This window comes from Erigeron canadensis, chromosome 4, assembly GCF_010389155.1.
Source record: "Erigeron canadensis isolate Cc75 chromosome 4, C_canadensis_v1, whole genome shotgun sequence".
Classification (NCBI taxonomy): domain Eukaryota; kingdom Viridiplantae; phylum Streptophyta; class Magnoliopsida; order Asterales; family Asteraceae; genus Erigeron; species Erigeron canadensis.
In genome coordinates this window covers 39,655,454-39,799,308 of record NC_057764.1, presented here as the reverse complement: position 1 = coordinate 39,799,308, position 143,855 = coordinate 39,655,454, and the positions used below count along the sequence as shown (strand labels likewise).

At 33.1% G+C, this 143,855-nt stretch overlaps 15 protein-coding genes, 1 long non-coding RNA gene and 1 other non-coding gene across 19 annotated transcripts; 10 read left to right on the top strand and 7 right to left on the bottom strand.

Annotated features, from left to right (window-relative positions):
* The first annotated feature begins 8,236 nt into the window (after positions 1-8,236).
* On the top strand, positions 8,237-11,179 carry LOC122598008. Its single transcript, XM_043770613.1, has 4 exons — positions 8,237-8,864; positions 9,937-10,254; positions 10,346-10,649; positions 10,739-11,179. Exons 1-4 carry the CDS (start codon positions 8,838-8,840, stop codon positions 10,843-10,845), a joined length of 756 nt encoding a protein of 251 aa, XP_043626548.1. The 5' UTR covers positions 8,237-8,837; the 3' UTR covers positions 10,846-11,179.
* Positions 11,180-20,998: 9,819 nt separating this feature from the next.
* LOC122597592 (F-box/kelch-repeat protein At3g06240-like) lies at positions 20,999-22,288 on the top strand. Its single transcript, XM_043770170.1, has one exon. It carries the CDS (start codon positions 20,999-21,001, stop codon positions 22,286-22,288), a length of 1,290 nt encoding a protein of 429 aa, XP_043626105.1.
* Positions 22,289-23,970: 1,682 nt separating this feature from the next.
* On the bottom strand, positions 23,971-28,502 carry LOC122598627. Its single transcript, XM_043771212.1, has 11 exons — positions 28,358-28,502; positions 27,524-27,653; positions 27,302-27,446; positions 27,138-27,213; positions 26,966-27,062; positions 26,310-26,369; positions 26,084-26,231; positions 25,951-26,011; positions 25,746-25,860; positions 25,009-25,100; positions 23,971-24,407 (listed from the first exon to the last, which is right to left on the bottom strand). Exons 1-11 carry the CDS (start codon positions 28,388-28,390, stop codon positions 24,318-24,320), a joined length of 1,047 nt encoding a protein of 348 aa, XP_043627147.1. The 5' UTR covers positions 28,391-28,502; the 3' UTR covers positions 23,971-24,317.
* Positions 28,503-49,504: 21,002 nt separating this feature from the next.
* LOC122598059 (FIP1[V]-like protein) lies at positions 49,505-58,173 on the top strand. Its single transcript, XM_043770671.1, has 9 exons — positions 49,505-50,523; positions 51,244-51,503; positions 51,799-51,925; positions 52,040-52,108; positions 52,189-52,323; positions 52,453-52,554; positions 52,955-53,310; positions 53,802-55,200; positions 57,161-58,173. The coding sequence occupies exons 1-9, from the start codon at positions 49,684-49,686 to the stop codon at positions 57,689-57,691; spliced, it is 3,819 nt and encodes a 1,272-aa protein (XP_043626606.1). The 5' UTR covers positions 49,505-49,683; the 3' UTR covers positions 57,692-58,173.
* Positions 58,174-59,265: 1,092 nt separating this feature from the next.
* Positions 59,266-64,212, top strand: LOC122598033 (actin-interacting protein 1-2-like). Its single transcript, XM_043770639.1, has 6 exons — positions 59,266-59,767; positions 60,564-60,725; positions 60,894-61,080; positions 61,557-61,979; positions 62,869-63,276; positions 63,931-64,212. The coding sequence occupies exons 1-6, from the start codon at positions 59,376-59,378 to the stop codon at positions 64,186-64,188; spliced, it is 1,830 nt and encodes a 609-aa protein (XP_043626574.1). The 5' UTR covers positions 59,266-59,375; the 3' UTR covers positions 64,189-64,212.
* A 1,748-nt stretch (positions 64,213-65,960) lies between these two features.
* On the top strand, positions 65,961-69,005 carry LOC122596655 (ABC transporter I family member 1). 2 transcript variants are annotated; one of them, XM_043769269.1, is made up of 3 exons: positions 65,961-66,100; positions 67,938-68,676; positions 68,924-69,005. In XM_043769269.1, the coding sequence occupies exon 2, from the start codon at positions 67,998-68,000 to the stop codon at positions 68,673-68,675; it is 678 nt and encodes a 225-aa protein (XP_043625204.1). In that variant the 5' UTR covers positions 65,961-66,100; positions 67,938-67,997; the 3' UTR covers position 68,676; positions 68,924-69,005. The 2 variants fall into 2 exon arrangements, with proteins under 2 accessions (XP_043625204.1, XP_043625203.1); XM_043769268.1 differs by lacking the exon at positions 68,924-69,005 and having other exon boundaries at positions 67,938-68,854.
* A 14,188-nt stretch (positions 69,006-83,193) lies between these two features.
* LOC122596769 lies at positions 83,194-84,777 on the top strand. The gene is made up of 3 exons (XR_006323377.1): positions 83,194-84,136; positions 84,208-84,248; positions 84,425-84,777. It is a non-coding gene; the product is annotated as an uncharacterized LOC122596769 (long non-coding RNA).
* A 563-nt stretch (positions 84,778-85,340) lies between these two features.
* LOC122598104 (glycerophosphodiester phosphodiesterase GDPDL7-like) lies at positions 85,341-89,066 on the top strand. The gene is made up of 8 exons (XM_043770710.1): positions 85,341-85,683; positions 85,772-86,068; positions 86,184-86,296; positions 86,401-86,908; positions 87,361-87,681; positions 87,759-87,901; positions 87,981-88,461; positions 88,583-89,066. The coding sequence occupies exons 1-8, from the start codon at positions 85,518-85,520 to the stop codon at positions 88,858-88,860; spliced, it is 2,307 nt and encodes a 768-aa protein (XP_043626645.1). The 5' UTR covers positions 85,341-85,517; the 3' UTR covers positions 88,861-89,066.
* A 785-nt stretch (positions 89,067-89,851) lies between these two features.
* Positions 89,852-92,491, bottom strand: LOC122596766 (VAMP-like protein YKT61). Its single transcript, XM_043769395.1, has 7 exons — positions 92,358-92,491; positions 92,062-92,265; positions 91,213-91,310; positions 91,012-91,116; positions 90,849-90,914; positions 90,288-90,374; positions 89,852-90,148 (listed from the first exon to the last, which is right to left on the bottom strand). Exons 2-7 carry the CDS (start codon positions 92,258-92,260, stop codon positions 90,098-90,100), a joined length of 606 nt encoding a protein of 201 aa, XP_043625330.1. The 5' UTR covers positions 92,261-92,265; positions 92,358-92,491; the 3' UTR covers positions 89,852-90,097.
* A 4,832-nt stretch (positions 92,492-97,323) lies between these two features.
* LOC122597590 (lysosomal Pro-X carboxypeptidase) lies at positions 97,324-100,151 on the top strand. The gene is made up of 10 exons (XM_043770168.1): positions 97,324-97,671; positions 97,768-97,948; positions 98,140-98,267; positions 98,701-98,813; positions 98,982-99,105; positions 99,198-99,356; positions 99,454-99,606; positions 99,700-99,779; positions 99,891-99,940; positions 100,024-100,151. Exons 1-10 carry the CDS (start codon positions 97,324-97,326, stop codon positions 100,149-100,151), a joined length of 1,464 nt encoding a protein of 487 aa, XP_043626103.1.
* Positions 100,152-101,009: 858 nt separating this feature from the next.
* On the top strand, positions 101,010-103,895 carry LOC122595481. Its single transcript, XM_043767848.1, has 3 exons — positions 101,010-101,336; positions 102,070-102,093; positions 103,413-103,895. The coding sequence occupies exons 1-3, from the start codon at positions 101,144-101,146 to the stop codon at positions 103,712-103,714; spliced, it is 519 nt and encodes a 172-aa protein (XP_043623783.1). The 5' UTR covers positions 101,010-101,143; the 3' UTR covers positions 103,715-103,895.
* Positions 103,896-105,779: 1,884 nt separating this feature from the next.
* On the top strand, positions 105,780-109,926 carry LOC122596082 (calmodulin-binding protein 60 E-like). Its single transcript, XM_043768597.1, has 7 exons — positions 105,780-106,149; positions 107,186-107,261; positions 107,573-107,631; positions 107,723-108,213; positions 108,555-108,715; positions 108,839-109,042; positions 109,134-109,926. Exons 1-7 carry the CDS (start codon positions 106,058-106,060, stop codon positions 109,713-109,715), a joined length of 1,665 nt encoding a protein of 554 aa, XP_043624532.1. The 5' UTR covers positions 105,780-106,057; the 3' UTR covers positions 109,716-109,926.
* A 794-nt stretch (positions 109,927-110,720) lies between these two features.
* Positions 110,721-114,685, bottom strand: LOC122596183 (two-component response regulator ARR12-like). The gene is made up of 6 exons (XM_043768714.1): positions 114,333-114,685; positions 113,803-113,955; positions 112,999-113,373; positions 112,847-112,923; positions 111,324-112,331; positions 110,721-111,051 (listed from the first exon to the last, which is right to left on the bottom strand). The coding sequence occupies exons 1-6, from the start codon at positions 114,460-114,462 to the stop codon at positions 110,974-110,976; spliced, it is 1,821 nt and encodes a 606-aa protein (XP_043624649.1). The 5' UTR covers positions 114,463-114,685; the 3' UTR covers positions 110,721-110,973.
* An 8,948-nt stretch (positions 114,686-123,633) lies between these two features.
* On the bottom strand, positions 123,634-127,596 carry LOC122596781 (alpha/beta hydrolase domain-containing protein 17B-like). Its single transcript, XM_043769412.1, has 5 exons — positions 127,119-127,596; positions 125,681-125,717; positions 124,821-125,057; positions 124,677-124,724; positions 123,634-124,083 (listed from the first exon to the last, which is right to left on the bottom strand). The coding sequence occupies exons 1-5, from the start codon at positions 127,445-127,447 to the stop codon at positions 123,826-123,828; spliced, it is 909 nt and encodes a 302-aa protein (XP_043625347.1). The 5' UTR covers positions 127,448-127,596; the 3' UTR covers positions 123,634-123,825.
* Positions 127,597-130,416: 2,820 nt separating this feature from the next.
* On the bottom strand, positions 130,417-135,525 carry LOC122595804. Its single transcript, XM_043768252.1, has 9 exons — positions 135,334-135,525; positions 135,154-135,204; positions 134,591-134,612; positions 134,296-134,410; positions 133,881-133,919; positions 132,535-132,660; positions 132,268-132,374; positions 132,091-132,162; positions 130,417-130,958 (listed from the first exon to the last, which is right to left on the bottom strand). Exons 1-9 carry the CDS (start codon positions 135,490-135,492, stop codon positions 130,567-130,569), a joined length of 1,083 nt encoding a protein of 360 aa, XP_043624187.1. The 5' UTR covers positions 135,493-135,525; the 3' UTR covers positions 130,417-130,566.
* Positions 135,526-136,620: 1,095 nt separating this feature from the next.
* Positions 136,621-136,740, bottom strand: LOC122598710. The gene has a single exon (XR_006323700.1). It is a non-coding gene; the product is annotated as a U5 spliceosomal RNA (small nuclear RNA).
* Positions 136,741-137,972: 1,232 nt separating this feature from the next.
* LOC122596480 (DCN1-like protein 4) lies at positions 137,973-142,919 on the bottom strand. 2 transcript variants are annotated; one of them, XM_043769061.1, is made up of 10 exons: positions 142,807-142,919; positions 141,544-141,625; positions 141,243-141,317; positions 141,128-141,164; positions 139,947-140,030; positions 139,789-139,849; positions 139,255-139,361; positions 139,088-139,153; positions 138,508-138,655; positions 137,973-138,258 (listed from the first exon to the last, which is right to left on the bottom strand). In XM_043769061.1, exons 1-9 carry the CDS (start codon positions 142,856-142,858, stop codon positions 138,554-138,556), a joined length of 666 nt encoding a protein of 221 aa, XP_043624996.1. In that variant the 5' UTR covers positions 142,859-142,919; the 3' UTR covers positions 137,973-138,258; positions 138,508-138,553. The 2 variants fall into 2 exon arrangements, with proteins under 2 accessions (XP_043624996.1, XP_043624997.1); XM_043769062.1 differs by having other exon boundaries at positions 138,529-138,655.
* Positions 142,920-143,855: the final 936 nt, after the last annotated feature.

The window sequence follows — 143,855 nt, the reverse complement described above, 5'->3', positions numbered from 1 at the left end:
TGTAGTAGGTGAAGCATTTTGATAGGCGTTATTGTGCTAAGAAGAGACTTCAAAGACTTTTAGATGATAATGAATGAGATCTGAGTTCTCTTTTGCGGGGTTTTTAATTTCCTTAGTTGGTAGTATGTTTGCCTGTTTGGTTATGTTATGTTAATTGTTGCATTTTAGGTATAATAATTCGGTATCTAGGTTATGTTTGAAGTTTGCCTATGCTGAACTGTGATACCGGATTTGCATCTGAATAATGGTTAAATAGTTTCCATTAATAGGTGATTGGCTACTTGAAATTTGATACTGATGCAATCACCATTAATAGGTGAAAGTGTTTTAAGTGACTAGGCTGTTTGTCTTGGTTGTATATGCTGAGTATATGACAAAACAAATGTTTAGTTAGTAATTGATGGTGTTTTCATGTTAAGTTTTGTGAAGAGATTATTCTTCTAGATCAGTTACTTCGATTTAGTTAGTTTTGGCAAGTATATAGCTATAATGTATGAGTATGATTGCAACAATTATTCTTATGTATAGCAGTTCCATTGGTGGCCAAAAGTAGCCTTTATGACTTATGATTATTGTTGGCTACGTTTGAGGCTCATAAAACTCTCTAGTTAGGTGGTCATCATTGAAAATGTTAATAGAACTCTCTAGTTGGATGGTCATCATTGAAAATGTTAATAGAACTCTCTAGTTGGATGGTCATCAACTCATCATTGAAAGTTATAGTCAAATATTTATAATAAAAGCTTCACTGGTTGAGTGGTAGGTAACAAATAGTTGCAGCTTTTCGTCAATTGGGATGTTACAATTTTGTGGCTGCATGTTTGATCATACGACTCTTTTCGTTGTAACTTAGCAGAGTTAGCTCTAGGATTTAGGTTGGTCTGCTGTTTATATTAGCTTGGCGTTCACCTTCAACACTCTAAGCTTATGAGAGTATCAGTTATGGGTGGCAAAGTGGGTGGGTGGGTAATGTGCCTGAAAAGTTTATGGTTTAAAATGGTGATTTTTTAGTACTGGGTTGACACAACCCTTGTTGTATTCTGTTGGGTTGTCCATTTCTGTAATTTTCATAAATAGTTATTGTGTTATTATAAGCACAATGCAGGTGTGTTCTTTATAGCTTTTAAAATTTTATTTGACTTGTTTGGAATAAAATGCAATTTATTTTGACTTCCTCATGAGTTAATGAACCGAAGTTTCTACGTCTATTATCAGTTACAAGTAGTAATTGGAATTTTCCTGTCTTAGCCTTTTCCATTTGAATTTTGAATCAATTGTGGTTTACTTTATAGGTCTTCTTCTCGTCTTCTGTGTTACAGTTTTGAGACTTGGGTCTGGTAATGGGAAATAGAAAACCATAGATATGGATTGATACAACTTAGGGGTGTTTGAGACTGTGTTTGCAAAATCGATTTTATGTTTTTTTCAAATAACATGTCTCAACCGGCTTCTTCAAACAATATCACATGGATTGCCTTAAATTACAATTTTTTTTATCATAATTATTTTGTTTTCCCAAAAATACAACCGGATAACTCCTCAAAACACAATCTGAAACATCCTCTTGATGTTGCATATGGTTTACTCTTAGTTGATTTATGAATCGCATGATGTAATAAAGTGAAGACCATCCTTAGAAACACTGGGAGAAGTGATGAGTTTGAGTTTGTATAATATCAGTTCAGATGATGTGAGATAATGAGGTTGAAATATCTATTAATGGACATGCTGAAAAAGTGATAGAACTATCTGAATATATGCTATTCGGGATAAATCAAACAGTTGATGTAAAATTGACATTTGACTAGGTTATCCAGGGGCTGTTCAACTAAATGCATATATTGGTTTGCATAGTTGACTTCTCGAAAACATTGGTCGTATTATCACTAGAGTGACAGGCTTAGAGACCATGCTTATAAGCGAGGATATGTCTTCAGATCAATAAAAAAAACCATATAAACAGCATAACAAGTATCAAAGTGTTGGATCTTTCTCGACAAAAGACTTATTCTTTGTGAATCGATGCATGTGAAGAATAAGAACTGTGGCAGTCTTGTAACGCAATATCTGATCCTGGCTATATGAGGATGCACAACTTTGATAACAGACTCCCCATCAAACTTCTATGTAAGTTGAAAAGTGGAACCAACAAGCGTTATTTCAAGTTAAATTCAGCAATACATAATATCAAAATTTCAAAACAATCAATTCCAAATACTTGGAATTGCTGTAAAAAGTAAAAACCACATCAAGATACATAAATTTTACTAAATTGGTAACCTAGACCCTAGTTCATAAAGCGATCCTATAGGAACATATATATAGAGAGAGGGAGGAAGGGAACATGATTAATTACCCATAAAAATGGACTGGTGACCTGTTACTTAGACGAGCAGTTGAGAATCGAAAATAACATACAGTGAAGTATTTCCAACTTGACTGATTCATAGAATAAGCTGAAGCAAAACTTTCAAATACCCAAAGGTGGTCTAAAGAAAATGCACAAATAATTCTGTATCTTATTCTTGAAGCATCAATCGTTCAAATCGCACATGCCATGGATGTGAACTTGCCTTAGCAGAGCTCATTGCCTGCAATTAGAGGAAGCATCAACACATTATTGATAATTGAACCACATCTGTGGAATAAAGTCTGTCTCCATCGTGTGTCTGAAGTGAATAGTGGCGGTGGTGGCAAATTCAGTTTGAGCATCAACAATGACATTCTACTGTTCTTGGCCACCATCTTTGACATGAATCTCCTTCACAACCTCCAATTCTCCCTGTAAAGCTAGATCATCAGTCAGATTATAAAAGATTTAACAAACGAAGATAATATACATCTACCATAAAAGAAATGATATCTCAAAACACTGGTGGATAACTGGATATATAATGCTGCTCTTTATGCTTGAACATTAAAGGTCTGTATGCGGGGGTTTAGATGCAGATAAGGGTAGCAGCAATTGACTTTAGAGATTCAGATCAATATATCCAAAACCAAAATTCGATTTAGACTTCCATAGTCTTTTTAGGCTAGCTTTTTAAGATGTAAAAAAGGTTTACATTATAATACGAGCATCATTTTGTACATTTAATAAGATGAAGTTTCCATAAATTTCTGAATAATGAGCATAATCCTATCAATTTGACTATCAATAATAATTTACTTGACTCTTAAAAAGTTTGTATAGCAAAAATGAGCTCAAAACACCATACAACACATGCAATATACTATGTAGCTACATAATTTTGGAATAATCACAACTCTAATCAGTTTTCACATTATAAGCACATATCAAATATTCACTTTGTATTATTAAAGATTAATACATATCATATTTCTAAGTACTTAATTACTTCACCCTCAAAATTCTGCATAATGAGCACAATCATAATATCCTCATCAGTTTTAACATTTTAGTACTTGTTACACTTTAAAATTCAATGTATGATGTATCCCTATGTGTACTATGTAAACATACAAAAACGACACAGTCAAAGGCTAAGACATCTTACATATGAAATGTATAGCTATTCGTTTTATGTAAAAATACAAAATGGACACACTAAAAGGGTAAAAATGTCTTACACATTGAATCTATCGCTTATATGTAAAAATACAAAAACGACACTCTCAAAGTAGATCTCGTCTTACGTGTTATATGTATCGTTATGCATTTTATGTAAAAATACAAATGTGACACACTCAACGGGTAAGACTTGGTCTTACATATGGTGTTATTCTTGTAGCTAATGTGTATCTGCCATAGTGAAAATGGTAGTGAATACGAAAGGAGGAAAAGATGAGGCTATGCACAGCTGATTCAATTTATTATCATTTCAACTTATTAATTAGAGATAAGTATATGATTCATCTTTGTGGTTCAAACATACGATGTGTGATAATCGAAGTTTCTTTAATTTTAAAGACTTATGCTATTACCGATGATTTACTATATAACTTTAAATCTTATAATTGATAATGATAACAATGATATACTAATGGATATAACAAATTAGATTGCACATGTATAAAAAATACAACGAAGATTTGAAAAAAAGAACCAGAAATTTTCAATTATGTAGTTGTAAAACTAAAGATTTATCATGGATAGGCCAACAAATTTACATGGACAAGTTATCTTTGAGTGGGCCAAATTATCATTAAATAACTAATTCAATTAGATACACCTTGTGAGCTAATGAGCTTTATAAAAAAGGGAAATGATAAATCTTGCTAACCAAATAGCTTAATAATCCTTCTGATTATGAGATGATAACATGTGAAAAAACTAAGGGCAAAATTAGGAAAGACAATTAGTGGATACCACATGTTATCTTCTTAATATATTAAAAAGATTATTAGACTATTTAATTAGAAAAATTTATCATTTTCCATATAAAAAATGTTAAGTTGGGCCTTAGTTCTATGTGACTCTGCAATTATACACTCTTAACATTTTGAATACAATAAACATTTCAAAATTTAAACATTTAACCAACATGCATAATTTGAAAACAATTTCCAGTTCAAAATTCATACATAAACACATTTTAAGAAGAACAAGTTAGCAAATGTTAATGCCACGTAGAAGAAGAGCTGACGTGGACAACTTAGTTTAAATACACGTAAAATTCATCTTCTCACTTAGTATATATCTATACTTTTTTATAATAACACTCATTTTAAAGTAATTAAGCATATTTGCAAATATTCTTAAAATACCCTCAACTCACCTTTGTATTTACAGTACTCATTTATAAAACAAATTACTTTTTTCTCTTTTTATCTTTAAATGTTTCAAAATACCTTTAACTTTCAACCCTTTCTCAATCCATACATTATATATACTCAAAATACCTCTAAAATATTTTTCAACCCCTATATCTACACAAACTAGTATATGTCTTTATTTATTTATTAATTTAATTATTTTCACTTAATATATCTATAATACATTTAATGAAATTATTTACAACATGCATTCCTCAATATTTGATATAATTACACTACCCTCATTTATATCAATTATTTTTACGTTAATAACCACACCGCAACCGTTGCCGTATTGCGCGGGTACCCCTATATTATATATATATATATATAGAGAGAGAGAGAGAGAGAGAGAGTTAAGTTATTGTGAGAACTAAATTTTTGTCGAGAACCATGAGAACTCATATTAGACAAGGATAGTTTGGTAATTTTGATGTATACTATTAAACTATGGATAAACTAACTGAGTAACCGTTCACGACGTACAATTCAAATTTAACTTTTGATATAGTAAAGTCAAATCTAGAAGGTTCATTAAGTGTAAATATTTACAATTGAACTTTTTGTTGCCACAGAATTATACAAACGTCGAACACGTGTGAAACCAATGTTAATTTATACTAGCACATGAATTGAATTAATAAATACAATAGATCTTTGTTTTTAAAGAATATGTGATTCAATTATACAAGGGCTATAACTATAACCTCCTCATACGTACATGAACATATGTGGTGTAAATTAAATGTACACATATGTACATCTCAAAAATGTAATAAAGTCGTCGTACTTATATGTACACCTCAAAAAGATACACATGTGGATATATATGTACACATATAAATCAAAAATGTGTAATTAGACATACACATGTTTACACGTATAATTAGAGGTACATATGTCGCCAACTCGCCATGATGAAATCTGTATATATATAACTCATGTTCATATGTAACAACTTTATTATATTTATCAAATTTGTATTAGGTACTTACACATATCATTTTTTTTTATAAATTATAGTTATTATATATAAGGTATATAAATTAAATATAATAAAATAGATACGGAGTATTACAAAATGTTTGATTGAAACTATATAATATATATGGTATATAAGTCCCTTTTGTATACAATTGTCACATACTGCTTTTCAAGTATAGTAACAACTTTAAAATGAAAGTGTATCCAAAATTAACAAATAAACTAAAATAGACTATACACCGAAGCATGATAATAAGAGAAAAAAGAAATAACATGGATCTAAATTATGTTTCAAAAGTCAAAGAGGAAACCGAAAAGTAACGGCTTATGCACTTTTATTGATATCACCCAAAATGACATTCCTAGACTACCCTTTCTATATTATTAAACGTGTACTAATTTTTTTTTATTATTTAAATGTCATAATTAATTATAACCATTGATTTATTCATTTGATGGTCAAGATTTAGTTCTCATAATTCTCAATATTTTTTTAGTTCTCATTTTATCTTTTTAATATATATATATATACATACTAGGTCTTTTACCCCGCGCGATGCGCGAAATATTATAAGTTATTGTTAGATTAGTGTTAATTTAAACCCTTTGACGTAGACACACACAATAACTAATATTTTGTTTAATTAGTTCAATGCGATTATTATCTATTTTGCAAACACATTAATAAAAACAAAACAATGTTAAATATGAATATAATAAATATATCAAATTATCAAAATTTTTTGGAGATACATACAAAGATGAGAAATAATGTTTACACATAAATATAATTTAGATAAAAACGGAAAAAAGAAAATTAGATGATGCAAAATATACATAATTTAATAGAAGCAAATAAATAAAGCTACATATATTTAAGAATGATTTTCTACTGAAACAAAAATATCCATAAACATTTTTGTAGCAAAAACACAATTGCATATCAACGAAAAATCCATTTACACCAAATACTACATAACATTTACATTCTTCAATGTTTATGAAGCTAAATATGATATGAGGGGTCATCTTATAACTTATCAAACAAACAACCACCCCCATAAAAACCTTCAAACTAAAATACTAAATCCATAAGAATTTGAAATAGTAAACCTTCTTTTCTTGTAGTTGTGCAACCCGAATTTACTCAAAATTCACTTAGAGAAAAATAAATAAATTATGAATCACGTAACAAAAGAGTTTTATATATGATATTAAAATATTAATATTATTAAAAGAGCTCACATAAACATCAAAATATTAAATGGTCCTGTATGAAATTTTCGTTAGAAACTTTGGTAAACATTTTATTTAAAGGAAATGATGAAAAAATTTATTGTTTTATGCATTAGTATACAAAATAAACTTTGTGCTATTTGATCGATGAGAAACAATAATGTGTATGGCAAATCTTTTTTTAATATAATGAAAGAGTAAACTTGCCTTATAAAATTGAATCTAAATAATGAAATAAATATAGTTTCTTCTTTTTCACATATAAATATTGTGGAAAATTTATGGAGACGCCACGTAACATAAATCTTACGTGGCAATTTTTTAGAATAACTTTGAGTTTGAAGAATGCTTTAGAAGGCTCGGTTTCCTACTGTTTTAATAATTATATAGATATATATAGGTTTAGTTAAAATAAAACAAGTATTAACAGAAAACAAATAATACAATAGATTTTTCTTCATTAAAAATCACCATACATCATAAAAATCATCGTACATCAATATATATACGTGTATTTCGTGAATCTTCAAGCATCAATTTTTATTAATGATCCAAAGGGTCAAATGCTTACTTATTGCACTAAAAATGCTACTTCTGCATATGTTTAGACTAATCTTACAAATGGTATGATAATCCAGGGACCAAAATTGCATTTCACTCTAAATTGAAAATCTATGTAGTAATTAACCAAAAAAACCTAATAAAACTATAAAGGTGCGTGTTTTGGATCAATAGTAAACATACTGACCTTTGTAGGGGGAGATCACAGGTTTGATCCTCATCCCATGCAAAGGCTGGAAAATCTTTTATACCATTTAGGTAGTGCCTGAAAACAACTTCTCTACGTAGGTAGTGGTAAGGTTTGTCTACATATTAACCTCCCTCATACACCGTCGAGGTAAGTTCGAGTTAGTTTACAAAAAGCGTCCTTATTTGTATAAAAAGTTAATATTGTCTGTCACGTGTGGCGTCACTAACAAAGCAAAACTAACGAATGACTAACTTTGAATCAAGATTGCCATAAAGGCTCAGTTAAATCGTCACTTTGCATATGTTTAGACTGACCTTGCAAATGATGTGATAAGACAGGGGCCAAAATCGCGTTTCGTTCTAAATTAAAATTTTATAATAAAAACATATTTTACAAGTATGAGGTCTAAAATACAACTTGGTAATAATTAAAGGGCTAAAATGAGAATTGTTTTCATCTTCTTTCACTCCTGCATATGGGTGAACACAACAACAAAAGAAAACCCTTTTTCTTACAAAAGGCATAAATAATCACCTCCAAGTAGAAGGAAAACTTTTACTTGTACATGATTTCATTCGAATTGCAAGTAATTATGTTAAAAGGGTTGGTTGCAAGCTGGAGGTGGCTTGGCATCTGCCAGCCCCCCCAATTTTCGAGTGGATTGTTTATAACGGTCACAAGAATTAGCATTTGCTTGTTTCCCAATCCCAATTGCAATCCATTCTTTTCGAAAAAAACCCAATTCAAAAAAATCCCTCTTTTTCTTCCAGTAATTAATTAGTATATGAACTAACCCTAACCAGAATTCATATCTTCAAAAACCAAAAAAAACCCATTCTTTCTCCCAGTTAGTATATGAACTAATCCTATTGAAATTCATATCTTAAAAAAGAAACCCCCTCTCAACCAATCTTGATTGTAGTTCATATATTTGAAAACCCCCCATTCAAGATTTCTATCTTTTTTTCATCAATTAGTACATATAATTCACGAAACCCACCATTTAATGTTCACTATTTTTTCTCCTTGCCCCAATCAAAACACATATCTTTACAAAAGTCCCAAATTCTTGTCCCTGTGTTAGCTGGCAATGGCATTGGATCCAAGACGCTTAGTGGTATGTTTTTCAACCAATATTCACGATTAATGTGTGCTGTTCTCTAAATCTTTGTTGATGTTTATATTAATTTTGTTTATATGTTTGAGTTGACTTTCTGCTTTCTTGTTTAAGTAAATGCTAGTGTTAATCTTGTTTTCTAGGAATTTCTCAAAACCTTTGCTTGGCTCTGTTTTTAAGTTTCTTGTTTAAGTTGCTATTCTTGTGAAGATGTTATTGGCTTTTGTGATATATAATTGCTTACTAAACATGTTTGTTATAGATAATAATTTCTGTTTACTACCTTATGTGACCATTAGTCAAGTATAATGATCAATGGATAATGTTGTTATCAAGTTCTCTTCTTGACACGCTTTTAATCAAGAAGATATAGCAACACTAGATTGTAGTTGGAATATCCAAACTATGACCCAAACTATTTGATCAATCGACTTTGTTCAACCTATTGAGACTAAAACTTTATATCCATGGGATCATACGCTAGTTTGATTGTCATTAGATTGGTATCGCCCATCTGTTGATTCAATGTTATCATAGTCATTATACGTTGCCGATAAAACATGCCAAAAAGGGACTAAGTGTTCCAATGCAAATTGAATTTCAAAGAACCCAAAGATTTTTTATTTCAGATATGAAGCTCCTTTATACAGAAAATGTAGATTTAATGGTTGCCAACATTCTAACTACTTGGTTACATTACATGAGGTAGTAAGTCACGAGACTAATGCATTTAATTCAGAAACTACATTTACGGGATTTCGTAGAGATTTTTTTAGGATTTCCATTCAGATATTGTAAAGCATGGTCCTTGCTTCCATTCAGAAACATATCCTCTGTTTCAGATTTGTTTTGGTTATAGGTTGTAAAGCATGTCGTCAAAAAATCTCTTTTTTTCCCCTTTCTTTTTCTTTATCTGATTAGGCCGGTACAGTGGGTGGGTTTAGAAACGGTCAGAAAAGGTGTGGGCTGGTTATTTTTCAGTACAGTAGTGTCATGTGATATGTAGTCCATTTTTCTGTAATTTGGTAATTTTATATCTTTGCTGTTCTTAATTTTTTGTTACCTTTTATAGGGTTATGATGATGATGAAGTACGCCTAGTGGGGTTATACAAGATCAAAGATGATTACCCTGAGTCAGCAGAAGAAGAGTCTAAAGTCCATCTGGATTATGTCAACAGGGTCAAGATGGAGAAAATATCAAAGAGAGACCTCAATCTCTTTGTTTTGGATACACTTTACCGACACAATCTGCACGATACTGCAAATGCGTTTAGCAAGGAATCCAATGACACACGGTTAGGAGAGTATACCTTCATTCGAGAGTTCGTAGAGTTTAAGGAAGAAATCGAGAAAGGAAACTTCGACACTGCCATTAACCTTCTTGGTGAGGTAAAGGGCTTTTTTTTCTGTTTTGGTTTTGGTTAATTGAGTTTGGAACTGTCTGTTTGCAGCCTTTAATCTTGACTATTTGGTAAAACAGGCCTATCTTGCGATCTGGCAAGACATACATTTTGATTTGCAGAGATGCAAGTTTTTGCATCTCCTTTGTTCAGGAGAGTCCGGGCCTCTGTTGAGCTTTGCAGATGAGTTTTCTCGGTGGGCTTCCCATGAACATATCGGGGATCAACTTGTGAATGAGTGCTGCAAGAAGACGTTGTTGAAGCTGATTAATATCAACGTGATGATGACATCAGTTGGAGCTCAGATCGTAGAGAGATCCAAACTATCATGTTTGACCAACAACATCATCACAAGGCTGGCTCGTATTCAAAAGTGTGAACCAGGTTCGGACTGCATCTTTTTTGACATTTGAGTATTCAAACTTTGTATATATATGATAATAATAATCTGAAATTATTATAACTCTATGTAGATGGTATGATTGAACGTGGTCTGAAGATGCTGGAAGAAGACATTGCTTTCATGGTTAGCGGAACAAGACTGGACCCGAAAGACTTCTACTTGGCAAAATCTAATTGAATGGGTCTGCAAGAGATTACAGCCATGAATTGTGGAACCAGATATTTTTCTGACAGGCTGAAAAGCTCAACTGGATAAGAAGTCTGATTTCTCTTTCGCGGGGTTTCCTAATTCCTTGATTGTATTTTAGGTTTCATTAATTGTTGCATTCTGTGTATTACTAGATGTAATCTTTCGGTATATAGGTTATGTTTGGATTTTGGCTATACTGTGCATTTGTACAGTGGTTTTATAGTTACCACTGATAGGTGATAATGGGTACTTGAAATTTGGTATTGTTGTGAACAACTTTTAGTTTGCATAATAAAGGTGGTTGCTGCTTTGTTGTCGTAAATGTTACTTTTCTCATATATTACCAGTTTTACCACCAAACTAATAATGCTAAAGAATACCATGTTTCAAAAATGCAAAGGTGGAATAACCTTGTACCAATAGATGGGTTAACATAGTCTCAGATTCAGGTGCCTTCGATCTACACAAACTTTTGTTTCTCAAATGAAAAATCAGTACAAAACATGTTCTGATTCAACACTCTTTACACTGTTTGAACATCAAGTGTCAACTCTTTTGAGGTAATGCACTCTTTGGAGTTCTAACCTCTTAAACATTGCTTTCACTTCACTTTCACAAACAAAATTCTACAACTACCAAACTTTACAACTATGCTGCCTCTTAAGCTCACATTTCTTAATTAGGAAAATGGAAACCCCATCTTACCTTCACTGCAATTCCACTTTCCTGGTTCAAAATAGCGTAACAAATAAACCATCAAATAAAGGAGACCACGGTTTTTAATGCATGCGTTGTATGGGCTCATAACCACATCGCACGCCTAATAATAATGAATAGGTAATAGGTTCATAACCACTTGGTTTCTATAAGAAGTTCATAACCAAATCTAAAAGAGTAGCTTCAAAGAGAATCGGTCAAATGGCAAGTCAAAATGCATTTTTAACCTGTTAATCACAAAAATCACTTCAACAGATTTTCATTTGAATAAACTTTGTTAGTGTATCTGACATGTTGATTTCTTATATATAGATTCAAAAAAAAGGACAGAAAATGTCCCTGGTCAACCCAGTGTTGACCTTAAAAATTCCTGAATGCTTTTTTACTCGAACCCCTCTTGATCCATTACCCAACACGCCTAACCCACCCATTTCGGCATCTCCAATTTATGATGATGTGTACATGTTTGATTTAGTACATACTACCAATGAATTCGTATGATATATAAATTTACACTTGGTCTCCAGTTTCAAAAATCAATGAGTAGTTAGATGGAAGGAAACCTTTAAAAAAACAAAAAGAAGTTAAATGGAAGGAAAGGTACAAGAGACTAACCTTAAATGGGAATCCCTGAACGCTGCAATCCTTTATCTTGCACTGTACAAATTTACATTTTAGATACACATCCTGGAAACTGCCTTTCATCAAAATCATATAGGGCAGGAAAGCTCATGACGCTTCATTGTTTCCATTATTTGCCACTTGTTACCGGAGATTGTGGTGTGTGTTTCGACTTGATATGAGGTCGTTTTAACTTTTCATTTGTGACTTCCTTCTCGCCTTCTTCTTCACCGCCTCTAACTGTATGGCGTCTTCTTCATAAGCTTAATTGAACATTCTCACAAACATCAGCAAAGTTGAAACAACTGAAAATAAAACGATATTATGGAACAGAAGTCAAGAAACTATATATACATAAACAGGTACATATAAGATGTCAAACTCTTTTAGTAACTCTGGCAGTGTTAGAAACTTTCCAACATTCTTTGATTTGGGGTTTCGTAACAATCCACCAGACTGAAACGGGTATTGGATCAACGCTGCAACCAAGTGAAAATAAGTAATAGAAAACAATTTTGCATTTGATTCTTTGATAGTCGAAGAGAAAACTACTTACGCTTAACAGATTTAATCTGTCCCTGTGACATCAAATGTGAAAACGCCCTCTTTGGTTGGATTCTGGTATGGTAGTAGATGGGTCCAAGAAAACCATTGCTGCATTAGTTTTTCCCAGTAGATCAGCCGAGTCTAGGCAAAACGCAACACCATCTTTGGTCATTTGAACATCGCAATCGATTATGTCTGCCCCATCATATATAGCTTTCTTATATGCAAGATCAGTGCACCCCGATCATCAACACTCTCCCCATTGTGAGATATCACCAAAGCATTTTGAAACTTTGAGCAATGCATGCTGCGATCATAGAGAGTTATGGGCTTGTATAACCAGACCAACAAAACCATTGTTACTTACAAAACTCTAGACGTGACATTTTCAACTCATTTATTTATGAATGTGTCGATTCATCATCTATAAATGCTCAAAAGAGACAAAATAACATGATATATGTACAAGTTGAACGGATCAAAATGGGTATAAAGTCTTTCTGAAGCATTCTAGCTCTTCTTGTTTAAACAGTTAAAGACTATTAAAATTATATAACTTTGGTAATCATATTTGATATGCTAGTTATCAATATGAAATTTGAAAGAAAAAAAAAAGTGTTCCAGTTTTTCTGGCCTGACCCATATTAATTTGGGAGAATAGCACATACCCCCTTCAAACTTGTAAAATGGCGTGTATATAACCTAAAATATAACTTTTTAGCCAATAATGTGCAAAGTTAATCAAACTTTGACCTGTTGCTCAACCCATCCAATTTGCCAGCTTGTCAAATGAATATCTCGAGACACTTCATAGAAATTGGAGTGGCATGGAAAACATTTTGGTTCTTCACTTCTTGATACGCAAGGCATGAACATCGAACAATATTGGTACAAGATTTCTTGATGAATCAAAATCTACAGTCTTATCCGTTCAAACATTTGTGTATCACCAAATAGTTTGTTCTAAATTAATTACACTATTCTGGTTTCAATCCAAGTTTTAATTCATTTTATTGATCGGCTACGGGACTTACACGAACAACTTTGTATACAGTGTTTATGGGATCAAATTGGTACATAATTCTAACATATCCCCACATTTATCAGCGTAGACTTCCTTTACTCATCAACGGACTTGATGCATTTAAGATTGGAACCAAATCTTTCCCTAGCCTTGACACTATAATAATTCTCTTTTTTTTTTTTTATTAATCATTATCCTATATTTTATTTTACAATATTTTAAAGATCCATTTTTTTTTATCTTTTTTAATTATCATCATAATTACTAATTCATAATATAACCCATATCAATTCGTATATTATCTACAACATATACCGTTATGGTATATCATGTCTAAAACTAACAATGAATATGGGATTTATAGAGATAGCATGTCTGTTTGGAGTTATTATTTGTTTGAAATTAACAATGAATATTGGTGGGTCTGAGACTACATATGAAGAATTGAAGATGACAGAGATGGAAAAGATAACTGATAAAAAAAGGAAAAGATAGGTGGGAAGGACAACTTTGCACCTCATGTGAGGCACACATGGATACTTTAACGGATGTTGATGGACGGAATCGTCAAAATGGATTGCGGTTGCAATGAAGCTAAGGCTTCAGGGATCATGGATGCTAAAAATCTTGACGAGGACTGCCGATGCAAATATCCGTCCCTGGGTTTGGTTCCAACTTGCATGTTTCATCACTAACTTCACTAAATTAGAAATTTTATCCCTCCCTTTCGTGCTCCCTTAAAACTTTTGGTCCAAACCACTAACGACCATTAAAAATGAACTATAAGATTCGTCCCTATGGTTGGAGTTTTGAGGGGATGTCGAATCTGATGGTGGGGAACCGGGTATTGGTGGTGGTGACGGATCTTGGCCGAATTTGGGTTCCCCTTCCTCAGTTCGACCATTTTTCGAAGCACCAAAATGTCTGGAGGTTGTTGTTGTTCCCTATTCGATACATAAATGGAACGAATACGCTACGCCACCGAAACTTTTCCAAGCAGTTTTTGGTGGCCGGGAATCCAGGTATTGGTGGTGGTGGCAAATCTTGGTCGGATATATACATCACATCCTATCTACCAATAAACTAAAACATGATTAATGTATTCTTTTATCGACACGTGGCGCTTTATTTAAGCGACATGTGTCCTTTTAAAACTAGTTTATCTTATTCTTTTAGATATCATAAATAATTAAAACTCTTAATTAGTTAATATATAGATATAAATATAAATATCTTTATCAAATAGTTATACCATATATATATAGGGTAGAGATCCTGGAAGAAGGTGTCTTAAGGAGAGAAGGGAGAGAATGTCCTATGAACCAATCAGAACGCGATATGTGTCAAAATGAAAAAAACGCGCGGTGGCATTTTTGTAAATAAATCAAACTTTTCTGAAGTGATCAGCCTGGGTTTCGATCAACTTGGGTTTGCGTCAGCTTGGGTTCTGATCAGCTTGGTTGGTCAGCTTGGTCAGCCTGGGTTCTGATCAGCTTGGGTCTGGGTCAGCTTGGTTGGTCAGCATAATCAGTTTGGTCAGCTTGGGTTTGGGTCAGGTTGTGTCAGGTTGGGGTCTGTTCAGGTTGGGTCAGCTTGACACAATTTACACATAATCTACACAAATGTAGATTATGGGTTTTGGGTCAGCTTAGGTTCTGGGTTGGGTCAGCTTGGGTCAGGTTTGGGTCAGCTTGGGTTCTGATTAGCTTGGTTGGTCAGCATGATCAGTTTGGTAAGATTGGGGTCAGGGTCTGATTGGGTCAGGTTGGGTCAGGTTTGGTTAGCTTGGGGTTGGGTTGGGTCAGCTTGGGGTCTGGGTCTGGTTGGGTCAGCTTAGTTAGCTTGGGTTGGGTCAGGTTGACACAATCTACACAAATGTAGATTAATCCACACAAATGTAGATTATGGGTTTTGGATCAGCTTGGGGTCAAGTTGGGTCAGCTTGAGGTTGAGTTGGGTCAGCTTGGGGTCTGGTTCAAGTTGGGTCAGATTGGGTCAGCTTGGTTAGCTTGGGTTGGGTCAACTTGACACAATCTACACAAATGTAGATTAATCTACACAAATGTAGATAATGGGTTTTGGATCAGCTTAGGGTTAGGTTGGGTCAGATTGGGGTCTAGGTCAGGTTGGGTCACCTTGGTTAGCTTGGGTTGGGTCAGCTTGACAAAAAACTACACATAATCTACACAAATGTAGATCCCAAGCTGACCCAGATTCCAGGCTGACCAAGCTGACCCATAACTTAGGCTGACCAATCTGACCCAACCAAGCTGACCAAGCTGACTAACCAAGATGATTAGAACCCAAGCTGATTAGAACCCAAGTTGACCTAGAACCCAAACTGACCAACTGTAACACCCCAAGGTTTTAAAGATAAATAAATTAATCTTTTTTTGTAGTTTTGACATTAAAATAAATTCCTAGTATTTTATTTTGTAGCGGGGGTTAATTTAGTTGGAAGTTTAACGGATAGCGGGTAATATACCCACAAAATTAGAAGTGGGTCGTGGCACCCCCAAAATGTGCCAGCCATCCAATTTTGCTTGGAGTCATCTTCCACTCACTCTTTTCTTTTCTCCACCATTTCTCTTCATGCAAGTTCAACTTATTCCTTTCAAAAATCAAAGCAATTCTCCCTTTAAATCAAGAATAGAAATCATAATAATCATCACCATCAAGTAATCTCCATTCAAGAATTGAAAAGCTAGGGTTTGTGGGTTTTGGTGGTGGTGGCCGAAATTTCTAGAGAAAAGAAAGGAAGAAGAATTTCCAACTTAAGTCTAGCATTAACTTATTGTTGTGAGGTATCGATTTCCCCTAATTTAGCTTTTATCTTTCTTTTGATTTAGGGTTCATGGAGTAAGCCAATTTGGGGGTTTTTGATAGAAATTGGATTATGGTAATTTTTTTCCAATTCCTTAGATAACCTATTTTGTCATTGAGTTATGTGTTGAGTATGATTATGAATTTGATAAGCTCATGTGATGATTTTGATTTATGAGAAAGTTGAGTTTGCACTAGCTATTGAAATGTTGATGAAAATGGTAGGTTGAACTACCTAATGACTTTGTTGATGTAAAAGTGACTCAATGACAAATGAGTTGGGTTTTGGGTTTAGAAAAGACTAGTGAAAATTGAATGGGCTAAATTGAATTGTTAGTGAACCCTATGATTAAAATGAGAATTTGGTAATTTTGAGCAAAAAGATGAATTGGCCTCATGATGTTGATAAAATGAGACTTTTGGCATTATGATAGATAATTGTGAATGAGCATTTTGAAAATAGAGTTGTGTTAAAAGAGAGTGAGTTTGAGATAACTCAAAGAGAATGAGTTTGGATGGATAGGAATGCTAGTGAATGGTTAGTGGCTAGGTGAGCTAGCCAAGTTTTGTGAATAAAGTCTTATGCATATTGTATTGATTTGATAGGTTGAAAGCTTTGCACTTGTTGTTGCATTGTTGATTGTTGATAGTCGCGGAGGAGGTGAGTACTCTTGCATACTCTTATATGTGCGTTGGGTCGATTACCATACGATGGTGGATTCCATGTGTGGTAATCGATTCGGCGTTAGGGCCTAATTTGAGGCCGGAGCCTAAGAACCCCATAGTTGATATGAGATAAAGGCCTAAGAACCTTTGAGGCCTAAGAACCTCTTGAGATTATTGTTTAGCGTATATGGATCCATGTATGTTTTGTTAGCGCAAAAGTGAGTATGCAAGTGATGATATGACGGTATCATTGGCTACATGCGATAGTCTTTTGTGTTTTTGCCCTCCTTCGTATGTATAATTGTATGCAAGTATATTCACTAAGCCTTTGCTTATATTTTAGATGTTTACCCTCTTATAGGTAGTTCTGGAGGAAGGAACTAGTGATTGTTGATTGAAAATAGTTGAATTAGAGTTTGAAGCGATTTTTGGACCTCTTGAAGATAATTAGGTCATTCCTGGGCGAATGACGATCTTTTGGTATAGAAGCTTAGTTGTCCCTTATTTCTTGGCTCATGGTACATTTTAGTTTGGGGTCATGCTTTTGGATAAATTTCTGTAAATGTTCCAGTTGTAAAGTTTTTGGATAGTTGTGAATTCATAATTTTGGTCAAAAAGGTGTCAAAGTGGGTAAATGACCCGTTTGATGGAAATCTTGTTTTGTGTACTTGTTGATGTTGTAAATGTGTTTGAAATGTGTCTTTATAGTTGTTAGAATATTTGAAATTTAGTTTGTGGAAGTTGGGCAAATGAATATTATAGTTTGGAGTTGTTTGGTAAGTCAAATGGCTAGTTTTTGCATCAGGCGCAGGTCAGAAAGTTCCCACTGAGTCGTAGTGGGAGGTGTCCTAACCCTACTGAGTCGCAGTGGGAGGTTTTTCGCTCGCAGATCAGAGATTTCCCACTGAGTCGCAGTGGGAGGTGTCCGAACCCCACTGAGTCGCAGTGGGAGGTTTTTCGCTCGCAGATAAGAGATTTCCCACTGAGTCACAGTGGGAGGTGTCCCCACTGAGTCGCAGTGGGGGTAAAAAAAAAATCTTGTATTTTCGGTTTATCGAGTCGGGTTCTTTCACCAATCAAGCTGACCAAGCTTAACCAACCAAGCTGACAAACCAAGCTGATCATAACCCAAGCTGACCCAGACCCAGGCTGATCCAGAACCAGGCTGACAAAAGTTTGATTTATTTACAAAAATGTCTCCACGTTTTTTTTTTTAAATCCACATGTCACGTTCTGATTGGTTCATAAGACCTTCTCCCCTTTCTCTCCTTAAAACACTTTCTTATTTGATCTCTCTCCTATATATATATATATATATATATATACTAACAAATCGTGCTAATGTAAAATAATAAATTAGGATATGTAAAACATTAGAATATGATTTAGTATTAGTAAAGGATTGTTAGTTAATCAATTCAACTATATTATGCCTCTCCATATTGCGATTTTGTGACTGATATTTGAATTTTTTTTGTCGAAAAATTCACATAACTCAATTGTCACATTCAAAACGTTTTTCACGTATGCATTTTTCAAATTCATATTTGTTTTAGTTTTATTATGTATAAATTTATTTATTATAATTTATTGTATTTAAATATATAATGTCTAACAATTCTCCAACTATGTACATTACTAGATGTACGGTAGCTATATAAAGTGTATCATAAAGAAATTCGAATATGTCTCATACATGATTCATGAGTATGAAATAAATTAAGGGTAAAGTAAATCGATGAGCGAAGCTAAATTATAATAAACACAATGGATGATGGCTAATAGCCTTGTGATTTCAAATTGTAAACTCAAATTTATGAAACTTCATGTTAATAACTTATTATAACTAATATAAGTAATATGAATGAAATAATTGAGAAAGAAAAAGAGACAATTTATTAATGAGAAAACTATCAATCAAATAAGGTTATAATATCGTTTGTATTAATAAGCCAAGAGTTAAAGTTTAGTTCTAATTAGTCTAATAAGTAAATTGAATTTATATACAACTAAAAAAAGCTAATTTAACAAAATAAAGAAATTTAAAAAAATACGTGTCAATCAAGGATTATGTCACGTGTCGTTTTAAGAATATGTCAATCTTGTTTTAGTTTATTGGTAGATGAGTTATGATACTAATGTGAAATATACAATACGTTTTGACGGTTTTTGTTGATATGTGCATTTGTTATATACTTATTTAGTTTTTATTTATTTCTATGTTATACATTCAAATCATATTTTATTTAACCGAATTTTTTTATTTCAAGTATATTCGTCATCTAAATACATACAATGACAACTTTTAATTTTTTGATATGGAATATTAATATCGGCTAGATGTATTAATCATACTTTTTATGTGCACGACGTAAGAATATGGAAGACAACTTTGTTTTTTTTAATAATTATTTGAAATCACAACACTAGAGTTTAACTTAATTGATTAATGAAAAAATTATAAATCAAATTTAATCATATATCAGTTTTTAATCCAACTAAAATGTTTTTCAATGTTACATAATTACATTAACATTTGAACGGCCAAATCATAGGATTTATAGTCAATCCGTACATCGTACGGATATTAACACTAGTTATTTATATATACACTAGTTTGCACACACACGAATCCGGTGACATGGTACGTGGACGATACATGAACGAGATAGATAGGTCATGATTTATATATAGATAGATAGGTTGTGATGTATATGTATATGTGTATACATATATCCGGTCAAGATTTGTCACCACCACCAACACACGTCTTCCCACCACCAAAAACGAAACGTTTATGTGGCGTAGCCATTCTCTTAGCGTATCGAAAAGGGAATGACAACCTCCAAGACGTTTTAGTGCTTCCAAAGATGGCCAAACCAAGAAAGTGGAACCCAAATCCAGCCAAGATCCGTCACCACCACCAATACCCGGATTTGATTCGACATTCCCTCAAAACTCGGAGCACATGGACGAAATTTGTGATTCATTTTTAATGGTTGTTAGTGGTTTGGACCAAAAGAGTTGACGAACCACGAAAGTCAGGGATGAAATTTGTAATTTTGTGAAGTTAAGGATGAAACTTGCAATTTGAGACCAAACCCAGAGACGAAATTCGTAATTTTGCAGTTAAGTACCTAACCCTAATATTATCGGGTCATATATGATATATATCTATACTCTTTTATAAAGATTATGCACCCCCCTCAAAATAGAAATAGTTACTCATATGTCACATACGAAATTACTAAATTGCCCTTAATAAAAACCCACTATGGAAAGAGTTTTATAAATTACCAACTTTGCCCTTAATAAATTAATTTACACCATAAACCCTTATTTTAATACTTAACACTTTAACTCTTATCTTCTAAAAATTTCCACCTACACCACTTGACACTACCACTACCACCACCACCAATAGTATCATCACCGACACCACTAAACCGTCTTTTCCACCATCGCTGCCGCATTGCGCGGGTACCATGATCGTATATGTTATGAGAAAAGTGGGTATTTAATTTGAATGTAGAACACCTTACATGCTAATATTTTAATATTTAATATATAATAATATAAATAATTAACACCCATGTTTTTATAGATTAAAAAATCAAAAGACCTGTCACATTTTTACATTCCTAATATATATTTTTTTAACGTATTTGACCTTAGGATACATCTAATACGTTACTCGATCCGTATAAGGGTTACAAAGTGATTTAATTAGCTAGATTAGAAATCATGAAAAAAAGAAAAGAAACAAAGGGTAGGTCCGTGGAACCTATTATTTGCATCGATCTGTTTGATGATCAACAGAAGAAGAAGAAGAAGATGGCGGTAGCAGGTCTGTGCGACGATTTGATTGTTGAAATCTTCACAAGGCTACCACCAAAATCCCTCGTTCGATTTAAATCGCTCAATAAATGGTGGTGTCGTCGTATATGTAGCCCCGATTTCATCCGCAGGCACACACTAGTCTGTTCCCCACAAAAATCATTCCTTTTTATGCACGAGCTTTTTCAACCTGGAGAGTCTAAAACCTTGTATACAATACATTCGGAAGATGGATTGCCATTAATAGTGAAAAAGACTGATGGGATACCCATTAGAATATCATTCAAGTTTCCTTACCCAGAATCTGCTCAAATTATTGCTTCATGTAATGGTATTCTTTGTATTAGTGAACGAGGAAACAATACTCCTATTATCACTCAAAACAATACTACTCCTCTTATTAGTCTATGGAACCCTTCAATTAGACACAAACTAACCTTACCCCCCCTACCCTCTACTCAATCCTGGTTTGTTTGCAACGGTGTCGCTGCCGGCTTTGGTTTTGGTTTTGACCCGAAATCTGATGATTACAAGATTATATGGATTGATACCTTTGGCTCTGGAAAACGTCCCAAGTCTGCGTTTGTGTATGCCCTCAAGACAGGCGCCTGGTGTGAGATTGCTTACCCTGCCAGCCCCTTTACACGATTTTGGTCGCGTGGGTGTTTTCTCAACGGAGCATTGCATTGGTTGGTGGATTTTCATATACCCACAACAAAGGTCAAAAAACGTTATGTAATGACATTGGATTTAAGCACTCATGTTTTTGGCACAATTGCATTACCTGAGCCCAATTGTGCAGCCAGACTACTAACAACCATCAAAGGTTCTCTAGCTGTGATTTCCGGGGAGCCTAAAAAGCGCTGGATTTGTTGGGTGAGAGGAAAGAACCATACCGATAACACTAATGCTTTCTGGTATGTGGTTTATAAAACGAAAACAGATCCATTTAGCGATATTGCTAAAGTATTTGAGCTGACCACCAATGATGGTAATTTCTTGCTGGGCACTCACTATGCATGCCATCAAGTTTACAACTTTGAGACAGGAGTCTCATCAGGTCTCCAAAGATTAAGTGCTCGTTGCGCCACAGTTGACATTGAACAGTGTGTTGAAACTCTCGAGCTGTTAGACCGAGGGACAGCTTATGTCGAAAATCAACCATCGCAGTGGAGAAAAAGAGAAATACAAATATAAATTAGTCTACTCAAGGAAATTAATGGAGTGTGGCTTCACTTTCTATCATCAAATCCCCATTTTGATAGTGTCTTTCCTTTTTCTTAGATATATATTTAGGTCATGTTTGGTTTTTGATTGTGATAGATTATGATCAACTGGATTTTCATATGTAAGCAAGGTGATTCAATCATTGTGATTAATTGACATTCTGATTCAACGATTACTAGCTAATTAACCCGGGTTCAACCCGGGCATATTAATGAAATTTTTTTAAACACGTATGATCATCACTGCTGAAGTTGCGACGAAATGGATTAAGTCTATTCTGAAACATCTATGTGATTATTTACTACAAAAATTTTTTTATAGTTTTGATAAACAAAATGCATATAGCTACCTTTAAACTTTTGTGTATTAAATATATTTGATGTACTTAAACAACAAACATTAATATATTTGATGATAATTTTTTTAATTTAAACTTTTTATATCAAGCTAATTTTTCTTTCTCATTATATAAGATACCTAGCATGTAAAAAAATAATAATATGTAGTTATATATTTTACTTCAAAATATTCTTTTTACTTGAAAATAAATAGAAAAATGTCTATATTTATAAAAGTTTCATCAAGACTTAGATGTAAATTATAAAATTATATGAAAATTAATAAAGTAATTAAGATAGTGTTAAATGGATTAATTTTTTTAAAAACTAAAATGTTGCTAAAATTATAATTTTAAATATGATGTCATAATTTTTAAGAACATTTGTAGCAAAGATTGTGATTTTGCCACATAGGAAATTTTATTAAAAAAAATTTTCTAGAAACAATTGTCTTTTATTTATATAAAAGATTATTATTATTGGTTCTATAGGTTTCAAATGCTATGTGACACATTCTAAAGCTCGTATAAGCATATGAGCCTACTTGATCTTAAATTCAAACTCATTTAACTCAAGCTCAAGTCGTGTTTTAAACAAGCCGAGCTTGAATAGTTCGCGAGCAGCTAGGTGTCATGCTCATTTTTACCTAATCGACGTTATGAAACGATCAGCAAAATACAAATAACAAAACAATTGGTTAAACAATACACTTTAGCAAAACCAAAATACATCTCATTCTTTTGGTCAAAGATTGATAACAAAAATAAATGGAAAGTGAATACTCAGATTAACATATGCTCTACAAGCCTTTCATTCATTTCACAATTTAATGTAGTCGATCACCAATTATCACTATCATGTCAATTCCAACTTCTATGCACCAAAACACAATGTAGATGCAATTTCTGAACACATTTTATTGTCCGTTACAATAGAATTCAAAGGGCTAATTATGATGATTATGATGAAAAGAAGACATCATCAAGGTCTTGATGACGTCAGCACGAGCCAGCAGTTCGTGCGAAGGAGCTCGAAGCCCACAAATATGATAGAAGCCCAGCCATTCGGTAGCCTATATATACAAGACAGGTTACAATTTAGGGTTAATGGTTTTAGACTAGTCAGACGGCTATTCATAGGATCGGTATAGAGATCTATACACCGTGTCCGCCCATGTAATTTATTATTACTGTCGTCTCTTTGATTGTAATCCGTAATCATTGAGATGTTTTCTATAAGGATTTATCATTGTATTGTAATCGAGATGACTAAATAATAAAGGAATTCGTTTTTTTATCTCTTATTCTTTATCAATTTGTGTTTATATGTTCATGTTTATTCAAGAAACCTCAAAGTCAATTACAATCGGATTCCGCACGTTTGTAGTCGTATAGATCACAATTTAACCGATCCTCGTGTTTCAACACACAAGATTGATCCCCTGGACATGTGACAGAAACTAGGGCGGAGATACTTCAGGTAACATATACTACAGTCTCATCTTGTTACTAAAACTCGATAAATTCATCACTTCTGTCCGCAATGCAATCTCTATTCCGATAGCAGATATATCACGTATGTACAGTTTTATAAGAGAACTACAAAAACTTGCAGCAGATTCAAGATCTTGTTCATGGAACTGACATCTGCAACTGCTACCACTAGCCCATTTGCCGGTGCAGATCAGCAGCCTGCTCCATCACCATAGCCTCATTAAAGAGATTCCTGATGCTCACTTCCTTGCTCATTCCCTATTAGAAAGAGACAAAGGAACAACCAACATTTAATACAGCATCAAGTGAAACACCGCGTACTATCAATGTAAAAGCATTGCTTTATTGCATTCTTCTGTATAGTGTAGTAAAAATATTCCTCAACTCCCAATAGGTGAGTCATTACTTATTTATTTGCTAAATGAAAATGGCATAAAGTTTGTTTTTAATGTACGACTGTATGCAGGCAGGCAAGAATGATCACCAACAATAATCAATCCCACATTTATACCAGGCATGGGCAATCCAGAATGAGAATACCTCTTTTATTCAGAATCTTAGATTAGTACAAACAATAGAGTTTTTGCAATCATATCTAACAAAAAATAATAGAGTTTTTGCAATCATATCTAACAAACTATCTAATTTTATATTCAAAAAAAAAAACTAAAAACAACAATAGACCATAGTTTTTTATGTCAAACACGCCCATTTCAAACCTCACCAAAACTATCCATTTTTGTGATAAATGGTGACGTCAGAATAATTGAATATTTTAATATATGAGTATGGAAACACTTAACAATTCGATAAGCATTTGTAAAATGAAATAATACTAGTCTGTAACACTTCAATTTACCTTTCCAAGTTTTTCATTCACACATTTTCTGGACACAATTACATGTTGCATGAGCCTTTCCAAAGTTGAATAAGTAGAACAGTTGCCATATGCTGACAGTAACAGGAATCACTCACAATATTACATACAGATGTTGAGACATAATAAAAAAACATTTTCAGCAAGATAAACACCAAAAAAAGTTAACAGAAACATGCAGGGAATATGTAAAACATGAGCAAAGGTGGCATTTGGATTTTGGACCCATTTACTTTTAAATGTAGATTCAAGTTACCTTTTACCTCTACATGTCAGTAGGTTAAAGTAAAAACATTAGCAAAGTAGGAAACGCGTCTATCGATTTTAAATCGCCCAAACTGCATCTTTAATGCAAATTCTTTGGGGTAAAGGAGAAATTACAAAATGGATACAAGATAATTGATTTGAACATGAGATCTCCCACTCAAAGGAAAATACCATTTGGCAATCCAGTTGCATTAGCAGGTATTTGTAATGCATTAACCTTTTAAATCATATTATAACGAAATAAAAAACTGCAGCTCGAAATTAATGCCACACTAACTTATTTTTTGAATTAAAAAAGAAGAAGAATTGGACAATAAAGAAGTGCTTATGATCAGTCCATCCCGGCCCAACAAGTACCAAACCTTCATTTGAACCCTAATTTTGACCTGGAATCTAACTTTCATGTTCCAACCATCTTTCTACCTTCAAGACAGTTCATAAACTATACGCACCTAGGATTGCTCTATTCAACTTATCGGCAATATCCTCTCGATGTTCGGTGCTAATCAAATGATGCCGTCTTGTTCCTTTATCTGGATTAGGATATAGGAGGAGGAGCATGCACTCCTGCATAAGAGAACTTCTTCAAGTTCATCAGCCAAATACAAACTTATAAACTATAAGTCTATAATGCTATTCAATCATGTAACTACATACATGTATTCCCCTACGATCAAAATGGGAAAACTCTGTCCGGGCAAACTTGATAGCCTCCGACCTGCAAAATTACATGTACAATTCAGTAAAAGATTACAAACTATATGAAATAATTCAAACTGGTGGCGCTCACGGTTTTTCTGAGTAGATTAGTGTGAGCAGATGAAGCCTTAGGAGTTCAAACTCGATCTCACTATTTTTTTCAAGTAATCCCCGAAAAAATTTCTTTGTGCTTGCAATGGCTTTCATCTCATTTCTATCGAGAACAAACTTCATGATTCCTGGAAAAGTTTTAAACAAATATGAGATCTAATTTATAACTTTAATCTGCAAACAATAGGAAGAAAATTAACGCTTACCTTTTCTAATTCTCATGTTCTCCCACTCCTCAGTAGAAGGTCTGTCAAGGGGTTTCCTAGCTGTTTCAACAATGAAAGGGTAAAATGACTATAAAGCTAGTTGAACTAAATATGACTAATGAGCCAAACTTGAGGGAGTTTTATGGAGATCTGTTATCTTATTATTTTTGGGATTTGTTTTTGATATAGATACCATTACTTGTTAGAACTTTAGTATTGTTATTGGATACATGTATTGAGAAACGATACAAGAGGTATTTGGGGTTATACTTGTTGGGATTTCCTGCTCTTTCGCTCTAGCACGCAACTTCTGGTATCAGGTGTTTCTTTCGGTCTAGTCGAGTTATACTCATACGTATACTTACAAATACTTATTTAAATAAGAAGTATGTAATTTTTGTTAAAGATAATAATAATAAATTGGTCATGTAGTTTCACCACGTGTTGAAAGCTGCCCAAACGCCATCTTTAATGCATGAAACCCCCTACATCATTATACTTTGAAATTTTATAATTGATTTTGTAACACATATAATATGTAATCACTTATTAGTTTTAAGGAAAAGTTATCAGATCTTAGACAACAGAATTGTTTTTGTCAATATGCCCAACCCGCCAATTTGCCACCTCAAGTTCACAACAGAAATTATGCATACCTTGAATTGCTGATACTTTTTGGCGAAACTCAGTGTTCAATATAGAAGACATTGAGTGTATCAGTTCTGGTTTCTCATACAGGAGCTTCGTACAAGCCTGCATAATATAAACCAAATAACTGTCAACTACTTGATACACAAACTTGTGAAATAAATAATTATAAAAACATACTTGGATATTCTCAACATTATCTTTCAACTCCAGCAATGGAATAAAGTTCATCTCCGCAAATTTTAGAGCCATATATCTGGCACATAACATGTATATTAAAACAAAATAAATACAAAATATAAAAAACTTAAGTAAATATGTTCCAGTACTATTATTGTGCTCACCTGTTGCCCGAAGAAATGAGCTTAATGAAGTGAATGCACAACAGATCACAAAGGAGTGTCGGGTTGATATTCAAAAGGCCAGGCTCTTTTTCAAGTACATTAACTGCCCCAATTGCATCATCTAATCTCACTCGTTCCAATATTTCTGACAATGTTTTTTACAGATTAAACGAAATTCCATTTTTAATAATCAACAAAGCTTGCAAGATTAATAGTGCTTACCTTTCTTGGCAATTTCCATTGTCGTGGGCTTGGCATAAGGTGTACTACCATTAAGTGCTGTAATTGTCTCTTCAAAACAGCCGTGCAAGAGATACGACATAACAAAATCGAGGCTGGCCTTCCCAGTAATCTACATTCATCAATGAAGGTTAAAGTATAATCATAATCAGAATTTTCTGAAAAATAATTGGGGAAGAAAGAAAAAAAGAAATAGAGAATCATGAATTTTATTATCGTTGTCTAATATATATATATGTGTGTGTGTGTGTATACGGGTGGGTTATTTTAGGACACTCCTTATTTTAGGACCATGTGGAAATTGTAACTTACACATCATCATCATCACCGACCACCACCATGATCATCTCCGACGACCACCACCATGATCCTCCGGCGACGGCAACCACTGCCACTGCGACTTACACATGTAACGCGGTGGCGGTGGTCGCCGGAGGATCATGGTGGTGGTATATATATATATATAATATATATATATAGGAAAAAACCACTTAATTTTCATATCTCAGTAATCATTACCTAACTTCATCACATCATCAAATTCAATAAATCTTAAATAAATAAAAATTAAAAAAATAATACACATAATAAATCAAATCAGATAACACAACTTCAATCATTTATGACATAATTTGCTATTTATTTGTTTTATTTGAGTAATAATTCAATAATTTATCATTATCAGATTAAAAAATGTATATTCAACAAAAAAAAATAAGTATCTCCAAAAAAAGCAACTTGAAATTAGGTTATATAATTACCAAAAAAATATGTTGAAATATTTAATAACCGAAAAAAAAAAAAGTTTGAACGAACCTCATCGCCAGAAAAAGCGTTAACGTCCGCCATCAGGTGAATGGCGGTGTAGTGGTGTGAGGATGTTGGTGACTGGTGGATGGCACAAAATCTTCGATCAAAGGCGCGGTGACAACCCACCACCTTTGTAGGGTTTTTGTTTTCCCCAAACACGATTTAAATGAAAAACTTGGAAGGTTTTTGTTTGTGCGGCAGAATGGGTAATTTAAAGATAGCAGGGCGCTTAACTTTGATATTTCAATTAAAAAAAGTCAAAATGTTTTACATGGGATAATTATAATCTATATCTATATTTATATTATCTATACTAGTTCTTTTACCCACACGATGTACTAATGTTAAAAAATATTTACTCAAAGTTTTATACAAACATTTTTAATTACAAACGTTTTAGTTATTATCGATTTTTAATATCTTAGTTTTTTTTTTTAAGAACATGAAAAGAAATAAAACAAAAGACAAAATTTTTGATACATCAAGCAATCTAATAACGTTATATGAGTTTAAAGAATCTGTACTTACATACAAAGTAAGCAACAATTTGGTTGAAGAAGTAATGTCATAGTTTTATTTATGAATGATGATTGATAACAAAAACTTGTTAGAAAAAAAAAAGTATTATTTTAAATGATTAGTAAACACTATAAGTTTTAATGCATGAGCATAAAATCCTCAACATATAGATTTAAAATAAAATAAAACATTTAGAAATACACACACCTTGATAAATTGTATGAAACTGAATACATGTTAAATATGTCAAACAAATACGTCCTCTGACAAAAGTCATAGAAAAAATCTGTCACAAAAGATTTATCTCTTACAATCCTCAAAGAGATGTAATTTTCAACGTGAATAGGATCAATTATTTGACAGAAACAAAGCTAAAACTAACTTTTTTTAATTAATAAATGATATTGATAATTAATAAATGAAATACTGTTTAAGAAAATTTTGAGCTATATATAACTTTTTTTAATTGTCATCAATACATCCAAAATAAACAAAATTAATGGAAGCTCAAGAACTTAAAGGATATTAGAATTCTCAAAAAAATTTAGTTATTATTAATGATCTGTTTTTGTTTGTATCATTTTTCCCTGTCAAGTAGCCCGTGATCTGTCTATCTAAAAGATTCAGATTTATTAATTATATTTGATTTTTTTTAATCAAAATTTGGATGTATGAGAGATTTTTTATTTAATGCAATTCTATTAAGATTTCGGATGGCGTTAGTCTTTTAAATAAATAAGTTATATTTATAATATTCCATACAATATTTTCCTCATTAATTCAATTCCTCTATATAAATTTAATTTAAATATTATATTATATATATAAATAATAATAAATAAATATATACAAAGAAGTATGGAGATGCCACATAGGATAAATCCTACGTGACATATTTTTAAAATATGTTTGATTTTTTAAAAGCTTTAGAATTATTCGGTTTCCTACTGTTTTAATAATTATATAGATAATATATAATACATACTAAATTAGTTGTTTCTTTCATTTTTTAAAAAGGTAAATTACATTTTTTGTCCCTAAAGTTGGTAGCTTTTGCACTTTTCGTCCTTAATGTTTAAAAATTACAATTTTAACCTTAAAGTTGGCAACATTTTGCAATCAAAGTCCTTTTGCGAAACGGTGTTAAGTTTCAGCCGTTAACGTCCGCACGTGCAAAACACGTGAGGGCATTAATGTCTTTTCCCATTTAAACTCGAGGGACTGAAAGTGCAAAATGCGACATGTTCAGGGACGGAAATTGAAATTTACTTTGTTGCAAATGTATCTTTTTTCTTTCTTCTCGTAAAACAAACCTAAAAACAAAATTTTTTTCATCATTAAATCTTCATATCTCTCATACAAACACAGAAACACATAATCATCAATTTCCTTAAAAATTCATCTTAAATTCTCAATAAATCACAAAACCCATGAACCAATTTAATATAGTATACTGACCACCCCACCAGCCCCTCCCTCGCTACCTGCCATCACCATCCTGACCAACCCACCACGCCACCACCAGGCCGCAGCTGTTGTACAACAGATCCAGGGTTTTAGTTTTAGTATAATATAATGTTTGTATTACATTCTGAAGAAAGATGAAAACCACAATCGCAGCCAGAAAACCACAATCGGTGGAGGTAAATTCCGTTTTCCGTCTAAACTGGCCGTTTTCTAAACTTTGGCGGCCACATCAAAGACAGCTGCAACACCAGATGACGATGTTCAAAGATCTAACCTTGTTGTGGTATGGCCCGAAAATTACCGTATCATAACAAAATCCGGTGGAAGCAATCAGATAACCAATCCAGATCTCGTAATTCGGTGAGGGATCTCTTGTTTTGTTGAATATATATATATATATATATATCAAAAAGTGATCGAATTCTACAAATGGGGACTTTTGGTTTTTCTTAGTTAGCACTAAAATTTGACTAGGCAATAGGAAAGAGAATGTTTTGGTTTTTTTCATTGTTCAAAGTGCAGGAGGTTATCAAGTCTCATTGGTTTTTCTAGATATAGATACATTTGATTATGTTTTTGTGTGAAAAAAAAAGAAAGAAAAAAAATTAAGATACAGATACATTTGATTATGTTTTTTTAGATATAGATACATTTGAAATAAAGTAAATTTCAATTTTCGTCCTTGAACATGTCGCATTTTGCATTTTCAGTCCCTAAAGTTTAAATCGGAAAAGACATTAATGCCCTTAGGTGTTTTGCACGTGCGGACGTTAACGGTTGAAACTTAACACCGTTTGGAAAAAGGACTTCAATTGCAAAATGTTGCCAACTTTAAGGTTAAAATTGTAATTTTTAAACGTTAGGGACGAAAAGTGCGAAAGCTGCCAACTTCAGGGACGAAAAGTGTAATTTACCCTTTTTAAAAAGCAGTTAGATAACCTTGAAATGCTCATTCTTTTTGTTTATTATTTTAAATATTTCTACTTGAAATATCTATATTATTTGTTTGAAATACCTATAATATCGTTAATAAAATTAATTTACAACATCTATCTTTGACTTTTAAAATGACTATATTTACCCTTTGTACATCAATAATCCCACACTACTCGTTGTCGTCAGTGTACAGCCACATCACGCACATATGACTAATCATGTCGTGCTCCACTTGTTTTGCTTTTATTTTTTTTATATTCTTGTTTTATTGCAACCTTTTCTTACTTTTTGATTTTGGTGCTTTTTATTTTTTTTCTTTATGATTTTTTATAGTCTTGGTTCGTTGTCACCTTTTTTTTATTTGGGTTTTTGATATATGACTTAATTACATATACATTTTTTATGGCAAATTTTTCATAATAGAGTATTTTTAATCAAAAGGTTATTACTTCATTGGAAATAACCAATGTTAACATAACGATACCATATCAACATATTATATAAGGGCATGCAATGCGAAATCTGAACGCGCCTGATAAAATTAAAAAGATTTGCTATACATAATGTTTGGCCAATTGGTTTTGTTCAAATTTTCTTAATTTTTCTTAAAGAAAAATAGTGGTCGGCCAATTGACTCATTTTCACCCTTTTTAAAAAAAAAAAATTTTTGGCTTCTTCACATTTTTGGACTTGCTGAAATTTTTGGGCTTGTAAAGTTTGGGCCCTTTTTCGACTTATTGGGCTATTGTGAGTCTAGTTAAGATCACAGAACACACGTTTGGAAACAAATGTGTCATTATCCTTAAATAAATACGACATGCGTACTCACGCAATGCGGCGGCAATGGAGGCAACGGGTGGTGCTGGTGGCGGTGATAATAACGATGTGGTTATTAATCTAAAAGTATTTGATGTAAATGATAGTGTAGTTATTTTATGGTTATGAGATGTATCTTTTGTAAATAACTTTATTAAGAGTATTATAAAGATATTTGATGGAATTATTTAAATTAATGAATAAAGAAGATAGATAGTCTGGATAAATATGAGTGAAAAATATTTTAGGGATATATTAGGTAAATTTAGTGTGTGAGTTAGGAATGTATTGAAAATTAAGGGTATTTTGGCTATTTTAAAGGTAAAGAGTTAAGAAGAGGGGATGGTAGTTTGTTTATTAATATAATATAGATAAACAAACTATCCCCTAAAATTTAACATTCTACTTTTATAATCTATATCTATATCTATCTATATATATCTATATATCTATTAAAAGAGTAGTTATCCTAGAATTTTTAGGCCATCCACCTTAATTTAAACTCTTTTCCAACAATGCCACATATAATTTATTCTACGTGTCATTTTCATAAATTTTTTGACAATATTTAATTTATTTACTATGTATATAAAGATTTTTTATAAAAATTATGACTTACCTAATTTTCAAATGTTATATAGATCTTAAAATTTTTTATTTTAGATAAAAAATTGTTGTTTAAACAAAATTGAAAATCCTGTAATTAATGGCTATTAAATTGATTAAATTATTTTAATATTTTTATAAAAATTATGACTTACCTAATTTTCAAATGTTATATAGATCTTAAAATTTTTTATTTTAGGTAAAAATTTATTTTTTTAACCAAAATTGAAAATCCTGTAATTAATGGCTATTAAATTGATTAAATTATTTTAATATTTTTATAAAAATTATGACTTACCTAATTTTCAAATGTTATATAGATCTTAAAATTTTTTATTTTAGGTAAAAATTTATTTTTTTAGCCAAAATTGAAAATCCTGTAATTACTGTAAATTTTTACAATCCAACGAATGATAAGGTTGTATAAATTAACACAAAACACTTTTACTAATTATCAATATTTACATCTAGCTAGATAATTTTTCTTATGTATATTCCATTAACGATATTTTAATTACCCGCACATCGTGCGGGTAAAAGACCTAGTATAATTATTAAAACAGTAGAAATCCTAGCTTTCTAAAGCATTCTTTCAACCTAAAGCTAGCTACCTTTAAATATTGCCACATAGGATTTTATCCTACGTGGCATGACCATAGTTTTTTTTATAATATTTATTCATTAAATTTTAAATAAAAAAGATATTTATATACAAAATTAAGAAACCAAATCCCTTATATTTGAAGAAAAAATTCGTATAGGAATAATCTATTTGCACACTATTTTTTAGTTTATATGTATATCCATTTACTAAAATTTTGTTCACACTCAAAAGATATGAATTGTATAATTATGGGTTTCTACTTGATTAATTAATATAGAAGTAAAAATATATATACACACAAAATCTAACTATTATTTAACTAATTATACATGTGTTGGTCCCTCCAAAAGACCGACAAATCTCATCGAAGCAAAACATTCAATATATTGATAAATTAAAATAATGGGCATTCAATATATAATAAAGATTAATAATTAATACTATAACTTAACTATATGATATATGAATTAGATGTTATGTTTTATATTTAAACTAGATTTTAGACCCGTGTCTAACACTGGACACGAGACTTAGGACATTATATATATTAGATATTACTACATGTAACTTATAAAAGCTTATAAATTCAAAGTTGAAGATATAAATAGATACTAAGTATTCAATTCAAATGTCAAGAATGTTAAGGTAATAGAAAGAAAAACTAATGTAATAAAAGAACATTGGAAGCATATACTCGGGGACGGAGCTAGAACTTTTTTTGTGAGGGGGCAAATTTAAAAGTCTCTTGTTATATTTATTAGAGTCATCTTTGAAGGGAAAAAATTTTTTAATCAAAAATTAATTCTCACCGGAGAATCAAAAAAAATGAACCCTTAAAATAATTTCGTCTGGGTGCCAGTTATGAGAACATATATCTTTAACTTGAACATTGGTCTTTGCAATTTTAGAGCATGTGATAACAGAGGAGTTACGTTTATCGAAATCAATGATTTACAATTTAGCCTCTACATAAATTTTGATCCGACTATTATGATTACTATTATATAATAACTTGAAAATAGAATAAGAGTAACATTTTCACATACAACTATACTATTTATCAATGTATGATATAATTACCCAAACAAATAAAACACTTTCTTCAACTTCTCTTTTTCAACTTCGTATCAAAATATCTGGAGATTTTTACTTTACCAATAGAAGATTTTATCTTAAAACTAATGCTTTCACCATAAGTAACATACTTTCAAATAAGAGGCTTATGACAACGATGGTGACATTTGTATGTATAATGTATTTTCTATTTATTATTATTATTTAGGAACAAAACTACAAATATACCTCTAAAAAATTACATTGTACCAAAATTGGAATGGGGGCAGTTGCCCACACTGCCCCCATTGTAGAGTCGTCCCTGCAAATACTCTCCTTCATCATTTGAAAGACTCCTATCATGGACGAATTTTGTTGTAGTGTTTTTTGTCTTCTCATCTTTGTCACATATTAACACCTTAAAGCCCTTTCTCGACTTAACTCGAGATACTGCAACGTACAATTGTTCGTGTGTGAAACAGGACTTTGTAGATTGAAACCAATTTTAATAACATTGTAAAAATAGTTATTTTAGTTATTTGTTTTGTATTAATTGAATAAAATTATGTAAAAAACTAAACGATGACATCAGCGAGAGCTAACTTGATAAAATCGAGCGATACGATTGGTCAATAAGTCATTTATTCAATTGTATTTTAGTATATATAAAAATTAAAATAGTACAATTACTATTAAAATTTTAATATATTTACATTAAATTAAATTTATTTTTATTTAATTAATTATATATATATATATATGATAGAACATATAATTGGATATATATTAGTTATTATTTTATTAGATAAATATTAACTATTATTTTATTGGATATATATTAACTATTATTATTTATTTATTATATTAAAGTTATTGGGTAAAAGTGTAAATTTGTGATGGAAAACAAAAAAGTGTAAATTAAAGTCAAAATTGAAAACAATAGTCAACATTAAGAAATCGAGAGCTATGATTGGTCAATAAGTTATTAGAGCAACTGTGCTTTAATATAACTAGCCTTGTGCCCGCGCGTTGCGGCGACAAAAACTCACGGCTACGCAAGATGCTATAGATATTTTAGCATGGATGCAACTTCGTTGCAAGGTTGCATAATATAATTTTCACTAATAGAGATGAATTTCACAAAAACTAAATTGAAATTTAAAACTTCCGTTGTATTCTTGTCAGGCATGAATTTCACAAAAACTAAATTGAAAATTAAAACTTCACTTAATATAATTTTCAGTAATAGAGATGAACACTTATTGCGTGTGTTGTATAAATGAGAATCCTACGGCAATAGATATTTGCAAATATCATGAAGAATTAAATGCATTCTAAAATAGCATTAAAGAGCCGAGCTACGTGAGTAAGTCAACCATTTGAGCTCCTATGTCATCATATCTTCGGGCCATTGACATGACCAAACTGACATTTACTCAACACAACTCTCTCGTTCCAAAGTCCATTCAATTTGTTTGAGGCGGTTCAGGAAATCCTTATAAAAGTATCAAGTTGCTCCTCTGAAGATTTTTCCCCAATCCGAAAAATTGCATGTCCAGCAAGTAAACACATTGAATCTTGGTAGACAAAATAAAAAAATTCAAATACTTAAGAACGTACGTATATAGATGTTTATTATACATGAGAAGATTAGTTATCTTAATTTCTGCTCTTCCAAGCATAAACCAAGCTTGATTTGTTTGATACAGTGGCCACTTGTGAGTGAGTAAACAATACCTCACTTGTCACACCATCAACATAACCTGAAGATTGATTTTAAAGGATCTCTTGACCCAACTAAAAATGCCAACACATTTACAGTTACAATGTAACATAAAAGAAAAAAAAGACTTACCCAAATACCCCCACAACCTTCTCACCCACTCGGTATATATTCCAAGACACAATACATGGACTTAGTAAATTACCAGGAGTACAAGGGGAGAAGATATGATAGATGGTTTGTACCATGGGTAAAAAAATCGAGTAGCAACATTATTGTCACTCAAGATACACGAAAAACTACACATTAGCTTCTTTTATAACAATACCTTAACATAATAATGTGCCCAATAGGCTCCTTAACATAAGCAAGTGAGAATAACTACACATTAGCTTCTTTCAAATGAAACTTGATAAACAAAGAAATAGGTCAAAACTACATTTCAATACCACATGTTTCCAGAAGCCACGAAGCTTTGACCGAGATCATCTATCGAACTCACGTAAGCTTCCCCGTGTCTGAACAAAGAAAGGGTTAGTAAGAAAAATAATAGTTACAAACATAACTGATGAAATCAATGGGACATAACTGATTTTTTTATTAAAAAAAATTATATACTATGTTTATCTAAAATTACAGTTTCAAATAAGACCTTTACTCATTTTTATGAAAAAATTACAGCATGTGAAAAAGATAAAATAGGCGATTACTCATTTATTTCAGTAATAGGCTTTAAGCTCGGTAAATAAGACTATTATTAGTTCAAAACAGCAGATTCAAGAGCCCCAGATTGATCACAACAAACTTGTGATATCGCCTTGATCATATAGGGTTCTAGTTATTTACCATGTGCAAAGGGCAGCTTGAATTATTGCTTGCATTGAAGTAGCAGCAGCCATTGGACTAAATATTGTAGCCTCCCAAAAGCTCAACTGAGATCATCAGCTGATATAAAATCTCACCATCCTTACAACAAATATACAAAGAGGATAAAGTTACATCAGCAAAAAGTATAAACTTCAAACATGATCCAAGTATGCAACACAGTAGAAATAGATAAACAGGCACACCTTTTATTTGAAATGGAACTATACGATAGTCATGTGCATTCCCCGTGTTCTACGACATCTAGCTTTAAGGTTTATTTCTTAACTAGTTACCTAAACATGACAATTGAAAGTTGAAACAGAGAAAGTAAATAATCAACAATAAAGAGTAATGATGTAGTAACATTGAGATTGACAAAAAAAATATTGTAAATATGATGTAGTAGATTAGGCAAAAATTTACCTCCCAGCCAAGCACATACAAGTCACGGGTTGGAGGGCGTCCACTGTAAGGTGGCAAGGCAAAAGTTTCAGCATGCTGTAAGATAAAGTAACATATGTGTAAGTCAGATGTTATACGTACGTGAGTTTAATAGATCATCCAAACATATGTCTATGAAGTAAACCGAACGCAGAGGCAACGCATGTACAAACAAACCATACAAATATATGGAATAACCTACGAATAAGCAACAATATCCTATTATAAGTGTATGACAGTATTGACCTCGAGTGGCAGACCAGGTTGGAGACCCATTGAGTGCGAGGGTACATCAGGTTTAACAGGAGCAACAACAAACACTCGAGAGGGAGAAACTGTATTCCATCAAATGATTTAACTTGGTTATATAACGAAACTGAAAGCATGTGTCACTTTATTTGTATTATAGATGAAGTAAGAAACATATTACATAGTCGTTCAATACCATTGGGTGGAGAACCTCCATCGGCAATTGGCATAGTAGTAACGGGGGTTATAGTGCTGTTGTTATAAGCCAGGGAAAGAGAACCTGCATTTGACATTGTTGGTATCTCTGTTTTGTTCATGTACAGTACCTTTTCTTAAGGAGAATGTTTATTTGTAGTAGTTCTTTGATGGATGCTTGGCATTTTATAGTCATTGCAATGGTGATTAGGTAAGAACTATTTGCCTAAAAATGTAAAGTTTTACAGTACGAAGTCGTAAATTTGGTAAAAATGTTGGAGGTTACCAAAGATAAATGTCCTCCAAATCAAGCTCAATATTTACCAAATATGGATATGAAAAGATAAACATCTTAATTAAAGGCTGTAAATTAGAAAAATATTCGCACAAAAGTTGCATATCAAATTAAAATCATAATCTATTTGGTGGTCATGAAGAATATGGGGGCGGTAGATGGTGGAACAATCGGCGGCGGTAGTGATGTAAACGCTCCATAGCTACAATTTCAGTGGAAGAACACACAAATAAAGAATTCATCTTTTTATTATGAAACAAAAAATATATACATATATAAATGTTTTTCGACAACAACAGCATCAGAAGCAAAAATAAAAATAAAAAGAAACATCAATATTGAAAAAAAATCGATCGAGAATGATTGTACCTTTTATTTTGAGGGTGTACTTTTTTGTTATGTCCGGAAGTTCGAACTGGGTAAAGAAGAGATCATGGATGATCACCTAAGCAAAATTCGAAACGAGGTTATATCGAACATGGGTAGAAAATTGGTGAATTAATTACACAGCCAATAATGTATATCCCTTTCTGTATCTATACACTACAAATACCTAGAAACATAATAATAATTACAAATTACTAAAAAAAGGCTGCCTAAATTATAAATAATGAAATAAAATCTCAAAATCAAGATATTTAAACTCACAATTGAACAAAATTGGTGATGAACCTGGCGGCAATGGTTGGGGGCGATGAATTCGGCGACAGAAATAGAAAGAAAAACCATTGTTGATGGAGATGAATCCGGCGGCGGTGGTTGGTGCCGATGAATCCGGCGAGAGAGGGGTTGTGATTTAGTTGTTGATGATGAGTATAGACATCAACCCATTGAATAAAAAACCCAACTCTATCACAAATATGCAAAAAGAAAAAACAAAATCAACCCATTAAATAAAAAACCGTTGTGAATCCGGCGGAAAGAATCCGATGATGGTCGAGTAAGAAAGAAACAGAATCAACCTTTAACTGCGGCGGAAAGACGGCCGTGTGATTTAGTTGATGATGATGAATCCGGCGGCGGTTGTTGGGGAGATGTATCTGGGGAGAGGGAGGGGTGGCGATAGGGGTTGGGGGATAGATCGGCCGATAGTTGTGTGTTTTGTTGGTTTAATTTTTTGATAAGGGTATTTTCGGGAGATAGTGGAGGAGGTGTAAAATACAATAGAAGTAAGGAGGGTATTATGGGACTGAAAAAGTTGTTTAATTTCTTAAAGTCAATACCCTTTATAAGGGTTTATAGATTTATAAATAAAAGATTAGATATATATATGTTTTTTTTTTACTTTTTAATTTTCATTAACAAGAGACGTATGTAGAAGTTACAAATACTTGATGAATAAATAACTTTTTTAAGCATCGGTATGAAAAAGAATTAGATATACTCATTTTTGTGAGGAATGAATGTGGGTTTTATTTTTTATTTGGTTGATTATATTTTTATTTATATATATATAGATTGTAACAATTGGATTCTATTTTTTCTTTAATTCATGTAAATATAAAATATGAAAAAATTTCATTAGATCACTCTATGGTTTGCTGTATTATCATTTTTTTACCTTGTCATTTTTTATTATTATTACTTCACCTTGAGGTGATTTTTTGTATCATTAGAAACCCCTTTCTCAAACGGACGTTAGTGACAGTCCATTAAGCACCTCATGTACATAGTCTTTCTACCTCTAAAACACCATATGTTCTTCTCCCTTTACCTGCTATTAACTTCACCTATGCATCTTCATCAACATCAACAACAACCCAGATTTAAAAACACAAAACAAAATCAAATATATTTCTTGCAACTCTAATAACTAAAAAACCGATAAATACAAATAATCTTTCAATTATGTTCCTGATGTTATACTGAGTAGTTAGCAAAAATTTACATAATGTTTGAATAAAATGTGAAAGAAAAGTATATAAAAAATTACGACAACGAAATTATAAAGGCATCACCACCATCAATTAACTTTTTAGATTAAAAAGCATGACTACCATCTTCATTTATATTAACTTTTTTCTTCCCCATTTGCTAGCTTTTTTACCATAACCACCGTTGAGACCAACCATTATGTGGGTTAGAGTGAACGGATGGAAATAAGAGGTCGCCGGAGTGATGTCTTCATATCCCTAACAACCACCACAGTCCACTGTCTGTGCCACTACTTTCGGCCAATGTCGCCGGACCTTCAACCTAAATCAATCCCATCTTTTTCTTTTTTCATTCCATACATATCTATGGAAAAAACGCTCGCAATTGACTACAAACCCCCACCCACAAAGTACACATCAAATCGATATCACAAGAAACAGAAATCTCAGATCTGTATCTTAACTTTCTTTCACAGGAATCGAGCCGCTGCTAAACCTTCTACCCTTTTTCTCTCCGGTGACCAATGCTTGTTAACGTCGAGGTTAGAAATCAAGATGATGACAGTGGGGTTTGTTGGAGGAAGCTTTAGATCTTAAATGGTTTTTTAAGGTTTTGGCTTTGAAGATAACCAAACAAATATAATGGGAAAACACCCATCTCCTTGTTGACAAGATCTAAACTTTGCGTGAATTCAGATAAGTATGGATATAGAGGAAGATTTGTATGAATAAATAACACATAAATGAATAGCTATAGCCGTAAAGATACATATTATATATATATATATATACATATATATATATATATATATGGAAAAGATAATTTGAGATCAACTAAAAAAAGTCCAAAAAATGATCATTGATTTTCGTAAGTTACACACAACCATCATGATCTATTACGATATACAAGACTTTTTTATAAAAACACTAAGACTTTTCGGCGACGGACCCACCAGAAAATCATGTGTAAATTATCAATGGTCCTAGTTGGTCCTAAAATAAAAGATGATCTCAAAATATCTCACCCATATATATATATGTTAGTTTGATACGAGTTACTAAACCTTTTTTTTTTGTGTATATATGGGTGATTTTAATTTGTATATAGATATAGATGTATAAATGTGGGAAAGAAATGAAAGAAAAATGAAGAAGATATATATATATATATATATAGGAAACAAAGAAGCAGGTGAAAAAAAAATGGATTTGATCTGATTATTTGAAAGGGAAGGTGAAATGGGTGTTTTGAAAGAAAAATGACTAAGTTACCCTCATGTGCGGTGCACATGAGAGTTTTGACGGAGCCACACTAAAGTCCGTTTTAGAGAGAGGTTTCTAATGATACAAAAAATCACTACAAGGTGAAGTAATAATAAAAAAAATAACAGGGTAAAAAAATAATAATACAGCATACCACAGGGTGATGTAATGAATTTTTCTCTAAAAATAAACAACACTTCAAAACTATAATAATGAAAGAACCCGACTCGATAAACGGAAAATACAAGATTTTTTTTTTTACCCCCACTGCGACTCAGTGGGGTTAGGACACCTCCCACTGTGACTCAGTGGGAAATCTCTGATCTGCGAGCGAAAAACCTCCCACTGTGACTCAGTGGGGTTAGGACACCTCCCACTGCGACTCAGTGGGGTTAGGACACCTCCCACTGCGTCTCAGTGGGAACTTTCTGACCTGCGCCTGATGCAAAAACCAACCATTTGACATACCAAACAACTCCAAACTATAATATTCATTTGCCCAACTTCCACAAACTAAATTTCAAATATTCCAACAACTATAAAGACACATTTCAAACACATTTACAACATCAACGAGTACACAAATCAAGATTTCCATCAAACGGGTCATTTACCCACTTTGACACCTTTTTGACCAAAATTATGAATTCACAACTATCCAAAAACTTTACAACTGGAACATTTACAGAAATTTACCCAAAAGCATGACCCCAAACTAAAATGTACCATGAGCCAAGAAATGAGGGACAACTAAGCTTCTATATCAAAAGATCGTCATTCGCCCGGGAATGACCTAATTACCTTCAAGAGGTCTAAAAATCGCTTCAAACTCTAAATCAACTACCTTCAATCAACACTCACTAGTTCCTTCCTCCGGAACTACCTATATAAGAGGGTAAACATCTAAAATATAAGCAAAGGCTTAGTGAATATACTTGCATACAATTATACATACGAAGGAGGGCAAAAACACAAAAGACTATCCCATGTAGCCAATGATACCGTCATATCATCACTTGCATACTCACTTTTGCGCTAACAAAACATACATGGATCCATATACGCTAAACAATCATAACAAATCATATCTATCGGGATTCTTAGGCCCCGGAGGTTCTTAGGCCTCATAAACAATGCCCCACATGGGCTTAACGCCGAACCAATTACCATGCTTGGAACATTCACATCTCATGGTAATTGGCCCAACGTATACATAAAGGTATGCAAGAATACTCACCTCCTCCGCGACTAACAACAATCAAGAATGCTACAACAAGTGCAAAGCTTTCAACTTAGCAAATCAATACAATATGCATAAGACTTTATTCACAAAACTTGGCTAGCTCACCTAGCCACTAACCATTCACTAGCATTCCTATCCATCCAAACTCATTCTCTTTGAGTTAGCTCAAACTCACTCTCTTTTAACACAACTCTATTTTCAAAATGCTCATTCACAATTATCAATCATTTTGCCAAAAGTCTCATTTTATCAACATCATGTGGCCAATTCATCTTTTTGCTCAAAATTACTAAATTCTCATTTTAATCATAGGGTTCACTAACAACTCAATATAGCCCATTCAATTTTCACTAATCTTTTCTAAACCCAAAACCCAACCCATTTGTCATTGAGTCACTTTTACATCAACAAAGTCATTAGGTAGTTCAACCTACCATTTTCATCAACATTTAAATAGCTAGTGAAAACTCAACTTTCTCATAAATCAAAATCATCACATGAGCTTATCAAATTCATAATCATACTCAACACATAACTCAATGACAAAATAGGTTATCTAAGGAATTGGGGAAAAATTACCATAATCCAATTTCTATCAAAAACCCCCCAAATTGGCTCACTCCATGAACCCTAAATCAAAAGAAAGATAAAAGCTAAATTAGGGGAAATCGATACCTCACAACAATAAGTTAATGCTAGACTTAAGTTGGAAATTCTTCTTCCTTTCTTTCTCTAGAATTTCGGCCACCACACCAAACTCACCAACCCTAACTTTTCAATTTTTGAATGAAGATTATTTGATGGTGATGATTATTATGATTTCTATTATTGAATTTTGAAGGAATTAGGCTTTGATTTTTGAAGAATTAGGAAGAAAATGCATGAAGAAATGATGGGGAGCAAAGTGGAAATGTGACTAAGGAAAAAAAAGATGGGAGGCTGGCACCCTCCTGTAATGCCACGACCCAAAATAAAAATAGTGGGTATTTTACCCGTTATCCGTTAAAATTCCAACTAAATTAACCCCCGTTACAAAAATAAAATACTAGGAATTTATTTTAATGTCAAAACTACAAAAGAGGTTAATTTATTTATCTTTAAAACCTTGGGGTGTTACAAATAACTAATTCACATTTTATTGATTATTAATGTAAATATCAAAATTTTTAAAATTAATTCAGCATCCACGCATTGTGTATAAAATGAATTTAGAAAACCTTATATCAATAATTTTTGAAAAAAATAATATTAAAAAAAGTAGAGTATATTATATAAAAAAACTCATTCCTTACATATTTTGAATGAAAAAATTCCTAAGACCAATGATATATTGGGCAAAACAATATCAGACCATTATGAAATCCTTTAATTATAGAAATTAAAATATTTTTATTTAGATCAATGTATATGTTTTTTTTTAACTTTTTAATTTTCATTAACAAGAGACATATGTAGAATTTACAAATACTTGATGAATAAATAACTTTTTTAAGCATTATTTTGAAAAAGAATTAGATACACTTATTTGGGTGAGGAATGAATGTGGGTTTTTTTTAACTTGGTTGATTCTTTTTTATTTTTATATAAATTGTAACAATTAGATTCTATTTTTTCCCCTAATTCATGTAAATATAAAAATAAACAACACTTCAAAACTATAATAACTGTTTCACATTTTATTGATTATCAATGTAAATATCAAAATTTTTAAAATTAATTCAGCATCCACGCATCGCGTGGGTAAAAAACCTTGTTATCTATATAAACAAATTATCCCCTAAAAAACATACCACTAATATATACTACCATCAAACACTTTATCCATGAAATTCCAAAAATAACCTTAAAAAAAAACTTACGTGTGTCCCTTCCCTTCCCTGCAGTTGTTCACATAGTATATCACAAAAACACACATACGTTACTGAATTTAATAATCAATCAACATAAAAAACGTTCACTCTAAAATAACAACGTTTTTTTCCTATGCCCCACCGCATCGCACGGGTACAAAGCTAGTATGTATTAGAGGGGGGGGGGGGCAGTTTTCAATGAAAAACATATGTTTTGCAAGGGTAAGGTCTAAATAATAACTTGGTAAGAATTCTACGGGCTAAAATTGAGAACTGTTTTCTATCTTCAATCCAATCCTGTAAATGGGATGATGAACACAACAACAAAGGAAAATCCTTTTGTATTCTTGAAGACACACACACAAAAAAAAACTCTTAAAAATAAAAAGAAAAAGCAACAAAAATTTTGGCACCCCCCCTCCCCCAATTTTCGGGGGATTAACGGTCACAAAGAGTTGGCTATATAATTAGAATCGCATTGCAATTCAAATACACATCTTACAAAAATTTCAAACAAAAGAAAACAAGAAAAAGAAATTCATATCTCACAAACCCTATCGTAATTCAAAAAACACCCAATTCAAAGATTTTATCTTTTTAATCTTAACCCATCTTGATTTTATAATTCAGATCATTAAAAACCCTAATTCAAAAAATTCATCTTTTTATACTTCTATATTATAATAATAACAATTCAGAAACCCCTATATCTTAAATCTGGCAATGGAATCAGAACGCATAATGTTAGTGGTATGTTTTCTATGGTTTGAATGTCTGCTTTCTTGTTCTATTAAATACTACATGTTTTATGGTTTGATGTTTATGTTAAATTTACTAAAAATCGTTTCTTGATTTTGTTTTTAAGTTATTTATTATTCTTATATTTCTGCATCCTGTCACAGGAGTACGATGATGATCTGGATGATGAGCATTACCTTGATTTTGATGCAGAGAACGGATCAGTTACGAATCTCACGAAGAAGGTGAAGATGGCAACCTAACCTCCCTTTCTTCATCTTTATATTAATCTTGTTTTATGGTTTCAAAATATCTGCTTTTCTGTTATATTTAAATACATGTTTTATGGTTTCAAAATATCGGCTTTCTTGATGTTTATGTTAATTTCTTTAAATCGTTAATCTAGGAATTTTACTAAAAATCGTTTCTTGATTCTATTTTTAGGTTTTCTTGCTTTACTTTATTATTCTTATATCCCTGCATCATGTCACAGGAGTACGATGATGACCTGGACGGCTTGACGAGAATCCAAGACAACTACCTTGATTTTGATGCAGAGAATGGATCAGCTATGAATTTCATGAAGAAGGTGAAGATGGCAACCAAACCTCCTTTTCTTCATCTTTATATTAATCTTGTTTTATGGTTTCAAAATATCTGCTTTCCTGTTCTATTTTAATACATGTTTTATCTTTCTCTTAAATCGTTGTTCTTCTTGTAGCCCGTCACACAGGAGTACGACGACGATGATATTGATGATGAGACCTACCTAGATGGGTTAAAAAGAATCTATGAATCTTAACCCCACTCTGAATGTCTGGATTTCATAAAGAGGGCCAAGATGGCACCAACACCCACACCTTTGGTGGTATGTTTCACAAACCTATCACGACCATATGGACCCTCCAACTACACCTACACTACAATAACTACAAACACAAGCAGAATTTTTGTAACGAATAATAAAGTAGAAGGAAATAAAAATTTTATTTTTTATTCTTGAGTTTTTTTAAAAAGAATAAGAAAGGATGGAAGGAAAAAAATGAAGGCCTTTTTATCCTAAATTTTTTCAACAAAAAATGACATGATTTGGAAGGAAAGGGTTATAACTTATTGGAAATTACTAATATACCCTCCTATCAAAGTTATAAAAAAATAACTTAAGTGGGGTATAATTGTAAAACTTTTTTTTTTATTTTCTTTTCCTTCAACTCAATAATGCGTTTTTTAATATACAATTCTTTTTCCTTTCTTTCTATATCCAAACATTTTCTTCCCTTTCTTTTAAATAAAACTTGAGAATACAGTGTTAATCTAATAACTATGAATCCTTAAATAGTTATATTAACTTCTTTCACTATAATTACCTTTACATTAATAGATTTATTATTTGTCACTGTAGCCGCCATCACTTCACCGCCACCCACCACCGTCGCCATATTGTGCGGATAAGTTTTTACTTTCTATTCATGTATAAGGTAGTATTTATATTGAGGTATAAGAGGGTTTATTGAGCATAGATTTCTTTTATGATTGTCGAAGTTTTAAAATTATTATTGTTTTTTAAACAAATCATTTAGTTTAACCTAATAATATTAGGAATCACATGATAAGTCTACTATTGGAAATGCTTTATAAAAAAGCTCATTACACGTTGACGCATCAACACCATTGTTTATTTTTAAATTTCTTTTTAAGAGTTGAAACTATTTTTTAAATATATGACATCTCGAAAAACTATAAAATTTATTACAAGTTTAAAAAAATCAACTAACTTAGATCAAATCAAAAAATGTTAAAGAGAAATTTTTTTTTTTTTAAAAAAAAAACATAGGATTGTAAGTTAACAAGAAAATTGGATTTCAAGATTAAAATTTTTTTAAACTAAACGGTGGGCCCATTTGACATCATCGTAAAAAAATGTCAAAGTTCACAAGGATGAAGCTATGAGTGTGACAACATAAAAATGATTCATGAACGGAATTCTAATGTTTTCTATTTTCATGCATCATACATGACTAATTTAATTTGATACAGGGAAGTGTTGATGTTTTGTTTTATATGATAACTAATCGATAATAGTTTTAAATTAAAGTTATGTTAGAGCGATAAACATTTTAATTAGTAGAAGTTATGTTTGTTTTTTACAAACATATATAACATATGAACTGGTTCAATTAAGCAAGCTAAAGAAAAAAGAGGGATAATACACAAAATTGATTTAATTGATAGAAATTGTGTTTGTAAAAAGTTTATAAATTTATAATAGTTATTTAGATTATAATATTTAAAGCGAATTATATTTAAAGCGAAGTACATTAATAACCTACACAAATCGCGTTGTTGCCACCGCCACTAAATGTTGCCGCCTATTATTTCGCCGTATCACATGGGTACTCGTCTAGTTTCAATAAAAGAAATAAGCAAACTTATGACAAAAGAACATTTTGTAAGTGGTTATTTCTTTATATCTCGTTTTTTTCATATACCCGTGTATAAAACACTTACGTATTATGTATTATTTTTTTTGTAATTTGAGGAATGTATTTAAGAAAATAAAATATGTGAAAATAAGAGCCATGTCCATAGAAATTTTTTTTTTAATGATTAAAGATAAAGTTTTGAAATATCTTCTAATAACATAGTTAAAAAGAAAAAAAATGTTTCACTTTTTTTAAAAGCTTATGCAGTAAATTTATAAGTTAGTCCTATACTCCAATTAGGGTTGAGCAAAAACCAACCGAAAAAACCAAGCTGGAAAAACAAAAGCCGAAAAATCCAATGTATTTTGGTTTTGGTTTTCTGAATATGGTCCGATTTTGGTTTCATACGTAAACCGAACCAAAACATATATTGTTTACTTAATTTTATAATTATTTCATTTTATTACTCATTTTTGGTAAATTTGTTAATATATTTGTATATATTAGTGTATAAAATAATATCATATGTTTTAGGTGAAAATAAACAACAAGATATACGGTTTATTAATTGCATACTGAAACAACGCGTAAAAGATATAAATAAATTTAACTTAGAAGTTTGTTTGAAGTAAGTATTTTAAGTTAGTACACCATATTTTGATGGATTTGTTGTCATTGTTGTAGTGTTTTTGTTATTAATATTGTTTGAAATATTTGTTGAAATTATATTGTAATCATAGAATAAAAACTTATAAAGCTTTCGATCCCAAGTTGGTTCAAACCCACAAGTGGTTAAAAAATGACTAAAACCGAAAAACCGAACCGAAATAAACTCCACCGAAAAAACTAAAACCGAAGAAACCGACAACCAATGGTTTAAGTTTTCAAAAACCGAATTATAATGGTTCAGTTTTCGGTTCTAGTCAAAAACTGACCCATACCGAACAGTACTCACCTCTAATTCTAATAAATTAAAGCTTATCTAAAACTTTTATAGCTTTTATATCCTAATTAGAAATGCTCTAAAAACACTTCCATTAAGATAAAACCAGACATTACTTACGTGTTAGGAATTTGATATTTTGACCCCAAAATGTTTTGTCTTTCTGGTCACATGACTAATAAGAGAATACTTAGAGGATTAAGATTATTTAGTGGAATCTGGGAGATAATTGAGAGGCGGAGGAGGGTTTTAGGGGTAGTGTCCTTACTAGCTAGGCAACTTAAGTTATTTCATTTCATAATTTGATTAACACCCGTTATCTTTCTTGGGCCCCATAAATTTTTAGTTAATTCTTTTTTATATGTATGTATGCATGGTTGTCTTCAAATCACAAGCCTGGTTTATTGCAATAGGTTATTTTAATTATGCCTTTATGTTTTTACGCTTTTATGTTGTTTAATATGTTTAATGTGGTTTCACGGTACATGTACGGTTGAACTTGTGCTAATGCATGTCTTTCTAATTCTAATGTAACTAGGTGATACTCGACCGATAGATATTACACTATTTGATTTTTACACTTTGGTCAAGAAAAAATATATTCGTTTCACTCCCTCATATCCCACGTAGAGTATAGAAATTGAATCTTATCTCTACTACTTCATAAAAATTATCTCATTATCTCTCTTAGCATTTTTCAACACTCTCTTTCATAAAAATGTTTCCATGTGAAATGAATATTCTACCTCTAATGAATTAATTAATTATCTCTTTTTTATTTATTAATTTAAATATTTCAACTTAAAATATCTATAATTTTTTAAAATAATTTACAACATAAATTCACTAACTCATAAAATAACTATATTACTCTATTTACTTCAATTATATTTATAGTAATAATAATCACACCGTCATCACCATTACCATTATCAACTACCGCTGTCATCATCATGTCGCATTGGGCAAGTAAGAGCATTATTATCATTTTTGATATTGGTTATTTGAAAAATAATTAAAAGAAAAATAAAAACAAAATACGGACCCTCTCAATAGAAAAAAATAAAAAAAATTATCAAACCCTAACTCTTTTTACACTCTCTCTTTCCGCCTACAAATTCTTCATCCCAAACACTGATCATCATCATCTTCATCATTCAATTGAAACCCTAGCGGTGCCATACATATATATCTGTATCTATATCTATATTACGATCCGGTTGAATAATGGAAGATGATGATGAGTTCGGAGATCTATACACGGATGTTCTCCAGCCGTTTCAGATGACGTCATCTTCATCAGCACCGCCGGTAGAATCAAAGCCACCGCCGGCTCCACCGCCGATTGGCAGGTCGATCGATCTGAATGATCGAATTCCGAGCGATGATGAAGAGATATTATACGGAACGAAGAATTCAGGTGATTTGAAAATTGATCAGAAGCCTGGATTGAATTTGAATATTGAATCAGGAGGAGGTAGGGTTTTGGTGAAGGAAGAAGAAAGTAAGGGTTTTGTTAAAGAAGAAGAAGAGGTGAATTATGTGGATGAAGTGAAAGGTGAAGAATTGATGAAATTTGGGATTGAAGAAGAAGAAGATGACGATGATGATGCTAATAATGTTGAGTTTGTGATACCGGGGTTATCGAATTCGGGCGTTTCTAGTTTGAGAGTCGCAGAGCTAAAAACGGAGGCAGGGGAAGGTGGTGTTGGGGATGAGTGGGATGATGATAGTGATAGTGAGGATGATTTGCAGATAGTGTTGAATGATGAAATGAATGGAGGTGGGATGATGATGGGAATTGGGATGGAAGGCGGGTTGGAGGAAGACGACGATGAAGACGGCGATAATTTAGTGATCGTCGAGGGAGATGTGAATCTTCAAGGAATGGAGGAGATGCAGGAATGGGGAGAAGATGGTGGACAAGGGGGAGAAGCAGGTGGAGAAAGGAAAGGCGATGGTGGCGATGGGAAAGGTGACAGTGGAGGCGTTGGAACAGGTGCGCAGAAGATTGGATACGGCGTCGTTGGTGGTCATGTGTATCATTCGTTTCATTCTCAGTTTAAGGTCAGTGATAATTGTGATACATGTTGGATTGTTGGGTGATGTATGTACTGATCTTGATATGTAAAACTGTTGTAGTTTGGATTGTTTATAGTTAGAAAAGACAGTAAATGTAATTACTTTTGACATATTAGCTGCAATGATTAAATTCAAGAGACCACTAAAAGTGGTTATATTGTACTCACTGTTTTATAATGATCAATAAAAGTAATTTTTTCTCTGATGGAAATATCTTCAGTATTTTGTTTTTATTTTTATTTGGTGATGGTTTTATGCAACATCCGTTTTGGGAAATCAATATTTATTTTTGTTTGAATTATATGCACAACTGTAAATGGTGTTAAGGTCACCATTTATGGACTCATGACAGTTCCGAGCAATTCGATTGAGCAACCAACATCTATGTTTCACATAGTTTTCAATTAGTATTTTTTTTCCATTATCTTTTCTCCCCTTGTCCACTGAATTGTCTCACATTGCATCAAACCTTCTAGTAGTTTCTTTACATTCCTCTTGGTTAGCACTCCTTAACTTGTTTAGCTTGGTGACTACCTGAGTTTAGTGATGATGTGATCATATAATTTCATTGACCATTCCATCTGAAGGGTGAATGATGGGCATCTGATAAAGTTTTTTGCTCATAATGTTTATTAAATTAGTATTAGCTTATGATGCATGCTAGTTATTCTGAATTTTAATCCTTTCTTGGTAAAAAATGTGTAGTATGTGAGACCTGGTGCTGCTCCTATGCCTGGAGCAGGTTCTGTAGCAACTGGAGGAGCCCCAGGCCAAGTACGTCCACCTGCAAGTATGTTACCTTTTGCTGGTAGAGGTAGAGGTGAATGGCGGCTACCTGGAATAAAAAATGTTCCTCCCAATATGCAGAAAAGTTTTCATTCAGGTTATGGGATGCCTGGTTGGGCAAACAATGGAGCAGGACGTGGATTTGGCAGTGGACTCGATTTCACACTTCCCTCACATAAGTAATGCCCATATACTGCTTCATTTCGCGGTGTTCCTTTTAATAATTTCCCACATATATCCGTTCTTTAAGTTTTTGTGAAATAATGTCATATATATAAATATATTATTGAGTTGTATCAGTTCACAAACAATCTTTAGGTGGTCTTGGGTGTCAATCCGAGTTTTGATTTTCAAATATATAATTAAATAGTCAAGAAATGAAGTCCGTGTTTGTGGACTAGTACAGGGATGATTAGTGTATGATAATTGATAACTACTATCACACTAACAACTTACCTGATATTGTCTCCTTAGGACTATATTTGAAGTGGACATTGATGGCTTTGATGAAAAACCATGGAGACTCCAGGGTATTGACATATCAGATTTTTTCAATTTCGGTATGAATGAGGAAAGTTGGAGGGAATATTGTAAACAACTGGTGAGTGCTACCAAATTGTCATGATTTCTTCTATATATTGTGAAAACGGTACATTTGTGGATCTTATTTTGGAAAACGGTGAGGTATAACTATTGCTTGTATATTTTTTTGCAGGAACAACATCGCATGGAGGCGACAATGCAAAGCAAAATTCGTGTCTATGAAAGTGGGAGGACTGAACAGGTATGCAATGCATGCATAACTTATGATATCGTCAATAAATTAGCAATTAATTATATATTCATGTATCATCATCATCTTAGGAGTATGATCCTGATCTCCCGCCAGAGCTAGCAGCAGCAGCAGGTCATGACTTGTTATCTGAAAATCGTAACATGGTAAAACCTGAGGTGCAAAATGACTTAGCAAAAGGATCTGTGCAGGCTCGTACGCAATTGGTAGGGACTAAAGTTCTCTGATTTACTTACTGAAAACCCTAGATCTACTTCTGGCATTTCATATTAGTACGCCACCTTCGATGAAACATTACATGGAAGACTAAATGATTGTTATTTTGGAAAATACAGCCAACTGGAAAAGCAATACAAGTGGAAACTAGTTATTCTGAACGGCTTCCTTCTATTGATACACGGCCACCACGGATGCGTGATTCTGATGCTATCATCGAGGTGAGTAGCTGAATCTATTTTTCTGTTTATTTATATCCGACTTGCACATAGATGATTTATTAGCCTCAGAAGTAGAAATATTGATCCATTACTGATGAGTTTGTCGATTTGGGATATATTTTATTTTTCAAATGGGTTTCACCATTCACGGATAAAATGAAGTATTGGCCGTTTTTTAGATATAACCTTTTAATCTTTATAGTAATAAAAAAGTACATTATTATTATAGTACTAGTAATCATATCTTACGCATCAATTTTCAGTAAAGAAAATAAGAGTTTAATTAAGAAGTATATCGGTCAACCCTTCACGTCCCTTTTTTTTAAAGCTGTTACATGACCCATTGGTTCCCATCTTCAATGATCTTCGATCACATAGCTAATATTTTCTTTGAAAACAGATTGTCTTGCAGAGATCTCCAGATCGTGAATCTCTTCCAGAAGACGATGTTGATGCTGCTGCTGAGCATCTTGTAGATATTCCTACAAAAGAAAGTCACAGAGAAGGTCCGGAAACTGAAGATGCAATTGGATCAGAAGATGATCATTTTGATAAGCCACATGCTTATAATGGTAGGAAGAGAGAAGGTTCTGGAAGAGGAGTCGTGGTCATTGGTTCTACACATGAGTTGGCATCTACAGGTGATCGGGTGTCACATTTTTCGGAAACAGAAGTTGAAGACCGTTATAATTCAAGAGGCAAGACTTCGTCCTACCCTAGCAAGAAACATAACTCTTCTCGCAATCACATTGAGAGGTATGATTTATTGTTGCAGGACAAATATATGCTATTTTTAAAGCATGCAGTTTGTACTATATTCATCAGGTAATGGGATTAAGTAACTAAATTGGTGATGATTTAAGGCAGTGTAGTCACTAGCCAGTTCTGCACATTACAGATTGAGAGTAGTTTGATTTTTGTTGTATTTTTTTACCTGGGTGCAAAATTTCTATTATTTCCATGCAAACGGATGTAATCATGAGCATTGGTTATTGAATGATTGATTTAAGAATTGAGATCTTTTTATTTATGTGAAGTAATTTAGGTATCTTTGGCTGTGACTTGAGGTATCTGGTTATTTATATTTGAATTCAAATATATTTCTTTTTAATATTCTTCTTTTTTCGAAAAATGATCTTTCAATATTTTCTCTCTATTGTATCCATATCTTGTTTTGGAATGCGTATAGGTTTCCAAGTATGTCATTGTGAACAAGCATCCCTCATCTTTCTTTTATATTATTGTAGGCCAATGAAGAGAGCAGCAGCCGACAGATCACCTCGTTTGATGGATAGCGGAACTCCACAGGATAAAATTTTTAATAATCAAAACGACGAGTCAACTGAAAGTGTTGACCGTAATCAGAGTCTATCATCATCTCCTGTGACACTAGGCAGTGCTGAAGATCGAAGCGTTGACCAAAATAATGGTACTAAAGAAGATGTTATAGTTACTGATGGAAATACATATGCTGATGATACTTTTAAAGACGAGAAAATAAGACATACAATGAAAAAACAAAAACTCATCACTCGAGTTGAACTTTCTTCTGTTGAAAGAGGTGAAGATGGAGAGGATTCGAAAGCTGCAAGAAGTAGTGAAAACAGCAAAGCAAGATCCGGAAGTAGCAAAGATATGGAGCATGAAGTGGTTCAAGTTCGGGGTTCAATTTATAGCGGAAACATCCGGAAACCTGCCAATGAAGATGAGCATAGTCATCGAACCAGAGGTCGTGATGAGAAACAAGAGCGAGAAAGGCACCAGATGCCAATGAAGGGTATGGAAGATCCGTATACTCAAAGAAAGTGGGAATCCAATCAAGGGTATCGGTCACACGTGAAATCTGAAAATTTTGATAGAAAACAGGGGAGAGAACCCGAAGGAGTGTGGCTTGAAGATATGAGGAAGAGAAGCCATGATGAGGAAATGGTGTCGCGCCACCGACACAAGGCTCGGGAAAATGAAAGAAGTGATAAAAATGAACATCGGTCAAGAAAACCATTGGAAAACGGTATTTGGAAGGGCGACCATGATAGAGATATGATTCCTCAATTGAAGCGCGATGATGGTTTTAAAACCCGTCATAACATTCCAGATGGTATGCATAGCAAAAGAGAGACGAGCATAAAAGAAAGCACGAGTCGGCGGAAACGAGAAAGAGATGATATTTTGGATCAGTCTAAACGAGATGATGAACAACACTTGTTTAGGTACAAAGAAGAGGGTCGATTGCAGAGAGAGAAAGTAGAGAGACAAAGGGAAAGGGACGAGTGGAAAGAAAGAGACAGTCATAGAGGAGGACATTCTAGAATGAAGGAAGATTATAGAACTTCAGAAAAAGAATATCCCTTCAAAGAGGTGGTTCGGGAACCGATAAGTAGAAGGGAAAAGTTTGAAAATGAAAGCGTTCCTAGACATCGAGGGCGTGAAGATGCGTATGCACATGGAAACAAGATAAATAATGAAGAAAGAATATCGAGACATGATAGGGGATATACTGCTAGTTCTAAAGATATGCATGGGGTGCAAGAGAAAAAGCATAAAGAATCTGTAAGGAAGGGTAAGGAAACTGATGGTGGTGTTCACAGTTCCCTAGCTACTTCAAGGAGGAATCGTGAAGATCATATCAGTCAGAAAAGTGAGCGGGTACGTAAATCACTAGACACCAAAGTTTAGTATACTTTTTGAAAAAAAAAAAAGCTTCGATTGTTCAGTTATGTCAAATCGATCTGAATATATGATACTTAGGAAACATAATCTCATAATGTACCTTATGCTTCATTGGTTTTTCTCGAACTGTGGGAAGCCAAGTTATGATAGCTGATAAATGTATAGGAGGAAGAAAGAAAGATAGATGAAGCTTACCTTGAGAGTTTCATTTATTCATTGTCGCTTACAAGCTGTTACTTAGTTGCATGCTTTCAAGAGGATTCAGTTAGTTAAAATTTTTTGAATTGAAGACGTAGGATGAGATCAGTTTCGTTTGGCATAAACATAGTGCACGGTGCAGTCATGTTGCCTTTAAAAAAACAAATTCAAAGCTGGTTTTACATCCTTGTATACCTGGTGATCAATGTTATTTACTTAGTTTCGTTATGACCTTGGTTGCCTTCATGTTCATCTTTTGTCAGAAGGGATGCAGATGAGTCATGCACAAAATCTTAGAATACTTTCATATTCGTTTAGGGTTTTATGAACTTCAGGCTGATTTTTGTTGTCAGAGGATTTGGTCAAAAAGGTAGCTAGATGTCTAAATAAGCAGTTCTAGTTAGGGGGTAATTTACTTGGTTAATAAGTTTGTTATTTAGGTACATTTGGCTACCCTTTTGTCCATTTTAGTGCGATTAACTGACACGATTAGCTTTTAAGTAGTTACAGTTTATTCTTCCTTCAGTATACTAGTTTTGATTTGAGACTTGACCAATTTGATTTCTATTCTGTAGAATAACAAACTTACTCTATTTCGAGGTAATCTTTTCTATTTTCATTATGTTTTGATATTTTCTTTTTATGAATATAAGCAACAATTACATTCTTAAACTAATTAGCGTACATACTAGTTAAAACCCTGAACTATGTACTCTTCGCTGCAACAACCTGTCTCCCATAGATAGAAAAGGGAGAAAGAGTTCAAGTGGGTGACTGGGTAAATTTATAACAACTCGTTTTTAAAAACTCATACCACGTGTATCAAAGGAGCAAGAAGATTGATCTCCTGATATGCCTTAATTCACGGTCTACTAATAATGCAATATTAGCCTATCGTTTTGGGCTTGGGTACAAATGATGTCCAAACAGTAGCTCTCAAGAGTTTCTACATCTGTAGCGTTCTATGCTGCGGATCACTTACTCACGACTTACCTTCCAATATACATGCGCCTTATCTCTCTTGTTATTGTTTTAATAGCACACACATGCTGTATGTAGGATTGTAGGTTTATTATGTGTTTTTGCATTTCCCATCATAATCGTATCTTGTCACAAAGGGCACATTACCTCATCTAACTGTGCTCTTTACATAGCTTAATAGTTTATATCTTTAAGATCTTGTCCAGTTACTTTCATTTTTTTCTGAAAGAATCTTTAAAAAATGTTTTTATTTTTATTAGTAATCTACAAGAAGTACAATATATGTTTTTCTATTGGTCCTAAGATGATGTTATCGGACAGTCAATTGTAAGCAGGCTAAATTTTTTGTTAATTTGTGAAACTACAAAGGTAAACCCAAACAGGTTGAACTCTAATGACAACTTTTTTTGTTGAGAAATTTATGTTAGCTTAATTTGTTGTAATTTCCTCTAATTGAATTATGTCCTTAATGCTTAATATGTGCTCTTGGAAATGTTATTCAATTTATTGATTTATATCTCATGTTATGGTCATTACCTTTCTGCTCGTCAGTCTTGCTATGTGGCCACACCCGATACTTCTGGTTTGTCTGTCTTTTATTTAAAAGAAACAGGTGTATGGCTTACTTGGATTTGGATCTAATGATTATTTTCTGTTTTAAAACGAACCTTGTATTTACAAGGTCAAAATGGTCAAGGTTATATGAATCCGGTACTACCTTTTGGTCAGATATTATATTTATCTTTGGTGTGATTAGGCGAGCTCGAGAGGCATGCTTGAACAACGAAGTAGCGATCAAAACCCCATGCCACGGAAATCTTCTAAAAAACACAAGGAAAATGCTTCATCCGAGGATGAACAACAAGAATCGAAGAAAGGACGTTCAAAACTAGAAAGATGGACAAGCCACAAAGATAGGGATTTCAATCTGCCGACTAAAACATCAGCCTCACTTGATCTGAAAGAAACTGATAGATATAATGACAATGGTCCCCCTTCAAAACCTCTGGAAGAATCTTCCAAGCCTCAAGAGATCATTGAGACTCCAAAGCCTTTGGCGGAAGAGAAAAATGATGATCCAAAACCAGAAGATAAACATTTGGACACAGTTGAGAAGTTGAAAAAACGAAGTGAGCGGTTCAAGCTTCCTATGCCAAGTGAGAAGGAAGCTTTGATAATCAAAAAGATTGAAAACGAACCATTGCCTTCGGTCCAACCTGAAATCCGACCCGAGTCTGATGTCAAGCCCGAGCGGCCTGCTCGGAAACGCCGATGGACAAGTGGCTAAAATTATCAATAAAAACCAGGAAAATTTCTGGCTGGCTCGACTAGGCTTATGAACTTTGTAACAATGATGTAGCCTTTTACTATTAATTTTTTACTTTTTTTTTATATATAAAGGTGTATTGTATATTTTGTGCGGAAAATGTAACGATATGGTGACCAAAGTTGGCACAGAACATGTTATATCAAGTGACATTATTATAGTTGAGCTTTAGGACTTGTAGAAGCTAATCCAACAGCCTTCTTCATCCTGCAAGAAGTTTGATTGTGATGTAGCCTTTTTTCTCCCTGTGATGGGAAGTTACAGTAGCTGCAGATGAATGGGAGGGTTATTTTCCAAAGACGCATGAGGTATGCTCAGCTCGTCAGCCACGGAAAGTTCTCTAAAATACATACATGTTTATCATTTTTGTTACAGGAACATGTAGTTAAGAAGGTAGCCCTTTTTTATATATAGAAAATTATTTGGGTGATCTTGGCAATTTATACTCGTTGGATCTTTTCAATCTGTTTTGTTTGACTTGCTTTTAGACTTTTAGTATGTGGTATGGTTTTTATTCTTTTAACATTTAGAAAATAATCACAACCTTCATTTATTTATTGTGGTCATTTATAGTTTGGAATGGTTTTGATGGAGCACTTTCCTTGTACTTGGAACTTTTGTTTTATATCATTTTATCACATAGGTACATCTTGATAAACAACTGAATTGTTTGTGTATCTATGAATGAATTCTTTCACATGTGATATAATATATAACTACGAAACGCGTATCACACCGCCTAGTCGCCTACAATAATGATCACATGCAAGCACAAGTGCGAATCATGTTGTGATAACCCTTCCACCGGATGTTCTTACTATAAATGACAATTAAATAAAAGATTTTGCTTCTGTTAAGGAAAAGATTTTGTTAATGAACCGAAGGGTTGTTACAATTAACAATTAGCTCATTATTAGAAGTATAACAACCATCAATGAATGAATTGGTACTTGTAAATACCTGATATTAAGGTTTAAGTTCAAATCTGGGTATTTAGAGACAGTTTTTAATTTCATATGAAATTGGAGTTTCATAATTGAAAAAAAATACCGTGAAATCCATTTAGTTAATAAAAAGTTATTCGAAGTATGGATATAAGTGACGAACAACCTTATATTCCCTTTTACTAATATATAATATTATTTGAATTAACATTTTCTTTGTATTAGTCATCTACCAAATTGAAGAAAATATTAATAATGAGTGACAAACGTGTGGAATTTTTTTTTTTTGAGTGACAAGCCCGTAGGGTTTTTTCTTCAGAACTCCGTGATCACATCCTGTCCGGGTTATCCAGGATTTAACAGGGTACGAGCATATAACTTTTAACTGATAAAAAAATTGGAAAGTGATATTCGTATCATTTATTTTGATTGATGTACCACAACTGTGCATTACTAATTTGTACAGTCGGTTATACAATTTATATTGTGAAAAAAAAAAAACCAAAATTTTTTAATATCATAGTTATGAAATACTGTCTCTTGAATGATACACCCCACGTTGTTTTCGCAAAAAAGTAATCAATCAATCAACGGATCCATCCCATTTCCCCGTGTTGTATCCTTTCATTCATTTCTTCATAACATTCCCTTCCATTCCATTCCCTTCCCCTGCAAAAAAATAAAAAAAAAGTTTCACAAAAATGGCTCAACTGATAGAAACATACGCATGCATCCCGTCAACAGAGCGCGGCCGTGGAATCCTAATCTCCGGCGACCCGAAAACAAACTCATTTCTATACTGCAATGGGCGATCAGTGATAATACGTTATCTGGAAAGACCATTAGATGTACAAGTATATGCAGAACATGCTTATCAAACAACTGTAGCAAGATTCTCACCAAATGGCGAATGGATCGCATCTGCTGATGTTTCTGGGACTGTTAGGATCTGGGGTACCCATAATGGGTTTGTTTTGAAAAATGAGTTTCGGGCTTTGTCTGGTCGGATTGATGATCTTCAATGGTCTGCTGATGGTATGAGGATTGTTGTCTCTGGTGATGGCAAGGGCAAGTCCTTTATTCGCGCTTTTATGTGGGTTTTCCATTTTCTCTCTTTTTTTGATTATAATGTGTTTGATGAAATGCCTCAATGAACTTTTGTTGCAATGTGATAGACTAATGTAGTAATCAGATTTTCTTTGAATAAAGGTTAAATTTTGTAGCTATTTCTTCTTGATCATAATGGGGTGCTGTGAAATGACTCAATGAAGCTTTTATGGCCTTTTTTGGTTTTGTTCAAAATAGTTGTTTTTTAATGTGGGGATTTAAGTTTGTATTACTTTTGAAACTGGGGAACCCGGAGGATTGGTTATACGGCCTATAGGTTTATTTATCATATATCCTTAAAGATAAGACCTGTAATTGTTGAATATTGATTAAGCATTTTCGATAGGATGCATATAAGTTTTCAACCAATAAGAGCTACGATTTGACTTTTTTGCCATGTTTGTTTGTTCGCACCTAGCTCCATTTCGCATGGAAGTTTGACCCACAGGCTTCTGCCTAGCGGTATCAGTAGCAGCTTATAGCTCATAGGTTGTGGGTTGTTAAACCTTGTAGTAGACAGTTATCAGTTATTTGACATCATTATGGTGGCCCTGCTGTCTATATATTTATAAGGTCTCTTTTAGATTACTTGAGGCTATTGAAAGATTAAAATCCCAATCTTTGTGGCTTGTCCACTTTTCTGGTTTCACAAGTCCTTCTTTTGATTCTTGTTTCTCTTCCTGTGATGAAGCACTTATATTATTTAATTATGAACATGTTTGTGTTGTGAACTTTGTGATTTTGCCAAATTGACTTATACTCATTACAACAATCTTAATCAGGTGGGACTCTGGAAGCAATGTTGGAGAATTTGACGGTCACTCAAGGAGAGTTTTAAGCTGTGCATTCAAGCCAACAAGGCCTTTCCGCATAGTCTCATGTGGAGAGGATTTCTTGGTGAACTTCTATGAAGGACCACCCTTTAAGTTCAAGCAGTCACATAGGTTTGTAACTTTGTACCATAAAAAGACCGATATAGTATCTGAATGATGATATTTATTTATTTTATTTTTTCCATCTAAAGATGAATATTACAACAGCTAGCAGAGCAATCAAGTTACCTTTGTTGCATTTGGTATGACTGGAATGTTTATTGGTACTATCATATGCAGGGATCACTCAAATTTTGTCAACTGTGTAAGGTTTTCACCTGATGGCACCAAATTCATTACTGTTAGCTCTGACAAGCAGGGACTATTATATGATGGAAAAACTGCCGAGAAGAAGGGTGAGTTGTCCTCAGAGGATGCTCACAAAGGTAGTATATATGCTGTTAGCTGGAGTCCTGATAGCAAGCAGGTAGAAAAAAAGATAAGTTGTTTTTTTTATGTTTGCGTTTTGTCCAAATATAGGATTTTTCCTTTTTTATGTATTTCGTCTCAGAACAGATGAGTGATTCGTTTTCTTGAGTTGTTTTTGTTGTGTTAGTCATGAAAATTCCCACCCATTTAACATTTGAGCGGGTTGTTTAGGATTATGTCATTTTATCTCTAATGGGTCAAAAAGGTATATTAAGAACAAATCTCGTAAGGAAACTTTTCAAGCTGGTTGAAAGCTGTCCGAAGTGTATTTTAAATGCCTAAAAGTCGTAAATACATTAAATAGATGTAAATTATTATGGATATAGTATAGTTTTTGTAAACGTTATGACATGTAATGTCCCAGTACACAACCTACCTGTACCAAGTATTTTTACACTTCTGTGCTTTATTTTCATTTGTTATTGTACTATTTGGCATCTCATATATAATTCTGCATTCTTCACCCTGTTATAGGTGCTAACTGTATCAGCCGATAAGACTGCAAAAATTTGGACAATATCAGAGGATTTCAATGGGACTGTGGCAAAGACATTATCTTGTCCGGGCTCTGGTGGTGTGGAAGACATGCTAGTTGGGTGTCTTTGGCAAAATGATTATGTAGTTACTGTCTCTCTTTGTGGCACTATATATGTATATTCTGCTAGTGATCTCGATAAAGATCCAATGATTCTGTGTGGACACATGAAGAATGTTAATTCACTTGCAGTGCTTAAAAGTGACCCACAGATTATTCTGTCCAGCAGCTATGATGGATTAATATTTAAGTGGACTCGAGGGTTTGGCTACAGTGGTAAGTTAGAGAGGAACGATAAAAACCAAATTAAATGTCTTGCTGCTGTTGACGAGGAGATCATGTCGTCTGGATTTGACAATAAGGTACATACTCCTTTCAAGATTTTCATACAGTCATGCTTGTGTGACTTCTATAAATGTATAATGTTATTATCTTTATAAGGAACTTGTTATGTGCAGGTGGGGAAATGGTCGGATTGGGTTATGGGTCAAAACATGGTTAGGTCAAATTGGGTAACTTGAGGTATGGGTTCAATTGGGTTCAATTGGAAAACCCTTCGTCAATTTTTTTTAAATATATATAATCAAATGTGATTATTATATCATTTAATAGTTATTTCAACTTTTAACTTTAAATAAAATGATTCGGCTATTCTTTGCATCAAAAATTGGGTGAATAGCAAGAAAATGCAGTATATTATAAGCTTTATTTATAACTATTGGATGCAAAAATACCATATCTTACCAAATGTATGCAATGTTTTTGCATTAAATGGTAAGTATGTAATATAGAAAGGGTTAAAAGGCTTAGCCCACTTGGTAGAGGCTCTTGCCTCATAAGGTGAAGTCCAGAGTTCACTCTTTTATCCGTGGCAGGCGTGTACTTAGCTTATTTGTGGGTCAGTTAGAGTAGTGTAGTTTTGCTGTTTAAAAGAAAAATAGTGTTAAAAGGCAATATGTTGTAATTATCGGTTAAATAGTGAGCAGTACATTGCATTTTATTGTAGTATGCCCTCAATATACTCTTTTGGCAGCTTTTCACATGTTTGACCCCTCAACGCATTTCCTTCTAAGTTTTTTTTTTTTTTTTGATCTTTTGCCTCAGGTAGAGATAATACATAATCTGAATTGAACCATTTATATATACATGGGTTGATATTGCGACCAATATCCTGAATGCATGATTTCATGCCTTTTACTTTCAAATTCAGAGCTTAGGGTAATGTCAACAGTTTTTTCTCGTTGTACTCAGATCTGGAGGATTCCTATAAGTGGAGATCAATGCTCTGAGGCAAATATCGTCGACATTGGCAGTCAACCGAAGGACTTGAGCTTGGCTCTGAATGATCACGAACTTGCATTGATTGCAATTGAGACAGGTGTCGTCCTCCTTCGTGGTACACAAGTCTTGTCAACTGTTGACCTAGGGTTTACTGTGGCTGCATGTGCAATTGCCCCTGATGGAACCGAAGCGGTTGTTGGTGGCCAAGATGGTAAATTGCACATATATTCAGTCAGTGGTGATTCTCTGACGGAAGAAGCTGTCCTTGAAAAGCATCGAGGTGCTATTACTGTGATACGTTATTCTCCTGATGTTTCTATGTTTGCCTCTGCTGATGCCAACAGAGAAGCTGTTGTATGGGATCGGGTCTCAAGAGAGGTATTCTTATGGCTTCTGTAATATATAGGGCTACATGTAGATATCTTATCATCTGCTTGTATCCCATATCTAAGTTATTGGTATCATATATCCATTTTTGTATTAGATTGCTTCTCGTACAACTATAGTTCTTAGTATGTCTGACACAAATTGGTATCCCATGCTGACAGTTAGAGTTCACAAACTGTATGGGTAGGGTAGGGAAACTGATGAGTCAAGACTGGCCTGGGTTGAAATTAACTTTACTTTAGTATGGGTCAAAGCGTGTTGAGACTTATTTAAAAATGGGAAGCTCGGAACTTACCCAATGCATTACGTATGATTATAATACTTGGTTGTTGCAATAATAATAACAAAAAATTCAAAATTTAATCTGTTAAGAAGTTGTACTCAGTAGAAATACTCTCTGGACAACTTTTAACCAGTTTGACCCATTAAAATGTTTTGATTTGACCCCTGTGACCAATTTCAAATAAACCATAACCAACAAAGTCCATTCGTAGGTAAAGGAGCTGGGATTGCCCATGTATGAGTCCAAGTTCAGTAAAAACGAATATATGTATATCCTGGTCCAGTATGCTCATATTTGATCTTGTTATGTGCTAAAGGCAATATCAAATTGTGACAAGTTATATCTGTTTCTGTTATGAACAGATTAAGCTCAAGAACATGTTATACCACACGGCTCGTATAAACAGTCTAGCGTGGTCTCCTGATAACACTATGGTTGCAACTGGATCTCTGGATACATGTGTTATTGTATATGAAATTGGCAAGCCCGCCTCGAGTCGTACGACTGTAAAGGGAGCGAACCTGGGTGGCGTTTATGCAGTTGCCTTTGTTGATGAAAACACTGTTGTGAGTTCTGGTGAAGATGCTTGTATTCGTTTATGGCAGATTACTCCACAATAAATAAGGAATCAAGAGGAGGGGGGGGGGGGGTACTATCTCTTTTGTCCTTTTTGTATAGCTAGGTTTGCAATCGTGAGCCGGTGTGGATAAGGCAGTTGTAGAAGTTGATAGGGAGGGATGTTTTCTTGGTCGGGTTTGAAGTAACCCTCGACCATCTTTTTATAAGATAATTTTTCAGGTAAAACCGAGGCTACGTGGATGTCAAAGAGATGCTTTTTAATCACTGGACAATCATCAAAATATGTATGGTGTGTTTCAAGAGAAGGTGATGTTGTTGGATTTGGTTTGTGTTATGATGTAATAAAGAATGATGTTTTGTTGATATGTTTTCTTTCTATGTTGTAATAACTACTTTTGGAGTTGCTACAGTTTGTTATAATTGTTGTTGAATGGTGACAATGTAATTCATTTGATTTGATTCTCCAAAAGTCCCATCCGAGGTGCTTAATTATTTAAGTTGTGTTTTTTTATTGGAAAATGATCCCTACACAACACAAATTTACCATACACAACAATATGTGCATTAAATAGTTGTACAGTACAACTGTCTGATGCATATATTGTTGTGTATGGTAAATTTGTGTTGGGTAGGGATCCCCTCCTTTTTTATTTTCCTCATCTCTTCTTTGCATACAGCTACCTACTACTCTCAATTAAGCGTCTCCTGTGACAAGATTTAATTTAACTACTTATAAAATTTACAAAAATTTCTTTCAGTTAATACCATGATTACAGAGTAATCATCAACAATATGTTGGTATATCCATTTCACGTTAGTATCATAACTTTGATAAACTAAACTCATTATGTATGGACTAAAGTTTATAATCCATGAAATAGATGGAAGGTTTTTTTTATTCGGTTACTGGGGAAGGGCCAACCTTTTTACTCAATAAGTTAATATTACACGTTTTAACTAATGCATCTCGTGATTGTATCCAAGCCTTTCATTGACCACACATAAAAATTGTTATCTATCCACGAAGTACATAACCACTATAATTTACATTATATAAACCTTTTCATTAACTCATAAAGTCATAATCGGTGATGCTTGTAATACCGTTATGTTAGAAGCAAAGCTACTTTAGAACTTATCTATGACCATATAGAGTAGGAACGAAAGTATATATATAATATAGTAACACACTAACACACATAAATGAGATTGTTTTAAACTCTTACGTACTCGGGTCACAAATTATCACTCTCATGGCCTTATAACAGGAGTAATAATATTTAGTATTATTCACCGACACGTCATAGCAACTGTGTAAAATCTTTGTTGGTGTAAAATATTCGGTTACTTGAGTATGGTGGTTCAGTAGCCGTTTAATGAAAGTATGAGATCCTCGGTTTGGTAAGTTACAAGGATGAATGCAAATAACAAGGCGTTGTACTATGTGTCTAAAATATGTTTTGACAATATTATTTTTCATTTTTGATGTAATTCATTATTTTTTCAATAAAAAAAACCTGAGTTATAAATAACCAACAATACGGTATTAGGTAGGGGTCGTTTTTTTTAATCTTTAAGTGCTGAATCTATTAAGTAACTGAATATATAAATAATGTTTGAATGTATTAAGTAAAAAATAAGTAAATGACAGTTATTTTTATTTATTAAGTCAAAAAAATAAAATGAAATTTGACCGAATGCATTAAGTTCAAAAAATGAACGGGCCTTAAATTGCAAAAATGTTTAATTATTTTATGTTTTAAAACTTCAATAAAAATAAATTATTTCAATAAAATTAATAGTTAATCAACATTTCATACTAGACTGACGCTGGTAAAGGTGTTAACCTCATAAAGTCACAATAAATCCTAAAAAACTTTTATCTTAGTTATAGTTGCCATCTCCGAACTCTTGACGTCGCCGGAATGTTGCCGGACCCACGTATTCAATAAGGTTAGCTTGCCATGCCCAATTTCATAATCCCAAAATCATTTGCTATCTATTTGCAGAGCAAGACTTTGTGTGTGTGTGTGTGTATATATAGGAAAATGATATATAGGAAAATGATTTATTTAATTTATACACTAGCAATGAGATGAGAAATATTTGTGTCAAACTTGTGAAGTTTGATAATTGTAAAATTGTCAGGGTGTGTGTTTCTGCAAGGAACTCATGCATTCCATGTGTTTGATGAAATGCCTTACCAAGGTTTTTGATATTTGAACTTGGGAATGTTGACAAATATAACCTTTTGAATACAAAACCAATATAGGTTTTTTGGTACCAGGTTTTGGGAATGATCTTAGAATACTAATCTAGCTTTCTTTTCCGTAACGACTCTGAATTACAAATGCCCGTATCAGAATAAACAAAGTTGATATAACTCGTTGTGTGGTCAGACCTTTAGCTTAGATGTAGGCTAACTGAGTTACAGAGATAACATGAATTAACGATAAAGGGATATTCATTTCGAGTTTGTTAGAGACGGTGATACTTTAGTAGTAGAATATGGTACTGCGGGATCATTAAAGTGATTGTTTTAGTACCATTACTTAGAGTGATTTAACTGGAAAAAGTTCCCTAGATATGTTTTTATTACTTGGTTAAACTATAAATGTGCGTTCTGGATTTCTTCTTTGTAAGTTTTTCTTTTGACGAATTTGTGTTTTATTGTTTGAATGATTTATATTCTATCTTTGCATTTATCCAGACATTTTCTATTTCATCTATTCTCAAATGATTCGCAATTTTTATTTTTTTTGATATAAATCCCAAGACCTCTTTCTTAGAAAAGTGTTAAAGGTTACATTAAATGGTTCACATCTGACCGTGTCATTTTTGGTGTTCATGGATCCACTGGCTGAATAGATGTTATGATTTTAATTGCACAAGAGATAGTTAACGTTCATATTGGGTTGACTGTTCAATTATTCTTTATATGCACGTGTCAGCGCTACCAACTGTTGACATGGTTGCTTCTTATTGATCAAGAGATGCATAGTATGTCTGATTTAGTTGGTGCTGTTCATGATTTGTGTGGCGATAAGTCTCTAATTTAGTTAAAGAATGATAACGAACCACAGGTGATAGGAGGGTAATGGTAAGAGAAAAGCTAGGATAGTCATCCATAGTTGAAACTGTTGATTTTTTGGTGTTTACTACGTTTTAGAAGTCCTTATTAACTATATTTTAGCTTGTCTCATCTTGATGCAAGCAAGTATTACAATTTTAGCTATCTTCAGCCTGATGGATCATTAGGTACAAAACTCTATTTTTACTTTATGAAATTGGGTACGCGTACAATCGTACATTATAGAAAAATAGTCATCCATACTAAAGTTTTAGGACGTATGGAATGAGGTGACTATAGTTTACAGCCTGCTCATCTATAGACCAGCAAAATTATAGGCGGCAAAATGGGTGGGTCTGGTAGCTTGCATAACTGGTCAAAACAGGTCAGTTTCTGTACCGGTTGTGCTGGCTGACCCTAACACAGTTTCTATGAAACTTTTACAATATATTGTGAGTGTGTCGAACATGATTAGGATTAATACATTATTTACATAACAATAGTATATTTTTGAAATAAAATGAATTCATGATTTAGGATGATTTTGTTTAAGAAGACACTCTAGGCGACTTTTGACCCATTTAACCAGTGGCCTTTTTAGTTAATTATTTTTATTTTACCTGTTTGACTGATTAGAGGCAAACATTACCCAAACCAATTCGTTTATGGGTAAATAGATCGAAATTGCCACATTTAATGATCTTTAATTCTCACATGCAGGTCATAGTTTGGTTACCTTATCAACTATTAGAGCGATTTCAAACTCTTCGAGGACCCTCAATGTCGTTACGCGGTCCCCCACTTCCTCGGCTACTTCTCAACAACGTTTCTTGCATGAGAAATGCCCAACAAATCTTACGCCACACAAACATATCAATTCATGATGGCGGGGCCCTTGTACTCACGGGTGCAAACGGGTCGGGCAAGTCTACGTTCTTACGCATGTTGGCTGGGTTCTCTAAACCGTCAGCAGGTGAGATCCTATGGAATGGCCATGACATAACCGAGTCAGGAGTTTTTCACCAGTACAAACTTCAACTCAACTGGCTCTCTTTAAAAGAAGCAATAAAGAGCAATTTTACCGTTCTGGATAATGTTCAGTGGTTTGAAGTTCTTGAATATAAACAAGGTAAGTCTTTACCTGCTCTCGAGTTCATGGGGCTTGGGCGTTTGGCCAATGAAAAGGCACGAATGCTTTCGATGGGTCAAAGAAAAAGGTTGCAGCTTGCAAGAGTGATGGCCATGGATAGACCAATTTGGCTGCTTGATGAACCTTCAGTTGCTTTGGACGATGAAGGTGTGAAACTTTTGGAGCAAATGATTGCAGATCACAGGAGTCAGGGTGGAATAGTCATTGTAGCAACACATTTACCAATTGAGATAGAGGATGCTATGATCCTAAGGTTGCCTCCCAGATTTCCCAGAAGGATAACTTTAGTCGATATGCTTCCACATTGAGGTGAAAAATTGAATTCATCATTTTGAACTATTTATCTTATTGCCTGTTATTGTTTCTCGTAATATAAATATATAATAGGCCAGCTGCCTGTTATTGTTTCTACGTCTTTTATATTGGGCTTGGGGACATTCATGGCAAGTTTTGGCAGAAATGAAATTGTCTATGGTAATTCATTTCATGTGTTTCCTGTATACGTACATACATAAACCGTGTGCCTTTTTTTATGCATGCTATTGCAAAAGAGCAGCCTTGTGGTTGTTGGAGCAGGCCACGAGCAAAGCAGTACTGCACGCCTTCATGATTCCTCTTAAACATTTTCTGGTTTGAAATGTCTTGCAAATTTAAGTTACCAAGTGTTAGTTTGTCCTCGATGGTTGGTACAGTTTCTGAGTTCAGAAATTATTTCACGCCCGCTCCTTATCAACAAGTAAGCGTTTCTATGCTTAGATGGTAACTATTGTTATGTGCAAATTTCATCAAAGATTCCCGATTACAAAGTTGCTCAATTTCATGTAAAAAACTTTTCTAATATGTTATTCATTGTTTCAATAGTAGGCAAGCTCTGGCCATTTTCAGTGAATTTATATAGATTATTGTTCTTTGTTAAGTTATTTAAAACTTTATGATACGGAGTATTGTTTTTCATACTCATTAAAAAATATCGTTTTCATCACCGGTATCAAGTGATCCGTCATTTTATGATTTCATCGGAGTGTTAGGTATGCATTAATTCAGGACATATTCGAATACTATCAATGTCACATCAATTTTTATATAATTTTCCTTCCCACCAGGAATAGAACAATTATTACTCCGTATTATTTTTTTTTATCTTGCCACTCTAGTTTATAGCTTGGAGTGGAAAAAATTTATCCATGTTTTTTTACCTCAAAACATCTTCATAAGAAAGTTTGTGGGTTTAACAGCGTAAAAAAGAAAAAAAATACGTTGTTATTTCAGTACACTGATAAAAGAATTATTGTAAGTATATAAAACAAGCTATCAATTTCCTTAAGGCGTAAAACTTGTAACCATTTTCCAAACAGAAATAAATACTCCAAAATGTATGATTATTGAGAGTTGATTTTTAATAATTACCACTTTAGAAAGTTATTTGGAAAATAATCCAATTAAAAGCTTATACAACGTCTTATTTTATTGAAGCATACATGAAGAGCTAGTTAATACAACAATACCCCTTTCACATCCGGTTCTCTTTACAACATGGAGAACCACCAACACCACATGACATATAAATATATAATATATAGATATAGATACAGATAGATAAATGAGGAGAAATATTCTCCAAAATATAATGGCCGGGGTACGTGTATATATATAGGATTTAAGTAGACTTTAACACTTAGGAGTTGCAACCCCACAAGTGCTTGAAACTTTTCTGGCATTAGGAGAGGTAACATATTGCTTCAAGCTTGGGTTCTTTATGTATCCGCACAAGCATGGTTGTTGCTGTTTTAGCTTGGAGCAACACGACTTCGATGGTGGACTTGAAGACGTAAAAGCCGGCAAGCAAGGCGATAGCTCGGTTACCGAGCATGTCACAGCCGACACTATAACCTTAGGTTCTTTGGCCAAGACCATCACCAGAATTGTAAGTGCCAAGACTGCAATGTATGTTGATGACCTCATTTTTTCAGTAAATTACCCCGAAAAATATACAAAGAGATATTATTGATCGAGATATGTTTAAGAAAGAAATAAATAAAGAGATGTGATTTGGTAATGCATCTCTTGCTTGAAATTTATAGACAAAATTAACTAGAACCTAACCAACGTCCAATCAAGAGCCTTGGATCGATATAAATGCATTGGTACTAGATGTCTACAAAAATAACACGTTAGTTGTTTTGATAAGGATTTCTATATTGAATTATTAATCTAAGACAGCGAGTAAGGTAGATAGCTATTTTACAATAATAACTAGCTGATTAACCCGCATATTATGCGGGCATCCAAATAAACTTTGAATTTATAAAGATAAAACACAACGAACATGTTTAACTTCTTAATATGTTGAACACTATTATATTGTATATTTTGAATGAGGGATGTTAAGACTACAATTTGTTTAAAAATCATAACATATAACAATTATACATCACATTAGCTATATTAAAAATCTAATGATAATTCAAATTATATAACTTTAACTCCAAAATGGTATTATAATAATTAATTTTGATTTACAAATTTGTTTCCCATTTTAATAGAAACCTTCCATGATTATCTAAAAAAAAATTAATATCATAATATTTTGAAATAAGTTTTCATTTTTTTTTATGTCCATTTTTAAATTTTTTTGGATGATGTCATAAATATATCAAGATTGTATATTAAGAAGTATTCTTTAAAATAAAATGACATCATCACAATTTTATTTTATTAATATAAGAGATTAATTATTTGAGTTAAGTGTATAAAAATGTAACTAACTATAGTCGGTCACCCTTTTGACTTTTCAATGTTTTTTTGCTTACGTGGACCAATGTGGATTTTTTGATTAAAAAAAACGTTTTCATTCTGTACCTTAAAATCAACATATATATTCAAGTGTATAAACATTTTCATTTTGTACCTTAAAATTAACATATATATTCAAGTGTTAACAACATTTAGTTGACTGTTGTTGTCCTCACATTCAGGGGGGGATGATTATTGATTTGTCATGTGGCAAACCGGGGGGGGGGGGGGGGGGACTTTTGTGAGAGTAGTAGTAATGCTATTAACAACATTTTGTAATATAAAATGAGTCCAGCTAAAAAAAGTCCATTGATTTTCGTAACTTACACACCACCACCATCATCTACTACGATATACAAGACTTTTTTGTAAAAACACTAAGACTTTTCGGCGACGCAGTGGCCAGAAAATCATGGTGGTGGGCCAGAAAATCATGGTGGTATGGACTTTTTTAGGTGGACTCATTTTATCTTTCCTTATATATATATATATATATATTCACACCATCAACATATATCTATACTATGAAAATCAAAATCAACAACAAATCTAAAACTAAATCATACTCAAATCCATAAGCCTAAATCTATAAGTACCATTAGGCTATCTCCAATGGAGTCGCCCTTAGGTGCCATTGGATATCCTTTACCGTTGAAGCTCAACTAAGAATTTTTTGAAGGATGCCCTTACCTAAGAGCATGCCCTTACTTGTTTTTACTTGATATATTTTTATTTTTAGTTGGAGGTAAAAGGATATGTAAGGACATGTAAGGATGTTTGTATGGTTAGAGATAAAATTATAGGATTTGAAGGATCTATAATGATCTATAAGGATTTGTAAGGATATGATGTGGCAGCTTAAGGACGCCTTTAGCATTGGAGATAGTCTTATCTATACCTAAATATATATATATATATATATATATATATGTCTTCATTCTCTATATATCTATACATACCAGCACCATTATTACTGCCCAAGCAAGAAGTGAAGAAGGAAGCCGAGGAGGAAGAAAAGCCATAAACGGATGAGATCATGGTGGTCGGATCTGGCAAGCACCACCTCGAAAATGTCGCCAATGCCACTGTCACACTACCACTGATATGATGCACTCCACCACCACTGATATTCCCCCAATCATTTTCAGAATTTTGAGGTTGTTGATGGATATTCACATGGTGGTGGTGACGAACGGAGGCAGATTCCGTCCAAATTACGAGTGATACATCATCGTCGGATAAACGAAAAGTTATAGATTTGTTGTTTTCATTGATTTTGGATTTTGCCTTTCGATTTTGTGATAAAATACCCACCCGATCTGTGTGAATAAAAGGTATAGTAGCAAGTGTAATTTTGCGATGAAGAGTCAGGTGAGGCTTTTTAACCCAACAAGTTCCGTTTATTGTTTATGTCACAACAATACTAGAGTCCATGTTTAGGAAGTGCTTCTTGAATTGGTAAATTTGAAATTTTGATTATGGTTGGAGGTTGTTTCATGTATTGAGGATTTGAGAGTATGGCAGATCTAATTGGATTATAAGGAAATATTAAATGCTGTTAATAGCATCAATTCTCCTCTCACAAACATCCTCTTTGTAACATGTTAAATCAATAATCATCCCCCTTGAATGTGAGGGCAACAGTAGCTCTCTAATTGCTGTTAACATCATATTAGACATCCCCTTGGATTATATAGATAATTATCATGTTAAGTTTCAGATTTGTGCAAATTTGAAAGTGTTAAACTTGTAATTTTTGATTGTGTGTTTTTGTAATGAAATCTTGCATATACTTATATTTTGGTTTGAAAATTATACCTGAATGAAATATGGGTTTGTTATTAATGAAATCTAGGTTTGTTGATGAAACCGGGCCCACATAAGCTTTTATCTGGTTTCGTGATACAATAGACATTTAGCAGGGTTCATGCATACAATATAGGTTCTATAAGTTCATGCAAACAATAACTTTTCAGTCATAGTTAGTTACATTCCCATGCATTTAACCCTAGTTATTTTAATGTACCGTAGTATAATAGAGAAAACCAATTGAGTTGGATCAGTGGTTGGACCCGGTTGGACCCTTTGTCTCTGAAGAGGTCATGAATTCGATCCTAATACCTAGTAAGGCTCAAGGTCATTTTCAATCTTTGGTAGAATCTAAAAGCAGTCTTTATATCTTTGGTGGACATTGAAAGTTATTATAAATGTAGTATCTGGTATATATATGTTCACTTTCCAACAATTTGGTGTTAATCCGACCCTATAAAATAAAGGCTATAAGGTTACATGTACAAATCTTGATAAAGACAAGTGAAGATTACTCGTAATATATTTTGCACTCATGTGCGAGGATAATGCATCATTAGGCATGAGTTTTATATGGTGTGCACTTAAGGTACCAAAATATTACATAGGATCAGGCGTTTCAGTCCACTTACTTTTTAAAAAAAATTGCGTATTTGTATTTGTTTTGTCAAACATGTTTCTAAGATATCGGTAGGACGCATGAGTGATAAACGTTCGATCCGCATAGTAGCCGGACCCAGCAGACATGTATTTCTTCTTTTCAGATTTTCGGCAGACAGGTATGATTTTCTAAACATTTCTCATTTTTCGTCTTGCACTCCTTTGTGGCCGGAGGTCCCTATGGAAGGTCTCTACTTTTGTGTAGAGGTAAGATTGTCTATAACTTACCTCCCCATACCCCGCACAGAGATTGGGTCATGTTGTTATTGTCGTTGTATCAGAAAATTTAGTATATATATAATGCCTTATGGGACATCTTTTTCTCCATACAACTCATATGAATGAACTAATTAGTAGTACCAATGCTCTAATGACAACGTCTATTGGGGATGCAATGTTGTTGGCAACTCTTTAACTTTGAATTTTTTTAGATAAAAATTAATATGAGGTAACTATTTTTAAAAAATTTCATTTTCACTTTTCAAATAATTAATTTTTTTTTTATATAAAAAAAATAGATTATTATACGATAGCTAATGGAGTGTCCTCGACTCCTCGTGCCAAAATTCATTTTGAGATAAAGGTCATCCATTTAAACCTTGAGATACATTTGGCCTAACTTTAGATGACGAGTGATGATATTACCTTGTAGAAAGAGGTCCACTGTTTGCTACCTCCCATTGACCATTGTTTGAAATTTCCGGCCATCGTCGCTTAATATCCGGCAGCCCTATTCGAACTCCATGTGTTTTTTGTGTATTAAATAATAGTATGCTTGTTTTGTTTGGATTGGAATATGAGATTTGTAGAGATCTATTAAAGAAATGAATTTGAAAAAGAAAAAAAGATTGATGGAGAAAACAAGTTGCAAATGTGAAGTTGCAGGTGAATTGAAAAAGTATTTGGGAAAGTTAATTATTGACTTTTTTGATATGTATGCTGAAATGGATCGATATGGACATATATCTATGTTATTATTAGTTACTTTTATTTTTATTTTTAATTTATATTATTATTTATACTATTATTATCCATTATTAGTATTGTTCTTATAAGAAAAAATAAACTGTAAATATTTTATAAACGGTAATTTTGTCAAGTTTAAATTCTAATTCATTTAATTAAATTCCATTGAATTCCGTCAACCAAACAGACAACATATTTTAAAACTTTCAGATTTCAATTTCTTCAAATTTCAATTTCTTTGACAAATTCCAATTCATTTAAAAACATTCTGCGAACCATACCTCCCTTTAAGGGTTATTTAAGAACATCGTCCGCAATTATTAAAGTTTGAAAAATGTAAGTTTTTTTTTTTTGATAGATGCACATTACAGAAATGTGGACGCACTCCGGCTACTAACTATACTTTTACCAAAAAGTCAAAAACAACACATTGTTTTGATGATTAGATGTAGTGTAGTGGCTATTAGATAAAGCAGCGTCGTTTGGATGAGTGGTAAATATCCTGACCTGTGGAGACATGTCTTTTTTTATCATTTAGGTAGAGACTGAAAGCAGTCTCTCTTTCAGTCTCTCTACCTTGGTAGAGGTAAGGTTATTAGCCTACATCTTAACCTCCCTCATACACCGTCGAGGTATTGGGACTCAAAACTCACTGAAGACTACACTAAACAGTTTTTTCTTTCTTTTATATGTAGAGTCTATTAGTTTTCATTTTCGTGGCCTTTATGGTAGGCTAATATTGTTTTTCTGATGTAATTGTTTAATTTTTCGATGTTTTGTCGAAGTATTTAAATACTATTTTGGCTATAAAATGAAATGCTAATAAGGGATCGAAATGCATTCACGTTACTTTGGTTCTATGAGATAAAGATAATTAAATACCTAAGTGGTCGATTTATATAAATGTATATCTTCTAAACTCTGTGTTTAACAAAATTTTAATGATAGATAACATTTACAGCAATACTTGTATAATATAATTTAAGGGTGAATTAGTAGGAGGGTTTTTGAGAGTCATGATGAGTTTCATCTCATAAATGCGTAGTTACGTTCGAGCTCCGTATACTGCTCAATTGGATGTTGCTTTGGTGTCTTGAATGTTACCTATTAACCGCTCACTCGTTTGAACAATCTAAAATCCAACTACATCTTTCACGATTCAGCATTTTATATATTTTATTGGATAAGAAATGGTAATTAAATACAATAATACCCTAGATCGATCGTAGTACATATAACTAGCTCTCTTCACATCTCAAACATATCTTGAAATGGAGAACAAACAACACAAAATACTATGTGATTTATATATACATGGATGGATGAATTAGGATAAGGAGTAGTACACTTATATTAAAGTACATTTTAACACTTGGGAAATGGAACCCCGCAAGCGGTAGAAACCTTTTTGGCATTGGGAGAGTTAACATATTCCTTCATGATTGGGTTCTTCATGTATCCGCACAAACATGATTGTTGCTCTTTTAACTTGCTACAACATTGTGCCGGTGGCGGCAACGATGTTGTAAAAGCAAGCATACACGAATTTAGCTCGTTCACCGAGCATGTTGCAGCCGACACAACTACCTTATTTGGTTCTCCCAACACCATCATCAGAATTGCTAGTGCACAAATGGCAATGCTACTTGTCGATGATGACCTCATGATTTTTTAGTAATTAAACCTGAAAATTTGGTTGAAATTAAGATGGTTAAAGAAAGAGCAAGCGCATTGCGACATAGTCAGACATCGGTCGCCCGTATATATAGATGAAAGATATATGTGTCGTCTTCAAGTTATGTACGTGGAATTAGTGTTGACGATTTCAAAACGTTTGTTGGTATCATGAAAAATAAAAAGAGTATTAATATTATTGAGCCCAAATGTATTTCATTTCAAAACATAGTTGTGATTTTATATCGTTCAAATATTTATTTATAATTTAATTTTCCAAAGTAAAGAATATACTCGTACGTGTTTTTTTAGTGGTTAATTAGTTAAAGGTATCAATTTATGTTATCGTGTAAGGCTTTAAAATCCAAGAGATAGGCCTAGCTAATAAAATCTCTCATGTAATGAATTCATTCATTTTTATATGTATGCGTTTAATTTGTGACATGATGGTAGTTGTTCCGCTTCATTTCATTTTTTCTCTCCCTAAATCAAAAATCAAAGTCAAGGACCTACGTAAATTGAAATCCTAGATTTGCTATGCATTGAGTTGCGTCTATGCGAATAAAATTTGTTTTGATAAAACATAGTTTTATCTCATAAATCTATTTGAGCACTCGTAGGTTATTCGATTTTTCTTTTGTTTATATATTCTTATATGGATGGTACGTCAGGATGGAGATAATATGTACATATACATCCATGTAGATAGATAGATATAGAATGGATATAAATATACACAAAAATATAGAAATATGTATGTATATAAAGGAAAACTTACAGAGAAAAAACGTCAAATCTAGAAGCGCGCCTTAATCTTTATTTTGTTTTGTTTTTTTAAAGGAAGAAGAAGGGTATATGAACATTGTTGGGGGTGGGTGATGTACGTCTTTCAACAATGTTTCAAAGAATTGTGGTGCACTGGTGCTCAATGATTGCCATACAATTTCTTTTTATAGATTAACGCTTTAATTGATAATATCATCACATAATTAAATAGATTAGCTTTGTACAAACATCAAAATGTTTTTAAATTTCTAATGAAATATCTTTTTATTGTTAGTTTATTGTATTTTTATATTAAAATTATAAAAGTAAATTTTATGGTATCTAGTTTTTGTTTGTACACCGAACGAGGTTCTAGAATGGAGAGGATGAGGGGTTTTCGGTTGTATATTGACGATTCCCTTTTGCTAGTAAAACAGAGCCTCTTATACGCCAATTATGTATGTGATATGTGTGTTGTAGATCATGTGAATTCCGTATGTTGCGTCCTCTTTTATAGGGTGAATGTGTCTTGTTCTCCAAGTAAGATTTTTCCCTTTTGATATAGATTTGCTGCCATCTTACCATCTAGAAAAGATTCGTAGCTATCTCTTGCGTAACCAACCTTCTGAAGATAAGTGTAAATTTGTTATTGAGATAATGTATATCCTTTCCATAATTATTGGCTCCAAGTTAGGCTATGTGTAGTCTCCGTTGTGAGGCTGGGTGGAGAACACCAACAATTTTTAATTTTACCAATGCATTGTATAATTGCGGAATAATTGCTCGTATAACACACCTTCTCAATATCATGATGTGAAATTTTTACTCTTTTGGAGGTTTGCAATATAGTAATAAGTCTTTATAGAAAAATAAATGACTAATTAATCATAACTTAACTATCTTAAGTATATATAAGGCATGAAACCCAAAGTTTGTTATGCTTATCATGAAGTGGGATATAGCTCTTTGTGTATACATCACGAGTTCGAGTTTTGTAAAATATATGCGAACAGAGGTTTTCTTAATTATCTGTTTTTTCTTTCATTCAAAAAGGTATTTGAGGATAATCGCACAAATATAAAATAATAACAAAATTTAAGCACAAGGTGGTTGTCACTAATCGCACAAGGTGGTGCTGTGAGTGATTTAAATTGTATTTCAGGAAAACAAAAAAAAAAAAAGAAAAAAAAGACAGAGATTCACAATTTTTAATTACGCAACTTCTTCTGATCTTCATGTGCTATATTGAAGCTATTGAAAGAGTTGGAATTGAAATCGAAATCGATGGTATACATGTTGTTAAAATATCAACTTAATTTCTTAATGCATTTCTAACTTAAACTGGTTTGTGTGTAGGTATCAAAAGTAAGGGACTATTTCTGGATAAAAGGAAACAAGAGAAGCTTGTGGATGAAGATGTAAAAAACCAAAGATGAAGGATCATTTCAGCAATTTTGGCAGTTTGTCTCTGTCTATATATCGATACAATCTAGGACGTTGGGATCTCAACATTCTCACTGTCATATCAATCTGTTATTCACTCTTACTTACCGTTGTCACTATTCCATCCTTTTCAGTATTCGATATGTATGAGTTTGTTCAAATCTTTCTTTTATGGTAATGTAATTAAACTTGGTTTTTTGTTCTTCATTAATATTAAGTAATATTTAGCCGTCCTTTTTAGTTGTTCAAGTATCTATATGTATATCATAGTCTGTCAAATCCTTTTTTCATCACATGTGCTTTAGGCAAGGGATGTTACTCCAATATTAGACGATTGGTGAACTAATTGAACTTAATTATAATGTATGTCATCATCAAACATAATAACTAGGGCACATATATAACTTGACATCCGAGAGATTCATTTGCTGACATGGTCTAACGATTTATCACGTGAGAATAAACAAGTCTATGATCACTATCATGTGAGAGTAAACAAGTTTGTTTGTTTTTGCGAGGAAAGCCGTAGGCCATTTTCAACTAACACAATTTCATATGTCATGTTAAGAATTAAACAGTTTGTGAAATAAAGGTTACACAACTTCTTTTTTGTTATCACAAAATGATAAGTTAAATACATTAATATCCATTATACTTAGACTAATGAGATGCAGATATAACAACGTGAATATCCAAAGTTTTTTAGAATACTTGTAAGTTCGTTTATAAAATGAACCGGTTGAAGAATAGAAGAAAACAGGTTGACCATTTTATTTACATAGAGTATTTTTTATATTATTGAAGTTAGCTAATGATGTACGAAGGTCGAAGAGAGTGGAAAGTCCATTTTAAGCCCGGGGCCCAACCAATTGTTGTATATAAACTGAATCTCATCAACAGTTTAGGGTTTAGGGTTTAATAGAAAAAACAAACTCAGACAAATAATTAATGAAGCAAAGGGTAAAAGAGGGTAGAGATGTTTCCAAAGGGCTCTTTTATACTGCGCGCTTATGATTTTCTCATTCTATTTACCCTCAACAAATAACAACCCTTTTTCTCTGTGTGTACGTATATATATATCTATGAGATATGACATATAGTCCATCTGTTGAATATATTGGAAAGCAATGTTTTAAAAACCGGTTTAGTTGAAAGTTGAAACTTGAAATGAAATTATAACAAGAAGAAGAAGAAGAAGAAATAGGAAAAGGCAAATATATATTATATGAGGCAGTGATGAATAAGTTGTTGTCTGAGTATATGAATTGATTCAAGCAAAGTTGGAGAGACTATCCGTAACTTGGCGGGGCGAATTCTGATTTGTTTTTGCAGCCATGGCGGTTTTATCCTCTTTTTTTGCTTTCATCTTTTCTTATTTATTAATAAAATACCTGAGCCTCATTTTTATTTATCTTTAGGATTTTCTAAAATGCTGTTTTTAGTGTAAAATTAGTGAAAGTTTATACGAGTCGTTTGTTGTATCAAGTCCTTAATTATGTTGTTGCTCTGAATACTTAACATTGGTGCAGCTGGCGCCTTCTTCCTCTTCTGTGGAGCCTCGTATTTAGAAAGTCCTTTTGTTTTAAATTTCGTATCCCCAACTCAACGATTTGAATGTCATTTGTCCGTTTACAGTTTTCCATTGTGTAGATGGCTACTTTTTCCTGAAACTGTTATTGTGCTGAGAATCCTTTATTATTTTTGCACAGAATAGGCTGTTTCCTATATATTTTGACTTTGTAGGAATCAGCTAAATACACTTGTCAAATATGCTTAAATATATACAAGTTACTGAACAACTACTTTTAGGAGAACCGACACAAATATGATAGGAAGTTTGTTACAACAAAGCCTCACTACCTATCAACTCTTGCTAATATATGGATGATCTTGTTTCTAATTTGTGAAAATGTTTATAGAACAAACAGATCACTTAGAATTGTGTTAGTATATGGAAGTTTAAGTGTCAAAGAAGATGGTTTAGTTCAAGTATCGGATATTAATGTTACTTTAATAGAGAAAAATTTCAACATTGGGAAGGTCATCATAGGAAGGATGGTCATGCCACTGCTCGAGCGATGGTTTTGTGTCTTTGAGAATGCATCTATGTTTTTGCGAGCTGTAAATATAGAATTTTCTCTTTGATGCAAAACAATGCTTATGAACTTTTTATTATTTTACAAAAGTTTGGTTAAGTCTATTAAAAGAATGTGTATTAATGGTTGTAAAATTGTGCTTGTTTAAGTGATCATTTGCTCAACCGAAAGACACATCACTTACCCTTAATACAGTAATATCTTGGCCCAATTGTAGGCCTCTTTATTTTTGACCCAATTGACTTTGACTTATATGGTTTGGTTATGCATAGCACAATTGTTGCATGGTCAGGCTCTGTTTCTACTTTGCCTTGCTGTTCAGTTTCAGTTTGTTCTGCTTTTCTATAATTTTTTGATCTTTTGTTATTGCTGTTTAAGAATGTAGAATGATAACATAGTAACTATACTGAATAGTTAGTGCTCTTAACTTTTATTCATTAAAATAAGGGGATATACTATATACCTTATTTCCGAGAGGGAGATATCTTTATCCAAGTTTGAGTTGTTCATTCAGTAGTGGTTGCCGGCAGTCTGCCTACTTGCTTATGAGCTTTTTTTTTTTTGCTTTCCATGATTACATGTTTTCTTTTATTGCTAACAGTTATGTTAGAATATGATTTACAGTAACATTATGTATCGAGAATCAATACAAGGGCAATTTTGAGAGATCATGTTTTCTTATATTTAGTTTTCCTCATTGTTAACGTGCTACCTATATCGTTTTAATCAAATCATTAGCTGCGTTAAGATAACTACTTTTTACAATCAACTATTTTTAATCTTGAATAAAAGGTTCTTGCAGAACGGCCAGGTATACATATTTGCATGCTATACAATTTCTCCATTTGAATATCTTCAACTAACACGTAAAGTAAAAAATTTTGTTCATACACTAGAATTGAAGATAATTGCAACTAAACATTCACGTGTTCAAGTCTCTTGCAGGCCTTAAGGACTCGAGATCACTTGTTCAAGACTATGCTCCAAATTTTCATTGGAGAGATCAAGCTTCAAATACCAAAATCAAGTTTCAAGCAAGATCCATTTTAAGTCATTGTAGCAACTGTAGCATATATACTCACCGGGATATTAAAAAAATCCCATTACCCAAAAAGCAACTGTAGCATAGTTCATAGCAAGTTCACGGGTTTGGTTCTTTCATATTTCTATGTTCAATTTTGACTCAAAGTTCTTAGCAAGATCATGGGTTTTGTAATTTCATCTTTACAGGTTTTAATGTTTCACAGGTAGGCTACCCCTCTTTCTATCAATTGTAATGACATTTGGTTCTTTCCTTACAATGCAATGCTTTTGGTTTTGTTTACAGAAAAGAATAGATAAATAGTTAACTTTAAAAAGTCAAATAATCCATAATGCTTAAGATGTCATTTGAAAACATATCTGGAAGTTCAATTTCAGCCAACAGCAGGCCCATCTGTGCGACATATTTGGCACGTTCTTTCTTGCATTTGCCTAATTAAAGTCGAGGTTTTCTAGCTATTAGCATGATTTTTAATTTTTCTTTTTTCTTAACTGGTGATTTTTTCTGGGTCTTTCTTTTTTCTTCTTCAAATCGATGGTATCAAAAGTAAAATAAAAAAATAATCTAAAAATGGTGTAATTGGGTTTGACAAACACGGGTCTTCAGTTTGGCCCATTTAAAACCCGGCTTTGTATCTTCACAAATTTGTCCGACCCGCGTTTTAAACCCATTATGATAAACATGAGTTTGACAAACCCGAATAAAAAAAAAACTCATAACGAATTTACCCACTTTAAAATGTATTTTTGACTTTCATTTTAATTAGATTAAAATATAATCTCCAAAAAGAAAAACTTTTCTTTTCAAAATACAACACTAATAAGTTAGAACATGAATGAGTACATCCAAATTTTCTTTAGAAAACCTAGCTACACTTCTTACAAGTTATTGTATAAGTTATCTTAAATATTTTTAATTGCCTATGTGTAAAAAAAAATGATATTGTTATAAATTATTTTGATTGATTTGATTAAGTGACCTGGCCAATGTGTATACCCTCCAACCCACTCACCATACCAATACCAACTTATCACATGAAATTTTTACTAGATGTCATTGTGTATTTATATTAGGGTTTTGTTAGATACATTCCTAAGGCTTTTAGTTAAATTGCATAAATTAATTGTAAATCTATCATAAAATTTAAAACGTAAACATTTGATATGGAAGGCATAATATTTAATGCCGTTAACTACAACATTTATGTTTAATTTAATATTTTCTTGTAAGTTATACTTTCTACTAGGTCCGGATGAGTTTTTCATACATATATTTAAGTGATAAGGCTTTCGGTTTAGTTGAGTAACCGTTATAGAGGCACTATTGGTTTTATCTAAGATCTTGAGTTTGATCTATAGAGATGACAAATTTTGATGTTTTCTTTTGAATATTCGTAACCGCTCATAACCAACATCTAATTATTTACGGTTCATGAATGAATATTCGGAAAAAAGAAAACCCTTCCGTGTTTGGTAGTGCTCTCAAAAAGAAAAATATTAAAAAATAAAATAAAATACCCCAGCCTAGGCACTTACTCATGTATATAAAGTCTCATTGCCAGACTAGGGTTAGGGTTTGTAGAAACTCAGACAACAATAAGAGAGAAAAATGAAGCAGCAAGCAATAGGGGAATGGATGTTTCCAAAGGGCTGTTACCCCCCTTTTTACTGCTTATGATTTTTTCTATTTACCCTCTACAAAAAACAGCCCTTTCCTCTGTGTTTGTCTCTCTCTCTATATATAGGGGGCCAATCAAATGAGGACACCCTTAAAATGAGAACACTGAATGAGAACACGGTGAACACTTAAAAACATCATTTTGATGCATTCAAAATCCATAAAACTAACCTACTGCAATAACAATAAGAATCATCTTTTGTTGTTGTTGTTGCTGCTACTACTCTTTTTAGACCATTTGTAACCATTCACCTTTTTTACGAATGGTCAAGTTATTATAGTAAATTACACTGATGGTCCCTGTGGTTTGCACATATTTTACGATAATCGTTCCTGTGGTGGTTATGATATTATGCATTATGAGGCAGTGATGATGAATGATGATGGTCCCTTTTGTTGTTGTCTGAGTTTTAGATTGAGCAAATTTTGAGAGATTATCCGTATCTTGGCGGGGCAATTTTTATATATTTTGGAGGTGTCCAGGTTAGAATTCAACGAAAACGTTGATTCGAAACCTTTGGGATGCAGCCGTGTTATATTTGCAACCATGGCGGTTATCTCCTCTTTAGCTTGATCTCTTTATACAAATCTGAGCCTCAGCTTTAATTTTTTGAAACTGTTCAATTATCCTTGATTTAGATCATTATATATCTCTGACTTGTGACATTGAGGTTTTCTTTATGGTTTTTGACTTTTTGTTTTTAGTATATAAGCAGAGATATGACTTTGATTTTGTTTCATATATATCTCTACCTTTGGTAGGGGTAAGGTTTTCTACGTCTCAACCTCCCCCATACACTGTCGAAGACGGCATTGGGAGTTACTTTTACCATATACATTTTCGGTAGGTGATATTGTGATGGATTTTGGAACTTTAATTGTAAGTAAAGATGTATGATTTTCTTATATATGCAGGAATTTGGATATGGCTGCAGCAGATTCTTTAGTAAAAAATGGTACTTGTATATTAAGATTCTCTGAATTAGTACTGTGGCTTATGTAAAATGATTTTGATGTTGTGTTATTATGCAATTTGGGTAATATTGATATAAAGAAGTGACTGTTTTTCTCTATTTGATGGTTTTGGGTATACCTTTGATGAAGTGTGGTGGTTTTTTTTTTTCATGGACAGAAAAATTTAGAGAGGGTTATTGTGGGTTTTGCTGCTCGACTTATTAATGAAGACAGCTGAGAGTTTTGTAGGGAGGAGCTGGTTCAAATCTTTAATGCATCAAGACGGTTGACGAGTAAAGTCAGTCTGCGATGATGAATATGGTAAAGAGAGGTCATGTAGTACTGAATGTACATATGTTTTGGTCAGGCACCAGCTGCTTTGAGTTGACGTTGTAGTTAGTCAGGAATGCAGGATGCTGCATTTGTCCTGCACAATAAGTGATAAACTGAGTATGTACATATGTTTTGGTTATTGCTGTTTAAAGGGTTTGGAAACTTAAACCATTTAGTGTATAATTGTGTGTTTTTTTAGATGCTTTGATGATGATAATTGTCATTCACTCGTCTCAAATTCTATTATTTTTTGAATACCAACATGTGTACAAAGATATTCTTGATCACTTGATTGAATTACTTCTTGGAGGCTTATAAGAAGCAATTAGATGTGTACACAACAGGTTTCAAAATGCGTTGGATATTTTCATTAGCAACTGGCTTTCTGAAGTATGTGTAGTACTGAATATTTGATAATTTAACATATAATTTGAACTTGAGCTACAAATTAGTCAAAATTATTTCAATGTGAGAATGTTAAGGTCATATCAATTACCTATAAATACGTTTAATTTGTGGGTACAATTAATTAGCCATGACCTCCATCTCCATTTTCTCTATGTCCATTTCATTTCTTGGTTTTTTTTTTTCCTTCCACATTCCCTCAGAGTTTCTTATTTTCTGAAACTCCATATGGGAATTCATGTTTTGAATCAAATATTTGCTATCTCATATAACTTTTTGTAATTTCGTTTTGCAGTTTGTTATATTCGAACCATGAAAAAAAAAATCCTAAAAACTTTTCACATGTCTTGAAAACATTTTGAAAATCGTTTTGTGCAACATTTCATAGAATTTAACTTTTCATTCCTGCGAATTATAAGCAGACTTGATGATTTATGTTATCGGGTGATCAAAATTCTAGTCATTTCCATCTCGTTCCCGTGAATTTGATGAACGGGATGAGACAAGTCCCATAAAATAACGTTTTTGGATATATGACGCAAGATATGATCAGGCAGTTACTCTTTGGTTTCCTGTTAATCCATTCATCTCTTGCCAAGCATGTACATCCAGGCAATAACAAACTTCCAAGACGAGCCCGGTTACAAGCAATCCCTGCTCCCGGGCCAGGCCCAGGAAAGAAATGGCTAACTTTAAATGGTAACATATTCATTTCTTCCAAGCTCTAGTAATGTTGTTATAATCTCATTTTATTCTATCAGAAATGTTGTTTTTCGCTTATGTTTAGGTGGGGAGCCGTTGGTGATAGCCCAAGGCGGGTTCCCAGGGTTATTCCCAGATTCATCTGGGGTGGGCTATACTGCGGCTTTGGCATTGGGTGTGCCTGGTACTATCAAGTATTGTAACTTGCAACTAACAAAAGATAATCTGGGAATTTGTCTTGCGGACATAAAGCTTGATAATTGCACGGATGCAGCAACCAAGCTCCCAAAGCAACAACGAAGGCACAACATTAATGGGCGGGATATTGATGGATGGTTCCCTATGGATTTCCCTATGGACGAGCTAATGAAGAATGTACATTGTAAGTGTCTTTCTTAACCCTCACTAATCATTTTCATTGTTTCATACATGGTCTACTTGTTGTCTAAAGACATACGAGTTTTAGATATTTGTTCCGTGCTTATGTTTTGGAACAGTGGTGCAGAATATTTATTCAAGAGCGAATGCTTTCGATTCTGTCTTCCCTCTTCTATCACCAGACAGTGTTTTCGGAATGGAGCCAAAGGGCTCACTATGGTTGAATGTTCAGGTGAGTTACGTGGGACCCATAAATTTACATGGGTCCCACGTCAATGACATACTATAAAAACAAAACACAAAATAGTGTGTTTTCATGTACTTGTTGTACTGCAGAACAATGCATTCTGGAGCTCAAATCAGTTAAATGTAATACAATACATTGATGATTCCAAAGAATACTTTGTGGCTGATTACATATCGTCACCGGAGATCGGTTTCTTAAAATCGGTAGGTACAAGTAAGACCTTTGATAGGATGAAGACCAAACTTATCTTTCGATTCTTGGCTGTTGATGAGGTAGAGCCCACTTATAAAGAAACATATGGTGCGCTTGTAAAGAAGCTTGCGATGATCAAGACATTTGCCTCAGGAATACTAGTCCAGAAAAACTATATATGGCCTGTAGGTAAAGATGGATATCTGCAGCCAGCAACCACCTTAGTAGCTGATGCTCATAGAGAAGGCCTTACAGTGTTTGCTTCCGGTTTTGCATCTGATGTATTTTCAAGTTACAATTACAGTTATGATCCCACAACTGAGTACTTGCAGTTCATCGATAATTCACAATTTTCTGTTGATGGGGTCGTTACAGAATTCCCAGGATCTGCTTCCAAGGCCATAGGTAAGAAATAAAGCTGGTAAAATGGATGGGTTGAGCAACGGGTCAACTTGGTTAAAATCTTTATACATTATGTACTAAAAACTTGTATTTTGGGCATATATACATTTTTACAAGTTTGAATGGGGTATATGTGCAATTCTCCCAAACTTTAACACGGGTCGGGCCAAGAAAACCTGAAACACTTTTTTGTTTAAGTTTTATACAGATAACTAGCATACCGGATATGATTAACAAAGTTAAGTTATTTCAACGGTGTTTAACTGTTTAAGTAAGAAGAGCTGCTTTGTACACTATAAATATAGTCAGAAAAAGTTTGGACCCATTTTGACCCGTTCAACTTGTACATGTTTCATAAATAAATGAGTTGAAACTGTCACGTCTAGTGTCTTGTAAGATGTAACCAAGGTTTTGTTGGTCTGGTTATACAAACTCATAACTCTCCATGATCACAGCGTGCATAGCTCAAAGTCCAAATCCGAGCCGAAAGATTGAAACTGCTTTGGTAATATCTCACAATGGGGCGAGTGTTGATTATCCTGGTTGCACCGATTTTGCATATAAGAAAGCTATAAATGACGGGGCAGACATAATCGATTGCAATGTTCAGATGACCAAAGATGGTGTTGCGTTTTGCCTAGACTCGGCTGATCTACTGGGAAAAACTAATGCAGCAATGGCTTTTATGGACCGATCTACTACCATACCAGAAATCCAACCAAAGAGTGGCGTTTTCACATTTGATGTCACATGGACAGAGATTAAATCTGTTAAGCGTAAGTAGTTTTCTATTGGACTGTCAAAGAATCAAATGCAAACTTGTTTTCTATTACTTATTTTCACTTGGTTGTAGCGTTGATTCAAAACCCGTTTCAGTCTGGTGGATTGTTACGAAACCCCAAATCAAAGAATGCTGGAAAGTTTCTAACACTGCCAGAGTTCTTGGAGCTTGCTAAGAAGAATGCATCAACGACGGGTATTCTCATTGGTATCCAAGTAAGTTTCTAAAACTCCTGAACTTTTAGGAGTTCACCTGAAATTACTGCCTCTAACATTTTTTTCAATCATATCCCAGCACGCTGCATATCTAGCATCTAAGAAAGGCCTTGACATCATTGGCGTGGTCAGTAGTGCACTCAAAAATGCGAAACTGGACCCCAAACAACAAGTTCTGATCCAATCTGACGACACGTCTGTTTTAGCAAAGTTCAAGGCATCAGCACCAAGTTACCGTAGGGTCTTGTTGTTCCACAAGCCGATAAGTGAGGCACCAAAAGCAGTTACTGATGACATCAAGAAGTACGCCGATGCAGTGAATGTGGTCAAGAAATCGATTGTTCAGGAAAGTAAGATCTTTTTTACTACTACGTCGACGAAAGTGGTTGAAGAAATGCACGCGGCAAACATCTCGGTGTACGTTTCAGGATTCTCGACGGAGACTCTAAGTATGATGCTCGATTACTATAGTGATCCGTACACTGAGCTTGCTACGTTCATGACAGAGGGTGTCGATGGTGTGATCACTGATAACCCAAAAACCGCAAGTACAAATATGAGTAAGTAAAACTACAAGTTAAAGTAGTTATAAACTTCATATGTTTTCTACTAACATTTGTTAAAAGGATTTGCATGAACAAATAAAGCAGGATATATCATTATTCTTTTATATTATTTCAGGAAATCCATGTGCAGACCCGAATAGCACGGCGCCATTCATTTTTCAACCGGTTAAACCGGGGGATTACCTAACACAAGTTGATCCGAAGGTTGTGCCACCGGCTGCAGCGCCAATACCTCCACTTCAGGTGACGGATGTTGTCGATCCGCCACTACCTCCAGTTAATGATGAGGCTCGAAAACATGAATCCAGTAGTTCCGGCCAAAGCATAACTGCTGTTGATATGATTGCAATGGTCTTATTGATGATTGGGCTGATCTCTATAATTGGGTGTTGATTTGTGGTGATATTTGGTTTGAGGTGAAATGAGAGTTTGTGTTTGTACCATGCGAAGCTGTAGGATTGTTGTATGCACTTCTTAGTATAATTTTTTCTTTTCATTTTTGGTAGAAGAGTATAGTTTTTAAGTTGAACTTGATAAATTATTCCTACTTGAAATCTTTTGATTAGATTTTTCGAAAAACATGCATGTAACTCTCTGCATTCGATATATGAAGTTTTAAATTGGCAGAGAACCCCTTTGACCCTGTGGATTTAGGCCAAACCCAAGGACAAAGTGATGTTAAAAATACTTACATGAGTTTGGTATCAGGTTTTAAAAAAATGTTTCTAAGACATATATTGCAATCATTTGAAATTTCCATTGTACACGGAATCTCATTTATCTACAATAGTAAGTGCTAATAAAATCGATTCCATTTTGATTTTCTAAAATTGTATTTTTAAGTTGTATGGTTTCGAGTAAAGGACTAGCAGAGCAGCTTATGCTTCCAAGAGTGCAGTAACTTTGTGACAGTGTTTCAGCCTCTTGAATGAGGGGATGTTGCAGATTTAGCTCGTTATCATAGTGTGAACACGTATCTCTTAGCGTTATGCTGCATTCAAATATCCAAAGACTAGGGGCCACAAACTGGCAATACTCTACTGAAGCCCAACCCGGCCCAAATCGACATGGATAGAAGGCAAGGGTTGTGTAGCCCGACTTGCTAACCCAATTACTTTCCCATGTTCGGGTTGACCGTTTGGGTTAACGAGACTTGCCAACCCAAACGTATCTAAGAAGAATTTTTCTTAGATATAAATTTATATCATTAATCTAAACTAAACTAATATAACGGCTATTAACATGTTACTTTTAATTATTTGAATGATGTTATATTGAATTTCAGCCTCTGAAGACATAACAATTTCATGAGTTTAGCTCATCCTCGGAAATCATAAATAAGACGAGACAGGTGAATCATCAAATATCTTGCACATCAAAACAATGTAGTAACATTATGACATGATTTTTGATTAATTCTTTTTGTTGTGTAATAAACACGGTTTCATTATCTCTTAGTTACAAAAGAACATTCTAAATAGCAAAGGAATTGGATTGCATACATGAGACGATAAACGTGAGCATGAGCATGCGCATACTTGTCTATCTCTAGCAAGCATAAGTCCAGGAAAGGCTTGCCTCTGAAAAGTTGATGTCTTGAAGAATCATTGTATATAACTATGCCCACCTTTCACAAAATAGTACAGCATTGATTGGATTTTTTTGCCTGCTTATAGAACATCTGTTTCACAATCAACCAGTGCATGTTGTTAAGCTCGTGTTTTGTCTGTCCAATTTTTAAGAACATACTTTCGAGAGAAACTTTATGTGAAAATTAGCTGCTAGAGAATATAATGATATAAAATGGTAAAAGGATGCACCTGCGAAGCTGCACTGAGATCTGAACTCTTCTCGACTAAACTGTCCAGCTTTTCGCCTCTTTCGAGGACACTGTCAATGGTTTTATGCTGTACACAAGAAATAGGTGATCCAATACATAAAATCACTCTATGAGCAGCATTTTTTGTTAAACAAAATACCATCTTCAGAGTAGAAGCAAACCGTGTAGGTTGGTCAGGTTGGAGAATGGGTCAAATTGGATGAAAACAGGTAGACCTTTTTTGTCAATAATTTTTTTTCTTTTATAACTATGTGTCATGTGATTGCAAAAACTATGTTTCATAATGATAATGTATTTGTTTTGAATCAAAGGATTACAGACCTTTGACCCTGCCCATTGACCTGGCTGGCCCACTCGATCCTGCCCATAGCCCCATAGAACTGGTTGGTTCATTTGACCTGTTCTTTGAATATTTAAATTATACCCGGTTGATACATTATAGGTAAAACATAACCCCAGTCTGAAGTTACTGTGATTATCAAGAGTAATTTGCATACAAGGGGGGAAAATATAACAAATACAATAAGGAATCAACGCTTACAAGGATAATTTTGGTTTCATCCAACTCTCGCTGAATTTTCAACAGCTTGTCAGCCTGAGCAGGATCCTGTATAGTGGAAATAATCAAAATTATAAAACCAATAGCATTGAGTGAGAGACACCGAAGCTAAAACATTATGACAGGAGAGCCACCAAAAACATACCTGAAACTTTGTTAAAGCATCATTAAGATAAGACCATTGGTCGGTTTTATCTGCTTGTACACTCTTCCACGAATCACCGTGCTTCTTCTGGTATTCATCTATTACCTAAACAACATTCACCGTCACATCATGCTTGCATTAGTACTGATCAATCTTATGATCGTGCATTCTTAAAACTTCTTTTATATAATACAAAGTTACCTGGTTCAACACAGAGAATGCACTTCTGACTGGATAGTGATCGTCCATGAACCCCACAACACAGAGACCATTTCTGTTATATGAATGCACCTTATACTCTATCACCAAAAAAAGAAATGCAATTAGCTAAAACGAGAAATATATTCGCATGTCTACAAACTAAAATTCAGTAAGACATATGACATCCTTACATGCTTGGATGTATTACCACGTTTAATCCCTTTTTTTTTCAGACAAATCAAAGGAGGTACTTGGCATTGTGTTTTGAGAATGCTTATCTAAGATAGTGTTTGGATGTGCTTATGCTGATTAGAGTTGTAATAGTCATATATTCAGCAATGAGTGTCTGTCGAACTCTAATAGTTCAAGAACGTAATAGGTAAACTATAAACAGAATAAGTCGCCAACCCCTACACTACTGGTGAACTTCTTGAGATAGAGTTGTTAAAAGCTCGGGTCAAGCAGACTGCAAGCCTAATATGGAGCCAAGCCCCACCGCAGACTCTTATTTAACTACGTACTATAGATTACAATTATATTCGAATTTTAAAAAACATAGTTATATAATTATCAATTTTACATGATAAACAAGCCTACAAAAGCTCTCACGAACCAAACTGCCAAACTGCTCTACTCGTTACACACCATTACACCAAGCACTAGTATATAACGCCATGCTCATATAATCTCCTCAAAATCGAATCATTCAATTTTAAAGACACAATGCCAATGAAGACACCCATTAATCTATATCACAATGTACTCTATATATATACCACACACACACACACACACACACATATATATATATTATATTAGATATTAAAAGAACATGAAACATAGGCAAACCTTCGTGTTGGACGGTGTGACGTTGATCGGGCGGGGTTCGTTTAGCAACGGTCCTACCAACGAAAACAATAAACTGCCTGACGGTGACACGTTGGAAATACCCAAAATGGCTCACATCCGTTGCATTGGCAAGTATCACCGGATCCGACCCGTCTGGTATTGGGTGGCATTTTAACACAAGTAATGCCGTGATCTTCATCTTTCCTGAATTCAATTTCAAGATAATAAAATCAATAATTGTTGAATGAAGTATATACATACAGTGTTATATATATAATAATAATATCTGCATTTACCTTTGGGATCCAACAAAGTTTTCACCTTTTTTGTGATTTGAGATCGATATTGGAACCTAAATAAAATAGATTGATTTTGATTTTATATGTTAGCGACGGATCATAATTAGTTGGTACTAGATTTTAAATACACGAGTTTATTATTAATATAAGAATTCATATATGAAAAAAAGTATTTATACGTAAAATTTAAAAAGAATTGAGATATTAAAATATAATGTTGAATGTTATAGAAGATTTTGTATCCTAGATATAGTTTGATTATAATTATTAATAATAAAAATGATTATTCTAATTGTAGTTGGATTACAATTAATAATAACAACAATAATAATTAAGTGTAAATTATATTAATTATTTTTGAATTGGGTTAAAAGCGTAAATTAGTGATGGTAAATCAAAAAAGTGTAAATTAATTTAGACATGTGTTGATTTAATTAATTTTGAGAAATTGAAGGTTGTGATTGGTCAATTGAAGTTAGATCAGTTGCCTTTTAGTATATATAAAGATACCAGACCTGTGTCCAATCCTTACACGGGATTTATGACATTATAAATATTAAATATATTCATATATTTTACACATAGAAAGATTGTAAATTGAAATTTGACACACTTTAAAAAAGCCACACTTCTATTCAAATAATAATAAATAGACGATGAAATGTGTCATCATCCTCAAAAATATATATGTAAACTTAAATGTATATCCCGTATTGATAATATATTTAAAATTATAAGCTTTTATAACTTAAATGTATAAATATCTAACATTGATAATATCGTATATCCCGTTTTCAGTGTTGGATTCTATATGCGAAGAGAGCTCTCATGAAGTCTTGTCCTTCCTTGGAATTTTTATATTTCAGTTGATTAGAGTAAATAGCAAGTATATTTGTTAAATTTAATTGTGAATTAAATAACAAAGTTTACGTAACAACACAATGAGTATGATTTTTTTCTTTAAATCTGCGTTTCCTCTGATGGCTTCTCCGTACCATAGCATTGCTTAACATGAGTCACGGATATAAGTTGGGTCGTACATATCGATGTATTCTATTTCAGGCCAACGTTAAGTTAATGTACTTTTACTTAATAGTGAAATACTTTAGATGCGTACCTTTTGATATTCCCTTTTTGTTATCATATAAAGACTTTCTCATCTTTTTATATTCTCATGAGTTGCTAAGTCTACATAACAGAGATTTGACTCATCCAAGCAGTCATAACCTCTTATTGAGGATCACTAATTTGTAAGGTCTAACTTTTGTGGGGTAAAGTTCCTATATAATTGAGTAGATGCTGACCTGAGTTGTTTTGCATAGCTTCGATAATTTGTTTGCTGCCTGTCATGCTATTGTTATGTTATCCTTTTTTCTATTTTTTTTTTAAGGTTGTTAATTGGATGTCCACGTTTACTGCATTCTATAATGCAAGCATGTATTACATATTATTTAATAGTATACTGACGAATGAGAATTGCATAATTAAGTAGAGATTGTTATACCTGGAATGTTGTTTGTTGCTTGATAAGTGATTGAGACTTTAAATTATGACGATCCGTTAGTTGGGTTTGTTTCCGTAAATGCTGCTATATGTATATTACTTTTTCGTTTTCTGGGATTTGGTTTTTGATGATGAATTCTAGAGTTGTTCATATTGCTGGTGGCTTTTTATAAGTGTGCAGGAGTATTACGTTTTTTTCTCCCTTTCGAAATTAAAGAAGTTTTTTTTTTTTAAATACCTTTTATTAAGCAGCTTAGAATTGATCCATAAAAAGAAGATTGGATAAAGATTTTTTTTTTGAATTTAAATATTTTTTATCAAGTAGCTTAGAATTGATCCATAAATAAAGATTTTAGCTACGTTTCTTTAACCCTTTTGGAATTAAATAATTTTAGTTAATTAAAATTAACTTATCTAAAAAGTAAATGATGACATCATCAAAAATCTAATTGATAAAATCGAGCCATATGATTGGTCAATTAGTAATTAGTTCAACTGTCTTATAGTATATATATATTAAGATTTTGTCGAGAAAACTTGCAGCTGTCACTAAATATGCGCTCAGTTTTACAAAAAGCAAGCAATATTCTTAACATTATTTAATATTAGGGAAAAACCAATATGCTTTTAACAGTAGAGAAGAAACATGCCCCCTTTAATATTATTACCATAATCAAACTCTTAATTCTTATTTAAGTTAAAACTTTTTTATACTCAATAAACTTAATAATTAAGTTAATTGTTCGGTCAAATTTCATGTTTATTTTATTTACTTAAAAAATAACCGTTAATTACCTATATTTATTTGATACATTCACCCATTTCATAGACTAAAAAACAATCCCTTACACTTTTTACCAAAGTAATCTGTTATATCTCACGTTAAAAGAATATTTTAACCACTTGAACACCTTAGGGGCAAGGGTGTAGTCGATTAGTTTTATTGGCAAAAACCATCGGCAAGAATCGGCAAATCGGCTACACTATAGCATCTGGCTCGGCAAGTTTAATCTGCAAGATTGGCTAGTTTTATCGGCTAGTTTTGGTCGATGCAAGTGAACGTTGGGGCTGCACTTATGAACGTTGGGAGCGTGTTTTTTTTTTGTTTTGGGGTCAAAGTGACCGTTTTTTTAAAAAAAAATTTACAAAACTTACCCCCATCCTTATTTACTATATATACGACACAATATACTTTATTTCCGCTACTAAAAATTTTACTTATACTCTCTATATATCTCATCTCTTTCACATATTTTTTTCAAAATGATTCCCACAAGAAAATCATCTAAAACATACCGAGCACCAAGAAATCAACTCTCGTTTCAACTTCCTCGGCCCGTCGAACAACCATTAGATTTCGGCGGTTCTTCAAATCAAAACAACGAAACCCAAAACCTCGACCACGACTTCTCTCAATTGTTAAGTGATGGCTTCCCCGTGCAAGTCGACATGTGCCGTTTTGAACTTCCTTCCCAACCCACTCAACCCACGATCACTTTTCTTGAAGACGATGATGATTTCCAAGCACAACCCGACGAGGCGTACAATTGCAACGCAAACGCGACATCGCCGAAAAATACTGGTGGCCATTTGATAACTTGTTTTAGTTTGTTATTTATTTTCTAGTTGTATTGTTTTTTTTTCCTAGTTTTAATTTGTATTTGTATTGTTTTTTTAAATTTAATAAATGTTTAGGGTGTGTTTTGTAAGTTTTTGGAATTGGTAAATTGACAAATGTTGGCACTACACCCACAAAATTAGCAAGATTTCAGCTAGTATTGGCAAGTTTTTTGCTATCACAAATGTCATCTCCTAATTGGCTCAAAATTAGCCAATTTAACCAATTAGTCAATTTTGTGGCACTACATCCTTGCCCCTTATATCCATTAAGGGACCACTTTTTTAGAACTTTAAAAAAGTTGTTTATAATTTTATATCATAACAATTAAGTAAACTTTAAAATAAGTTTATTTAGTTGTAATTATTTGTATAAATAGACTGTCGTCACCATGACAGTACGTATATCTATACTATATTATAAAGCAGATTATTCCTTCCAGATTTTCAACATTGAGCTGAAATTTTCAATATTGATTTTAAGTACATCCTTAAAATACCCCTCTCATCTATTATATAATTATCTAAAATAACCATAATACACTTTCTCTCTCCTCAAATCTCAACCAATCATCTTTTTTCTCTCTCCTCCATAAATCATTTATTCCTCCAATTCATTCAAAATCTTTTATCTCAAAAATCATACGTCGATAAATTATAAAAATTGTATGGGTGTTCTTAAAATTTAATGCACTTTCATTAGAGATGTCATTTGATATACTTTCGACGAATTTTTAAATCCGAGGGCGGAGGCCGTAGACATTTGACTATCACACTCTCTGACCTAGCTATCACCCCCACCATTTCGCCGCCGCAACGCGCAGGTACTTACTCTCGTACATATAGATAGATTACTTTAGTTAAAAAAAAAAAATACTATATGTGTACGTATTCTATATGAAAAAGAGTATTGATAAAGCAACGCTTGATAAACATACGCCGAGAAGCAACATCTTCACATTTTTCATACACACTCACATGATCCATCCAATAATATTCCAAATGTTTGAAATAAAACAGAATGCAGGTAATAACATGCATATATATAGAGCATATATGTAAACCAAGAAAGTAAATATATATTTCACCACCTGGACCTTTTTTTCTTTCTTTCAAGTCATACGTGACATATTTTGATCACATGGAAAACCTGATATTCTTTATGGGTGTAAATTACATAAAAGGGTTAAAATACATTCGGGTTCATTGAGTCATTCTACTTTAAAGTCATATATAAATTAAGGTTACTCTTTTCATGAAACTTTATTACAAAATATATTCAACTTAATCTTTGAGTTCAACACGGGATGTAATAGATTAATGCATGGCATAATTACCTTTATAAAAATAGATCCTCATAAACATTATTGTGAGCATAGAAACTACTACTTTTTCTTTATATACATACATGTGATCAGTTATATGGGTAGTCACTTATCCACAAATTTGGTCAACAAGCGTTCGATTATTGTTATCATATTTTGTCATGTCTGACATGGTGTACATCAATATTTTTGTTGATGTGACTGACATATAAGTTGTCAAGTGAACCAATTAATATATATATATATATATAGTAAAACTTGACAAGTTAGCTATATATATATACATTCTAATAATAATAATACTTAACCGATAGTAATATTAACTGATAAAAAGCATTAGAAAAAAGCATATATATTTATTAAAGGTGGTTATATATGTATGACTTTGTCTGTGTATATATAGAAATTAAAGTGGCGGTGTATATATAGTATATGTTACTTGAGGGTGGTTATATATATGTATGACTTTGTTTGTGTATATATAGTAATTCTTATAGTGTTACTTTGGGTGAGGTAGAATGGAACCAATGTTGTTGTTCTTGTTGATGCTTATGATGAGAAGTGGCGGTGTGGAATCAAGGCCAAGTACTATTAGCAGGTTGTTGAGACAACAAAAACAAGCACCAAAAATACCATCTCCCTACAAAGCTCACTATTTCCCTCAGATCATAGACCATTTCAATTTTGGACCAAAAAGCTCCAAGCTCTTCCTTCAAAAGTATCTTATGAACCAAGACTATTGGCACAAGGGTGCACCCATCTTTGTTTACACTGGGAATTCAGGCGACATTGGCTGGTTTGCAGAAAACACCGGCTTCCTTCTTGACATTGCACCCAAGTTTCATGCCCTTGTTGTCTTCATCGAGGTAGCTAGCTAGCTAGGGCCCTTCTCTCGATATTATATGTATGTGTGGTATGTTTAAGTTTACTAATTGGAATTTTTTTTTCTATATATTTCTCAGCATAGATATTATGGGGAGTCAATGCCGTTTGGGAATCAATCATACAATTCACTAGAAGCACTAGGCTTCATGAATACAGGGCAAGCGTTGGCAGATTTTGCAAATCTTATCACGAGTTTGAAGCATAATCTATCTTCTGAAACTTCCCCCGTTGTGGTATTTGGTGGTTCGTATGGGGGAAGTAAGTTCTATATATCGCTTAATACACTAAGCTAAATATAATAGATTATTTCAGCTACCCACAAACTAAATGTTATCTGCATAATTTCTTTAAATGTCTTTACCAAATAATTTCTAATATTTTGTAATTCTAAAAAATTAATAATCATTTTCATGTTCTAATACTATGATTAATTTTTACTCCATTTTTAGTGTTGGCAGCCTGGTTTAGACTAAAATATCCACATATAGCAATTGGAGCATTGGCATCTTCAGCCCCAATCCTGATGTTTGATCATGTTTCCACTGGCTTCGCCGATGCTGTTTCCCAGGATTACAAGGTCTTTTTATGTTTGTGTTTATCGTCTAACTATATGATACTTTATTAGATATACCTTATTGGGTCAAGGGAATATCAGTTAGAAAAAAAAAAAAAAAAGACATGGAAAATCACAATTTCAAGCCTACATTGATATACATTTGTTAGACTTAAGGGTAAGCTATTTGAGTTAGTTTTATTTTCTGAAAGACAATCGATCTATTTGCAGACATTTTGTCTATAATGAGACTTGATCCACATATTTGTCCCCATGGGGACTTGATCTCACAATCTCTTGTTTAGCTTGATATACGGCGTAAATGCTTTGATTTGCTTTGGCTTTATCATTGGCAAGAGTTGCAAACCAAACCGGACACTTTTATCTCATTCAACCATTAAACTTTAACATATACATAAGTTAAATCAGAGTGCCTATGTAATATGTATGTATGTAGGATGCGAGCTTGAATTGCTACAATGTGATGAAAGGCAGCTGGGAAGAACTGGAATCCTTCTCAACCAAGAAACATACCATGCTTCAACTCACTAAGACCTTCAAATCTTGCAGGTGGTTCTCTCTCTTTCATTTCCTCTATATCTCATGCCCTATATTTGTGAGTACTTGTTGGACTTTGGGCATCTCCAATGTATGCACATAAAGATCTTTTACTTTCGACTAATGGACTACCGGGTCCAGAGGGTAAAAAACTAATATCATGTTTGCACTTGAATTTAGGTTAGTGAAGTCGACATATTCAGTAAGCAGTTGGCTAAGTACAGCCTTTGTTTACACATCCATGGTTAATTACCCAACAAAAGCCAACTTTGAGAAGCCACTTCCTGCCTACCCTGTTCAAGAGGTACTACTATTAATTTAGTACCTTCATTCACACGTCAATTTGTTCAATTGGTCATTTATAGTACAAAAATAACATAGTTGATGTCTGTAAAGATGTGCAAGATCATTGATGAATACCCTCCAGGAGCATCCAAACTTACCCGGGCTTTTGCAGCCGCGAGTCTGTACTACAATTATTCTGGAACACAAAAATGCTTCGACTTAGAAAATGATCAGTCAGATATCCAAGGAATTCGTGGTTGGGACTGGCAGGTACTTGATGTCACATTTTCATTCAAAAGCTTAACAACACAAAAGGTTATATATTTTCAACTTGTGTAATGGTGTTGTGTTTTTTTTTTTATCTTAGTCATGTACGGAAATGGTGATGCCAATGAGTAACTCAAACCAAAGCATGTTTCCACCAAGTTCATACAACTACACCGCATTTGTTGAACACTGTGAAAACAGATACGGCGTTACACCTAGACCTCATCAAATTACTACTGAATATGGTGGCATTGTAAGTTTTTTCATCTTCTCTTTTTTCTTACAAACTCACACTTGGTTCCATTGTTTTGAAGCGTTGCAACAATTTAATTACTTTTTGTAACAGGGAATTGAAAAGGTGCTGAAAAGGTCGGGTAGCAATATCATATTTTCTAACGGGATGCAAGATCCATGGAGCAGAGGCAGGTCAGCATAGATGTGTAGTTCGATTTTCATTTTATACACAGTGCTAGTCATGGTTTTATGTCAAGTAACGTGTTTTGTGTTGCTAAATCATTTGATGTCGTGTTTTTTCAGTGTGTTGAAGAATATATCTGCTAGCATTGTGGCACTTGTGACCGAAAGAGGTTTCATGTTATTTGGTATCTAGAAAGTAAGAACTGGATGTGTATTGTTCATTTGTAGATTTGATGATATTGATGTATTTCAGGGGCTCATCATGTAGATTTTCGACATGAAACAAAAGATGATCCAGAATGGCTGGTTATGCAAAGGAAACAAGAAGTAGAAATCATACAGAAATGGGTAGATGAATACTATTTGGATTACAAACAATGATACAAGTGAAAATGTCATACTTCTCTTATGAGTTGACTTAATTAAATATAAGATCAAGAAATAAGTTTTGGCATACTAACTTTTCAAACTCTCGTGTTCTTCAGAATTGCGATCTTTAAAATTAAACTACTGTGTCATATGTATACAAATGTGAGGGCATCATCTATAATATATGCACAATGCACTAAAAATTTACACTACATTTAATTAGTGTAGGATCATTTTGAAGTATGCTTATACTATTTAATGTGTACAGTGTACCCTAAGAAAACTAAATTAGATCTTATAACTATTTTGGAGTATTTTTTTAAAAAGTTGTACATCATACATACACATCGTAAATTTTTGTCAATCTGTTTATTGTACAAGCATTAATACTAGTGTCATAAATAAATAAATATATAAATTTCTATCAGGGATAGTATGGGCAGTGTGGATTACCTACCAGGAATTTCCGCAATTTTTATGTATACAAAACATTTAGGTCGCGTTTGGTTCACAGAATTTGATGGAATCTGATGGAATTGGAATTGAATTCTATTTTTTAGTGTGTTTGGTTGGTTAAAGATGGAGGAATCACATTCCGTTGGAATGTTAACATTCCCTCATTTGATGCAATCTCCATTCCTTGGGGAAGGAATCTCATTCCGTCCCTCACTTGAATCTTCAAAAACATTCCGTCAAATTTCATTCCTTCAGATTCCAATTCCTTTAAAAGATTTCATTCCTTCCAAAAACATTCCGCGAACCAAACGTGCCCTTACAATTCTTTGAAGTGGGAATGGGTCGGGTCATCTGTCGGTGACTACCCATCTTTCCTCAAAAATAAAAAATGTCACAATAATGAGTACCAATTTTCTGACTTTTCCTTTCTCAACACACCACTTAGAATTCATTCACACTGTACTAAAAAATCCATGTCACTACTCCATTAGATCTAGCTACACCCCAATTACAATAGAATAGATCTATATGTATTAAGATATAGAAAGATGACAAGAAGATCTGGGTCATGTTTAAGAACTTGTCTAGTGATATTTGCAGTGATTTCAGCACTTTGTGTATCTGGGCCAGCTCTTTATTGGAAGATTAAAAAGGGTTTTAATTTAAAAACTTCTTCAATTTCTTGTAATCCATGTGTTTGTGATTGCCCTCCACCTCTTTCACTTCTCAAACTTGCTCCTGGTATTATGCTCATCTAACCCTTTTCATTTTTCTTATTTTTCAATATTATATACATGTATTATTTTGTTAATTAGTGTAGTTTTGATACGGGTGTCTGATCTTTAGTGGAATTAGTACATACCCATTTCATTGATTAGTGTTTTTGTTCATACTATTAGATAATTAGCTCACATTTCATTTTTCTTCTTCTTTCATTTTATCATTTTTGTTATTTATCTGATTGTGATTTTGTTGTCGATTGGTGTGTTTTTTTTTTTATCTTTAGTGGAATTATTGCTTACCCATTTTGTGATTTGTGTTATTTTTCATGTTATTTCATAATTAAGATTAAATTCCCATTTTTTCATTTTCTGCTATTTAATGCTATGAATTGAAGTTTTGATTTGCTTTTTGGTATTTTTTGTGTGATTAGTCAGTATTTGATCTTGGATTATAATAAAGTTTTGAGCTTTAGTGGATTAAAGAATACCCAATTCATATCTAGAGAAAGATCTCTGGTTCTTGTGGATCCGGTCCTTTGTTTCTTCAGTTTATATAAGCTGATAAGACTGATATCTTCTTGTTGAGTAGTAAATAGCTAAAATTGCGTAAAATGTTAAGAGCATTGTTAAATTTGGTAGCATAAACATGACGATAATTGATCAGGATATGATTGTACTATTTGCATTTAATTTCTAAAGGTTTGTTTAGTCGGATTCAGTTACTAATTCTTGCTTCTTTTTGTACATTGCAGGCATAGCCAATCTTTCAGTTACAGGTGAACGTTTATCATTTACAGTTTAGTAGTTTTTATCATGGTTTGATGTGAAACTATATGTCTTCTCCAAAAAAGAGATATCATTGAGCCTTTTGATTTCATGCCTAATGGTTTATAAGTAAATTAATTGACATCAAGCTATTCTCAAGTTTATGTAGATACCAATCTTTTTTTTTTTTCTACTAAAAAGCTTAAATAACACTATAGCTATATAGCTGCAAAGTCTTCATCTGATTTCAGAAGTCAAAACTATTTTCTTTTTAAAGTAATAAAGTAAAGACCACGATGTCCTGTTGTAGAACTCTAAATACCACAATGTTGGTGTATAAAGATTTCATATTGTATTAAAGGTTTTTATCATGCAAATAATGGAGACTTGGATTACCGAGTTTTGACTCTTAGGCTGTGTTCTTGAAATTATTTCCTGAATGGAAGTAAAAGAAAGTGAAGAGATCAACCAAAATCGTGCTCTTTTTAGAAAGTTAAATTAGAGAAAGTGAAGGTAGATTGAGACATTTTACATTTAAAATCATCTCCCACTTTTGGGATGATGATGAAGCAAGGAAACTCTGTTCACTTCACCTACCACCTCTTCATTTACTATATCTGCTAGCAAAACGCAATTAGTTCACTCTAAACTGCATACTTAACATAATGATGATCATGCTGCGTCTAACAGAAGATACTAGTTCTTGATAATTGGTAATCATCACAGAGTGGTCGATTGCATGTTGAAAGAACTATAGGGTACTCTTTGTCCTCCAAGGTCAAACTTATGACTGTCATTCATAGGGATTATAAATGTATCAATGCCGGTCAATTAGGGTTAATTCAAAAGCAACCAACATCACCCTGATATCTAATTTGGTCAACAAAATTTGACAACCACCAAGAGAGTGCCTCAACTGTGTTAATGCTCCATATAAGGGTTAGTTGAAAAAAGTTGGTTCCTACTGTCCTAAGTGAAACTTTTTGCAAATTTCAAGCCATTTAACATTTTTGGTGAAATTCAAACTTTGGTGACCAAGTTAGGAACTAGGAGGATGTTGGTTGCCATTCTTTGCAGTTACTATATGTAGCAAGTCATTAAGCTTTCATGTTACCAATTTAGTTTTAAAGTGGCCTTTTAATGTTACATCTGAACTATGGAAGGCAGGGATCATATGTGTATGGAGATCCTTTATAGCTGAATTTTTTTGAATCCAAAGCAAGTGTTGTTATACCGTCTTTTATGTCATGCACCAAGACTCCAGATTTTGGGTTAAGTGGTAGATACCCGTTTAAGTGGCGTATATTCTGATTTTGTTACCAAAATCCAGATTGTGGGAAGGATGATCCTGATCTGAAGGAAGAAATGGAAAAACAGTTTGTGGATTTACTATCAGAAGAACTGAAATTGCAAGAAACAGTCAGTGATGAACACATACGCCATATGAACATCACATTTGGTGAAGCAAGAAGAGTGGCCGCGCAGTACCAAAAAGAGGCTGAAAAATGCAACACTGCTACTGAAACATGTGAACAAGCAAGGGAGCAAGTCGAAGCTTTAATGAGACAAGAAAAAAAGATTACTTCATTGTGGGAGCGAAGAGCTAGGCAACTTGGTTACGTGGGTGAATAAGTTTATCAATATTACAAATTTTTTTGTCTTTATTTTTCCACTATTCTTTCTTGAATGTAGTTTCCTACCCTTATCCGTAACGTAACGTACTTCGTGAATTATATAGCCGTTTACAGTAATTTTGGTAACAGGGGTGCCAATTTGCCCCTGAGTAATGATATAAAGTTTAATGATTTGCCAACTGCCATGTTGCTTTCATATATCTTTATATATGGCTGAAACTTTAAAGATGCTTGGATGTGCTTTTAGAAATGATGGTATTGGTGATCCACTAACCCTAAAATCTAAACCTTGGGTTAGATTCATCCTTGTACAGTTAAAACGGACAAGATGTTTCGTATTCAGCTTGCTTAATTACCCACCAATGACAATCTTGAACTTAAATACGAGTATATACTTTAGGATATATGGTGAAATATGAAAATGACTAGTTGACAGCCTCTTTAAAGTTAGATTGAAACTAAATTAGTCGTATCGTAATAATAATAATAATAAATAGGGCTAAGTGCGTCGGAATGCAATTAACTAATCTTAAAAAGTTATTGTGTGCACGAACTTTAGGTCGGCTTTATTGTATTCAGGAAACTTGTTCAAAAGTCTCATAGTAAACAAAAGTTACTGGGTAAGAAGTTAGTCGGTCACCACTTTCACGTTGACTGCTTACGTGACATGCACACAATAACTTTTTGAGATTAGTTTATGCATACAATAAAAAAATATATGTAAATAAACAAGTTTTATGTGAAGTAACCGGTCTCACATCCGTTTTATGTTCACAATAAACATAATTTCAAGTTTCCTGAATACAATAAAGTCGACCTAGAGTTCGTGCACACAATAACTTTTGGTGATTAGTTGACTGCATTCCGGTGCACTTAGCTCTAATAAATATATTTGGAGAGACATATATGAAAACGATAGGACGATCTCACTCTTTGAAATTTCATAAACTTGTTAAACTAATAGTTGTAAAAAAATCAATTTCTTTTATGAAATTAGGTGTAAGTCGTTCGACATTGGAAGCTGAAATAGAAAATATACTCTTAGAAAAATGCTTATTTTCAAATCTGAGTTTTACTCGAACTATGTACGACTCATAATCAGAACCGAACCACTTTTATCAATGTTATAAACATATATGTGATGTTGACTTGGTTTCATATATACGCAATTATAAAACCTAACAAAAATTTTCATTACAAAATCATTACGAGTATAACTTTATAACGAACGGTATGTGGTTCGAGTCAAGAATATGTGAGGTAAGGTGCGTGTGCATGCACGGAAGCACCTGGTGAGCTACCGCATTGTGAGGGAGGTCGTTATGCGTGTTTACCTGTCAGGATTTTGTCCAAGAGGTCACATGTTCGATACTCTCGGCATGTGATTGCCCGCCAAGATTTTGTCCTGACTTTCGTGGAGCTTTTACCGGCCGGGTGGGGTGGGGGGGATTGGGTAGGTCCACGGTATCCAGTCCGGATACCCGTGATTCGGCCCTTGCTGTTCTAAAAAATAATAAAAAAAAAGTATATATCGTATTTATGATTTCATTGTTTTGTATGTTATATGTGTATTTTCGATTCTTTTAGTATGAATTTGAAGATAAATTGTATATTTATAACTAAAAATATCAAATACATGATATTTTGATAATGTATTATGATAATTAATCATCTTATATTTTGTTTATAAATATGTCACATATATATAATTATAAAATACTCCGTATTATGTAGTATATAAAAATGTCTTGACTCTTACGAGTCGAGTCACATTTTAAGCCGCAAATCAAAAATTATGTTTTCGAGTCAAGTTAAAAATTACGAGTAGACAAGTAGGTATCTCAGTATTTACAATAGCATCACTACCATTTTTCCAAACGGAGATATTATTCGTTTTTGACATGCATGGACGAACCTAAAAATGGTAAGTACATAGAATCCAAACTACAACACAAAGGGCAGTTCTGTCAACTTACCAACCTTTAAACTGACTTCAAAATTGCAACACATGTTGTTACTGCAAATTTCGCCAAAGGAAAAAACAATATGTCCAACGAATCAAATATATGAAACTACTATTTAATTTAATTATTAATCAATATATAATTCACCGACTAAACAAACCTGTTTTCTCTCACACACTCACAAATTAATGCATCATTAAATTAATCACCCACAGATCTATTAGCCAAACACAACACATGATTCCTATTATTCTGGTTTTGTGCTTTCTTTCTTCATATTTATCATAGTGATTCTGAACTGTTTTCAAGTTGGGTATTCAAGATTTTTCTATAAGTGTGATAAAGTTTGGAAATTTAGTGGTTTTTTTGATAGAAATATGGACAGGAGAGTGGAAAAGAGAGGATACGAGGATGAAGATGATGATGGTGTGCTTCAATCCAAGAAACCGAAGATACCGGCTTTAGCGAGGTTTGTTTTAACTGTTTTTTTGTCAGTTTTTATGCTGTAAAGATCAATTTTTTTGTTTAAGATTAGTATCTAGTTTTGACTAGTAATCTCCATTTTTATTTGTGTATAAAAGTGTGTTATGTGACAGCCAAATAGCCAATCCTAACAAAATTAAGAATCCTTAGTACATAAGGCATCAAGTTCTTTTGTGTAGGTATGCATTTATTTATCATATATATTTTTCTTTAAATTTATTTATCCATCCCCTTCCTTTGCCTATTTAAGCACAATATTTCTATTAATGGAACAGTTCAGTCTAGTGGCGGACCCAGGATTGATAGGGTAGTACAAATTTTTTTGTTGTTGACCTTATATCGACGTAAAATAACGATAACGACTAAATTGTTACGATTTTTCAGGATTTTTGGCTATTTTTAATGATTGTTAAGAGTTTTTGGGCACTTTGGTAGTTTTCATTTATCATTTAATTGCACAAGTACATCTTTATGAGTTTTATTATTAGAATAATCTTATGAAAGTTTTGAATTAGTTACATTGACACTTTGACAGGTATCCCATATTTGTTTGGCCCGTAGCACCAACAAATAATACATCGTTTTCCAAAAAAAATTACACTACATGGATCTAGCGGACCCGTAGCCCGGGCTACCCCTAGGTTCTATGTAGGTCCGCCTATGAGTTCAGAGTGTGATTACTAGAATATAATAAACTAGTGCTCGGAAATATGGCAAACGGTAGCCAAAATTGAATTTGCAGTATGTATCCAACTTTATGGATGCCATGTTAGTAGAAGTACCACCGGATAAAATACCCTTTGAACTAAAGTTGAAGATATTTTCAAGTACTTATCCCTATGATATGTCATATATCACATATCTTATGACTATACTCACCTACGCTAGATTGTTCCTCATTAAACTATTAGGATCATATCAGATTCGTGTTTTGCAGTCTTTTTGAACTGAAGTGATTATTTCTTGATTGTTTACCTTAACGAATAAACTACATATTTCTCTGTTTTTTTTCTCCCGTATAGTGTAATTGTGGAAGCTCTCAAGGTTGATAGTTTACAAAGACTTAGCTCATCTTTAGAGCCTCTTTTCCGCAGAATTGTAAGCTGTTAAATCTTATAACACATTGTGGTTTGTGCATATAGAATCCATCTTATGTTTATAACTGTTTGGACAAGTTTATAGATATCGTCGTAACATATATCTAAGAAAGTTGCTAAATAGTATTTGTCACTTTGTTGAAGATCTAAAAGAGTCATAAGCATTATTATACGATACTTTCTGTGAATTTGTTTAAAGGAAGTGAGGAAGTACCCTATGAATTATACTTGGTTCGTAATTTGAAAATGCAACATGAACGTTTGTGCTTACAATAAGGTGAAATTTTTTATCGTATATGTCCTGAAATACAGGTTAGCGAAGAAGTGGAGCGTGCCTTGACCAGATATGGGCATGGTCAAATTGCTGGAAGGTTAGATGCTAAGATGTTAAGGTCTTTTATGCTGAAATGCAACTTCTTTAAAAGACTTTTAAGAAATTTGTGCTTTGTTTAATGGTATCAGATCTTCACCACCACGGATACAAGATCCAGAAGGAAAAGTCTTGCACCTTCAATTTAGAACAAGGATGCCTCCTCATCTCTTTACAGGTGGAAAGGTAGAGGGCGAGCATGGAGCAACTATTCATGTTGTTTTGTTAGATCCAACCACAGGAAATGTGATACAAAGTGGACCTGAGTCAGCATCAAAACTGAACATAGTGGTGCTGGAAGGTGACTTCAATGAAGAAATAAATGAAAACTGGAGCCCGGACCATTTTGAAACCCATGAAGTCAAAGCCCGTGAAGGGAAAAGACCGCTTTTAACAGGGGAGTTACAAGTAAACTTGAATGAAGGAGTTGGGACTCTGGGTGATCTTACTTTTACGGACAATTCTAGCTGGATTCGAAGCAGAAAGTTTAGGCTTGGTTTGAAGGTCGCTCCTGAATGTTCTAGAATCAGAATCCGGGAAGCTAAAACTGAGGCTTTTTCTGTTAAAGATCATAGAGGAGAATGTATGAAACATAAAGAGTTTAGTTTTTGTGTTACATCTTCTACAGGTGGAAAACGGGCGGGTTGGGTAACATGTCAAAGCAGGATCGAATACAAGACTTAATGAATGGGGCAGGTCAGGTTCACCCAAAACTTACAGTCCAAAACTTTTAACTTATTACGATTTATTAGTGTTTCAATTGATAATAACCTACATTTGTAGGAGGTTTTTATTCATTAAATTAACACTCTGGGTGACTTTCAACATGCCATTTGGCCCGTTTTTTGTTAATTTTATTTGACCATTTTGAGATCAAACATAAACCAAAGCAACCCATTCATTGATAAATTCGTACTTTTGCAGTGTACAAGAAACATTATCCACCTGCTTTACATGATGAAGTTTGGAGATTGGATAGAATTGCAAAAGATGGGGCATTGCATAAGAAATTGGTGAAATCCGAAGTCATAACCGTAGAAGATTTCCTCCGTGTTCTTGTTAGAGATCCACAAAGACTCAGAAACGTAAGCTTCTTATGTCACTTGAGTTTTTGTTAGGGATAATTACATGTAAAGGTAACCAACTTTGTTCTAATTTCTATTTCGAGTAACCTTTTGTTGTTTTCTAAAACATGTATGAATATATAGATTTTAGGGAGTGGGATGTCGAATAGAATGTGGGAAAACACAGTGGAGCATGCCAAGACTTGTGTTTTAGGAGGGAAGCTGTATGTATACTACGCTGATTTAGCTCACACCACCGGTGCTATCTTCAACCACATTTACGAGCTAAGAGGTCTTATTTCTGATGGTCAGTTTGTCCCATTGGAATCACTTAGACATAATCAGAAGGTCTGCACAGTTCTTTCGTCATTCTATTTCTTGAAGTTAAATGCAAATGATGTTAGAGATTTTAATATGTAATATTTCTTGGACTTCACAGATTTCCGTAGATTCACTTGTAAAAAGTGCATATGAGAACTGGAATAGAGTAATAGAATATGATGGCAAAGTCCTGAGTGCACTGACCTTCCCTGCAGCACCTTCTAATAATAACGTGATTGAATATCCATTTATAAATTCTGAGCCGACGGTGGGCGTTTCATCAAGCACCCATCACCAACCAGTGTTGTCTAGCAACACTACCGACTATGGGTCCACTGAAACATCATATGATGGTTCAGGGGATTGGTCAGACCCACAAGGACATGGGTTCGGAGATTCATACTCAGAGGAAATCCGTATGAGGAGTTCAGAAATGTTGGAAACTGATGACATGCAGAAGCTACTTAGGAGCTTTGGCGTTGGAGGCACAGGGCCTGCTTTTGGTCTTTATGACAACAGTTCATACAGTTACGATGTTCCTCATGAAACACAAGTGGAACCGGTTTATGCACAAGGGCACACGCGTGGTTCAGGAAAGGCGGTAGTTGGTTGGCTCAAACTAAAGGCTGCATTAAGATGGGGAATATTTATAAGGAAGAAAGCTGCAGAAAGAAGAGCTCAATTAGTTGAGCTTGATTGATTAGCCTCGAATAGGAAAATCTGCTAAATAGACTTACCCCTTAAATTGCGATATGCACCTGATGCATCAAGTGAACTACCTGTTCATAAATTGCTGACAGGTTGGGAAAACGTTGACTCTCGAGTAGTCAAGTGCAGTTACTTATTTGTGTACACTAAATCTTGATTTATAGAGTTTTTTGTTTTTCATAATGAATGAAGTTGCTTGTTTATGTGACCATGAATCACATTAGCTTTTCTTGGACATGGACCAGTTACGTATGATCCATGCCCATTTTGCTTTGGCTCACCGGTCCTTGTAATACTGATCCTGACCTTTGTTTTCGGTATTTACCGGTTATAACCTTCAAAATGTAGGCTGGGGCTCATTACTCTTCAGTTGAGTTACTAGAGGAGGCAACTTTAATCGATTTAAGTTGTGCTCTATCGCTGAAGGGTAACATGAAAAAAGTGACTTAATAGGAAACATTATCAAAATGGGTTAAAATTGAAATTCTAAAATACTATACAAAACTAATTTTCCTATAGTATGGAATTTTGGACAAAAGGTATTTAGAATCAGTATTGGCATACCCCCAAGTTTACCCGATCATGAAAGTATGTTTGTATTTAATTAATGGGTTCCATACACTAATAAAGGGTTGTCTTTCTGCATATATACCATACAGGAAAATTCCATCACATGACCAAAGAGGCAAAGATATTGCCATTGCTGAAAAGGAAGTTAGACCCAGCATCTGGACATGGGAAAAATGCAAGAATGTAACAGTAACCATAACTTTTAACTGGTTATCGGCATTAGATACATTTTTAGCGACCTATAACCAAAGGAAATTTTTTTAGTTATCAGATTTGACCTTTTGGAAGAAAAACCTACCCAGAATCTACAAACATGATGTGCGGCTAATGCATGAAATAATCGTGTATCAACCCTTAATTTACTATTTCGGCTCAAGGGAGAAAGAACCTATCCACCAACAAACACCAGTTCCTCTTTGCATCATAATTTTAAACAGCAAGAAAAAGAGTGATACGGAAATAGATTCAAGAAATCTGAAAACAGTTATACCCATGTCATGAAAACCTGGCTACAAGTTTTGATAAAGGATGACACCGAAGAAGCTAGACATAAATAGTCTTAGAAAATAAATTACATATTGATACAAACTTCTCATTTCATAAAACCTAATTCATCATTGCAGCCTCGTTTTATCATTCTCTAGGAGTCAAGAGCTAATTAATGTATCATCAATTCATCATCATAAACATGATCCGAATGAATAAGGATCAAATCCAAATTCTCCATTCATCATGATTGTTGGATCCTGGTCCTGCTCCTGCAACAAAAAAGGAGTTATTTTTTTAAGAAATGCTACGTAAATATGGAAACAGCATATTTGGAAATGCATTTTGTAGAAACTTTTGGAAATAGAATGAATGTTAAATTTTGATATCTAAATTAGTAAAGATTTAAACAATCAATATAGTAACTCCAAAATTATGAACACATTTGTGTACCTAGTATAGATATATATTTTACGTGTAAGCAGAACTTTCAACGTGACTGTCATATTAATAGATATATTACAATATTATAAAAAGATCATACCTGTTTCATCATTCCATTCATAAGATCGTCCAAGGAATCATAACCGTTATTTGCAATAAAACCACTTGGTATCTTGGTCTGCTCCAGTAAATAGTTATCACCGGATCCCATTTTCAGTTCAGTACTTGACCTATGAGTCCCCTTATTCCGCTGCATAAGAAGTGTACCATTGCCATTCGACGTATTGTAGACCCCAGAAAGTTGATCAGTTGATTGACTCACAGGTCCACTCACACTAATTCCATTGGGTGTTGGGGATGTAGCGGCTAAAGTGCTAAAAGCATTACTTGAATACTGACCATAACTTTGGGTGCCATACCGTGCATGCCTTTGACTTTGACCTTCAAGGGGTAGAGAGGCTGTGCTAGCTATATTAGAACCAAATCCGCTAATTGTGTTACTACTAGCAGTATAACCATATTTTAAGCTGCTATTTGGTGGCAATTGATCATGAAAGCTTTCTACACTTGGTGGCGGGGGATCAAGAAAGGTAGAACTACTTGAAACAAGATTCATAGAAGATTGATTCCCTACTGTTGAAAAGGTGCTAGAACCATTAAATATTCGAGATTCATCAATGTGATTAAAATCCGAGAGTTGGGTATTCGGTTTATTACTCTGTTGAAGATGGCCAAGTTCAAAAGACGTTGGAACTCCCTGAAAAAGATTTGTGGTTTGGTGATTTGTTGGCGGTGGTAATACAACCGGCTGAAACTTGTTGATTGAACTAATGGTCAAGTTTTGGGTGTGTGTTGGTTGGATCAAGGATGGGGTTGTGAGGCTGTGAAGGGTCATCCCGGTTGCACTATTGAGTCTACCAAGCATACCAGAAGGTGAATATGATGATAGCTGGGCATTTGGCGGCCTTCCTGAACCTGATAATGAACGGAAATCTCCAAACCCATCAAGTGAATTCATTCTCATATAAGAAGATGCATCTTTGCTACCGCCAAACGCCACCACCATGTTAGCTTGTTGACTGATCCTTTTCAAGTAAAGCCGATATTTCTGTAAAAATAATATTAAAATAAGCATTGTTTATTTTGTAATTCACCAATATTGGAATATGTGAAGATGAATCAGGCATTTGGATCTGATTAACTGAGTTTGAAAGGAAGATTACGTAAAACTTAATAGCCAGAATTATATGATCAGGTGTACGAGGAGATAAGTTCTGCTATTTGAAGTTGTAATAAGCAAATAATGAGTTGTTTGAGTGTTTCGTAGATTCTGATTATTAACTAATTAGCAGATAAAACAACCAAAAATGGCATTTTGTGCTTTGATGGAAGACATCTTATTAACGCAAAGTAAAAGTCACTCGAATTAGGTTAAAAGAACAGTTATACTTTGATAAACTTCTGTTACAGCTAATGCTTGGCTTGTTACTTGTCCCCTATATAATCACATAACAGAAACAATAATTGTTTATTTAAACACTCAAACCTTCTTATTAGCCAGATAATTAGTTTCAAAGTTTCAAATGCAGATCCAAACACCTCTTAATATGAGAAAAATCAAACCTGGAGATGGCTTGCCACGTTTTCTCTGGTAAGACCTTCAACATTCATCAAATCAAGAATCCTTTTAGGAACGGCTTCTGCATTATACAAAATAATCGTTAAGAGTGCCGAGAAACAAGTTTATATATAAAAACGAAGGTTAAATGACTTACTCTCGATCCCAAGCTGATTAACAGCGGCTACAAATTTCCTATGAAGATCAATGGACCAAACAACACGTGGCTTCTTTTGTGTTGATGAATCATCATCTTCATTACCATCGTCTTCAAAATCTTCATCTTCATCTTTTCTTTTCCTAATAAGTTTCCCATTTGGATCTCCACTACCGGCTTCTTGTCCGCCTTCATGATTACCCTTTCCATGGTTATGGTTTGACTTTGTCTGAGATTTTGGGTCAACCTTTTTCCTGATCACGTGTTGCCATATATTGCGTAACTCCTCAAGACGAACAGGTTTCACAAGGTAATCACAAGCACCATGAGTGATCCCTTTCATGACAAGCTTCGGGTCACTGTTTCCCGATAACACTGTAGCCAATTCAAGAAACATTAGATACCAATAAACAATACTCTTTTTGCTCCTAGGTATACGGACTTGACTCTTTTCGGGTCAAACCAACTAAAGATTTAGACTTTAAGAATTTGATAAACACATACGTCGATCACAACATTTAATCAACTTCAAAACTCAAAACACTCCAAACACAAACACACACACGTTCTTCGGGTCTGACCAACTACAAGTTTAAAGCTTTACGATTTGATATGCCTTCTTTAGGCCAAACCAACTTCAAAACTAACACCAAGGTTTGTTTGAAATATTGATAATAACATGGCCAACATCAGTTTAATCTTAACTATTAGGTTACTGGCCTCAGAACTCATAATAGGATGCTAAACAGTAAACACACAAAAAAGTATCAAATATGAATTTAAAGAAAGTGTATGGAGACTTACTAATAACAGGTAAGTCCATTTCAAGACCAACAAGCTCAAGAAGCTTGAAACCATCCATGTCTGGCATATGCACATCACTGATCACAACGTCAAACCGGTTTCGATCTTCCCTTAACATCTTCAATGCAATTACTGCTTCATTTGTGGTTGTAACTGCAAAACATAAAAATAAAAATGAAACAAATAAAATATGAAAATAATTACAATCAAGCAATAAACTTTTTTTGATATGTGTGTTGGATAATTAAACATCAATCCCTAGAATAGATCAAAGGCATTCATCCCTAAAATTCAAAGATTGAAACCATCAAAAGTACTCGTATATATTAAAAATGATGATGTCAACTCTACAACAATAATTCAACAAAATCTTGTTAAATACTGTTTACACAAACATATATAAATCAAAACTTTATAAAACTTTATTTAAACAACTATTCATTCAACAAACATAACAAACAAATCAGATAAATATGAAACTAATACTAAAACTGATTTAAAAATAAGCATAAATAAAAGGCAAAACTAACCTTGATATTGGCATTTCCTTAAAAGCCCATCTAATAACTTCAAACAAGTACGATCATCATCAACAGCAAGAACTCTCATTCCAATTGGAAATCTATCAATTTCAGCCCCCCTCATTTCCTCAACTGTCATATCTTATTATTTCTTATTTGATATATTAAACAACTTTTTTTTCTTTCTTTCAAAGAAAAATGACTTAGACAAGATCAAACAAAAGATTCAAATAAAACACAACCAAGATTCACAAAGTTTGGATTTTTATCACTTGTTTGACCACCTTGTTGACAGACAAAACAAACCCAGAAAGAAAGAAAATGATTTCAAAAGATTTTAGAGAGAGAAAACAGCATCTTGATGAGAGGGAAAGAGAGAGAGAACAAGGTAGTGACTTGGACCATTATTATTATAGCTTAACATATATACATATATATATTTTGACAATGATGGCCAGAACAGATTGAATGGCTTTCAACACAACAATACATAGAATCAAAATGGTTTTGTCTTTTACTTTTATTTATTTTTCATTTATCAACCTTTTTTTTTTCTTTTTGCAGAGATAAAAAAGTTACTTTTTAATTAAATATTCTTTTGGGAAATATCAAATTATACATACATGACTTGTATATGTATATTACCATGTTTGTATCCATTGAGAAATAATGGTATCTTTCTTTTGCCCTTTTCTACTTTCCTTATCTCTCATGGATATATATAGAAGTATGATTGTAACTTTTGGATGTTATATAAGTTTGTTATAATCTTTTAACTTTTAAGAAAACCCCCCCATCAACTCGTTTATTACAAGTTACCTAGAATTAGGACATTTAACATGTTATAGTTAATAGGGTTCTTTTTGTTTTTTTAGAACAACGGTATTATATTAGTATAAATTCTTTTAGCAAAGAGCCGAAAGGAAAATTAAAGTTATATAAGGTATGACGGGCTAGTTTGCCATAAGGACCAATCTAACGTTTCCTTCTTGTTACAACAGTTAATCCAGAAAAAAAACATAAAAACTATAAAGTTAAAAACATCGACACTTGAGGTGAATTTCCTGTTAAAATCAAAGTTACAATAGGGTTCCTTTTTTTTTTTCTGTAAATAAACACAATTAAATATGTTGCTCTTCATGGTTGTAGCCTTATATTAAGACTACACAACATAAAAATGTAATGCATAATCTTTTGATCATAATGTTATGTGATTTATCTTTCTATATTCGTTGTAAGATTGATGATAAAATGATAATAATATATAGTAACCGATCCATTATCTATTTTCAATTAAACAAATCTTTATTTATTTCAAAACGAATACTTCAATTTTAAAATTAGAAGAAAATAAACCATTAACAAACATAACATTTATACATTTTATACAACAAATATAAGTTATTATATTCACCACTATTGAGTTGGTTTTGAGATAACTTATTTGCACCCTCATTTATGTTAGTTTTAAAACTTATGGGTTTTTCGAACATTTAGTCGGGATATGAAATCAGGGAAAACTCACCGTATAAAAATGAACTCTTGCACATACCATAGACAATGAGATATTGACCATGCGTCGTTAGAAGTATTCAGAGGGAAAAACCCGAAAGTTTGTCATCTCTGATAGTCGAACTCAAGCACTTGATCAGCTGGGCTACTATCATTGGCAGTTTTAAAAACATCTATTATTTTTTATATTAAGAACTTACTAAGAATATTCATAATGATAATAATAACTAACAAAAAAAAAAAAGAATTTTTGAATTTAATTGGTTAAAGATGGAATATTCTTGTTAAAAAGGAATAATGAAACCCAATTATTAAGCAATCTTAGCCGTCCATTTGCTTTGATCATAATAAAGGACCCCACTTGTACAATTAATCATATGCAACTCAAATGGAAATTAACATGTTTATATCGAAAAGCTTTTATGATGAAATTATTCTTTTTCAATTAGTACAAGTATTAGGGGCAATAATGTAAATTTGAGATAGAGGACAGAATCTTGGAGTGATGATTTCTGTCAAGTATAAATTTTCTGTCAAGCCTCTACTTAATTATGCCTTAGCTTGATTAGGTATAGTGCTTAACTAGAGGCTTAATTTTTTCTAACAATGAGTCGCGATTTTAAGTTAAAGTTGATATCAGATAACTCTTAATGATTGTATATAGTAAGTTTTAGGCAATCCCTGTTAATGATGTCTAGTTTATACCCGTCATATTTGTTTGTCATATGACGATTAACATCTTGTTATAAAAAGTATAGTTTAATAACCCCTCTTTCTATGCATAAGTTTTGTCATTGCAGTATGGGATTTGTCTTTGTCTTTTTACCATTAAGATACTCGATAGATTTTCTAAGAATATTTAATGTATAGCGTAACTTTTATACAAGATATACAATATCTTGATAAATTGATAAATAGATAATTAGTATGGTCTATGGAGTTTTGTGAATAGATGGGAGTAAGTGGCAAATGTCACTACTTTATGTTGCTTCCAATAGCAATGTCCAAAAGTGCTCCTTTTGTAAGAACAGGCATAATAATATTTTTGAATTCTATTTTTCCTCATATACAATCTAACTGTATTAGTTCTATACATCCCAAAATCCAAAAAAATATGCTATATCTACTGAAGTTCAAGACAATTATTGATGGATTTTGTTGGTGACATACTTCAAGTCTATTACTAACGCTTAAGTCTCGTTTACTTTTTACTTAATAAACTTAATAATTAAATTAAATTTTATGTTATTTTTTAAAAAAATTAACAAACAAAAATAACGGTCAATTGCATATCTTTTACTTAATACATTCATACATTACTTACACATTTAGTTACTTTATACACTCAGCCCTTAATGACTAAAAAAAAACAAGACCTAATCATTTTATGTGTGTTATTTTGATTTTAAGATTTATGTGGCTTAATTATAAGTGTTCATGGCTTTCCTAAGAACATTGAATTTATTTACCATTATCCTTGATACACCTTAATAAATCAATTAATTAGTCACTAAATATTGGTGATTTAAGTCTATGTAATGATAACTTGTTTCATAATAATAATGTTCATAATAATAATCCTAATACAACTGTTCATTAACTGTAGGTCACTTTATGCTTCTCTTTTAAAATTTAAAACTATTAAAACATTATGGCTAAACATCATGATAAAACAATCATTGAGTAAATGTTATTTTCGAAATGAGATTAAAAGGTCCCGTGAACTTTTTAATCATGCATCACCACTATTTCGTTTTGTCATAATTATAAGTGGTAAACAACTTTTAGTAATAAGTGGATTGTTGATCATAATTATCATGTTTGTAATCAAAATCCACTCTTTGCATCACATACTAATCCTAGAATTAATTTGTCATGTTTTCATAGGATTTCATACGTTTTACTTTTTGTGCGTGGTTTTTTTTTTTTTTTTTTGAGTGCAATATTAGGTGGATACTAATTAAAGTATACTAGAGTGATACCCGCGCGTTGCAGCGGCGACGGTTTATAACGGTTTAAACATTGTAACGATTTATAGCGTTTAGTTTTCATGAGATGCGTCAATGCAGGATCTAACCGTATATATCATTCTAAAAATAAGTCGCGGATTAGGTGAAAAAATAATGAAGTGCAAACACTAACCATGAAAAATAATTACTTATAATTGTAGAGGAGGAAACCAAGGCAATTAAAAAAATAAATAGTAAAAGATTAAAATTTAATACGAATATACAAAGGACATAATTGGTTCGTAATTTCGTGAGTTATAAAATTTTTTTTATCCGTGGCAATACCTTCAGCAATAATTTTAGAGTTAATGGGGATTTTATAACAATAGGGTTTGTAATTGTGGGGTTTTTTGTAATTAAGGGTAATCTCAGAATTTCAGGGATAAGATGTGTGGAGATAGTTTAAATGTAAAGGGTATATTAGGTAATTAAAAGATAGAGAGTTGAATGGGGAGGGGATAGTTTGTTTATAAAGATAGTATAGATTAAGATCGCATGCAATCAAACACATAAAATTTATGTTCTAATCAAAACCTTGGAGAAATTAATTTGTTAGACAATGTACGCGGACATATATAATTTTGTAACGAGTAAAAATGATCAATATACAACATATTCACAATTATATATTTAACATATTATAATTGAATAAAAAAAGATTTTATCATTTAAACTTTTTATTAATGTTTAATTGTGACTTATGTAAAGTTGGATGAAGATGGAGTATAAGAATATATCATGTTTGATTGTGTATGAGATTTGAATGATTGTGAAGTTATGAGTGTGTGTGTGGGCAGGGAGTGGACACAGAGGTTTTTTTGAGTATATAATAAGACACTCACTCAGAGACACAAGTGGAAGAGCGAAGTACAGGTTGCATGAGAATCTTCTTCTTTAGTTTATTTATTATCTACAATTGTTTTGACTTACCATTTGCTATCACAAAATCAATTTCTATTGACACATGGTAGTTAAAATAAAGTGGTGTGGCCTATTTGTTTTTTGTTTTTTTTTGTTAAAAGATTCATTATTCCGTGTTAGTCCACCAAGGAAATACCAATAAGAATATGGAGTAACTCGAACGAAGTAATGAACCCTGTGGCAAAAATATGTGTGAAAACGATCACTTTTATAAAAGGAGGATCTCTTGAGTTAATACAAATATAACATAAGATACGTGATATTTTTTCTGTTTTTTCTTTTGTTTTTTGTTACAGTGAAGAATGATTTTAACAATGTAGAAAAAAACTATAACTATAACAACTTCATCCAGAAATACATTAAAATTACCACTAACGTGTCATAGTCATTAGACGTTTAATATCATTAAGGGCAAGGGTGTAGTCGGCTTGTTTTATCAGCAAAAACCATCGGCAAGAATCGGCTCATCGGCTATACTATAACACGTGTATTGGCTAGTTTTGGCAAGTTTAATCGACTAGTTTTGGTTATATATATCCGCATGTTTTGGCGGATCCTTGTGAATATTGGGAGGGTGTACTTGTGACTTTTTTTTTTTGTTCTTGGTTCCAATCCTTTCTACTTCGCCGGAAACCTAAAAAATCAATTTGGGGGTTTTCGATTTTGAGGCTTGATCTACATTTTTCTTGGCTTTTATTACCGGAATACGTGCCGATAAAACTTGTCGATGCTCCTAACGTGATATATCACCCTTTCCTGTGAGATCCGAAACCCCTTTTGGGGTTTCCGGTCGTTGCCGGCCAAAAACGTTCACTTTTTACGGCCAAAACTTTGTTTGGCTTGAGCAAGGGTGTAGTTGGCTATGTGACTACTTGTTGGTTCGATTTTCCGGTGATCCTTTTTTGGGGTTTCTGGTTTAATCGATATAGTTCATGTTGCTTTTGTTGGTTCGGTTTTTCGACGAGCCCTTTCTTGGGTTTCCGGTGAACTGCTGGTGCTGCTGCATGTTGCATCAGTTTTTCGGTGAGACTGCTGCTGATGCTTCCGTTGCTACGGCGGATGTGGTTTTCCGGCGAGCCCTTTCTTGGGTTTATGGTTAACTGTTGCTGCTGGTTCTGCTACTTACGGCAGTTTGTTTTCCGGCGAACCTGTTCTTGGGTTTCCGGTTATACCGTTGCTGCTTCTACGTATATTTATGTATATTTAATTTTTTTACATTGCCATTAATTGCTTATTTGTGATTAGCTTGGTAGTGTAGCGGTAGCAATAGGTAGCCGGAAAAAGTAGTTCTTAGCCGATGATGATATCGTTGAACAGTTTTTTAGGTTGCTTGTTAAATGGGCGATGATGATACAAATGTTCCGAAAAATGGGACTCGGATGATCCGAGGCGTATTTTGGCGGGGTAAACCTTCGGGTTAGCAATCATGGCGTCTCCGACTTCTGAAATTCCCAACCCCCAAATTCTCAGCCCAAGTTTTATTTTATACAAAAAAAGGTTACTTTTTTAGTTCTCCGGCAAGTTTGATTCATATTCCGGTTATCTTTGCTATGTTATGAAATTGACAAGTTTTTGCTAGTTTTGTTTGCTATACCACTAGTTTTAGCTAGTTTTTTGCAACACCATATGTCGATTTCTCATTTTCCGAAACATGCCAAAACTTGCCAATTTGCCAAGAGACTAGCACTACACCCTTGCCTCTTACAAGAGGTTTCAAGTTCAATTTTTTCTAGGTAAAATCTTAGACTCTTAAAAGGTGGATAAGAAAATGTTAGAAAATGATCACAAGATACTTTGATTACGCCACATACATCATCTAAATCAAAGTCACTGAATCACACCTTTTCCGGATTCCAAAAAAATGCATTTTATTGTGAACGAGGTTCGTCACCCGGGCGTTGCCCCGGGAGACATTACATACATTGTGTAAGGTTACGTTAGTTGTTCGAAAAAGAACATATGTTCACCTCTATAATATGTAATGTCGTTGTTCATAAACGACATGTACCTTCGAGGTTGGTCGAACCTCGTAGCCAAATACGACTCCTAAACAAATAAATTAGGCGACCAGTAGACAATATTAATTTGAAACAAATACTACATCCTCCTCCACCCGTTAGAGAAATAGACATGATTTAATAAAATTTTGTAAATCTCGTTAGACACTAAAATAGCTTTTAACAATTGTTAACGACCGTTAAACAAATGGACGTTAATCCTAGTTAGGGAAAAGGACCTTATGTACAACATTTATTTCAACTCCGGTTAAACACAAAAAAAAAAGCTAACGATCATTAATGATTATTAACGACAAGGACCGTTGTTGTAAAAGTTTTAACAATAGGATGAATATTATGAAAAAGAATAAAAAAATGTTGCACGTATTTCCGTACTTCCCTTTTTATTATATATAGTAATGACATATTATGTTTATTTCCAACAAGTAATAAATATATATACTAAAAATCCAGGATATATACTTTCATTTAGCAAAGGAAAATGATCAATCTTCTTAAAAAATAGCCTAAAAATCCTTCTAATACCGTAAACATTTGACATGTGTAATCTATTTGTTATCTTTCTTCATCTTCCCCCTTGATTTTTCCATATGACATTATATTGTGATTAGGAAAATTTGTAGGTTATTTGGTTAGGAAGATTAATCACTTCTGTTCTAGCTAGCTGCTGGAATCTTATAAATATATTTCGTTAGTTTAAAAAATAATAAAAAAATCCTTCCATTCAAGCTTTTAAAATTACATTGAACAAGAGTAGAGTCAAGAGTAGAGCTTTGTTTGGGCGAGGCTTGACAAAGTTTTCACTAATTAATCCAGATTGGGCGTTTACAATGTTTACGTTAGGGCAAATATCATATCTCTCTTTTTTAAACCTTTAATTTCATATATATCTAATTTATAAGTTTAATTGTATTAAAGCAAGTTTGGGGTATATATGAAATCAAGTAATACTTCCCATTATAGCTAAGTGGTTAAACACCAGCTTTACATGTTGGAGGTCTCGAGTTCGAGACATGTGAAGGATATTTAAAGGAATTTCGCAATAAATTCCTTCAGTGTAGTAGGTTTGAGTCCTGCAGAGGGAGCATAGTATTATCCTAATTAAATGCCGTGCTTTTGGCCGGTTTAGTTAAGAGTTCTTTTTCCACACCTTTCAAAAAAAAAAAGAAAAGTCAAGTAAATATTCTTTATTTATTTACAAGGGTAAGATTATGTATAAAATATTATACCAATTTATTTAATTTCTTTTAAGCCATTAGAAGTTACACGTGTCCCATTAACCATTTTCACCGTCCTATGACCAAGTTTTTGCGATATAGATCCCAAATTTGAAAATATGTGGTCGTAGATTATTTCTCCAATTCTTATTGCAGGTCCTTTGAGACGTGTAGATCTTAATGTATAGGTCACCTGAAAATATGCGGATCGTCAAAAACATCTCACAATTGTCAGTTTTTACGTCGGGCAAATTCAGACCTAAATTTATCATAAACACATTTTCCAACAACAAAATTATTTTTAAGGGATCTACACATCTCAAGGAACCTGCAATAAAAATTTAAGGAATCAATGGTTACAAAGTTATCAAACTTGGACCTATATTGCAAGAATCTAGTTGTAAATTTGTGAAAATGTAACACATTTGTAATGGTCTAGAAGAAAATAAAAGTGTACTAACATTTTAAAGAATACCTCTAGATATAAATTCGTAACTGTATCCAACTTTTCCAGAAATGGAAATGTTCATTATTTTGCATGATAAAAGAAGCAACACTCTCCCACCAGGAATAGATGCAATTGCAATCATGACCAAGAAAATTGCTGGAAGAAGTAATTTTACTATACCAACTAATATAATATTTTTTTAAAATGTGGATTCTCTCAAAACAACTTAATCTATTAAGTTGTAATTTTGTGAGTGTAAAAATTACTATGATTTTTACTGACATGATAGTCTTATAATTAATTATCACCTACTAAACCAGTACTTTACAAGTTATAAATGTGATGAACTTATAACAGTAAAAAAAAAAAATGAAAATTTGATACCAAAAAATATATTTTCATAATCTTTGTCCATTCTTTTTTTTTTTTTTTTAAATTTTTATCTGAACATTCTTAATTTTTATTAGACTTATTATAAGGTTTAGCAAGGGGCTAGAAATTACAAGATGGGGAGATAAGAAAAAAAAACCATGAAATTATAGCTCGATCATTAGCTCAAAATCATGGTCCATTCTAAAAATGAAAGCCAAGTTGTTACCAGGTCATTAAAGACTGAACGAAATCATTAAATGTAATACGAGACATCATTAAAACTAAACTTGCATTTATTTTAGGCGCCTGGTAACCCGACCATTTTTTTGGTAATCTGACAAGACTTTTTGCAGCGACCCTGACAGGGGGTCCGTTTTTATTCTGCCATATTTACCATTATAGACATGGGGGCCCGCACTTTTTTCACTTTTTGCAACGACCCTCGCTGCAAAAAGTAGTAGTGGTCGAGATACCAAAAATAGTGGTGGGGATATGGGCGGCGTTATTTTATAACAGAAGACAGGCAGGGATGGAAAAAGAATTTAATGATAAATACATTACATACATTGGTGATATTTTACAGCTTTCAAAATACCACATTTTGTGTGTCATGAGTTTGAGCATGTGTAGCAGCTGAAACCTGTACCAAAATGCATAATTGTACCATACACTTTATGATGTCAACAAAGTTTGAACAAAGCAGTACTTATGACCAAATCAAAACACAGCTATTTTATACATTTATTTTACAAAATTTGATTTTTCATTGAATAACATTAAAAGATTTCTGAACATTAAAAAAATTGACATTTTAATTACAATCGCGAAAACATAAACAAAAAATCATACAAGATTCTCAAAAGAAAAAAAGTTCAACAGCCATGTTTTATTTTAGGTCATCAAGATTCTTGAGATCTAACCGTGGTTTTGATTCGGCGCCAAGATTCTTGATTCCTACCATGGTTTGGAATCGGGTCAACAAGTTTTCTAACAATAAAAATGTGATCATGTTCCTCCAAATCTTAAGCACCGGTTGTGTTTGGCTTCTTTGATACTCGGGACTGAAGAAAGGCGTTGCTTGTTTTGCCTCGATGCAAGCTTCTCCATCGCTTTTATAAACTTCCGTAAATGTCTTATGTACTCTGGGTAACTTTCAAGGTTAGAATGACCGCCACCTTGGACCCACAACGGATCATATTTGTCTTTTGCAAGCTCCCATAATCGTCTCCCGTGAGAAAAATCAACAATTTCATCATTTGTACCCTACAATATAAATAAATCAATAATGAATCAAGCATAGCTTCATCTAACGAGAAAAGTAACATTTAAATCATTTAAAAAATTCTTGGCAAATAAAAAAAATCTCAATTATTTCTCCAATTTATACTAAGGAGGTGTTCAGATTTGCATTTTGGAACTGATTATTTGATCATTGTGGCTTGTGGTCAAAATGTTCAGTTTGTAATGTTAGGAGAAACAGAACCAGCTGGTTATGATAATCTAACCCGCTTCAGACAATTAGACTAACAAAAAAAAAATCGATTATCAAAAGGTAAACAGAATTATAAAAGACCCCTTTTACCATAACTTGAGTGGCTTGAACTCTAAATTCACAAGATGCATCTCCTAGTTCCATCACACGTCTTTTTTGGTCCATTTTATACAATAGTTTCATAGATACTCAGATTTCAAAGACTTTTACAAATTATTTAATCATTAAAACTAAATTCAGTAGATGCACATCCAAACAGTATGTTTTATTTGACACATAGTTAGCGCCTTTGTTTACAGTTATCTGTCTATTGAAGTAAGACAAAGGCGCTAACTATGTGTCAAATAAAAATCTGGAGACTTACATGTATAACTAGAACCGGACAGCTGACTTTCTGTACTTTGTCGATATTCTGTACCATCAAAGGAAATAAAGAAGAAATGAGGGTCGGTGGAATGAAACCAAGTGAATAGGATGAAAAAATGTTGAATGGAAATTTGGTAACTACCTTGAAAATGTCAAACCAGAATGTCATTTTGACAGGATACAGAACACGTATTCCTGAAAGAATAGCACTGTGTAGAACAACACCTCTTAACCTTTGTAATCGAGAAGCCAAGTGTAACGTGGGCCCGCTGCCAACGGATTGTCCATATAAGACTATGTCTTCTTGCTTGATTCCATAATTATTTTTTAAACAATTGTAGACGGCCTCTATATCGTAATATGTATTGAATTCAGATGGCTATTACAAAGAAAACAGCAAGTGATCAGTAATTTAGTGGGAGTGTCTGCGGTATGCCTATTGGTCATATTTCTATCATACCTTCCTATGATGACAAAATAACCAATATTACCGGCAACATTATCAGGATGATTTGCAGTTATCAGGATCATGAAGGGTAGAAAGGTAAATTACTACTGATATGCAAAAGTTTCATTAATTTTGGGATAAATAGATGGAAAGAGTCTCTCATAGTAGGTCACTTGGTTGATCACTCTTTCTTTCTACTCAAATTTAATTTGATGCAGTTTTGGTGAAAACGTTTCATTCATGTTATTAAATGTACAAGATATCCTTTTAAGGAAAAAATAGGGAGAATCCTGTGGACCAAAATCTAAGTCATCAATAAAATTAATCACAGAAATAGGCAGAAAGTATCTTTAACTTGAATTGTAGCTGGTAAAATTTGTCTTAAAACAGGATTTGTTGCGATTTTCGTAGAATAGAGATAATGTGAAAATAATGTACATGAAATTGTAGCTGGTAAAGTTCGTCTTAAAACAGGATTTGTTGGGATTTCTGTAGGATAGACATAACTTGAAAATAATGTACAATAAGTAACCATGTTTCGCATTTTGGCTTACCTTCCCTGTGGAGGCTCCATATCCCGAATAATCATAACTGCAATATAGGTATAGTGTCAATAAACTACACAAAACATCATTACTTATTAAAAAGGAATTAACTTGACCTTTTATGTAAGAAGTGTTACTATAAAAGGCCCAATTTTTATGAAAGATTTATAGAACTCTTTGATACTAAACTTAACTGGTGGTTTGTTCTATTTCAAAAGTCAATTCTCATCATTGGAGCTGCAGGTTTATTAATTTAACAAAGATATCCAAGGAAACTGAAACAAAGATATCTAAAGGAAACCGAATCATAGAAGCAAAGTTCATGATGTGTAAAATGTGAATATAGTACTTCCTCAGTTCCTCAATCCATGGGCCTCAGACTTGCAATGTTTGACCCGACACATATATTGTTGACCACTATTAGTAAAATTATAGGACCAAGTGTATGTTTAAAAGCCATAGCTACCAGCATAAAAACTTTACAAAGTGTAACACTGCTAAATTTGTCGCCCAACTATGATATCACCGTATAAACATGAACCTTATTTAGGTGTGGCCTAATTTAGTTATAGAAGAAATTGACATATGTTTACAGAATATCTTTATAAAATGATCCAACTACCATGTTCAAGTTAGGATCTTGCACATCACCAATTCTGGATGGCTACCACCACTCCCCACCTTCTTCCAACACCTATGTTTAGCTATAAATGATGCATATTAAATGTTTGTCAGACCCCTCATATAAATACTAAGTTATGGTGTGAGGCACTTTGCCAATGATTCAAGAGATCAACTGTTTTGTAATGAATGACAATATTAGAATAGATTTAACTGTTTATGAGGTAACATCACCAAGTGAATCAAAATGGTTCACAGCAACTTCAGGAGTAGGACAATAGAACTTTTAATTTTTTCCAAATGGAAACTTTTCAAACACCCTTCCATTCAATATGATTGAAGCACAACTTTCCTAATATAATTAAGATAGACTACTTTAATAATTATTCAAGACTGATTCTTGGACCTAAAATAATCAACTAAGCTCCATAAGCCACTACCAAAGTGCACATCTAAACTCCCCTAACAGCTCAAAAGCAATAATCAAGAAAGCAAAATCATACTTACAAGTTACAACACTTCACAGTCATAATCAAAGAAAACAAGAAACAAACACATAAGAACACAAATGAGACATATTAGTACAACCATAAGCCCTAAAATATTAAATATTCCCAACTTCAAAGAAGCCTTCTAAAGATGAAAATAATCGCTAAGCTAAGAAACAAACACATATAAACAGAAAGAAAAATATTGTACATAAAAATAACTATCAACTGTTATATACAATACCCAAGTGCGTGTTAGCCTTACCCTTTTAAGGACTATGGTCTGCAAAAAAATCCATAAATTTATTTATTTATATATATATTTTAAAAAAGGGTACCTCATAATATTGACTCTAAGGTGAGCTCTAAGCTCCAGAAACAATTCTTTCATTTGACCCAAATCAGCAGCATTACCATGAGAATACAAAAGAGTCAACTTCCCAGAAGGATGTTTCCAAAATGTAGCAACAATTTTGTTCCCACCTTTTGTATCAAGCAAATGAACATCAACATTTTTATCAGCTGTAATCCCTGTAAACACAAGCCTTGTTTCACCTATTGTTGGATCATCATCATTATTATCATCATCCTTAAAAACATCATATGTTGGTGGGTCAGGTGGAAAAAATGCAAATTTTGCAGCTACATTTGAAGTTACATTTCCCATTTGACCCACTTCATCAAGATTGTTAATTCATCCAAGAAAATGAAAACCCAGATGAAAGCTTGGATTTTTATATCTGGGTATGGAAGATTTTTGACAAAATGTTATGAAGTTTGAAAATTTTTATCGAAAAGTTAATAAAAAAATGTGAAATTTTCTGCTATGAATGAGGAATATATATATATATGTATATATGTGTATAAATTCTATACAAATGGTGGAATGGCGATGATCTCTATTTAAGTTGTGTATTGATTAGCATATGGTGGTCTATGTTTGGCAGGCTTTGTTGCATTAAAGCTATACAATAGGTGTAAAGTACAAAATTTATTTCTGGTTTTTATCAATGTTTAGCACCTTAATTTATTAAGAATAATTTTTGTTTTTATTATTTTTAAAGTGGTTTTGTTTGTTATTCGTTAACATCAACTCGACGTTGACATACACAGAGTTTTGATTTCTAATCAAATATATTCGATTATGAGTAGATAAGAAAATTGTTTGAATTGTTAAAACCAAAGCATGAAAACACAACTAAAACAACTAACTCAATTCTTGCACGGGGTATGAGAGAGGTGAACTATAAACAGTTTTACCTCTACCAAAGATAAAGAGACGGCTTTTATAAAGATCTCCGGCCACATGCCGTCTTAAAACCAAAGAATGAAAGAACCATATATATGTTGGTTTGGTTTTTGGTTCAAAGATTAGATTTTAAAACGCATTTAGTTGTGAAAAATGAATCACAAATCTACGATTTAGTGTTTTGGTCAAAATTTGTGTACATTAAAACCTAAAAACTCACTTTTAAGAATCTAAACAATGATCTCTAATCTTTTACCAGTTTACATTATCTTCCTTGTTGATACGTATTATGTAATATGGAATATGGATCACAAATATTTAAAAAAAAAAAATTTGAAAAGTGAATTTCATCACAAACATATAAATTAATGCAATTACTCATTTTGGTTAAAGAAGCAAATACATAACAGTCATTTGATAAACATATTGTAGTACCGGCCAAATATGAAAAAGAAATAAGTATGTGTAATTAAATAAGGACAAAAAAGGAATATACACAATTCAAATAGAAAGTTTAGGTCGAAAATTTATAAAAATTGATGATGTATGAGTGGGTGATCTAATATAGTTGATTATCATCATCGCCAACCTTTTGCATTTTCTAAAGGAACTATACAGACATGTATCCGAACTTTGAAGTACTAATGAAAGTTCTTGTAATTCGTAGATACTAGATTATTACTCGCGTAATACGCGAGAAACATATATAATTAATGACATGTTAATTCTTTATAATATCATAAGTCGACAAATATTTCACAAGGTAAGAATTAAACCACTAAAAAACATGAAGTTACATTAGTGGTTATTTAGATTTCGGATAACAGTGACCAGATAGTTAAAAAATTGATACATCATCTATTAGAGTTCTCGTTAAGTAAGGTTTTCGTTTCTTTAAATATCTTTCATTGATCTGGATATGTCTGCATTGTCATTTTACTTGTGTTTTAACGTTTTACTTGAATAATATAGTTTTACACTAAAATTATTAAGCAATTTAATTATCAATCTATATATTGCATGTTGTGTTAATCTAACTTAAAAATTATGCATAATATCATTGCAATTTTCAAACAATTACTTTTCTGATATATAATTGTGATAACTTACGACTCCATATTTGTTTTTAGTTCTTTATTAAGAAAGACGGTTTGACATCCGGTCTGGTTTTCAAAATATATATTTAATAAAAACGTTATATGATAAAAATCTTATATAAAAAAATCCTTATAACAAATTTTTACAAGGATTGAAGCTTATGATTTTTACAGACTCACATTCGTAGGTTTCTTTGGTTGAGAGTTTATCTATTGAAAAAGAGAACTTACAATCATAAGTTACTTGAATTACTCTTAAAAAAACTAGTTTAAACCGCTTGATCGGAATATCACATGACCATTTTCAAATATTTCTTTCGTCATGTCCGAAATTGTTTATAGCAAGATTCGAAGTTGAAATCTTTGGTAGAGAGGTCCAGGATGTTAATCATCAAGTTACCTTTGAGGTGGTTTTGTAAATTGCAATATTTTCTCCTTTTTAGTCAGTTTAACTAAAATTTATAACCAAATATTCACTTGTCATCAAAAACTCTACATACCAATATTTAAGAGCCAATTAGTAAGTCACAAATAAAGAGAAATAGAGTAAGTTTAAAGGAATGGACTGGTCAAAAAGCAAACAAACATATGAAGATGGTATGGAAGTTGGTGTCCTAACAAAAGCCAATGCCTTGAACAAAGCTAAAGATGAAGTTCCTTTTTTTTCTCAATCTAAATTAGATAATTTTTAAGTCAATAAATTATCACTTAAATATAACAATAACCACAACCAATCAATATATAAATTCAACCTAATCATCATATTAACAGATTGACCCTCATTCAAACTGTATTTCAATATAATTATATAAATAGATAAGCTTATGTTCTAGGTGATTTGGTGTAATGATGATTGATGAAGAGTGTACTATAAATAAAGCTTAAACTGATGAAATAAAGTAAAGGTAGTTGTACTATACTAAAAGAACGAGTCAACACTTGCAAAATTGGTTAAAACTTGACCTGCCATCAGCTTTAATAAGTTTTCATTTCAGCTTTCAACATGTCTAGGTGATGGTGGGCCACTACTTTCATGTGAACTTCACCTGCCCATGCATCATTAGCTTAAAGTTTTGTCTTAATCTTTTCAAGCTTTAATTCTCTAGGATACTATCAATTTGTAGAGTCTATGTAATGTCTCGAGTGTTTTTGTTCCCACATGAATCGAACTATACATAAAAACAATATCCAATCCCATGCCAGACAGAATATGGAGGATGAGGGATGGAAACATACATACCTCTATCCAAGGATATGTGAGATGTAGCCGGTCATATATCTACCCAAAAGTATAGAAACGATAAATATATAAAGATTGGTTTTTCGAACAAAAAGTCATAACACCCCATTTCAACCTTCGCAGAAGACAAGTATGGTAGCCAAAGAAAAATTGTGTCAATTTCATTTACATATGTATGTGCACTTGTAAGGAAGAGTTTCTTATAGGTTAGAAATACTGCATACATTATTACTGAATAATATGTTTTCCTCCACAAGAGCGGTGTTATCTCCAATAACTGAAACCCAAGTTTCTGTGATTTTCTGTAATTTCCCGTCCTTCGACTCTATTAAAGTAAAGGCTCGCAATGTACCTTCTGAGTATGGTGTCGAAGTAGTTGAGCTGCTGCTGGTATGAGTTTGTTGTTTGTCACGGAATCTTTTGACCCGAGGAACTATGGCCCCGTTTAGGTATGTGGTGTTGTCATCTCCAAGCACAATCATTTTACGTGGACCATTTCCAAACGTCAGCTCTTTATGCATGTGACCAAAAACAACCAGGGGAACAGAATATTCGGGGTTGCCTTTAAGTTGAGAAATAGCAAGTTCTAAATCTGTACAAGAAATATATATATATATATATATATAGGACTGAGAATTTGTATGTGTACACCAAATATATGAAATACTGTGCCATGAATCATGATAAGGGATCTTTGAACCAAATTCCTGTAGACTATAGATGCATTCGGCTTAGAAAATTAGATACAAAATTTCTGGAAGTTTGAACTTGATTAGAATGTATATTTTGTTGCTTATCTAAATACTTGAAACGAACACATAAACATTTAAAAAATTAGGAGTTTGGGACTATCTCAGGTGTCAACATGGGCAGGCGTTAACGTGTCAAAACAACTAATATATGGTGCAGATCGAAATGGGGAGTCATGTTGGCTCGACCCAAATACACTTTCTATTCCTCTTTTTAGTGCTCGAGATAACTAATGTGCTAAATATGATCACAAAAGGTATCTGGCTTTTTTTTATAAGCATTTAGAAGGGTTTTATATATTTGTTGACACTCTGGATGACTTTCGGCATGCTTGACCAGCTTCCTTTTTAGTCAAAACCTTATAGTTTAACCCATTTGACTTGATAGAGATGATCAGATAAACATAACCTATCGGAAGTTTGAGCAACATTCATCTATGGATCCATAGAAACTTGCCTTCATGCAGATGACATTTTACAATTGTTTAGCTGTATGTAAGACATTTGATTGATATTGCAGTTTCATGTTTGTTAGGTGACTTAGATCTCTTCTCATTGACTATTATTTTCGGAAGTCATTTGAATTGACATCATCAAATTGTATTCTTCTTCTTCAACATTTCTAAGATTTCCATTGAATTTTCTCGATTTTTGCATGCCCAAAAAAATCAGACCATGACTAGGTGACGGGTCAAACTAGTTGTAAAGAGTGACTTCAGACAAAGCTTAATTCTGATATGCAGTAGGACATGATGTGTCTGTTAACTTACAGTGAAAGGCCAGGAACCCACCTCCATCCTAAAAGGAAGGGCAAACCATCTTCTAAGTGAAAAATTAAATTACGTATTTCAAAAGTATTATGTTTTTCTATGATAAAGCATGTAAAATTCTTGGGACGGATGATGTAACAGATTATATATTAATAATATGTGTATTGTCAAATATAATATATACAGTACGGAGGTAACTATATACCTGGATCACCATGGTCTCCACCTTCACGCACCCAATCTTTTCCACAAATGTCATTCAAGTTAGAACCAAGACCTGAACATGCGAACTATAAACTTTAATATGGTAAATCAACCATCTGACAGTAAAAATAAAATGAGCAAGTGAAAAAGACATGGGCATGTTGAGTAAAAAGCATACCTGTGGGTCCGTTGTGAGCAAGAAGGATAATAGAATGATTCTTTGGTGTCCCAGTAGCAGAATCAGAGATTCTCTTTGCACTCTGATTCATGTTGTGAACTCCGTATCTAACATGTGGTTTCCAATATCAGTAACAAATGTGTCAATTGTATATTAGTCATCAAGTAATTGCAAGCTGTTAAGATTTTAAGGAGTTTATGATCCTTTTCTTTCGTAGTACATATAAGAAGACTACATGCCTAAGTTGTATTACACATTTACACTGACCTTTTGGCCAGAAGGTTTTTTCTAAAGAGCTTCTCGCCTCCACAAGAAAAGGGCCGTCCTCCAATAACACTCAGCTTCAATGAATGGAAGTCCAGACGTTTGTAACCAACATGTTCTTCCCCAAAGCTGTATGTCACAATATGCATTAACTTTATCATCGAGTTCTCTAACAATGCAAAAACAAGAACATAGGACAATAAACATAATCATTGTAACAGAATACTGACTATTCATTTTGGTCAAGCCTGGTTACCGGTAAAAACAATGGATCTGCACATAAGCAGGCAGGAACATGTTTGTGGTAATGACAATCTAAATTGTATTTAATCTTTAATATTAATGTGGTTTGTCGCTTATCAAAGTTCGGGATTCATAACTTTATGAACATAACATCTAACAAATGTAATCACGTGAAATATGAACAAATTATCCAATAGATAGAGTTCAAATTAGGATAAACATGGATAAATGATCTTTCACAATTGCTCTTGGGAAAGTAATATCATGATTACTTGGTCATTTCCAAAACAAGAGATGCATTTTTATTGACATCAATCATTCATGTCATATTACTTACAACTTTAAATGAACCATTTAATTTACTTTTTAGAACAGCAATCTTTAAGTAACAACAGTAACCAATCCCGTCAAAGGCCCGGCATGGGAGAGGTGGGATGTACACAGTCATACCCCAACCCCCGGAGGTAGACAGAGTGAGAGACTGCTTCCAGCACAACAATCTTGAAGCGGACCTTTGTATTCCCACTTTTTTAGAATATAGTAATTGTAGTAATCCCAGTATTATGTCCCAGTATCAATGCAACATAGCGACTACAGAATAACTAAAAAAATGTCTCATCCGTATGATACGAATAGTTTCAACGGCGAGAATGTTATAAGTTCCTGTAATGTGCACACTTGTTTAACATTGACCAAGTGAGAGTTCCTTATATAATGAGACCTAACTGACTAAACAGTAGTGACTCGGTGATCACACAGAGAATTTTTGGGGTTCAAAATTCTATACAACTACATGCATCGAAACATACATTCTATCTAATATACGACTTCCTAAAATCCTGAATCTGAAAACGAACTTCTCAGTTTTGGGGGAGAAGAATGTGACCATATGTCTTCAGATTAAACAGAAAAAGGTTTTAAGGCCTAGAGAATAAAAACAATCAGCAACAGCATTTTATCCCAAATTATTCAGGTAGGTAAAGTCTAAACCAAATATAAATAAATTATAAGTACACGTTTTTGATGTTAGAAGCACCGTTGAGGCATGGATACAATATGGTAACAAGAAAAAAATAATTATGCCCAACTAGAAATAGCAAGCTCACCTTTCCAGCTGAAGTTGGACACCATCTTTATCTTTTGGCCTTTAAATCACTAACGAAGTTAGAAGGTGGAAAAGGAAGTAAAAATTACAAGAAAAAGCGGAAAACAGTCAGAATTAACGAAGCTATATTCATTAAATCACATGCTAGAAAAAGGAATGACATAAATTTTGCTTTGATTTAGTAGAAAACTGTTAAGAATTGCTGATGTTCCTCCTGAAATGAAAAGTATAGTTGTTTTAGAATCCGTGAGACGCATCTTTAGCAATTTTTACCAAGACGTCATTGATATTAAAGCAAGTGCATCTTAACAGGGGAGTTAAACTACTAGTGGCAAGAGTGGCATTCCCATGATAGTTGTATCACGGCTCTTCCACTTCATTGCAGAGATCTAAATGCCTCATATGAGTGTACTTACTTATCAGTGAACTTTTGAGTATTCCACGCATCATGGTTCCCTAGAATAGCTGCTTTAGTCATTTTAAGTGCCGCAATACTTCTAACTAGCTTAACATTTTCGTTACCAAAATCACCTGGCAATGCGTGCAAGGTACACAAAAGCAAAAGATGATTAAAAAAATAAAGAAGAAAAGGTCACTACAATGGACATAAATCTATAAACTGTATTCCGAAAGAATATACTTTAAAGCTGAAAATGAAAGAAAGCTCATATTAAATCAAGAAGAGGAAAGCATTTACGAAATAAAACCTACCTGTAAAGAGCACCAAATCTGGCTGCAATTTCAAACACAAAACTCATAATTAATACAGGGCAATAACCCATGAGTACTAATAAAATACAACATTATTTTTTTCAAGAAAAACTGTAAAAGACAAACAAACAGTAATACGGTACATCAAACATCAGCCATTGTGATACTAAATGTTCAATCAGATAGGTTCAATGGAGCACAATGACACCAAGCTTTCAGATAACACAACGGACATTGTAAGATGAATTGTTCGACCACTTGGTCCTTTGGTTTTTATTATATACAATGTTGGTCCTCATCAAAAAGTGGTTTATCGATCATCATTTATTTCAGATATACACACGTCTATCATGTTTATATGCTTACATTTGGAACTGCGGATATATTTTAATTTTTCAAAATGTTCCCAATTAGAACATGACCCATACCACCAAACATTCATATAGTATATACTGGAAACAAAGTTAGGGCAAATAATAATTTTAAAAAAAAAACTAAAATTTGAAATAAAACAAATACAATAAAGCAGTTAAAAAGGAAATACAGTAACTACTAATAATTACCTTCAAAAACTCAAGAGCTTTAGAATCTTCGAGTAAATTCCAGTCATCATGCTACAAAAATTCAAATACGATTTATTAATTATATTATTAACTAATAGTTTAATTTTATTTAATCATTTGATGACAGACAGTAAAAACAAGCAGATGTATAAAGTAGTATATGGAGAAAATGAAGCTCACAATATCTCCGACGAGAACAATCCGGATGGAGGCAGCCATTGGTAAGCGAATACTGCGGTTGAGATTTGATAACAGCGACGGGGATGACGGCAGCGATTGGCTGAAGGGATTAAAGAGAACGGTCGGAGTTGGCGCGTGAAATGACGCGCTGGTGAACATTGAGAAACCGTTGTATACTCGTATATATAGAGTCGTCTAATTTAAGTTTATGTGCGGTTTTTTTTTTTTTACCGTTTAAAGACTTTGATTCTTGCTGTAATTTTATTTTCTCACGAAAAATAACTAATTTTACTTTTAAAAATAATAAACTTCCTGCTTTACTAATATTGAAGTCATAATAACTGCTCTTCAGAGGTAAAATATTAACCACTTAATTCGATTCAAATAGTGATTGTTTATCGTGATTGTTATTTTGTTTATATTTAAATGAGATAATTTATATAATGTTTTCTTACAAACTTTAAATTTAAAGAAAAGTTATTTAACATGTGTGAAAATTGGTGTGAGTGCAGCACCATGATGTTTTTTTTTTACTAGTGAATTTTACCTCAGACGCGTATGATGTGTGCTAATCGCACAACGAAATATTCCCGCAATAAGCGGTTCTTAAATAGCCTTTCTCACCATACCACCTCCTTAATTGAAAATACCGTCGAGAAGCAACTACCAAGGCTCGAACTCGAGACCTTGGAGTAAACTCCCCCGTGATCCCGCATAACAGGTTTAGTGAAACACCCCTGGCCACTTGAGTTTAACCCGGTGGTTGCAGCACCATGATGTTATTAACATCATACGAGTATTACAGTTTCTCATATCTAAATTCGTAGTAATTATAAGTTTATAATATCTTTTATTTATTAGTACATGCTAAGTTATGTTCCAGAATACATATTCATAGATTAACACTGACAAAAATAATTGTGGGAAACATATGTTCTAGCTATATTATTCATAGCACTCTACGGAAAGCAGCTTAGTCTATCGATTAAGACTACTACTTCTTTTCTAGTCTCTTATAAAGCATATTGGACATCTATTTTAGAAAATTAAGCACATTTTTCAGTATTCCCATAATATCCCTTCCTCTTTTTCAACCGCCACCTCGATTTCCACCACAACCTCCTTTTTATATTGTCTACGCCTTCTAGCCGCTGTAACACGGGCACTAACTTAAACTAATTAGAAAAATTATGGCTGTGGCTAAATAAGAAACTCTCCAAAACCAAAAAAGAAACTCCAGATGAGAAAAATTTTTAGATGGCAATAACTTAAACTGAGAATGATAGGAGCCCTTCATTATTGAAAGTGCTCTCCAAAAATAAGCGTATGCCACTTAAAAACAACGAACACACGGTATTCTTTAGTAAAAGGCGAAAGAATAGTTCGCTTTGTGCTCACTGCGTGGCTGCGTGCCTTTTCATAGGCTCATCCTCTTTCATTTTATAACCACGCCACTCTTTTTGATTCTCTTCATCAGCCAATGTGGGACAAAACCCAACTTTCACACTCCTTTTACATTGCATATATATAAAAAATATTCAATTCAATCCAGCTGATTGAATCATTCTCATTCCATCGTAAAATCCTTTTTCATTATAACATTGAGGGAATGATCTCAAGAAGCTAAAACGAAAACTTCACTGGGTATATGTATTTTTCGATTTATGTATTCATGTCCTTCCAGGAGAAGGTGCGTGTAGGCAATATAGTTTTGAGGATTTTTATTCATATAATCTTATTGTTGTTTGTTAACTGGTAAGCTTAGTGTATTCAAGGTGAATATTTTGTTTCTTTTGAAATCATCACATACCATTCTAAATTCTGATACATGATTCATCATGAGATGTTTGTATCGATCACTTATTGTTTTTCAAAAGATGAAAAAATGAGCTTAGTACGTATCGGCAACTTTCACATGTTGCAATTTCTTGTTCTGTTAGCCAATGTTCATCTTCAAGTTGGTTCATTCGTCACCATTTGCAGTTATTCGTGTTTTATTTATCTTTTTTTTCTTAAAAAATTGTGTTTCATTTAAGATTATGAACTCCGCTTCGATATCACTGTAGTTGTATACATGTTTGTAGTTAAACTTAATTTGTTATATCGAAGCTCCCGTAAGTGTTTACTTCTCTATTCCATAGAAACATTTCACCTTTATAAAAAATTTCCTCAAAAGTTAAAGATGTTTCTTATGAGGCTGACTTTGGCTCGTAAGCTTTTTATAGGCTTTCGTAACTGTTACGGTCATGCTTTACTTCATCGTTTTTCAAAATTGAAATTGATTTCGGTTTTTAAGATTTTTTAATCATAGTATAATTGTCATGGTTCACGTTATCGTTTTTTCCTTGGTTCTATTTCATCTGAAGTTGTTCAATTGAGGTCAGTTCACCACTTCACCCGGAGCAGCATTCAAGCTTTTAAAAATGTTCAATAAGAGGAATGCATTCTTTAGAAGTCAAACACGTCAAATGCAATCTAATTACTTAAATGAGTTAAATCTACCTCACTACTAAAAAAAAAATAAAAATTTGGGCATATGTATCAATCGGTCCCAACCAGCCCATTCTGACACCCAGTTCAGTCACCCTGAACCTCCCATTTTGCAACATCTAGCAAGGTCTTAGTTACTAAGCATGAGAACCAAAGCAAATCATGAACCAATTATCAAAAAATATATTCCAGGCTTCCACGACATCTCAAATTATCAAACCACCCCCATATCACATAACCAAAGTCATCAAATTTGGGTATGAGATTAACATTGCTTTACGTTCAACAATGTAAGACTGATAAACAAAATCTAAGAAGAGACGTCTAAAGAGGTGCCTTTTGGCACAACAAAGTGAGCACATGGTTGACAAAAGGTATTCATTCTCATTTCCCAGCAAAATCGACATTTGTAAGCGAAATCATTGTATATGATTCCTGCAAAGAAAGCACATGCAAATCAGTTATTATGTTTGTATACATGACTTTTGCTTCTTTTAGACAATAACTTAAACCACAATTAGCCAACATAAGCATGTCAAATTTGGCTATCCAATGGTATAAAAGTTACAGAAACTGAAAACATGTTGGTATTTTTAAATTAAACCACGATGATATCAGAATGTTATAATTAGAAATCACGACGACTAAAATAGGGTTTTCCAGCATAGTCATATATGCAGTTACCTTGTATAACCAGCAACATACAATGGGGGAGGTCATAGATGGAGAGTTATGCTGATGTGGACTTTTCTCTCAACCATTCAACAAAATTGTCAAGAATTAAAGGCCATGCTTGGCAGGCATCGTACTTCTTAAGGTCTGAGAACTCTATCTGCAAATGCAAGTGACAGAAATGACTAGATTGCACATGATCATATAAAACATTGTGAACATCCTTCTAGTCTGAATGGGACTCGTGGTAAAATAAATTTAATTACACCACATTAAGTCCCATTAGTGCTACTAGAATGGACACTCAAATGAAGAGGTCGCAAACCGACAATTTACATCTGATAGGACAAATGAGTTTTAAAAGAACTAAAAAGCAAACTGGACAAATGGGTCAAAACTCCCAAAATGTATTCCTATAATACCTAAAACCTCCAAAACCATTGATCAGAAAAGATCATTACTGAAAAGATATGACTTTTTGTAATCACTTTAGACTCATAACGATGTTACCAACCACCTGACAACACCCATTTGCCAAGTCAACCTGATTGCGATATCTTTAACTCAACAGAAATAACATTTTGTAGAGTACCTCTTGACAGAAACGCAAAAAGTTTGTCCACTGATCCATGTTTATCACCTTATACTCCTTCTGGATCTGAAGAGTGAAGAATACATAATATTATGACAACAGTTGCAAAAAAATATAATTTTTAATCATATCCTTAATTAAAGATAAATATACAATTAGCTACAAACCTTTAGGAACTCGACAAATGAATCAACCTGACTTCGATAATTGGGCCCTAGAACAAGAACGAGCAACATGCAAGCACTCTCAATATCCAAGGTCTTCTGTTTATCTTCTGAAAAACATTAATGATGTATGTAAGAACTCATTGATAGTTATGCTATTAAACAGAATGAGTTATATGTTTAGAATATAAAGTTAAATATAGAAAGTAGCAATAACAAGTGCGGTTCAAGTGGATTGGAAGCCGCCCACTACGCATAGAGCTTCAAAACTTGTTTCACTAATAGAAAACCAGATTATTAATTTTACGCTATATTTTTCTGTAACTACATCAACTATTTATGAACTTAAAAAAGAAGAAGAAAAACTTTTTGCAGGTTAACCAAACCCAGCCCGGACTACCATAAAATCTTACAGTTGTGATCCCCATTACCCAACCCACTAAACCTGCCCATTTTGCCATCACAAACGTAATACATTTAAAAAGGCAATCTTTCATCTAGAGAAGCTTCTTCGATTCAGAAAGATATTAAGCTTACCAGTTAGGCAGTATCGAAACGAAAAGCTATAGAAATCCTCAAAATTTTCTTGCATAGCCACCTTCTCAAAGGACATGGAAAACCATGTGTTAAATGCTACTTGGGCTTCAAAAAATTTTCTATATGCAGGCATGGTGAAAAACGTAGAAGAGAAATACCTCTTTCTGCAACTCAGAAAGTTTATTTTTCAGCTTCTTAAGAGTGTCAGCATGCAGTGATTTTAGACCCTCCCGCCATTCGTCCTGATAAGACAAGCCATAAAGGTGTCTAAAAGAGAAATAGTAACTATATTTACATGAGATACCTATTTTATTAACATACACAATACATTTGTACCAGATCAATCAACACTTGAATATGTTTTCTCTCATCTATGCATATGTGTTATGTGTTGAACTGCTTGTGACTAGTAAATCTTGCAGAAATATATTAAAATGTGCTAAATTTACAACAATTAAGTTACATGATCTAATATTTTAAATCCTATTAATAATATGCACCAAGTTACTATGACATTGACATGGACATAGATATTGATCTATTATTCTAGTATGTATTATGTACAATGATAGACATAGTAGGTTACATGATCTATTAGATACCTTAGTTAATGTTTACGCTCAGTCAACTCCAAATGCATGAGCAGGATCTGGTATGCAACTATGCATTAGAGAAGGCTCTTTCACACATATCTATGGTTCTATACTACAGTATCTTGGTACAGCATCTATCTTGTGGGCACTCCCAATTGTAAGACAATGGTCTTAATATTAAGAAGACAAGATACAAGCCTTGGACATGGCTTGAGTACATTCAATAACAAATGATCAAAAGTTAAATATTTAGAAACTCTTAACATATTGATTAGTAGTAACATTGAATATAAGGAATGATAAACATGTGTTGGTGAGTCAACCCAACCTGATCAGAACCAACTTATAATTTTACCCATGTGTGGGTCAAGCATTTCCAATGCACCCATATTGCCACATATACGATACATGACAGTAAGATATACAAATTAATTGGCTAATACCCACACATGAAGACAATGGTTAATCAAACTAAACATGAAAAGAATGCAACACATGCAGGGGGTCGGGGGGAGAATATGAGGCCCAAGCAAATACCAATATTGAGCCAGGGTAGAAACTTTAAACGACAATACAATTATAAAAGTCTAATAATAACCAAAAATAACCGATCACCCCAATAACAGAACACTCCATAGTACACAAGAAAATAAACAAGAATGCTATAGACAATCAAAGCTGTCAAATCTGTGGCATACAGGAAGAACGTAAGAATTTAGCATGTATAAAACACACCTGTAGCATACCTGTGTAAAGTATCCCTGCTTCTGAGCTTTCAATTTCCTATAACAATTCAAACATCCGTACTTACATATGAATTAACTTAAATAATCAACTTAGCTGAAAGAGTTGATGACATACCAAGCAAGCATCAAAATTCTGACATCAGTGTGCTCAACAGACAGATCAGAACAAAGCTTCTCAATCCCTTCGGGGCTAATACAGAAAAAACAAAAACTCTAAGAATTCACCTAAAATACTAACAATGACAAAATATGGACAAAATATCTTATAACACTTTGTTGGAAAAAGATTAAGAAACTACAAACAAAGATCATGTTCATGCTTCAACAATAAAATATACATAAGAAACGAATTATAAAGAAGTATATCTACTGAAGAATTGGAACATGCTGCAATTAAGTTAAGAGAATATACTTACTCGATCATGCCTGTTGAAGTATTAGCATATGACGCAAAAAAGTTGTCTATACGTTCCACTTCCTTTGCGACTTTCTTTGCGGCTAGAGAACAGAAGAATAAAACATATATCAAACATGAACAAAAAGGTACAAAACTTTCACTATGTGTACATTACATTTGACGAACATGATCTTAAATTCCTGGTTTACAATCTAAAGTCTACAAATCAGCTCACTAGTAAAAGGAGTAAAACTTATGTATCAGTACTGTATCACAACAATCAGCAATATTATCAAATACTCAGCACTGCAGAATCTCAAGATAAACCACTCCTACATGGAGCACTAATTTACATAAACTTTTACTTAATATATCTAAATATAAATAGAAGGGATATAAAAAAGAGCCTAAACAATGTTACAGGCGGTTTCAGAATCTGAAAATGAACTGTCCTACATATAGCACTATGTATTGAAGGCCTTGTTCATAGGAAGATCACAGTTATTGTCCAAGGACTTCCAGTGTCAAGCAGCCCTGCCACTGACACTACTTGGGGTAAGGACCGTTCCGAAAGGAAGAGAGTATTGCAAATCACCGACTGAAATAAGCCGGAGCAAAAGAACAAAGCAGTAGATCAAGCAAAGAGTAGCATTCATGAGCTACTTAACAACGATTGGAGAGGCAATGTTAGTCAAGCAAAGTTCAAACTTACAGGTCTATAATGTCATTTGCGTATATTAGGTTTAATATTTGCCTATAACAAAGAATTTCCCTTCCACTTCACTTCCGGACCTCAATTCTGATCACCGACTTTTGAAAATCGCCGAGAAACAACTTCACAAACAAACACTAAACCTTCATTTAGACAATGCACTCACATGTAACCTTCGTCTCATAATCCGGTCTAACATTTAACTTGCTGCAACTGGTGTGTAACATATCACTTATTCTCAATACAATCTTGACACAAAATCTACTCACATTCTCAATCAATTAATCATCCTAACACATAATTTCACAATTCTTTTCTTCACACAATAATTCATATTCACAATATTAATAATAATAATAATAATCAAACACACATTAATGCAAACAAACCGCCAGTATAATTCCAGAATTTATATCAAATATTAATAAAATTTAAATAGATTAATATTAATATAATTAGATCATAAACCGGATTCGTTAACGTCATAATATAAGCAAAAATAAATAAAAATTATGAAATAAAAAAATATATATATGTATTTAAAAATAAATAAATAAATAATGAACTAACCAGGCTCTGATGATCTAATGGGTTCAGATTTCCTTTTAGAAGCGCGAGGCATGATTATTGATTTTAATCTTCAAAATGAAAATATAAATATTATTTATATTTATTTATTAGAATATATGTATCAAAATGTATGTATAGGTTTATATTCGGAGGGATTTTGTTATTTATATATTGGGGTTTTTGGTGTAGAGAGTGTGGGTTTTATAGGGGATTTGAGAAAGCTTACCAAATTTTCATTTTAATCCCTTAATTTTTTACGTTTTTTTTTTTTTTTTTTTTTTTTACCTTTTAATTTATCAAGAATTCAAGATGTATTTTGTAATGTGATATGAAGTTATAAAGTTTCAAAAAAAGATGAACCTATAATCTATTTAAAATAGTAACTTTATGTGGATATATATTTGAGATCATAAATCATATCTTCAAAAAATTCCTAAAATTTTTTAAAATAAAATATTATGAAAGTATAGTTAAAATAAAAATCTCAGCTATTTTCAAATTTTAACTTTAAACTTATAAGTTAGGGGTGAGTATGATCGGTTTGGTTCGGTTTTTGCGTAAAACCGAAACCAAAATTGATCCATTCGGTTTTTAGAAAACCAAAACCATTGGATTAGGTTTTTGTTCGGTTCGGTTTCTCGGTTTTTCGATTCGGTTTGGATCGGTTTCGGTTTTTTTCGGTTTTTTTAATAAATTTTGTTTTTTAAGTTTTTTAAAAATATTATGTTATAAATTTAACATTCAATTGTTAAGAAAAAAATATGATAAAAAAATTCAAATACAGAGAAGCTTTTTATTAAGTAATTATATTTTTTTGGTGTTAAAATTTGTATAACTTTTATAAAACGAATTGTTTTTACTGCACGTTTTTATTAAAAATATACAATTTGTATAGATTTGTATAATAAAAAGATTAAATTATTAACATAATTATAAACTATAAGTAATAAATATAAATGTAATATGATATAAAAATAAAATAAATTAAAATATATTTAGTTCGATTCGGTTCGGTTTTGATCGGTTTTTTTGGCATATGAAACCGAAAA

Coding starts and splice junctions, on each gene's coding strand:
- LOC122598008 (XM_043770613.1), top strand. CDS start 8,838: ATGGCATTGGATCCAAGACGCTTAGTG. Junction 8,865..9,936: donor TGGATCCAAGACGCTTAGTG/GTATGTTTTTCA, acceptor TACCTTTTATAG/GGTTATGATGATGATGAAGT. Junction 10,255..10,345: donor CCATTAACCTTCTTGGTGAG/GTAAAGGGCTTT, acceptor TTGGTAAAACAG/GCCTATCTTGCGATCTGGCA.
- LOC122597592 (XM_043770170.1), top strand. CDS start 20,999: ATGAAAAAAAGAAAAGAAACAAAGGGTAGGTCCGTGGAACCTATTATT.
- LOC122598627 (XM_043771212.1), bottom strand. CDS start 28,390: ATGGCGGACGTTAACGCTTTTTCTGGCGATGAG. Junction 27,063..27,137: donor ATAATGTTGAGAATATCCAA/GTATGTTTTTAT, acceptor TATATTATGCAG/GCTTGTACGAAGCTCCTGTA. Junction 24,408..25,008: donor TGAATGAAAAACTTGGAAAG/GTAAATTGAAGT, acceptor TCTTTCTAATAG/GGAATGAGCAAGGAAGTGAG.
- LOC122598059 (XM_043770671.1), top strand. CDS start 49,684: ATGGAAGATGATGATGAGTTCGGAGATCTATACACGGATGTTCTCCAG. Junction 52,324..52,452: donor TGCAGGCTCGTACGCAATTG/GTAGGGACTAAA, acceptor TGGAAAATACAG/CCAACTGGAAAAGCAATACA. Junction 53,311..53,801: donor TCTCGCAATCACATTGAGAG/GTATGATTTATT, acceptor ATATTATTGTAG/GCCAATGAAGAGAGCAGCAG.
- LOC122598033 (XM_043770639.1), top strand. CDS start 59,376: ATGGCTCAACTGATAGAAACATACGCATGCATCCCGTCAACAGAGCGC. Junction 59,768..60,563: donor TCCTTTATTCGCGCTTTTAT/GTGGGTTTTCCA, acceptor AATCTTAATCAG/GTGGGACTCTGGAAGCAATG. Junction 61,081..61,556: donor GGAGTCCTGATAGCAAGCAG/GTAGAAAAAAAG, acceptor ACCCTGTTATAG/GTGCTAACTGTATCAGCCGA.
- LOC122596655 (XM_043769269.1), top strand. CDS start 67,998: ATGTCGTTACGCGGTCCCCCACTTCCTCGGCTACTTCTCAACAACGTT.
- LOC122598104 (XM_043770710.1), top strand. CDS start 85,518: ATGACGCAAGATATGATCAGGCAGTTACTCTTTGGTTTCCTGTTAATC. Junction 87,682..87,758: donor AGAGATTAAATCTGTTAAGC/GTAAGTAGTTTT, acceptor ACTTGGTTGTAG/CGTTGATTCAAAACCCGTTT. Junction 88,462..88,582: donor AACCGCAAGTACAAATATGA/GTAAGTAAAACT, acceptor ATATTATTTCAG/GAAATCCATGTGCAGACCCG.
- LOC122596766 (XM_043769395.1), bottom strand. CDS start 92,260: ATGAAGATCACGGCATTACTTGTGTTAAAATGCCACCCAATACCAGAC. Junction 91,117..91,212: donor CATTCTCTGTGTTGAACCAG/GTAACTTTGTAT, acceptor AATGTTGTTTAG/GTAATAGATGAATACCAGAA. Junction 90,375..90,848: donor ATGAAACCAAAATTATCCTT/GTAAGCGTTGAT, acceptor TCTTGTGTACAG/CATAAAACCATTGACAGTGT.
- LOC122597590 (XM_043770168.1), top strand. CDS start 97,324: ATGGAACCAATGTTGTTGTTCTTGTTGATGCTTATGATGAGAAGTGGC. Junction 98,268..98,700: donor CTGTTTCCCAGGATTACAAG/GTCTTTTTATGT, acceptor GTATGTATGTAG/GATGCGAGCTTGAATTGCTA. Junction 99,780..99,890: donor GATCCATGGAGCAGAGGCAG/GTCAGCATAGAT, acceptor GTGTTTTTTCAG/TGTGTTGAAGAATATATCTG.
- LOC122595481 (XM_043767848.1), top strand. CDS start 101,144: ATGACAAGAAGATCTGGGTCATGTTTAAGAACTTGTCTAGTGATATTT. Junction 101,337..102,069: donor ACTTCTCAAACTTGCTCCTG/GTATTATGCTCA, acceptor TGTACATTGCAG/GCATAGCCAATCTTTCAGTT. Junction 102,094..103,412: donor AGCCAATCTTTCAGTTACAG/GTGAACGTTTAT, acceptor ACCAAAATCCAG/ATTGTGGGAAGGATGATCCT.
- LOC122596082 (XM_043768597.1), top strand. CDS start 106,058: ATGGACAGGAGAGTGGAAAAGAGAGGATACGAGGATGAAGATGATGAT. Junction 106,150..107,185: donor AAGATACCGGCTTTAGCGAG/GTTTGTTTTAAC, acceptor TCTCCCGTATAG/TGTAATTGTGGAAGCTCTCA. Junction 108,716..108,838: donor ATCCACAAAGACTCAGAAAC/GTAAGCTTCTTA, acceptor ATGAATATATAG/ATTTTAGGGAGTGGGATGTC.
- LOC122596183 (XM_043768714.1), bottom strand. CDS start 114,462: ATGACAGTTGAGGAAATGAGGGGGGCTGAAATTGATAGATTTCCAATT. Junction 113,956..114,332: donor AAGGAAATGCCAATATCAAG/GTTAGTTTTGCC, acceptor TATGTTTTGCAG/TTACAACCACAAATGAAGCA. Junction 111,052..111,323: donor TGAATGGAATGATGAAACAG/GTATGATCTTTT, acceptor TTTTTGTTGCAG/GAGCAGGACCAGGATCCAAC.
- LOC122596781 (XM_043769412.1), bottom strand. CDS start 127,447: ATGGGAAATGTAACTTCAAATGTAGCTGCAAAATTTGCATTTTTTCCA. Junction 124,725..124,820: donor TCTGGTTTGACATTTTCAAG/GTAGTTACCAAA, acceptor TTGATGGTACAG/AATATCGACAAAGTACAGAA. Junction 124,084..124,676: donor GTCCGGTTCTAGTTATACAT/GTAAGTCTCCAG, acceptor TTTATATTGTAG/GGTACAAATGATGAAATTGT.
- LOC122595804 (XM_043768252.1), bottom strand. CDS start 135,492: ATGTTCACCAGCGCGTCATTTCACGCGCCAACTCCGACCGTTCTCTTT. Junction 135,205..135,333: donor TTGTTCTCGTCGGAGATATT/GTGAGCTTCATT, acceptor GAATTTTTGTAG/CATGATGACTGGAATTTACT. Junction 132,661..133,880: donor GTCCAACTTCAGCTGGAAAG/GTGAGCTTGCTA, acceptor TGTGACATACAG/CTTTGGGGAAGAACATGTTG.
- LOC122596480 (XM_043769061.1), bottom strand. CDS start 142,858: ATGCCTCGCGCTTCTAAAAGGAAATCTGAACCCATTAGATCATCAGAG. Junction 141,626..142,806: donor CATTAGATCATCAGAGCCTG/GTTAGTTCATTA, acceptor TCTGTTCTCTAG/CCGCAAAGAAAGTCGCAAAG. Junction 138,656..139,087: donor TTTTGCGTTTCTGTCAAGAG/GTACTCTACAAA, acceptor TTGCATTTGCAG/ATAGAGTTCTCAGACCTTAA.